Genomic DNA, 144,179 nt, shown 5'->3' on the forward strand with positions numbered 1-144,179 from the left:
TTTCTTCTTGAAAGCTGCCCACGGGGGGCGGGGACCCTCTGTGGAGAAGGGGCCATCCTGGGGCTCCGGTTTCCAGGAGCTGGACTCCCCCTTGCATACCACAGCGGTCAGAGCTGCATTTCAGCAGACGGTCACTCTTTAGAGTGGTTTCTTAGAATGTTTTTCTTTCCTGAATATACATGGAGGCTGCAGCGTCCATGTGTGTTGGTTGTTTCTGTGGAGTTGGTGCACAGATCCTCACAGGTAGACCTGAGTACAGATGTGCAGACTGTAGGAAGCGCAGGCCAGACCGGCGCTCTCTTTCCTTCTCGGCACTAGAGAGGACCGTTGTGAAGGAAGCTGACCGTTGACAAAGAGAGAGAGAAAGGAGGAAGGGAAAGGAAGGCAGGGCACGTCAGATGGAAAGCAGCAGGAAATGAGTGGGGCAGCCCAACCTGCACTCAGGCCATCTGAGGAGCGATCCCACAGGAACGCAGACTTCCCGAAACAGACAGATGTGGTCATGCGCTCTAATATTTCGGGGAACCCCAGGGCAGGAGCAACCCAACTCATTCCATGAATGCACTTTTCTTCTGCTGATTTCCCTGGAAGGGGCAGCCAGCTCAAGGCAGCCGAATGCCACGAGGGAGCAGCTCAGTGGAATGAAGAGATGGCAGTGGAGAAGTGAGGGAGCTTCTCTGAGAAGCCACCAGCTCAGTCCCTCTAGTGAGCTGCAAGTGACTTGGGTAGACACACACAACAGCAAATGCATCACGTGGCATCACGCCACCTCCCAGTTCCTGGAGTGGGCTTCCCCACGAAAGGCCCCCTGCCCAGCTGCATGCCCACGTGGGACACTTCAGTCACCCACACATCCTTGCTTTCTCTATGGTCTCGAGACAGCGGTCGCTTCTTGCAGGGAATGAGGTCAGAAGGAAGATCTGAGGAACCTTCTGAGGTTTTGGTGGTGATTCATTATCGTTCGTTATTATTCTCTAGCTTGTACACACACACGTATATATATCTTCTTCTTATTCACTATCATTCTTCAAGTTGTAATATTGTTACTCTTCTTTAAACTCTACATGTGAAAACTCTTTTGAATCCATGATTTTTTTTTCCACAATAAGAAAGTTTTTCTTAAAGACCAAAATGTCATTTTCCTAGGATCTGTAGAAGCATGACATTTGCTCCACATTGGTTTTGGTACCTTATAGTTGTACATAGTGGTGGAATTTGCTGTTACGTATTTATACATGCACATAATATAACAATATAATTCACCAATATTACTCCCCAACATTTCCCCCATCCCTCATCCCTGGTCCCGTTTCTCTACCGATCTCCCTTTGATTTTCATGTGATCTCCCTCCCACAATTTTCCTCTCCAGCTTCCACATATGACAGAAAACATAGGACCCTTGACCTTCTGAGTTTAACTTACGTTAAACATATTCACATAATGAACTGTACTTCCATCCATTTTTCTTTATGGATGAATAGAACTCCTGTTTTTATATACCACATTTTCTTTATTTGAATTTATTCAGTCATTGATTAGTCATGATATTTTTGTTGAAAGTACCAAAATTATTCAATGAAAGAAGGACAATCTTTTCAACAATGTTTCTGGAACAATTAGATGTTGATAGGGAAAGAAAATATCATCCAATCTCCTACCTAAAATAAAAACTGACTCAAAATAGATCATGAACTTAAATACAAAATGCAAGCTTAAAAACTCTTAGAAATGAACAAGGGAGAGCATCTTCAGGACCCAGAGCTAGGCAAAGATTTTAGACTTGACACCGCAAGCATTTTCCTCCATAAAAGAAAAACATTGATTTTGGATCTCAACAAAATTAAAATATTTTGTTCTGCAAAAATATGTGAAGTAGACAAAAAGAAAACTATGACTTGATAGAAGATATCTGCATAATATATTTTTAAATCAATTTTTAATTTATATATGACAGCAGAATGCATTACAATTCATATGATACATATAGAGCACAAATTTTTCATATCTTTGTATACAAAGTAGTAGATGAATGGATTAAAAATGTGGTATATACATCTGATTCAAATGTACGATATGTCAAGATCATTGTACTGTCATGTGTAACTAATTAAAACAAATAAAAATTTTTTAAAAATGTGATATATATACACAATGGAATATTACTCAGCAATAAAAGAGACTAAAATCATGGCATTTGCAAGTAAATGGATGGAATTAGAGAAGAGAATGCTAAGTGAAGTTAGCCAATCCCCCCCAAAACAAATGCCAAATGTTTTCTCTGCTCTAAGGAGGCTGATTCATAATGGCTTAGGGAGAGGGAGCATGGGAGGAATAGACGAACTCTAGATAGGACAGAGGGGTGGGATGGGAAGGGAGAGGACATAGGGTTAACAATGATGGTGGAATGTGAGGGTCATCATTATCCAAAGTACATGTATGAACATCATTTTTTTCATAACTATAACAGGACTGCGAACCACGTACTTTGGGTCCCTCACTTAAAACACAGGAACTGAACCCGTGGAAGAAGACAGCTTTCTGTGCTGACTTAGTGTAACTTTTGTGCAACTCAGTCAACAGCAGTAGGTTTGAAGGGCCCATTGCCCCACTTCCCAACAGAATTCCTGTTTGATCAAAACCAGCCCAGGCAAAAGCGACCAATGCAACTTCCCTTCCCTAGAAAGAAATTGCACTCTTTCTAATGTAATCAACTTAAATGTCTGAACATCCTTCCTTTAGACTTCTGCAGATTTTCTATGCTTTAGGGCCTCTTTTTTTGAACAAAGCAATAATATATCAAGGTTGGCAAGTTGAGGAGGGGACAAAGTCTAGTGGGGCTGCCTGTGATGAAGTCATGGCTCCTAACACTCTCCGCCTTCCCAGGGACAACAGGTAGAGATGGTGTGTGTGTGTGTGTGTGTTCCATGTGTTGGGGGAAGAGCACAAGGGATGCTTGTTAATGTCTTCCTTGGTCAAAAATAATTGTTGGGTGTAGAGTATTAAGGCAATATTCAGTGGTTTCTAAATGTAGTGATCTCTGAATGTGGGCAGCGATCTCTGCCTATTGTGAGCTATTATTCCTGTACAGCAGGGAAACTCAGAGCCATATGTTTCAATGTAAATACTTTCTGATAATGTGGAACAAGCATTCTGTTTCTCATTGTCCCTGTGAGCTGAACTGCACTTGAAATCAGGTTAGCATGAGCTAAATTCAATCATTGTGTGACCTGATTGGGCATCTGCAACCTGGGGTATTGAATATCCTACTTTATGTTGTTTTTATTCTCAATTTCATCTATTTATTTCCTTAGAGACCACAGAGCAATAGTAGGCAGCAATATAATGAAATGTGGTAAATCTGGTTAGAGAGAAATATGACTAAAAATATGCTCCTTCATTTCATCTCAGTGGCCCTGTGTTTAGTGTGGCTTACTATGTTTATAAAATACTAAAACTGGTTCTCAGGAGGAAAGAGGCAGGCAGAATTTACTGCTCTGAGAAAAAGCCTACTCAATTTTATATAAAAGTTCTTTGTTTTATAGATCTGCCATGAAAACCTAGGTTATAGTCATTAACTGCCATTTATACAAGATTGCTGAGTTTCTGGAGGCTCTTGTGAGATGGTTGGTCCCTGGACCCCCCATGTGCATGCAGAGGGCTCTTCCAGTCCTAGGGCTTCCCAGCCACTGACCAGCTGCATGGTCAGGAGACAGCAGGGTGGGGGGAAATAAGCACATCCTGATACCCTGGAATCCTTGATACTGAGCACTCCTCAGTGAAGGTCAGTCCTTCCTGCTGAAAACGGAAGTTCACACTGGTTTCCCAGTTCTCAGAGCTGCAAGCTGGAGCACTGGTCCCAACTAATTAAGAATGATTCTCAAGGGGCCAGCAGGGGAGAGGAACCCCCTTAATACAATCAGCCTCTTGGGGACTTTTCCAAGCATATAAGCTCCATGTGACACCTTGAGACCACTATCTGTTGCTAAGTGAAATGAGAAATGTTCTGAAAGGGAGTGTACAGCGCACAGGGCTGGTGGAAGGGAGTATCAAGAGCTATTCATCTGCGCAAAGGTTTTTAATGAAATTGTGTATATACAGAGACTACTGACACCCTTGAAAACTTCCGCATAAACATGTCTTCTCTGTTGTTTATGTCACACATTTAAAAATTGTGACTCACTGTGACTTAGCAGAAAGAATGCCACAGGGAAGCACAGGGTGTGAGGGACAGCCTTTAACCCTAACTCAGATAACAGAACCACATTTCCTAAGTACCTCAGACTTGGTGTAAGTACAGCTCGCCCCAGCCTTTCCAGGGAGTCTGATTTGGGTAGCAAGTCTTCAGTGAAAAACAATTTAAAAAATAAGTAAGTAAGCAAATAAAAAGAAAAAAAAACTTTGATGAAAGGTTAAAGAATTCTTTCCATTGGAGTTCAAAATATTCTTAGCTTCTCAGCAATTTTGGGGGGGCTGTCTGGAGTGTGATGCCCCACCCTCCAGATTGCTGGAGTGGGAGAGGTAATCCACAGGCAGAAGGCCTGGAGGCAGGGTTTCGGCTTAGGTGGCCTCGGGCTCTTTGCTGGATGACCATTGGTCTGGAGACCAAGTCAGCGCACCTCCGGCGCCCACTACTTGCTGGTTCATCCTGGAAGGCTGCGGCGCCCACTACTTGCTGGTTCATCCTGAAAGGCTGCACCCCAGGGATCTCCCCTGGATTCCACTCGTGTGGTAGGGGAGCCAGTTCTTGGTCCTCTACATCACCTGTGGACCCACATTTCCTGATCTTGGGTTCAGTCTCCAATTTCCCCCACCCCGCCCTTGGGGTTTCCAGGGAGATGCCTCTCTCCCAGCGGGTCCTGCAAGCAGTTGGAACGGAGGAGATGAGAAGAGCCTGGTGGGTTGCTGGACAAGTCGTCCCGTTTGATTTCCTCCTGGTCACTTAAGCACACTCTGTGTCCTGCAGCGTGTGTTTACTGGGCCTCTATTTCAGGCCAAGCTCGGGTTTGCCAGGCGGCAATGCAAGGTGGTTCCTTTCCTTGTCCCCCACTGGCCGCCTGGGGAGACGGTGGCTTCTTTCCCCACACATGGATACTGGATATCGTGCATCGCATCCTCCAGGTTTGTGGGGCAACGTCCTGGGTCCCTGGACACCCCCACAGGCTCCTCTAATTCCCTGATCCCTCTACTTGGCCGGCGGAGGCCTCTCTGGCTGGAGCTTCCGCCTGGCTCTGCAGCCTCCGGGCTCCTGGGAGTTTTCCTTATTTATTATATCCAACCTCCTGTGTCCCCAGTCTGCTTTGAGTGTCCAGTTTTAGGGTCCAGTAAAGCCCTCGCCCTCTTTTTTGTTCACCCACATTGTGGAGAAGCTGCCTGTCTGCTTTCTGGGTTCTCCACTGCGGAGCAGCAGGAGGCAGCCTCCCCATTCTGCCATCCTGGGCCTGGGTGTGCCTCTTCAGAACTGTTCTCTCACACAAAGGCAGAAGGAGAGGCAGCCCAGGATGATTTGCCCAATCTAACCTACACAGATATTTCCTCCTGTGTTCAGATTGATGTCCTGAGGTGCTTGCTGAGCACTTTCCCTTGTAACCCCTACTTCATGACCTTGTGTGTGCCCTGTATGGAAGTATTAGTTATCTGTAGCTGGTAACAAACTAATCCCAATGCCCAGAGGCTTAACTCAGCCACGGAGATCACGGATTCAAGAGTGGCACCGCTAAGGGATGGTTGACCTACACAGGACCTTGGGTTCCATCTGCAGAGCCCCCAGTGATGCCCCTAAGGTATCCAGGGACTTCATATCCTCTCTTCCCCCCTGCCCGTCTGTACTATTGACTATAACTGTGACTTCTGACCCCTGTTCATTCCCAAACAATTCAGCTTTTTGTGACTATCTCCTACTTCCCTGGGTCTCTAATTTTTGGAACTGGGCATTTCTCTCCTCTTCCTTTACAGTTTATAAGATATGCTAGGCCCTGGCTGATTCTTAATAGTTCTTTCTAGTTCAAGTTTATAGTAAAATTATGTTTCCTTTTTCAGTCAGTAAAGGAATAGTTTTTTGATAGCCTCTTGTTCTTTCATCTTGAAGAAGATATACAGAGAAATGCTTGAGATTCATATCTAATATGGAATACCCCACCCTGCCTCTTTTTTTTCCTCAGGTCTTTCATCATCCTTGTTATGAGGGTAAGTACTGAATTAAACTGGAAAAAGAGCATAAACTAATATTTTTTCCAGAACATATATGAAATGATTTTTTAAAAAATAAGGCCACAAAATAAAAGTCAAACAAGACAACTGCAACCTGAGATCCCTGCTCACTAGTCATTAGTTATTAAAACTTCTTAAATGGCCTAATATGATTAGATCATTTAATTTCATGGTACAGCAGGTCACATTGTAAGACTTACTCTCTAGCTCTGCTGTCTGTGAGTGTACTGCTTGGCAATATTTTCTGAGAATTCTGCTTATTTCTAGAAATTTCAGTGAATTCAGAAGTTAAAAAATTGCAGTTTATCTTAGAAAGCATTTCATAGTCTCAATAGTTATGCAAACTGATTTCCTTCCTTCTATCAGTTTGCATAACTATCTATCTTCTTATAGATAGATAACCATTTTCTGCATAGGTAATGTATCTAGAAGACAATTTCTTGTTCCATTTTCTATACTTCCAAAAAAGAAAACACATTTCACTGTAATTATGCTATAGCTCTCCCCTGAAAAGCAGCTAGCTGTCCATAGAAGACCAGAACTAACAATAATAATATGATACCTCCCCTGCAGGAGGGAGGACCTCAGCTCTTGAACAGGAGGCCCTGGCTCCTTGCTCAGCCAAGAGGTGCACACTTACCAGACCTCCTTTCTACTTTCCTCCTATGTCTTCTTTCTTTAAATAGATCATTTGTTGGCTGTCTATAGCTTGCGTTTCTTAAGAGGGGAAGCACTAGAAGTTAGTTAAACTCAGGACTACAAGAACTCACTTTTTTTTTTCATTCTTATTAGAGAAGGAAAAAGAGCAGGAGGAAGTTGCAAGACCTGCAGGTGACTGAGGATCTTCAGAACTGTGGTGTGGTTCCCACAATCAAAGATTATTCTTGTTGGCCTTGGCTCAGCGGAAGCTAACTTTCTTTTTTGTGACTATTGTCCTTCTAGGTGGTCAGGAGCCACAGCTGTCTAAAGTAAAGAGCTAGAAACCTGAAAACCTGAATTCCAACCTTAACACTGTCATATAGTTGGTTGCCCAACTTCGAGCAAATTTTATAAATTCTCTTGACATCAGTTTTCTCATTTCATAAATGAAAACAGTAATCTCATAATATTATCAATGTAAAATGAAAAATTGGGGTGAAAAAATTTTTAAAATCTTTCTGTATAATAAAAATATAAACAAAAATATTCAGGACCTAGAACAGTGCCTACTAACTATATAAACTATGTCTAAACAACAAATTTCATTTTTAAAAATCCAGCAAGGTAGCACATTTCACTTAGATGACATTTATTTTTTGTTAGTTTTTTTGTGTTAAAGCAGTGAGAGTACTGCTTCTCAATGAGGTGGGTGAAAGAGGGAATTCACTGAAATTCAGTGTTGGGCAGAGTTTCTTAAAGACTCAGAAGTTTGGGTGCATTGAACCAAGAACAAGAAAGAGTACACTGGAGCCAAGCTGGTTGTGGCAGTGGAAGTGGTGGCCAGGCTCACTGCAGAGGGCAAGGATAACACAGAGAGAAAACACAGTGGAAAAATTGTGCACAGAAAAACCTACAGAACAGAAAAGCACCTTGAGCTTAGCTGATCCAGAGGCTATGCAGTGAAGTGGAGATGGAAAAATGCTGTGTTTCTCAATTGATGAGTGGAGAGATGAGGCAGGAGCCATGTTGAGGAGCCCAGGAGATCATAGCAAATGCTGCCACACTGACCCGGCAAGGGTCTACCATATGACCTAGGATGTACTTAGCAGAACATGAGTAAAATAGGCACAGACAAGATTGAGCCCAGGGGAATTTATTTTTTATTTTTTATTTTTTTTTAGTATAAATACTATATTTATTAAATATCTTTACAGTTTATTTAAATGTATTTACAGAACTATTCCTGCATAAGTTATATTTCAGACATCCAATTCTGGTAATTGCCTCTTGGGTAAGACAAAGAATGATAGTCTCAACAGAAAAAAAGCAGCTTATTAGTATACACATATTCAAATTTGCTTCATTATTTAGCCATCTTTGCCACAAACTACCTGCTAACAGTTAAATTCTGACGTGGACATTTTTAGTTGAGAAGTTCAATTTAATTTAATTTTCTTTTAATAAATAAATAGAATCCAAATGTTTTCTGCTTTGTATTTTGTTTTATAAGCAGATTTTGTTTTTTTCTGGTATTGTAAAATTTGTTAAATATAAAAATGTGATTCAGTTTCCAACTGAATTTTGTAGCTTCTATCAAAGATAGCTCATATTAAGGTGACAAGGAACCATGAACTTATCCAGAGGTACAAACATTCACAGTTCTCGCCAATCTTACTGACCATCTCCAGAACACTCAAAACTGACTCAGTAAATTCTCACAATTCCTGCCTTGTTACATGATGTAGTAGGTTGGTGGTACTGAAGGTGGTTTTCATCTTCGGGTTACTCTCTATCCAGAACAAACGCAGCTGACAGGAGAGGACACTCCCATCTGCAAAGCTCAAAATCGTGTTTTTTCTACTCTAGACACAGCCCAGGGGAATTTAAATCAGAGATATGGAGGGAAATGAAACTTGCTTTCCCTTTGAATCTGGCAGGTCATGTGACCAGCTGAAGAGGGTTGGGAAACTGAACAAGCAGGTGTGAATACATTCTGGAACTAAGCCTAGGAAAGCCATATTCATGGGTAGCAGAATGTGTGAGACCTGTGGGGAGGGTTAGCTCCCCTTCGCCATTATTGGGAATTACTGGGAGGCTCCCGAGATCCAGACTCCTAACAGAGATGGCCATTTTCCTTGTCTTAGGGGTGTTCATCTAATCTTTCCAGAGCAGATACCAACCAACAAAGCTCCTAAAGCCTGTTTAAGGGTCCATATAAAACAGTGGTAACTGAAAAAAATCAGGTATAAAGCAAGAATGTTCTCAGTTTTGTAAAAATAAATATATATACACATGAAGGTCTGTAAGGGCCAATGCAAACGTAAAGGATTCTTTCTGGGGGGTATGGTTTGGAGTGTTTTCTTGTTTCCTTCTTTACATTTATGTATAAACTTTTTAAAATTAAGCTGAGTCATAAGAGGCCAAAACCTTCAACTGAAACAGCCATAAAACCAAAGGAAAGGTTTTCCTCTGTGACTGCAAAGCTGGCTTCAGACACCCTCTTACTGGGCCTCCAAGGCAAGAAGATCCGTTGTGTCCTTTTTGTGGTGACAGTGTCAGGCTGCCAGCACAGAACCTGAGGTTGAAGGTGACCTGCTCCTCAACTAACCTGTAAACAAGATATACCTCTCCATTTACTTGGATCTGTTTTAATGACACTTGTTAATGTTTTATTTTTCTCCCTGAAGTTTTTGACATTTCTGATATATTTTTAAACAGAATTCTTGATTTGAAGTTTATTGGATAACTTGATGCAAATTTAGGCTGAAATCCACTTTTGGGGGTGGGGGGCTTCTTAGGAATGTTTATCCCGTACTGCCTCAGCAGTAGCCCACAGTCCCCTGTTACCCTTCTGGGTGCTGAGGACATCGCCTTTTAGGTCCCAGCAATAGGTGTGTGCTGCAGGGGCAGTGGGCAGCTCCAGTCAGACACCCACCTTTGGCAGTCTCTCTTCTTCATTCTTTCCCTCACTCCTCTGTCATCAAATCCTCAGCTCAGTTTTGTGTCTGGGTTATCAAATTTCTTAAGAGCAAAAGCAATTTTGAATACTATTGCTTATTTTTGTGGTTTCTCATTTCCTCTAAGATTTAGACTGGTAATGTTTTTATTTATTTATTTTTAAATTTTTTATTCTAATTTGTTATATATGACAGCAGAATGCATTATAATTCATATTACACATATAGAGCACAGTTTTTCATATCTCTGGTTGTATATAAATTATATTCACACCATTCGTTCTTCATACATGTACTCAGGGTAATGATATCCATCTCATTCCACCATCTTTTCTACCCCATTCCTCCTGCCTTCCCCTCCCAACCCTTTGCCCTGTCTAGAGTTGATCCCCCTCCCCAACCCCACTATGAATCAGCCTCCTTATATCAGAGAAAACATTCAGCATTTGGTATTTTGGGATTGGCTAACTTCACTAAGCATTATATTCTCCAACTCCATCCCTTTACCTGCAAATGCCATGATTTTAGTCTCTCTTATTGCTAAGTAATATTCCATTGGGTATATATGCCACATTTTCTTTATCCATTCCTCTACTGAAGGGCATTTAGGTTGGTTCTACAGTTTAGCTATTGTGAACTGCGCTGCTATAAACATTGATGTGGCTGTGTCCCTGTAGTATGCTCTTTTAAAGTCCTTTGGGAATTGAACAGACACTTCTCAGAAGATTATATACAATCAATCAACAAATATATGAAAAAATATTCAACATCTCTAACAATTAGAGAAATGCAAATCAAAAGTACTCTAAGATTTCATCTCACTTCAGTTATAATGGTAGCTATTAAGAATACAAACAACAAATAGACTGGTAATTCTTAATATCATTTTGATGCTTTGATGATTTTACATATTTTTAAAAATTGATCCAGCACTATTGTTTTCAGTGAAAGGATTAGTTTGAAAAACCCAGTCTGCCATTAGCTCCAAAAGGGAGAGTTTTAAAATTCTGATTCAGATGAAAATAAAAGTTACCAAGTTTAGAACTGAAGAGGGAATGAAGGACTTGAGGTGTCCTCTGCTTATTAAGAGTCTTGTACTCGTTTTGTAATAACAATACTGGCAAGGTGCAGAACTAAGAATGGATTTGAAAAAGAAAATTTATATGATGTTCTTATTCTCAAAATTATAATAAGAGTTTAAACATTTTTTTATGAAATTCTGTGACATTATTCACTTTAGCTGAACGGTTATACTGACAAATGTTCCTTAAGTGCAGACCCAGGGTTTATTTTAAGGTAACTTAACTCCTGTTCTCAGAGATTTAAAGATTTTATTTCAAAATTATTTTAGTGGTGAAGTAAATAGAAATATAATAAAACACAGAAACAAATATATTTTGCCAGTTTTCTCCTGAAGTATGACTGCAAATTTATATTTTCTATGCAGGAAATACACGCTGCCAACTAGAAATAATTCCTTTTGAAGCTTTCGAAAGAAACAAGTGAAGCAAAATTTTAAAAAATATGTGAATTCTACACACACACACACACACACACACACCCCACACATATATATTCTTTCATCTCTGAATGCAAATAGCAAAACCCTTGAATGGTTTTAAATTCAGGAATTTCATAATATAATCAATATGCAGTAGTAGCCAGGATGCTCTTTGTAGAATACAACAAAACATAAAGCATTTTATTTCTTGTGGAAAGTAGAAAAAAATTTCACTGGTAGAAAACAAGCCTAGAAAAGATAAATAAAGCATTTAAAATCAATTCATATCAGTTATCATCAAAAAAGCTGATAAACTAAGATGGTTGACAGTTTGAGTTTTTCCTGTTAAAACTGAATGGTAGCAGGTTCCAGAAATTTTAAAAATCACAGGAAAAGGTTCAAATTGAAAAATTTTGTTTGTTTGACATAGTCTCACCCAGTACCTTTGAATTTCCTGGCTTGTCTGTGCTTTGATCTGGCCTTCCCTTCTAACTGTCTCCTGTTATTCTGTCACAGACACATTCCCGTGGCCGACTCCACCACTTGCTTCCTGCTCGCCTGTCTTCTCCTGTCTTCAGGACATGAGTTTGACTATGGCAGCTGTAGGGAGCTTCTTAGACACAAATTCCCTTTGTCTCCTCTCAGGCTCCTTCTCTAGACTTCTTACAGGACTTGTCTTGGCTGACTTCCCTAAGCTCCATGTCTCAGCTTCTTTGACCTCTGCTCTCTGTTCGTACTGCCCTTCTCTGTCCTTTTTCCTCTATCCTCATTCTTCAAATGCTGGAATCGTGTCCTCAAAATCATTACCTGTGTTCTCTTTGCTCCTATACTCTCTCATACTCCTCCAACTAACATTTTTATGTGGACACCTCCCCAAACTCTTACCATGTCCTGGCATTCAGAATAATCATCTGCTGGCCATCTTTCCCGGAATCACTGCTAATACCCACAAGCCAGATAACGACACATAAATCAATGGTCTTCCTGTGACACTTTTCTCTCCTACTTCCCTGTTTTCTGTATTTCTCCTTGCAGCAGCTCAAACTTGAATAAACCCTTCTCTAGCATACCCCACATATGTCTAGTTTCTGGGGCCTGACATTTCTAGGTCTGTCAGCATTGTTGATTGCTGAGAGCCACGGCTGAGTATTGATTGACAGGCGCCTCTGCCTGTCCGCCTCTGCCGCAACTTTTGAGTTCTCGCACTATTTTGGAGTTCTCGTGGGGATTTCCGGGGATTCCCCGAGAGTTCCCATTGGTTGGGGAAGTGCAGGAGGAGGGATTTCCGGGAGATATAGTTCCGGCTGGGGGTTCCTGGACAAGCCTCGTGGCGCGTTCGGGAGGATTTCCCCGGAGCTGTGTGAAGTGTTTTTCTGCGTTTTAAAAATAAAGTTTGTTCCTGCTTCAGTGGCTCGTGATTTGTGCCCAGCCAGACTGCGGCAGTTGATCTTTTAGTATTTGCTCCTAGATCAAGTTTATGGAGCAACCTACAGAGGGTTACACACACACACACACACACACACACACACACACACACACACCTGCCCCAGCCTGGATGTAATTTACAGCTTCATTCATAGTCACTGTGATCCCACAGGAGACATATGTAGACACAACAGGATCAGTTCCCTAAACTCATGTACATCTTCCTGCCTTTGCTCACTTTACTTCTCCCATTCGGAATGCCCTGTTCCCATTCTTCCTGGGCTCCAAATGTGTCTGGCATAACTACTATTCTCCTTCAATGTCTTTGGGAAATGATGCAAATCAACAAAGGAGACTGAAAACATGCACCTAGGGATATAAGATTATAGAGCTATGGGACAATAACATTCAAGAATGGCATAATATCAAAAGACAATATTACTTGAAGAGAAAATGAAATAAGAAGGTCAATTGATGACTCCTCTCAAAAGAACTGTCTATGCTTATGAATTCCTATTCCTCTTCCTTCCTTCTCTCTTAAATCCACTCCAGCTGGGTTTTCACCTTGCACTCTATCACTCCAGAGTGCTCGTCAGGGTCATCAATGGCCTACGTAGATATGAAATCCAACGGTCAATTCCCAGCCCTCCTCCTAATCCAAAACTTGCCCCTCCTTTTCATCTCATTTGTTAATACCCCATCCTTCCAAGTGATCAAGTCTAAAATGCTGGATTCATCTGAGAAACCTCTTTTCCCTCAAATCCATAAGCCAGTGGGCTCTACCCTTCAGAATATATCAAAACTGCCAGTTCTCATCTGGCAGTATTTCCAGCCATTTTCATCTTCTGCCTGGATTCTTAACTGGTCTTCTTGTTTCTCCTCTCACACCGTAGCCCCCAGCTCAGCTACTTTTTTTTTTTTTTTTATGACATGGTAACCAGAGGATACTGGTGCAACATGTCAGATCATGCCACTGCTTTGGGTCCATCCCCGGATAGTCAATGAAAATGCCCTTACCACAGCCTGTGAGGTACAATGCAGTTAGATCTTATCCCTCTCTGGCTCCTTTTACTCTGGTCACTCAGGTTCTCTGACATTCTTGACCATATCTGTTCCTGGTGCCTGTAGAGCCAATCCCTCAGTTATCCTTGGGGCCAACTGCATCACCTTGTGAAAGTCTCTGCTCAAGGACCATCTGCTGAACCTTGCTCTATGTTTCCTGTCCCCATTGTACTTGCCACTTTCTAATATGCTATTTAATTCACTTACTTGTTATGTTTACTACACTTATCTCTCTGCTAGAACTAGGTTTGGTGTTCTTTTATATGCCCGAAGTATCTACAATAGTGCTTGGCACACAACAAACACAGTACTAAATACCTACTGAATGAAATCACAAAGGACTTTTGAGAACAACAGTTTGAGCAAGTGCTAAGGCACTAAGGTAGTTTACATAGGCCCAGTAGCAAATGCATGCAAAGAAATGGAATCACAGCAGGAAAGGAATTTGTAATGTGTCTAAGCTTTTCCAGTCCTATATACAATCACTCTGACATACGAAAAAATACAGTAATTTGAAATATCTTCTTTTTTATTTAAAATAAAACACTATAAAGGATATGACGACATGAACATTTTAAATATCAATGCGTAAGGACCTTAAATCTTTCTTTATAAACTGGCTACTCTTAAGTATTAATAAATATTCAATACTTTGTCAGTTCCAGCATAACACCAGATCATATGCAATTTGAAAAAAAAGCAAAATCTGGTTGATTGGTTAGTCAAGTAAAAACTAATCATTGAGAAACTCCAGATTTTTACCTTTTTGCTATGGCAAGCAGCAAATACAATAAATGGTATAATTATAACATGTAATAAAAGTATAAATAAAAACAAATACAAATGTAAAAGCAGCACATACTCTGAAAATGTATTACATGAGAAGAATTTGGTACTCCTTTAAGTATGATTCTTGAAATTAATTTTGGCCTATTTCCATGGGTATTTTAAATATAATGGCTGATTTCTTAAACTTCTGGATATAGGCAAAAAGAAATCATGATTCTAAAACTAATGCACAATTGGAATGTGAATAATGATTTTTCAGGGGGAGAGTTTCACATTGTGTATAAATCAACAAAAACTTAAACAAGTAAAATTTAGTTTTCCTTAATTAGATTTGGAATTATCTTGGCTTTCAGAAATTATAATCTTTGAAATGTACCAAAATCTTCATTGTTGCAAATATGAGCACAAAGTTTGGTCTAGAAACTTTTTTTCTGAACATGGAATGTTATATCAACAATCTATCTACCAATCAAGATTAAATCACATACATATAAGTACACACATATATATTTCAAACTTTCATTAGGATAAAATTATAAGAGAAAAATAAACCTACTTTACACAAGAACATTAGCTGATATTAACACAGCAAGTTTTGCCACATAGGTTTACATTTATCAAAGTGAAATACTATATTGTAAATTCTAAATTTTACATACTAATGAAGTGAAGGAGGAGCAACCAAGATTCTCTATATAAAGAACTCGGAGATGTTACACATCACTTTAGCAGTGGACTTTCTTTTAGCTCTTCTGTTTAGTTTACAATGTTAAGTCTTCACTGCCTAAGGCTTAGTAATGATAGGGCAACTGCAGGAAGCCGACTGGGAATCCAGAGCAGTGGAAAGTTTGGCTTCACAATGATTACATGTGTGGATGACCGTGCTGACCACATATACATATTTGTGAATATTACTTTCACAGACAAATCCTGTCATCACAGCCTCACTGACAAATGATGTCCCATTCTTTACTACAGTGTCTTACTTATCTATAATACTAGCTTCAGAAGGAGAAAGGAACACTCAAAACAGGCTTTAAACTAAGTGTATGTGCCTGTGAAAATGGCAACTTGGGAAATAGAGAAAATTCTGGGAAAACAAAAATGCTTAAAGGTTTCAGGAGATAGAGTTCTATTTACATTTCAAAGGAGAGTTTATGCCTATTTTTGTTTAACTGCAGTGGTTTAGTGAAATGGTGGGGACAGACCACATTTAAACAATCAAAGTTCACCTTCAACTTGGTTCTCTACCAATTCTTGATGAAGGATTGTTTCAGTGGGATTCTCAATGAAGACTTTTGGTTTCTTTTAAATGTATTGCAACAACTGGATCATGTTTTATAAAATAAATGTCCAAAATGTTTGAAAGCCAGAATAACACTCATTAGGTGAGAGGCTCTATTTGTGTTTCTCTTTTTTTTTCTAATGTTAGATAATTTATTTATAATATGAACCAGAAGGTCATTCTGGACATTTGCTTCAATACATATGTAGCCTGAGGCCTGGGTGAGGAGTCAGAAGAGTTTGCTGGAGACTATTAGTCCTGGGGCTCAGGCAGTAGCTGTCTCCTTGGTTTCAGCAATGGACACAAGGCTTAACTCACTGCCTGGCACACTGCAGGGGACAAGAAATGTTGCTGGAAAAAGAAATCTCCACTCCAATAAAAGCTCTCCTTCTGCTGTAAAATAGGCTTTACGTACTCAGGGATTCCTGTTAGTTCACATGTAAAAACAAAAGTGAAATTTAGTGAGCCAATGAGACACAGTAGACATCCTCAAAATGTAATATATACATACATCCTGATTTTTTCTTTAAAAAATACACCATACCTTACATTCAAGATAGGTCCTGAAGTGTTTGTTCATCAGTGAAATTTTATGTGATACCTTGAATTTGCTTTAAAATATTACAACAAAAAATGCGTGTCTATGAGTACCAGATTGAGCAGTGGCAAAACATTAATAATTGGTGGATCTGGGTGACTGTGCTTTTTCATACTGTTATCTGCACTTTGTGTGATTTAAAAATTTTGATAATAAAAAATAATTCTTCAAATTAGTTTCAATAATAAAAATAGTAAAGGCAAAATATATTTTTTATTATCAAATTACTATAAAAAATAATTAGAAACTTTCCAAATATCTGTATAAAATTAAAGAGAAAATTATCAAGTGAATAAGGATGTTACACAGCAGCACACGGAACCTGACTCATGCTCACAGGAGTGACCACGAGACACATCTAGAAGAGCATTCATCAGCATTTGGAATGGTCATCTCTGCAAGCATCTCTGCAAAGAGAAATTGTAGGCAGTTTTTTTTTAAAAACTTTTTCTTGATAGTGCTGTTTTATCAAACTTTTCCCAGGAGTACATATTAATTTTTTAATTAGAAGAAACTGTTATCTATAATGATATTCTATAATCATCCTCATTATGTTATTGTTTATAGATGATGGAATGACTTTATGTTAAAAATTATGTCAGATTTTAAGTAAACAAAGTAAGAAGGTGCTATACTTCTAAAATAATATAAAATCTGGAATATATTACATTATTTCAAGAAATACAAATAACAAGTTTTAAGGTACACTTTTTTCCTTAACCACCTACTGGGTGTATTAAAATGTAAAATGTCTAAAACAATATAAAATACAACATTATAACATACCTTTTTTAGTTAATTCAAATTAGGATAAAAATTCTATTAGTTATAGGAAGAAATAGCATTTGGAAGAGGAAAGAATGTTTTCTAGTTGATTCCTAAAGAATTTGAAAGTATTCCAATAGTTCTATGTAAAAAAAGTATTTGTGGATATTTTAGTAACATATTTGTTCTTAGAGAAGAACAGATGGAAACACAGAATAAAATATAATTTCCAGATGCACAAGTTTATGAATTCAGTGCCATGGACTCAGCATTGTCAATTAAATCTCAAGATCTCAAGTTTAAATTTAGCTGATACTACATCCCTTTCAGAGTGAATTCTGACCTGGTGATGAACCTCTGGTCTCCCTTGAGGTCTGTTATCTCAGGTGCCAATTAGAAGGATGGTATTCTGGAGGTGTATAACCTTACATCTTACGGCAGGCTGCCGCTGTCCTCACTTCCTAGTCTGCAGGGACCCCAGAAGAGTGAAAAGCAGCCCACAGGGCCTGTCTCCATGTCATTCCCTCTCTGGAGTCTTTATTATACAAAACAGTGGCTGTGCATAGACCTTATTCAAGGGATATGCCATTCCTACCTCTCCCTATTTCCTTGCTGATATTAAAAAGAAATTTAAGAATAGCTCCCTTTTATCAAAATACTGGGGAGCCCCCAAAGTAGCAAACCCAATTCAAATAATATAAAGAAAAACAAATAAAAGGTATCATCTCAGTTACTGGTAGATATTCTTTTCTTTTACATCTATGTTCTAAGTTTGGGGAATGGTGAGAGATTTCTTAGGTTTTGGTTTATCCAAATCAGGTATCTATATCAGACTGAAGAAGTACACTTTATTAAAAATTAACTGTATAAACTTACACTTGTCTTGGGTGGAAATTCTGTTTCTTAATACTTGTGTTTCTAGATGATCTTGGGCAAATCATTTAAATTCTTACTTTTTAAAGGTCTAGTACATCATGAATATCATCAGATTAAAACAATTTTTCCAAATTTTATTTTTTACCTGGTCCCTAGAAGAACTGGATCCCCCAATGAGCAGTGCTGGAATGATGCTTCTTTGAAGTGTCTGAAGGCTCCAGATGTAATTTTCTTTTAGACCGGGCTGTTCTGCTTACTATCGACCTATGATCACTTACATTGACTTCTTTAGTTTGATTTGTTGATTGCTGCTGTAGTTGGGGATCTTTAGTTTCTATGTCTGATTCAAAAATGTGTGGCTGTCTTTCCAGTTTTAGAGACTTGTGGCTTTTCCCTAAAATTTCTGTTATACATTTACTTGTTAAATTTTCTCTTTCATGGAAATTAACAGAGCTTTTTATCATACCTAAATTATTATTTGACATCTGAAATACTTCACTATTAGATAGCTGTTTGCTTTCATTTGATCTCACGGTTGATTTTCCATGAGAAGAGGAATATTTTGTCATACTTTCATAGGACTCAATATTTATTTCTTGCAGAGATCTGGAGCTCTTCTGATTTAAATTTCTAGCATGCATCTGAATGTTACCATTGGGTGTTTTTTTAATAGTTGGACCTAAATTTAGTTTGTCGTCCTTGATTATACTAGTTTTAAGTGAAAACAATTTAGATTCTGTAAAAACATTCTGTTTTCTTTTCAGTTTGCCAAGTGCTGAGATATTTTTGTTTGTCTGTAACATTTTATTTTTGAAAATTGGTATAAATTTAGGGGTGATGTTATTTTGGGAGCTAAGGCTTGTTTGCTGAACTTGATTGTCTCCTCTGTTGAGTTTTGACTCTTTAAAACAAAGTTGTGGAACCTTGTGAGACAGGGATGGCTTTCTATCCTGAGCAGACTCTGGCTGGCCATGCAGAGATGAGAAAATGCCAGACTGTGGCTGGCTTGTGGAAAGCTCCACCTTGTGGTCTGTTGCTACTGAACATGGTAGAAGACTGGGAGCCCAGGAAGGTTTTAAGGAAGTGGCTTGAGTCAGAGAAGCCCTGAACAGTTTTTTAGTAGTCAAATTGGGCGGCTTGACTTTGTTTTCCTGAAAGAATAGAAATTGGAAAAAAAAATAAAGTAATAATGTCCTTAACTGAAAATAAATAAAAATATAAATATCATCAAAAAAAGAATATAAAGTAATACTATAATGTGTAGAACAGGTGAAGAAAAACACTACGCAAATAGGCCTTCTGGTATAGTATGTACATTTCTTACGGTTTGTATCCATCCTTTCAAATTAATGTCTTATGATGAAGGCATATTCTAAATTCTATGTAAATAGCTATGAAAACTACACACACAGAGAGCTACATTGTCCTCCAGAAGTGTTCATGCATCCATCTTGCTAAGAATGTTCCCTCTTCTCTAATCTGTTCTCAGCTGTGGTTCTCCCTGTCTTGAAAGTCCCACCTCCTCCAAGTCCTCCACCTGCCAATCTACCACAGAATGACTGTTTTTCTCTCAACCCTCTAAGGATCTGCTGCTAGTTAACAATTACCTGTCACAAAAAAACTAGTACAGGGAAGTGGTCTTATGGTTTAGTGAGAATGTTTCACCTCCCTAAATAGATACTACATTCTTGGAGAGTAAGAATCATGACTTATTTTTTCTTATATCTTTTATACTTACTCAAAAGTACTTGTTGAAAAAATTAAATCAATGGAGGAGATGTTGTGTCTACACTAAACCTTTTAAGATAAGTGGGATTTTGGCTACAGGGCAGGGCTTTGTCTTAATTGTGTTTGTACTTTTGTTGCCTACCACAGTGTTTCAGCAAGTATTTGTCAAACTGACTGGTCAGATGCATCAAAGAGAGCCAAGTATTTATGGTTAGCTTGAAAAATTAAAAGTCATGTTTTCTTTTTAAAGCATAACAATAAATAAAACAAAAATTTTATAATAAATTAACCATTTTAACTATTTTTAAGTGAACAATTTACTGGCTGAAAGTACAATTTACATTGAACTTATGTTATCTTATGATTTCTAAAACATTTTCTTTATCCCAAACAAAAATGTTTCCCCTTTCTCCCAGCTCCTGTGAGCAATTTGCCTAGTCTAGATAACTCTATGAATTTGCCCATTCTAGATATTTTATATGAAATAATACAGTATTTCTCCCTTTGTGTCTGGCTTATTTCACTTGGCATAATGTTCTCAAGTTTCATCCATGTTGTAATATACATCAGAATTTCATTTTCTTTTATGGTTGACTATTCCATTGAATGCACATATGACATTTTATCTATCAATTCATCTATTGATGGAAGTGTTTATAATCTTTTAAAATACATATCGATTAAATTTTAGTGTCTATAAGAGTGAAATGTAGTAATAATCTGAAACATTGAACACAGTGATTTTTCACCTTTCTACATCAAAAATATCTCACAGCTTAAAATAAAATTTAAAAAGCTTCTAGGAATAACATTCAAACCAGAACAATTGTATTTTCTCCTGCCTACTGAAGTTCAGTTGTTGAATGGGGTTAAGCGGAAACTAGGAGAGACTTTGGGGAGATCAGACCTGTAAATAGGAAAAATAAGAGATGGACCCAATTATCTATGAGGCACAAAAAGTTACAAAAAATTGTAGTGGTTTAAAATTTTAAAATCTATAGAACTTTAACATACACTTTGGGGGACACAATTCAAATACCTCTAGAGAGTAAAGAATGGGGTACAGCTGTTCTTCTAAAGTCCTCTGTCTATGGAAGCCAACATAAAGGTAAAAATTGTCTGAGTAATCTTGTATACCATCTTTGTCAAGATACCACGAGAAGAGACCATCACCATCAGATCGATCAAGAAGTGAAGGCTTGCCCCATCCCCAGTGGGAATGATATACTGGTATTCACCTCCATTCAACTTTCTTCATGGTGTTCTTTTCTGAGCAAGAGCCTGGAAATCTCAAAGTGACATTTTCTCCTTTGCATTCAGGGTTTTGATTTAGGACCAGCCAATCAGTACACATATACAAAATTTGGAAGGAGGAAGTAAGGTAAAGCCCCACTTCTGCTATTTTTGATGAAAGGCTTAATTACAAATGTCTTCTTTGACTTTCAGTTATAGTTAGCAGAAGCTCAGGTGATCACTCACCAGCCCTGCAGATATCCAGAGCAGATGAAGCTTAAAGCATGTGCTTTTGCTATAGACCCTATTAGGCAAACCTACCAGTGAATTTCCCCGTGCACCACTGCCCTCATCTTATGCACACCAATTAAGCAAGTGAGAAGGATTCTTAAATATGGTTGAAATTCTACTTCAAGGAGATGACTTTATCTGAAGTGGCTGAGTTAACCTGAAGTGTCCAGGTTGAATTTTTTTTCCCATTTGATGAAAAAAGGGTTCAAGAACTAGGATGAAATTATTATAGAAAAGTGAAAAACATTCATTTCTTGGACCCTGGGTTTCATAAACTGTAGTAACTTTTAAACTACATACCTACAACCTGAAATATCAAAAGAAAAATGCACTCTAGAAAGATTCATGTAAGAATAAATTACTTATGTTCTATCATAAAACTTTTCCAGAATATGGGTCTTGTTTTTGAAATATGTTTATATTCATACTCTGTTTTCTTCTTGCCTGAGATATTCACTGCTAGTGAAAATAGTTTCCAGGAGTTTGTTTTGCCCCTTGGCCTGTGTCAATATATTATTTACTCATAATTTCAATTTTTAAAATAATATAAATAGCCCAAAGGGGGGAATCTCTAGGTTTATATTCAAAATTTATAAGAAGACTAAAAAGAAACTATGTAAACAGCAGATGAGATCATAAATAATTCACAGAACTTAAATATATGTAAATGGTAAACAAACCAAAGCTTTGTGAAGTCACGAGCCAACAAAAAGCATAAGCTTTATTATATCATTATAATTATTCTCCTAGGTATCACTGGAAAATGCACTTTGGTGGACCTTTAATTTCTAGAATTTATATATAATGTATATAACATTACACACTGATATAAAATTATAGACAAAACCCAAAAGCTTGAACCTATATTTAGATACTAATGGATATCTAATGGAGGCCTAGTATTAAGGTAACGATTAAATGAAACTTAAGAAATAACCAAAATGTGTGAACAAATGTACTTCATCTATTAAGACCTATATATATGCATGGCACCAGCTTAGTGCGGGGATATTCTCCAAAGTAAATAATTTTGATTTTCTAGCAAATAACTGTTATAGATAATGGTATAGATGAAAAGATATTTAGAGACATATTTTCTGATTGAAAAATGAATATTTGAGGTAAATGAGTAATTGTAGTATGAACTGTTTTTTGATGATATTAAGGAACTGTTGTTAATTCTTGTAGGTATAAAAATGCTCTTATGAGGTAGAAATGCACACCACAGTCTTTAAGGTAAAAGAATAACATATCTGAAATTTGTCTCAAAATAACTCTGGTTTATCCCTTACCTAAAATTATGTCAAGGGAAGCTAGATGACAGGCATGTGAGTGTTCATTATACCAGTTTCTTTCAAGCATCTTTAGAAATTTCCATAATTTAAAACAGCTAGTTTGGCTAAGCACTCCTGCTAATTAGAACATTTTAAAAAATCAGCTGAGTTTTAAAAACTCAGGACAGTTTACAAAGGCCTGGCAATTCTGGCCAATGCAGAACTCTGATGGGCCAGTCTAGCCTCAGACGGCTGGGAGGATTGGCCAAGGCTGTCTAGTGCCTACCTTGCTTCAACATCTGTCTTACCCAACCTTGCTTTCTTCCCATCTTTCACAGGTGTTGCTCCTGTGAAAGACAATCCCTGACAAACATGACACACACTAGATTCCATTTCAGAGTTGCTCCCAGAGTGTTTCATCCATGACAAGTGGTGTCTCACCACCACTGTCTCTTCATACCACTTTACAAGTCAGGAAACTAAGTCACAGGGAGATCAAATAGCTTGCCCCAAATTATACAAGTAATAAGGGATTCAAAACCAGACAACTTCTAGAACCTGAGCTCTGAACAGGAAATCTAAACTTTTTCCAATTACAAAACTCAGAATGACTATCTGGATTTCTTTTCTTTTTTGCTTTTTAAGAGAGAGAGAGAGAGAGAGAGAGAGAGAGAGAGAGAGAGAGAGAGAGAGAGAGAGAATTTTTTAATATTTATTTTTTAGTTTTTGGTGGACACAACATCTTTATTTTATTTTTATATGGAGCTGAGGATCGAACCCAGCGCCCCAGCGCATTACTGCTTGAGCCACATCCCCAGCCCCCTGGATTTCAATTCTAATTTTGCAGTGTGTTAAACTGTGTGGCTTCAGTTAAATACTTGGATTCCCTGAGCATTGGTTCCTTCTTCTTCAAAATTAAGAAAACAATTTTTTATCTCTAGGGCCAATTTTGATAATTAAATTAGAGGATACATGTAAAGGTATCTGGTACACAGAAAGCACAGAAATGACTAGAAAAGCACTTAATCTAGAAAAATAAAAGGAAAGAAAGGAATGAGTAGACTCATTACAATAAGTCTTTACTTATTATCAGGGTTCCATTTTCAGAAGAAAATGTATAAGCAAAAGGTATAATGTATGATCAAATTTTCCAGTTATTATTTTACATTTATGAAGCAATTTTCACAAGTACATTGTCCTGATTTAGTATTTATAAAACAGATTTGAACTGTATTTAATAAATAAATAAAAACACATGATGTAATTATATATCTTCTTCCAAATTCTCTGAATGTAATCTTGGCTAGCAACTAAACTATAAAATAGGTTATGTCTGGGAAAAATGTTAAGACTGGTATCATAAAGATGTCAGATGTCATAGTCCTTCTAAGGAAGCCTTGCTTATAGCCCCTGATGTCTAGTTTACCATATTTTTGTGCCATCTTCCCCAGCTAATTGTAGAGGGGGTGGATAGCCCCTGACCCAGGGATACCAAATTCATAAGCTGGCTAGTGACAGATGATGTGACTGGGCTTAGGAAGAGAATGGTCTCAGATACCAGCTCTGGTGGATCTTAGTAGAGGAGTATAAGGAAACTCAAATAATTGGCATGGAAATAAAACCTGAAAAAATGTCACAAGGTATGATATTTGGGGCAAATAAATAAAGCCCAAATCACTATAGCAGTGGAAACTAAACAGAGATCCTTGGTAAGTAAGTCAAGAAGGCACATTGAGCAGACAAGCTATGCAGAAAGAGAAACTGTAGTCCTGTGAATGATCTCTAGAGCACTTCTGTTCCTGGTGGGCATCCAAATGTAGTTCCTTTTTAAGTATACACAGTGGTTCCAGCAATAAGTGTATTCCTATTTTATGCTGTAATAATGGACAGATGCTCTTTTCCATGAGAACAAACAAGTTTATCTGTTAGCTATCTACCAATACAGAAAAATACAGTTACATTCAGGAAAATCTCCATAAATCTTAATGGAATACAGAAGCTTTTTCAAGAAGGATTTGTGGCATATGAAGACAAGGCAACACTAGTTTTTCCTTTCAAATGCCTTCAGTGGAAAGCCCTTTCTGTGTTTCTGGGTAAAATACAGCAGGCCCAGAATTCTTATTACTGTTTGGCAACAAGTAAGTCCAGTCATACAAAATGCAAACAAGTTAAAACTCACTAGGAAGACAAACAATTCTAAATTTACATGTATCTACTATTGTGGTCTCAGAATACAGAAAGCAGAAGCTAAAAGTAGGAGAAACAGACAAATCACAATCATAGTGGGAGATCAGAACACCCCTTCAGCAAATATAAGATAGAAACCAAAAAGAAAAAAACAACTAAAAAATTCTCACAAGTTAGGAAATTAAGAAATAGACCTTTAAATAATTCATGGGTCAAAAAAGAAATTATAGTAAATATGAAAATATTTTAAAATAAAAGATAATAAATTTTAAAAGTTCATTCACAATATATACTTAAGACCCAATCTAATAAAGGTGTACAAGATTTACCTATAAAAATTATAAACTATTATTGAGAGTAATTAGATATATTTAAATATGAGGAGAAATATAAAATATTATAAGACTCGATAAACTCCAATCAAAATCCCAACAGGCTGTGTGTATGTGTGTGTGTGTGTGTGTGTGTATGTATGTGTGTAAAACTTGATAAACTAACTAAATTTGAATGAAAATGCATGAATCAAGATGCTTCACTAGATTTAATAAATTTATAAAATTTAATGTTCTTACACTAATATTTGTAATAAATGCAAAGATTAAGATTAATTATAATTCTGAAAGTATAGTATTGGTGCAAGGATAAATAAACAAATCAGAGAAAGATGAGTGAGCCCAGAAATAGTCCCATACACATAAGACACCTTACAAAAGAGATTGTACACTGAAAAATAGCAGGGAAAGAATGGTCTTTTCAATTCTATTGCTTGGGCAAAGAGATATCCATATTAACAAAGAAATATTATTGCCCACATCACACCATACAACAAAAATAAATTCCAATGGGAATGTATATCTAAATTTGGATGGAAAAGAATAACCCTTTTATTAGATGATATTATAAGAGAATACATTCATCACTTTGGGTACAGATACTTTTTTAAAAAAAAAAAGACACAAAAAGTACCAATCATTAAAAAATGGATAATTTTGACTATAAATAAGACTTCCTGTCAATTAAAATATACCATTAAGAGAATGAGAAACATGTCATAGAATGGAAGGAGATAAATGTGAAACACATAACTGATAAAGAATTCATACCTGTTGTCTGTTAATACCTCTAAAAGGATTAAAAACAAAAATACAACACAGTACAAAAATGGTGGAAAGACACTTCAGAAATGATGGTCAATATGCATATGAAAAGGTATTCAACCTCATTAATAATTAGGAAAATATAAATTAAAAATATGATAATAAACACATCTGCCAGAATGATTGAAAGTAAAGACTACTACCACATGTGGATAAGGATGTGGGGCAATATAACTCTCCTATGCTGACTGAGTCAGGAGGGGATTTGTATAAACTGGCACAGCCACTTTGGAAAATAGTTTGGCATAGGTACTAAAGTTGGAAGCATACTGATTTCACTGCTGGAAGAATCATGTCCATACACCCAGGGGACACACAGAAATTTTCACTACAGCATGACTACTGATAGCCCTCAAACAGAACCAATACAAATGTCCATCAATAGTATTCTGGATAAACAAACTGTGGTATAATAAAATACAATAAAAACTACACAGAAATGAAAGTGAACTGACTACAGCTAAATGAAAGAACATCGATGAATGTCACAAATACAATGCTGAGCAAAAAGAGCCAGACCCAATGGAACACATCTCTACAATTTCCTTGGCATGAAGTTCAAAAGGAGGCAAAACTCAAATATAGAATTAAGGATCATACTAAGTTTAAAAAAACAAAGAAAACAAGAAATAATTTTCAAAGAAGTCAGGATAGTGGTTACCTTTCTTTCAGTATGTTGAGTAATAACTAGGAATGTGTAAGCAGAGGTTCCCAAACTCCTAACAATATTATATTTTATGCCTGGATTTATTTACATGGGCATTTGATAATTATTTATTAAACTGTACATATATGAATACACCTTCTTCTCAGCAGTATATGGATCCTTCTCTAAAATAAACCATATATTATGCCACAAAGCAACTCTCAGCAAATACAAAAAAAAATAGAGATAAACTACCCTGTATTCTATCATATTATAATGGGATGAAACTAGAAATCAATGATAAAATAAAAAATAGAAGATATTCCAACACCTGTAGACTAAATAATATGATATTGAATGAGCAATGGATAGCGGAAGACATCAGGGAGGAGATAAAAACATTTCTAGAGGTAAATGAGAACACCAATACAACAAAATCTCTGGGATGCTATGAAGGCAGTGCTAAGAGGAAAATTCATTGCATTGAACTCATTCATCAAAAGAATAAAAAGTCAACAAATAAATGACCTAACATTATATCTCAATGTCCTAGAAAAAGAAGAACAAATCAACATCAAAAGTAGTAGAAGACAGGAAATAATTAAAATCAGAGCTGAAATCAATGAAATTGATACAAAAGAAACAATTAAAAATTGACAAAATGGAAAGTTGGTTCTTTGAAAAATAAATAAAATGATAAACCTTTAGCCACACTAATGAAGAGAAGGAGAGAGAAAATTCAAATTACTAAAATTTGTGATGAAAAAGGAAATATAATGATGGACATTTTTTAAATATAGAAGATAATTAGAAATTATTTTGAAAAAGTTATACTCAAAAAAGAAAATTTTGACAACACTGACAAATTTCTAGAAATATATGATCTACCCAACCTGAATCAGGAGGACATTCACAATTTAAACAGATCAATTTCAAGCAAGGAAATAGAAGAGACCATCAAAAGCCTACCAAGAAAAGCCCAGGACCAGATGGATTCTAAGCCAAATTCTATAAGACCTTCCAAGAGGAACTAATATCAATACTCCTCAAATTATTCCCTGAGGTAGAAAAGGAGGAAACCTTTCTAAACTCTTCTAAGAGGCTAGCAGCACGCTGATACCAAAACCAGACAAAGACCCATCAAGAAAAGAAAACTTCAGACCAATATTCCTGATGAATGTAGACGCAAAAATTCTCAATGAAATCCTGGCCAATTGCATACAAAAACATATTAAAAAGATAGTGCACCATGATCAAGTGGGGTTCATCCCAGGAATGCAAAGTTGGTTCAACATATGGAAATCAATAAATGTAATACATCACATCAATAGTCTTTAAAGACAAAAATCACACAATTATCTCAATAGATGCTGAAAAAGCATTTGATAAAATACAGCACCTCTTCATGTTCAAAACACTAGAAAAACCAGGAATAGTAGGATCATACCTCAACACTGTAAAAGCTATCTATGCTAAGCCCAAGGCCAACATCATTCTAAACAGAAAAAATAATAATAATTGGAAGAATTGTCTCCAAAAACTGGAACAAGAAAGGGATGCCCTCTTTCACCACTTCTATTCAACACAGTCCTTGAAACTCTAGCCAAAGCAATCAGACAGACAAAATAAAGGAATATGCATAAGAAAAGAACTCAAACCATCACTATTTGCTGATGACATGATTCATTCAGCAAAGTAGCAGGATATAAAATCAATACCCATAAATCAAATACATTCCTATATGTAAGTGATGAACCCACTGAAAGAGAAATTAGGAAAACTACCTGATTTAAAATAGCCTCAAAAAATATAAAATACTTGGGAATCAATCTAACAAACGAGGTCAAATACATCTACAGTGAAAACTACAGAACACTAAAGAAGGAAATTGAAGAATACCTTAGAAGATGGAAAGCTCTCCCATGCTGTTGGATAGGCAGAGTTAATATTGTCAAAATGGCCCTACTACTAAAACTGTTATACAGATTTAATGCAATTCCTATTAAAATCCCAATGACATTCTTCATAGAACTAGAAAAAGCAATCAGGAAATTCATTTGGAAAAATAAGAGACCCAGAATAGCCAAAGCAATCTATATCAAAAAAAGTGAAGAAGGAGGCATCACAATACCAGATATTAAACTACAGTAACCAAAACAGCATGGTATTGGCATCAAAATAGACTGGTAGACCAATGTTTGTACTAGACAAAAGTGCCAATTGGAGAAAGGATAGCCTATTCAACAAATGGTGCTGGGAAAACTGGAAATCCATATGTAGCAAAATGAAATTTAACCTCTATCTCTCACCATGCACAAAACTCAACTCAAAGTGGACCAAGGACCTAGGAATTAGACCAGAGACCCTGCACCTAATAGAAGAAAAAGTAGGCCCAAATCTTCATCACGTTGGATTAGGCCTAGACTTCCTTAACAAGACTCCAAAAACACAAGAAATAAAATCAAGAATCAATAAATGGGATACATTCAAACTAAAAAGCTTCTTCTCAGCAAAAGAAACAATCAGTGAGGTGAATAGACAGCTTACAGTATGGGAGCAAATTTTTACCTTACATACATCAGATACAGCACTAATCTCCAGAATACATAAAGAACTCAAAAGATGTAATACCAAAGAAAACAAACAAGCCAATCAATAAATGGGCTAAGGAACTGCATAGACACTCTTAGAATAAGATATACAAGCAAGCAATCAACAAATATATGAAAAAGTGTCCAACATCTGTAGTAATTAGAGAAATACAAATCAAAACTATTCTAAGATTTCATTTCACCCCAGTTAGAATGGCAGTTATCAAGAATACAAGCAATAATAAGTGTTGGAGAGGATGTGGGGAAAAAGCTACACTCATACATTGCTGGTGGGACTGCAAATTGGTGCAACCACTTTGGAAAGCAGTATGGAGATTACTCAGAAAACTTGGAATGGAACCACCATTTGACCCAACTATCCCATTCCTTGGTTTATACCCAAAGGACTTAAAATCAGCATACTATAGTGACATAGCTATACCAATGTTTATTGCAGCTGAATTCACAATAGCTAAACCGTGAAACCAACCTAGATGCTCTTCAATAGATGAATGGATAAAGAAACTGGTATATACAATGGAATATTGCATTAAAAGAAAATAAAATTATGGCATTTGCAGGTAAATGGATGGAGTTAGAGAATAGTATGCTAATCGATATAAGTCGATCACAAAAACTAAAGGCCGAATGTTTTCTCTGATTAGTGGATACTGATCTATGATGGGTGGATGCTGTTCTATGATGAAGGGAGGGACATGGGAAGAATGGAGGAGCTTTGGACTAGGCAAAGGGAAAGAGGGGAGGAGTAAAGGGGTAGGGAAGATGTTAGAACTAGATGGACATCATTACCCTGGGTACATGTATGATTGCACGAATGGTGTGTCTCTATACTGTGTCCAACCAGAGAATTGAAAGGTTGAGCTCCATTTGTGTTTGATGAATTGAAATGCATTCTGCTGTCATATACAATTAAGTAGAACAAATAAAAATAAATTAAAAATAAAAAGAACAGAGGAAAAAATAAACTGTACATATATGTATTTTCTATATGTATGCTATGTCACCATAAAATTTGATTTTAAAAATACAGTGAGGACAAACCCAGAAGAAGCAGTCCTCATTCCCCCAAAGTTTTCTAGATTAGTAAAACTTAAAACTCTAAATCTGATTTCAAGTTAAGTTTTTTACCCCTTTGTTCTAACAAACTCTAGGGTATAGGATAAACCCCGAATGGCCCTTCTTTCACTTATCCACCAGCAGACATAGTGGTTTCTCAGTGAAGTCAGATAGGAGCCAGTACTGCTTTCCTCCTGCAGCTTCCAGAGAAGACCTCCAGTGGTTTATCCTGGTTAGCAGCAGGCACCCCGCCTTCTACTGAACTGAGTTTGTACCAACAGCACGGTCTCCAAAAAATACTCTTTAGTGCCCTCTTTAATCTCTAGCAACCCAACTCATTTATATCCTCAATGTAGGTGAAATATTTCAGTAAACAACTATAATACCATGTTAAATACACCAGTGACAAATGGCAAGAATAAATGGCTAAATACATTGATGATAGCATATAGTATTAATGAAACACTGAACTAGGAGAAAAAGTCCCTACACAGGGACTGGGTCATCAAAGAAAGCAAGAGATCCAAGTAAGATGGTGCATTATATGATTTGAACTTTAAGTTAAGATTAAAACATCTCTTACCTGTATATGAGGTTTGGTTAGTTCATGTGTGTAGTAGCAAGGTTTATTTGTCATCTTTATGGGAAATCCACATATCTGGGGTAGTTTAGACTTTAAGTCTGAAAGAAAACTTTTCAATACTCCTTCCAAATCTACCCTTGGAAAGAACTGTATGGGCTGACTTCTAATGCAACAGAGAGGGTATCTGAACAATGTTAAAGAACAATGTGAGGGGTTTTGTATACACGAGATAGCAATTGTCATGGAATTTTAAAAAGTATTTAAATAGCAATGTTGAAAAGATACATAAATAAATCCTAGCTAGGTTTTATATTGCCTGTCCCATACTATTCAAAGCCCAAAAGCACACTTCCTCAGAGACCTTCTTCATTCCTTCCATTTTTTAAAAATTTAACTTTTTGTTAATAATAGTTGCATATTTTATGGGGGTATATGATATTTTAATATAACATTCACAATCAAGGCAACTCTTGTTCCCTAATTTTACAGCTGGCAAACTAAGATATTAAAAAAAATTATAAGGAAAACATAACACTTGTAGATTATAATGATGAATATCTCATATCTCAAAAATCAATGAAATATTCAGAAAGCCAACACATATGGATTATAATCAAATCCTAAAAGCAGTTCTCTGAGGGAAGAAGTTACTTTTTCTCATGAGAAATATTCTAAAGACCTGGAATAATGTCTTGACATTGAGTGAAAGGGTGTAACTGGTATATGTAAACCTCAGTTTTACAGCAGAGGGTTAGGAAATGTAAAATAGAGAGAGCAGGTGATGGCTATTCCATTTCTAAATTCCAGTTGGCCAGAATATAAAGAGTAAGAGACAGGAAGGGTGAACTCAGTGCTTTTTAAGATTTTAGAGTTCTACCTGAGCACTTGTGCTCTTTTTATGACTGAATTTTTAAAAAATACTGTTAACTATTTTCTTAAGTTAATTTGATGCATTAAATGCAAGTCATATCCTCTAAACTGCCTGTAAAATTAACCTTCCAGAAAGAAAAATCTTCGTTAATTTCTTTAATTCAACCCTTCCAATAATGTCCAACATACCACTGGAGGGAGCTCTTGGCTAAGGAGACTTACACCCTTTTTTTTTTTTTTAACTAGGAAACAAATATGAAAATATTTTGTCTGTCTACTCTGTTTTCTTTTTTATCTAAATTGTTGAAATAATATTTAATGAAAAAATTAGCCTTATTAATAAGCTCATCCTCAAGTAAATAGGGAGAAATTCTAAGCAAAACAAAAGCCACTCTTGCAGGGAAGTAGAGGGAAAAGTAGTTTCACTTAGCTAATGACAAACTGGTAGTGGGAATAAGACTAGATAAAAGGTGGGCAGACAACGTCTGATACAAGTGGTGCCTAAAGGATACGTGAAGGTTCTTTCTCCAACCATTTTGAAGTAGATGTTGCAATATATTTTAACATCTCCACAATCTTCTGAAAGTTTATAGCCATACTATAAATTAAGCACAAAATTTAAATCATCTTGGAGAAAGCCAAACTTTGGTTAAATTACAAGAAACAAAAAAAGATAACTCTAATATAACATATATTTCTGCTCCTACCAGGTCATCCCAGTGCATTTGGAAATCTTCAAATGAGTGAAATGGACAGTCAGGGGGTGTGACATGAAGAATATTTATTATTTGTCCCATTTTCATACTGTGAAAATAAGAGTTGGTAAAATATATGAGCCAATGCCTAAATATAGCTTGATAAGTTAACTTGCAATTTAGAAAGTGTTCAAAGATTTAGCAACTATTTCACTAACCACATATAAATTTAAAAACTAAGCTGGGCATGGTGGCGCATGCCTGTAATCCCAGTGGTTTGGGAGGCTGAGACAGGAGGACCGTAAGTTCAAAGCCAGCCTCAGCAAAAGCAAGGCTCTAAGCAATTCAGTGAGACCCTGTCTCAAAATAAAATAAAAAATAGGTCTGGGGATGTGGTTCAGTGTTTGAGTGCCTCTGAGTTAAAAAAACAAACAAACAAAAACCCTAATCATTTTCTCAAACACACATTGTATTAAATCTTTTGTCTTAATTGACAAATAAAAATCACATATACTTATTATGTATGACAAGATGTTTTGAAAGATGTATACACTGTGGAATGGCTAAATCAAGGTAATTAACATAATAAGCTTTGCCTCACATACACACATGCTTTGTGTTGAGAATACTTAAAATCTTCTCATGGTAATTTTTAAGAATATATCATTAACTATAGTCACCATATTGTACAAAAGATCTCTCCAAACTTATTCCTCCTAATGAAATTCTGTACCCTTTGACTATCATCTCCCTAATCTACCTCTTCACCCCCACCTTACTCCTTGGCAACTACCATTCCATTCTCTGCTTCATGGGTTTAAAATCGCAAATTCCATGTATGAGGTCACCCAGAATTTGTTTTTCTGTCTGGCTTATTTCATTTAATATAAAGTCCTCTAGGCTCATCCAAGTTGTCACAAATAATAGGATTTCCTTGTTTGTTAAGGCTAAATTGTATTCCATTGTATATATTCACCACCTTTTCTTTATCCAGTCCACTACTGAGGCATACTTAGGTTGTATCCATCTTGGCTACTGTGAATAATGCTACAATGAATGTGGGAATGCAGTATCTATTTGACATACTTATTTCATTTCCTTTGTAGATCCTTTGGAAATATACTCAGTAGTATGATTGCTGGATCATATGGTAATTCCATCTTTAACTTTTTGAGGAACCTGCACTTTGTTTTTCATAACAGTTATACTAATTCACATTTCTACCAACAATAAGCCAGGTTTCCCTTTTCTCCACTTCCTTTTCAATACTTACCTTTTGTCTTTTCAATAACAGCCATTCTAATCAGTGTGAGGTGATATCACATTGGGTTTCAATTTGCATTTCCTTAATGTGGAACATTTTTAAAAATATATGTATTGGCCATTTGTAGGTCTTCTTTTGAGAAATGTCTAATCAAGTCGTTTGTCTGTTATTAATCCTGATATGGTTTGGATGATTGTCCCCTCCTAAACTCATGTTGAAATTTAATTGCCATTGTAACATTTTAAGAGGTGTGAACCCTGAGAGGTGATTAGGCCAGAGGCCTGCTCTCATGAGTGTATTACAGGCCATTATCTCAGGAGTAGATTTAGTATAAAAGAACAAGTTTGGCGCTACTTTATGGCATATCTCTCTCTTGCCTGTGGCCTTTCCACCATGGAAATGATGCAACAGATGTATTAAGAATTGCAATGCAAAAAAATTATGAATGCAATGCACTCCTCTATTGTGATGTATGTAAGAAATAATAAAAAAATAAATTAAAAAAAAGAAACTCCTCACCAACACTGACTATGCTGGCACTTTGTGGACTTCCCAGCCTCCAGCCCTGTGAGAAATATTTGTATTATTTATAAATTAACCAGTTTTAGTTATTCTGTTACAGCAGCACAAAATGGACTAAGACAAATCCCCTATAATTGCATGGTTTGAAAACATTTTCTGCCATTTCATAGGTTATCTCTTCACTCTATTGACTGCTTCTTTGCTGTGCAGAAGTTCTTTAATTTGTCCATTCTTACTTTTGTTGCCTGAACTTTTGTTTAGATCCAAGAAATCAATCCCCAGACTTTTCCAGTATGTTTTCTTCTAGTAGTTTTACAAAATCCTTCTTGAGTTGATTTTTTATAGGGTATGAAATAGCATTCTAATTTTATTATTTTCCATGTGGATGTATAGTTTCCCCAACACCATTTATGGAAAATACTCCTTTCCCTATCATACATTCATGGCACCTTTGTTAAAAATCAATTGATCATAAAAATGTGAATTTATTTCTGATCCCTCTATTCTGTTGGCCTGTTTTTATGCCAGTACCAGACTATTTTAGTTATAGTTTTACAGTATAGCTTGAAATCAGGGATGTAATACCTCCAGGTTTGTTCTTTTTATTTAAGGTCTCTTTGGCTATTTGGGGTCTTTGGTGGTTCTATAGGAGTTTTAAGATTTTTATTTTTCCATTTCTTTGAAGAATGTCATTGATATTTTAATAGGAATTGCATTGAATCTGTAGATTGGATAGTATGGACATTGTAAAATACTGTTTTTTAAAAAATCCATGCATGAGTTATCTCTCCAATTATTTTTATCTTCTTCATTTCTTACATCAGTATTTTATAGTTTTCAATGTATAGGTCTTTCACCTCTTTGGTTCAATTTATTCCTGAAGTAATTTGCTTTTATTTTCTTCTCTCTATCGTGCATGCGAAATAGCATGCACTATTATGTATGGGACTGTTTTCTTGATTTATTTTTCAGACATTTCATTGTTAGTGTACAGTTTTGTATGTTAATTTTGTATTCTCCAATTCCACTAAATTCATTCACTAGTTCTAAGCTTTTTGGTGGAGTCTTTAGAGCTTTCTATATATCACACTAAATTATTGGCAAATGAGACAATTTAACTACTTCCTTTCTAATTTGGATGTCTTTTATTTCTTTTTCTCTCCTAATTGCATTAGTTAGGACTTCCAGTACTATTTTGAATATAAGTGATGAGAGTGAACATCTTTGTATTGTTCCTGATCTTAGAGGAAAAGTTTTCAAGTTTTCATCAATGAGAATGACATTAGCTGTGCCCTGAGATTGACATTAGCTGCAGATTTTTCATTTATAGCCTTTATTTGTATTAAATCTTAACAACTAAAATTGTTAGCAAAACTAAGTTGAATTGCTGCAAACAATGTGCCAATTATAAATACAAAATGATCATTAGTAAAATATCGCCACATAAAATTATGACTGGTAATTGCTAGACTTTAGGGAAAAGTCTGCTAAGAGTTTAATAAATGACAGTTACATTTTTTCCCTATCTACCTCTTCCCTGCTTCAACATTTAAATTATGCTACTAATTCATTTTCCTGAGCAGGTTAAAATTTCATCTTATACGTTTACATTGATAAGTAATCATTTTTTCTGAAGATAATACACACTTAAAACTTAGTTCATATAAAATTATAATGAATCATTCTTAGATACAAATTTATAAAATTTTGATATAGTATTATGAGATTGTCATCTTATAATGAGAAATGTAGAAACTGTACTGATTTTTAAAACTAAATCTAATAAAAATGTAAATACATAATAAAATTATTTTGGTAATTTAATAAAGAAAATTTTGACTTCTGTAAGTATGACAATATTATTCCAGTACTGTTTTAAAGTTACAATTCAGTTTTTAAAATTCATCAAAATTATCTATACTTTTACACATATCAATGTTGAGGAAATTACTATATTCTGAACCCACCTTCAACATTACAAATTAAAATCTCACCTTGGTAAAACGTAGCACCAGTTGTTCAAAATGGAATGTCTCTCAATAACAGCATTCTTGTTAGAATGAAAATTCTCCATAATACTTTGAGAAATATCAAATTCCTTTAGCTTTTAATTGAAATAAGATGTTAATGCATAAGTCCTCAAAGTATTTGGCAAAAAAATATTAAAAATACAATCTCTATATGCACAGGTAGTTTATCCAGTAGTTTTAAAGATTTAAGCTTCACTGAATCATGCATAGCCGCTTTACAATATGCAATCCATGTGTCACAGCACCCTGTTTCTTCTCAGTACAGTGTATCAAGTATTTCACACTTTCCCTTTTATCCTTCCAACCCAAACTCCTATTTTGTAATTTTTTCAACTCATTTTTAGGATTTTTCATTATGTTAATTTACAGGGAGTTGAATTCCTTCTAAAGGAAGCTATTTACATTTTGTAAGCACAGCTGCTTAATCAGTTTTTAAACATTTTTTTAAGTGCAGGATAGGTGGTTAGACCTCTATTTGGTCTTTTGGAGGACAGAAGACAGAAGCAATGCTCCATTTTTCTTTTATATCCCTTTTCTGACTCCTGGAATGCTTTATCCTATTTCTTCAGTTCCCTAACAATACAGTATGGTATTTCATCAGCTTATGTGTATCCACTTACAGTTCTCTCACCCTGGAAGAAAGCTCCTGTGAAATATTTTCCTATAGTTAGTCAGATTTAGAGGCCTCAGGTAAGGTTAAAAAAAAAGAAATATTAATGGGTGAAATGACACTATATTAAGATTAGGGAGAATGATTCACTGTTCCTCACCCATTTTAATATCCATAACATCATTTGGGAAACAATGTTCTAACTTTAGTGTCTATTGCTTTTCAAGGAATTCCAGCTAAATTGGCCAACTTTTATTATCTGGTCAAGTCAATAGCATCTTAACAATATACTTGAAACATTGCCCAAACTCTGATTTATCTGACTCCAACCATTGCAGGCCTGAATCTAGGCCCATCTCCTCTACGTCCAGTGGCTATCTTCAGAATTTCTACAGTATTCCTTAAGACTAATGGGAATGAAGGAGCAGAGAAGAAAAACATAAATGCAAGAAGAGGAAAGTAAGAATAGCTCATAGCTCAGTGGTAGAGCACTTACCTAATATATGTGAGACTCTGGGTATCATACCCAGCACCACACACACACACAAAAAAAAAAAAAAAAAAAAAAAAGAAAAAAATAAGATAAGAACAAAGTCATTCAGAACATACATAAAGATAGATAATATCCTAATCTTCTGCTTATGAGATCAGTTGCTTAAGCCATATGATAAAAAGATGGTTGCAGACAGGGTGGCCATGAATGTTAGACTGGTGGATGACTAGACTGAGGGAAAACACAACCTAAAATGGAATTTAAAAATGTAGCTATCAGGGGGCTGTGGCTTTGGCTCAGTGGCAGAGTGCTTGATTAACATGTGTGAGGCACTGGGTTTTATTCTCAGCACTGCATATAAATAAATAAAATAAAGGTCCATTGACAACTAAAAAATATTTTTTAAAAATGCGGGAAAAAGGTAGCTCTTGGGTTCAAATATTCAGTCTATGAGTTCTCATGCATATCTATTTATACAGCTTGAGTTTATATTCAAGTGGGAATTTTCAACACTGCTCAAAGACTCAAGCCAATTATTGCTGGGATCTCCATGATACCAGCACTTGTCCACACTGGTCTTTCTCAACAAAGATTATTCTAAAGACTAGCAAACTACCCAAGAGAATGCTAACCCATGATATCTATTTACAAAACAAATATTTATGAAGTATCCTTATGTTATTAAAACCATACTTATAAACAGGTACTCAGTAAATATTTTTTCCCTTAGAATGTCAATTTAAAGAATGTGAACTTAATTTTCTAGGCAACATTGAAATACTAGAGATAGTTAGTTGGGGACCTTTGATTTAAAAGGAGAACTCTGTGGCATTATGAGAAGTAGAGAATAAAATAGAAGGGGGAAAGACTGGTATAAAACAGTAATGGAAATTGAGAGAGAGGAGCCAATTACAGAGACCAAGGTAGGCTTAAAAGACAAATAGAAGAAGTGAGGAAGAGGATGAGCGAAAGTTGATTCTGAAGTCTCTTAAAAGGTACTTACTGACTTTTGTTGGCAGTTGTCAAAGAATAAATATAAAGAAGGAATAGATCTGGGTTGGGGGAGGTGACAAAAATACATTCAGTTTTAGACATCATAATTGAGTCTGAGTACCATTGGTATATTTATGTGAAAATGTCTATGAGAGAACAGAGAAATACATTAGATTATTTGGGAGGTAGAGGTGTATAGGTTGAAGCCATGGGAATGGATGAACCTGCTACAGGAAAGAAGGGAGGGCTGATAATGGAACCCTAGGAAATAGCAACATTGAAGTGGTAAGTAAAAGAAAAACCACAAATAAATGATATAAAATTCTGGAAAAAGGAGAAAGGAGATTTTTTAAGAACAAAATGGTAGAAAATAGTATGTATTAGTTCCAAAGGTTTCAAGGATGAACTCTCTCAGACATCTTCTTTTTATCTGAATCCCTAAATTTAATAATATATTTTCTATAAAACTTGATACTACATTGCCAAACATTGTTACATAACTGTCATATATATATATATATATATATATATATATATATATATATATATACACACACACACACACACACACATATGTGTGTAATATAACTAGATACCATATATATGTAATATATGTGTCATATACATTATGATCACCAATAAATGGCTGTCTATAGCTTAAGAACAAATGTGTAAATAAGTAGATTATATATATAGTACCCACTTCTGTAAGGCTCTATGAAGCATACAAATTTAAACCAAGGAGGGCTGGGATATAGCTCAGTTAGTATTTTCCTTGCATGCATGAGGCCTGGGTTCAATCCTTAGTACCAAAAAAAATAATAATAATCTTTAAGCCAAGGAACCTAAATCTAAATGAAGGAAGCATAGTATAGTTTAACAACTAAAAAATATTACAACTAAAAAATAGTACAAACTAAACCTTGAATTGCTTACTTACTACACTTAAGGTCTAGAGCAATTATCTAACCTCTGTCTCAATCTATTTACTTATAATATTAAAAGCTATCACTTTTTAACTTGTATTATAGGCTACATGCTGTGTGAAGCACTTAATATAATTTAACCCATGAGGTAGATATCATCCACAATGTTCTAGAAAAAGTGAGATTCAGAGAGATAAATAACATGCTCAAAGTGTTCTTACTATTAAGTTAAGAACTGGGAATTTCAATATGATTCTAACCTATGGTGTAATATTAACCAGTATTCAGTAAATGTTCTCATCTTCTGGTAAATTTATATATAGATAAAACTTTTGGAAGGAAAAGATATCTCTCACCAGCATCTTGCACATATACATTATGACATCCAATAGGCAGCTGTCCAATAGAACAGAACTCCTTTGATGGAACAGTTAGTAAGACACAGACCCTCTCCTCTAAGACTTTTCAGTTTAATAAGACATTTTCATAGAAAACAATAACAAAGAGAGAGAAGCCTTGCGAGCTGGAAAGTTTTCACAATGAGTAATAATCCAGTTAAGTCTCCAAAAATGAGCTGGAGAAAGGGCAGTGAGGGCTTATAGCACAGTATGAGCAAAGACATGAAAAGATGAGAAAAAAATTCACAACTTGTCTATAGGAAAGGAGGGATGGTAGATGAAGCTACATATAAAGTAGTTTGGATCAATTCACTGAGGACCTTGTATGTCACACTAAACAATTGAGTTTTCATCTTACATCTTTCATCTCCACACAGTGGAGGTTACAGTAGATTTTAAAAAGGAAAATTAAAGCACAGAAGATGAACTGGAGGGAAGAGAGACAAAAAGCATTCTCCTCCTTCCCTCTTCACTCATATTTCCTTCACTTGGTCTAATAACCAATATTAGACTTTGATAAGAAAAAAATTAAATTCAATTATCCTTTAGTTATGGAGGACACAGATGAATAAGGCAGACACTAAACTCTACAAAAGATTACAATTTAGTAGGAACATGAACATGTATGAAACTAATTTTTATAGCAACTCGATGCTGAAAATGCCATTATAAAACAGGTAAATAAAGATGAAATTCAGAAAAACTGATCATCAATCATTATTTAGGGGATTCATTTAATTTGATAGGCATATATTGAATGTGTTATGGCTTGGATCTGGAATATTCCCCTAAAACTCATGTGCTGAAATCATGGTCCTCAGTGCAGCAAGGTTCAGAGGTAGGGCTTTTAGGCAATGATTGGATCATGAGGGTCAGACCTCATCAGTTAATCCAGTTGATGAGTTAACCCATTGATATCTGAATATTCTACTGGGAGTGGAACCTAGTCAGAAAAAGTAGGTCATTGGGGTAGGTCATTGGGGTGTGTCCTTATCTCTATCTTTGGACTTTTTTTTTTTTTAGAGAGAGAGAGAGAGAGAATATGAATGATTTTTTTCCCCCTGGAGATAAAAACAACAGAATGCCTTTATTTTTATGTGGTGCTGAGAATCAAACCTGGGTCCCGCCTGTACTAGGGGAACGCTCTACCACTGAGCCACAATCCCGGTCCAGTATCCTTGGACTTTTGATGTCTTTCTCTCTCAGCTTCCTGGCTGCCTTGAGTTGGGCAGTCTTTCTCTACCACAGTCTCCTGCCTTGTGTTCTGCCTCATGGCAGGCCCAGAGCAATGGAGTCAGCTGACCATGGACTGAGACCTATGAAACTATGAGCCAAAATAAATCTTTTCTCCTCTAAGTTGTTCTCGTCAGGAATTCTGGTAACAGCAATGAAAAGCTAACTAACACAGTATATAGTATTGACAAGAGGAGAGCAACGCGTCTGTCCCATTTCCAGTTTTCCTTCCATGTCTAGAAAGCTCTGCTAACACACATTCCTGGTATCACTCTGCTCTACCACCTATTATTCTCTAAGGTAGAGTAGGTGGTTGGTAAAATTGGGATAAATAAGCAGGTATGCTTGGCTGAACTCCTCCCTCTTTTTCTTTTTCTTTCTTTTTTTTTAAAGAAGCCTGTTTTATATATATATATATATATATATATATATATATATATATATATAAATATATATATATATATATATATATATATTATATATATATATATATATATATATATATATATATATATATATATATATGTTTTAGTTGTAGATGGACACAATGCTTTATCTTGTTTATTTATTTTATGTGGTGTTGGGGATTGAACCCAGGGCCTCACACATATTAGGCAAGTGCTCTACCACTGAGCTACAATCCCAGCCCCCCTCCTTCTTTTTCTTGGGAGCTGGCCTGCTGGCAAAGATTGATGTCCTCTGTTCTCTTTGTCATATACAGTACAGGGCCTGATCTCCCCAGAAAAGACTGTGGTTTTTCCACTATGCCATAAGTGGGTGGGTAAATATGCCTAATTCTAGGGTTCAGATAGTCTACTTTTTCTAATAGCTGATTTGTCTTCCCAATAATAAATGGTATGACCAGTTCATGTAAATTAGGCCAATATTTTATCAGGTTAACCCTTTCCACTCACAGAAATGTCCCATTTTGGAATGATAATTTGTACAGGTGTTCTAATCTCAAAATGTCTTCTTCCTCTTTGTCAATCTAGTTTCAAACATAGGTATAAAGTATCAGCTGAAGAAAATTTAAATGTGAAAATACAGTATTAATACTCATGATGCTTATAAAGGAACTCAAAACTACAAAAAATAATATAATTCTTAAAATGTAAATAGTATATGAGTATAGCACAGCAGATAGGAGGGTTTAAATGAGATCAGATAGGGTCTGAAGCCTTGGAAAAGTTTCTCATCAGTCCAAGATAAGCATGGAATATCACACATTTCAGTTTATATACAAGTCAGCTTCCCTACTAACTTACATAATTCGTGAACGCAGAAAAGTAGATTCTATTCATCTCTGACCTATCCATTGTCTCACCATAACAGGATATCAAAAATTAAAGAGAAAAAAATGAATGAGGGAATAGCACTTGAGGGGCCCTTAAAGGATGAGCACCTATATGGCCAGTTAGAAGGGACATCCTAAGCAAAGGAAGAGTCATCTCTCTTAGGCCTGGGATTTCTTAACCTCAGCACTATTGACATTTCGGGCTGGATAATTCTTTGTTAGGTAGTATCAGGGTGGTTGTGGTTGTCCTGTGCTCAGTAGGATATTCAGCAGCATCTCTGGCTTCTTATCCACTAGATGCCAGTAGCAATATCACCTCCCCCACACATTGTGATAACCAAAACTGTTTCCAGACAGATGCCAAATATTTCATGGGAAGCAAAATCATTCATTTTCTCCTAAGTCCTCTTCTGTTGGGAATAACTGGTGTAAAGGAAAGAAAATAAAACTTCTTAAGAGACTACTAATGTATAGTACTCTATACTAGGTGCTATGGAAATTAGCAAAATAGAAGATATATCCACAAAGACGACAGAGAGTGTTATAAAACATAGATGCACAACAAAATAACGCTACCAGAATGCCAAGGGTAAGGGGTGAATATTACATTTAGTATGAGCTAAAATTGTGCTTTTATTATTTTGAGGTATAAAAGAGAGGTATGAAATGGATCTTGAGACAGGATAAGGTTATGGAGTTTTGGATGCCATCTAAAAATATTTCTTAACAAGGGATAATATGATAGAACCTGTGTTAAATACACTGAAATTATATTTTCTTTGAGAAAGAATATTTAGGACAACATAAATATATCAAGCACTTAATAGTATGGATTTTTTTGCTTCTGTGATAACAAAAACCCTCCCATCATACTTCATATTAAAAATTAAAATCTAATAGCATGTTGGTAATATTAACAAATATATTAATTATATAGGAATATATAAATTATAGAAACAAAACATGTGATACCTCAGGTGGTGGCAGTCTGATGGTGAAAACTTCTATACTTAGACAAACTTGAGTTTCTGTTACATTGATGTCCAATACTGAAAAATACAATTAACTATGAACTGCTTGGAATTATTATTACATCCCATTAAACTATTTTAGTAACAAAAATCACTTTAACTTATTCAAGTTAGAAACTAAGTTAATAACAGATTTTTACATAGTAAAATTCAAATAATTACCATATGATATTTGATAGTCTACAGATATCTAAAAGAAGACAAAGGTATGAAAAAATATGGGTGTGTGTGTGTGTGTGTGTGTGTGACAGAGAGAGAGAGAGAGAGAGAGGATTACAACAAGAAAAACAAGGCACTCTCCAGTTAAGATGAAAGCCTACAAATACCTTAACGAACCTCAAGTCTTACAAACTAAGAGTGCAGACTGTCTTCTTTCTAGGCCTCTGACTTGAATGGTCTTTTACTATCAAATTTCCTGAAATATACTGGCAGAAATATTCCAGATCTCCTAGAGCTCTGAGGCCTCTTCCTTACTTTTTCATAAATAAAATTACTTTTGACAAGTCAGGATAGTGGTAACCTTGGGAAGGAATATTATCTGAAGAAGAATTAGGGGAGTAAGGAGTATTGGCAATGTTTCTTGATCTGAGAACTGCTTATGAGAATATGTTTAGTTTGCAAAAATTCAATGAGTATATACCTACAATTTCTAAGTTATGTCTTGGTATATTTCAATAAAAGTAAAAAAAAATATGTTCTACACAAGAGTAAGAAATTTTGCTCTTCTACACTGTTATCTTTAATCTCTAACTATAGTCTCATGCTAGTGTTTGGGGATGAAACTAAAGTAATGAACCCATTCCTCCAGACCTAGAGTACAGCAACTACCACTTCACTACTGAAAAATAAAACTAGTGCCAGAGGGCAAACGGTTCTCAGCTGGACAGTTTCCTCAACTCCAATAGTTGTAGATTATGTGCAGGGTTTTAAGGTTATTCCCAAATGGTGGAAAAGGCTACCAGGACTGATAATTAACTTCTACTGTTTGCTGAGGATTCCCACCCATCTGCTACTTCAGGACTACTGTCCACCTGCAATACAACAATGCAAATCAATTGAAAAAAACTTGGTTGGATCTTATAGTAAACCATTTATTTCAGATTATCTATGTCCCTTTAGACAATCTTTTTTAAGAAGAAAAGAATATTTTCATAAAACTAAAGCTTTGGCCAGGTGCCGTGGCACACACCTGTAATCACCTTAGGAGACTGAGACAGGAGGATTATGAGTTCAAAGCGAGCCTCAGCAATGGCAAGGTACTAAGCAACTCAGTGAGACCCTGTCTCTAAATAAAATTCAAAATAGGGCTTGGGATGTGGCTCAGCGGTTGAGTGCCCCTGAGTTCAAATCCTGGTACCAAACAAAACTAACCTAAACTAAACTAAAGCTTTGACTTACATCAGAACTAATGAAAAGTTTTGATGACTTGACTGGAAACTATAATTACATGCAGAATTGAATTCCTTCACAGTCATAATTTTCTTTAAGAAAATAAAAATATAGTGTGTTTCCAATTAATATGAGTGAATTTTCCTCAAATAGAAGTGATTTCCCAAGTAAAATTCTGATTATAATTCTATCTGATTAAATTCTGTTATAACTTGGTCATCAAGATTATAATAACCCAATGACCTTAATATTGTTTTAACAACTACTAATTATATTAATGTTTTATCTATTAACATGCATATTTACTTACCAACAGCATTTTGCTTTCCCATTTGAGAAAGAAAATCTCTTCCTTAAAAAAGTCATAGAATACACCATATTATTATAACTCAGAAATAATCATGCTTGATAAATATAACTTTTGATATGAAATTACCAAGGTATAAAAAATACTTTAAGAAAAAATTATATCAAGCAATATCTTATCACAGCTTAGAAAAAAAAAATCTCTTCAATTGAAAGGACAGAAATGCCCAAATTTTTTCTCAAATATTTATCTCCTGCTATAAAATATTTAGAAAACCATCAGATTTCAACAAAATGCAAGTTACCAAGAACCTGTGTTCATTTTATAATTCTTCATAGCTTGTTTATTCCTAAATACCAAGTACTATATAATAAAATTATTTTTAAAGATCTATCAGCAGGCTTCTGTATAATTCCAAAGGAAGGAGATGACATTTTTTTGTTGTTGGCTTGCTTGAGAATGTTTAGTTGGAGCTATTCTAAGAACTAATCCCTTAAAATAAGATACCTTAAATTAAAAACAGCTGTACACAATGGAGTAATCTAGGTCAGAAAGTCCCAATGACTCACAGACATAATCACCTTGCACCAAGAGATGGCCAGTTCTATTCCAGGCTGGTGCAAGTCTAGCCGTGAATGAATACAAAAGGCAGTTTTGAAGAATTATAGGAATTACTCTTTGTGGAGCCTCCATCTAAAAATATCAAAGGGAAAATTGAGAGCAATTACTATTTCCTTATAAATTCATTGCAAATGTCTGTATGCTGAGATCACCACTCAGCAAACTGGGCTATTCTAGAGAAAAATTATGGTCATTGCTACAGCTTGTGCTATATGGTTCTAAGTTAAAGAAACATTAAAAGATACTCACTTTGAAACCATCAGTACTGCTAGGCAACATGGCCAAATTTTCTTGTTTACCCTGGCCCAGGAAACCTAAACCCTGAGAACTCCTATTGTTGAAAACCTTCAACTTTGCTTTCTGGTCCATACAGAAAAATCCAGGCAGAATGATTTTGTGATATTTTTTTCATTATTATTCACTCTAATTCAAAATTAGAAATGGTTAAGCACTTACTTAGATGGGCACATATGCAACCAACAAATTATCTCTATTTGTAAATAATTTTTAAAATCAGGATTTTCACTTCTGACCAACCAGATTTATCCTTGTACTTGAAATGTCTAAAAACCTAGGCAAGTTGGGCAAGGATTGTAGTTTAGTGATATAGTGCTTGCCTGGCATGTTTAAGGTTCTGTGTTGAATCTCCATATTGCAAAACAACTGGAAGTTATATAAAATAATGAGTCATAAGATACTGGACATCAGGTAACAAAGAAGAGTGATCTCCAAGTGAAGGGAAACCCAAGATAAGCCTGTGGCTTCCTCAATTTATTGATTAGAGAGGGTTTTCAGGCTGCAATTAGGGAGGGAAAATGAAGAAGAAGTTGGTAGTCTCTCTGCATTGAGGAAAGAGAGCCAAGAGCCCAGGGGGGCTAAAGAAGCTAGTTTTCTACTTTTGAGGGTGTTATACTGGAGAGGAGAGAGCTACACTGAGAGCAAACTCTAAATATCAGCAGAAAATCCCTCTTGAGGATTCATCTGGGTATAGATGAATGTGACAAAGGTGGGCAAGAACCATACTGTTCACTATATAAACATCCTTGAAAATATAGTCCAGAAGAAAAGGCTTTCCTTGCAAATATGAGAAAGACATGCATAAAAGTGAGCCAAGGAGATTTTCTCCCCATATTATACATAACATCAACCAATGTGACATGATTAACATTTATAGAATGTTCACACAATGAGATCAGAGTATGCATTCTTCTCAAGGGGACAAGAAATATTTACTAAAATAATTCATCTTCTGCAGCATATATAAGCCTCAACTAATTTTTTAAAATTCAAGTTATATAAAACATATTCTCTAACAACAATTAAATGAGAAATCAATAGTAGAAAGATCCCTGCAAAATCCCCAAGTATTTGGAAACTATAAAACATACTTTTAAACAATGCATAGATCAGAAAAGCTATCAGACAGGAGTTAGAAAGCATTTCTTACTGAAGAAAATCAAAACAAAACATACATGTAGGAGGAAATAGCATAACATGTCTCTAAATTTAAAAAGAAGGGTGTGAGAAGTGAATTCTAATATTTTTAGTTAAAATTTCCCTTTGAAAACCTGTTAGTTAACCCTATGGACTTCTTATATCATAAATGTGTACATATGCAATAAGCACATTTTCAACAACAGTAACAAAAAGAAGGTTGCTTTCAAATCAATAATCTCAACTTCCACCTTGAGAAATGAGGGAAAAGCAAAATAAAAATGCAAACTAATCCCAAAGCAGAAGGAAATAACCAAGACTAAGATGAAGATCACTGAAACATAATACAGTAAAACCGGAGTAAAAAAATCCATGAGCCCATAAGTTTATTCCTTGAGAAGCAATAAGATTGCCAAATCTCTAACTAGACTAATGAGGGAGGAGGGAAGTGGGGGAGATGATAAGAATGAGAAGTGACATCACTTCAGATTCTATAGAAAAGAGAATATTATAAGCAACTTTATGCAATAAATTTGACAACTTAGATGAAATGTTCTTTTTCTATTTCCTGGAAGTATATAACTTGAGTAGCCCTATTACTTATTCAAAAAATCAAAATCTTAGTTAAAAACCTTCTCATAAGTTAATGGACAGATAACTTTGTTGGTGAATTTTATCACACCTTTATGGAAGAAATAATAAAACTGGACATAAACTCTTCCAAAAACTTTAGATAGAGTGGGGTTTTTTCCCTGATAGATCATTTGCCCATTTATTGACTGGGTTAATTAATTTTTCCTGATGTTAAGCTTTTGAGTTCTTATATATCCTGAATATTAATCACTTATAGAAAGAGTAGCTGCCAAAGATCTTCTCCCATTCTGTAGGCTTTCTCTTTATGCTCTCATTTCCTTTCCTGTGCAGAAGCTTTTTAATTTGATGCCATCCTACTTACTCATTCTTGGATTTATTTCTTGAGCTTTAGGTGTCTTATTAAGGAAGTTGATGGCTATGCCAACATGTTGGAGTGCTGACACTATGTTTTATCCTTCCTGTTGGAGAGTTTGTGATTTAATTCCTAGGTCTTTGATCCATTTTGAGTTAAATTTTTGTGGAGAGAGAGAGAGAGAGGGGGGGGGGGATCTAGTTTGATTCTTCAGTGTTCCTAGCATCATTTGACAAAAAATGGCTGTCTTTTCCCCAACATGTTTTTGATACCTTTATCAAGGATCATATGACTTTATCTGTGTAGGTTTGCCTTTGTATCTTCTATTCCACTGGTATTCATGTTTGTTTTTATGCCAATACCATGCTGTTTTTATTACTATAGCTCTGTAGTATAACTCACAGTTAGGTATTGTGATGCCTCCAGCCTTGTTTGTATTGCTCAGAATTGCTTTAGATATTCTAGGTCTTTTATTCTTCCATATGAATTTTAGCACTGTTTTTTCTAGTTCTGTGAAGAATGGCATTGATATTTTGATGGAGATCATATTGAATCTATAGATCATTTTTGGTAAACTGGCTATTTCAACAATATTAATTCTGTCTATCCAGGAATGTGGAGATCTTTTCATTTTCTAAAAACTTCAATTTATTTTCTTCAGTATTTTATAATTTTATTGTAGAGGTCTTTTACCGCTTTGGTTACAGTTTATTTTATTTTATTTTTTGAGGCTATTGTGAATGGAATTGTTTTCCTCATTTCTTTCCCAGCAGTGTATAGGAAAGCTATTGATGTATAGAAAAGCTATTGATTTTTGTGTGTTGGTCTTGTATTCTGCTACTTTGCTGAATTTGTTTATCATCTCTAGAAGTCTTCTGATGGAGTGTTTTTTATGTGTGTGTGTTGCGGGGGAGGTTTCTTCTAAGTATAGAATCATCTGCAAACAGAGATTATTTTTTCTTTTCAAGTTTATATCCTTTTGATTTCCTTTTGCCTAACTGTTCTGGATAGAGTTTCAAGTACTATATTGAGTAGAAATGGTGAGAAAGAACATCCTTGTCTTGTTCCTGATGTTTTAAGGAAGAGCTTTCAGTTCTTCTCCCTTCAGTATGATGTTGGCTTTGGGTTTGTCATATGTATAGACTTTATAAGGTTGAGGTAAGTTTCTTTTATCCCTATTTTCTTCAGTGTTTTAAAAATGAATGGGCACTGGATTTTGTTGATGCCTTTTTCTGTATCTAACAAGAGGATCATGAGATTTTTTCCCCCTTAATTCTATTTATGGAATGAATTACTTTTATTGATTTGCATATATAGAACCAATCTTGCACTGAAATAAAACCAACTTGATCCTGGTGTACAATCTTCTCAGTATGTTTCTGAATGCAGATTGCAAATATTTTATTAACAATTTTTGCATCTATGTTCATCAGGAATATTAGTCTATTCTTTTCTAAATTTGTCCTTATCTGGTTTTGGTATCAGGGTAAGACTGCCTTTATAGAATAAATTTGGGAATGTTACTCCATTTTCTATCTCATAGAATGATATGAGAAGAACTGGTATTATTTTATCTTTCCAGGTTTGGTATAACTCAAACTGAGACTCTATCTTGTCCTGGGCTTTTGTTTGTTGGAACACTTTTTTTTAAAGTTTATTTTTATATTTATTTATTTATTTGGTACATGGGATTCAACCAAGGGGTGCTTAACCAGTGAGCTGCATCCCCAGACCATTTTTTAAAAAATATTTTTATTCATTTTTTAATATATGACAGCAGAATGCATAATAATTCATATTAAACATATAAAGCACAATTTTCATATCTCTGGTTGTATACAAAGTATATTCATACCAATTTGTGTCTTTATATATATACTTTGGATAATGATGTTCATCACATTCCACCAACATTTCTAACCCCCTGCCCCCTCCCTTCCACTCTCACCCTTCTGCTCGATCGAATCTTATTGCTTGATATTGGTCTATTTAGAGTTTATATATCTCAAAAGAAGAAATACAAATGGCCAACAAAAATATTTTTAAAATGTTCAACATCCTTAACAATCAGGAAAATGCAAAGCAAAACTATACTGAAATTTCATTTCAACCCACTTAGAATGGTAATCATTAAGAATAAAAGTAACAACGTTTGCTTGTAAGGATATGAGGAAAAAGATAAACTTATATGTTGCTGATGGAATTGCAAATTAGCACAACCACTTTGGAAAGCAGTATGGAGATTCCTCAAAGACTAGGAATGGAAATATCATGTGACCTCTTATCCCACTCCTTTGTATTTATCCAAAAGAATTAAAACAAGTATACTAAAGTGAAACATGCATACCAATGTTTACAGTAGTGGATTTCAGAATAGTCAAGTTATGGAACCAGGCTAGGTGTCATCAGACAAATGGATAAAGAAAATATGGTATACATACACAATGGAGTTTTACTCAGCCATAAAGGAGAATAAAATTATTATATCATTTTCTGTTGAATGGATGAAATTGGAGAACATCATGCTAAATGAAATAAGCCAGACTCATAGAGTCAAGGGTCAAAATTTTTTCCCATATGTGAAAGCTGGGGCATGTGGGGAATGGGGGAGAGGAAGAGAATGAATACCACGGGATATCACAAAAATAGAAAGGAGACAAACAGAGTGGAAGAAGGGGATTGAGAGAGAGAAAGTATGAGGGAGCACAAACTACCAAATTATGCTACATTCATGCATGAATTTACAACAAAGAATCTTGCTTTTACATATAATTATAATGTTCTAATTTTAAAAAATAATAATATAATAATAATAATAATAGATGATAGATCGGTAGAGGAAAGAGATCAGTGGGAAAGAGTAAGGGAAGATAAATCGGTAGGAGATCGATCAAATTATGTATCTGGACAAATATGGCATAATGTATCTAATCATTATGTATAATTATAATGAACCAATTAAAAAAAGATTCCTGAATGCAGGGACTTTGTCTGATCTATAGTTTTATTTATAAAAGAATATTTATACTAAACACTGTCATTTTTATATTTACATTAAAATTATAAGAAAAATTAAAATTGAGAAAAATGTCACATGACATAAGTAGAGTTCTCAGCATATTATAGGTGTTCAATAAATATCTACTGATCATGTTGGCTGTTATACAAAATCAAGTACATAAAGGAAAATTGAACATAACCATGAAGAATCAGTGAGGATATGGAAATGAGAGGCTGAGGAAAAACTCATAAATAGTAAGGAATTCAGAGTTTGGAAGTCTGAAAGGGGCAAAGCAAATTTACTTAGTAGGAATGAGAACTAGTATATATGGAAAAAAGATAAGACTATTAATGAAAATATTTTAAATATTTTGTGGATGTGACAGCTTACACTGATGAAATTCAAGGTATGATTTAAAAGCCTAGAAGAAAAGACATAATAGTATATGCATTTTTAATGGCATGTAAGGACTACATGTGACATTTTTTCTCAATTTTAATTTTTCTTATAATTTTAATGTAAATATAAAATGACAATGTTTAGTATAAGCATTCTTTTATTAAATCAATACTGAAATGCTACCTATTTTATGCTCAGAAAAAAACTGTTTTAAAATTTAGAGTTCATCTTAAAAGTCATATTGCACCAAGTCCTTTTGTTATTTGTCATGACCTTATCCAAAAATAATATAATTTTGACCTTTAAAATCAATATATTAATAAGAAAATTAAATACTACAAAAACAAACCAATAAGACAGCAAAGAGGTCTGCATTAAATCATGAAATACTTTCCACAATAAAGGGAAAATTTCTCAGGGATTGCTGAAAGACATAGGTCCTCATTCTAGGTAAACAATATATTATAAATTTGGTTCTCAAAGTTCATAAGTAGTTTTTCAAAGATGACAAGAATCTTTTGGTGACCAAAGATTTATCTTAGCAAAAAGATTTAACTGTAAGCTTTCTACACTGGTCCTGAGCAATACTGTTTTCCCACACACTGAGACTCATGGTTGAAATAAACTTTCAGGTTATTTAAAGATTGCTCAGGGAACTTCAAAGCACCTCCAAGTATTCTGAACCACCATCCTCTTGGAACCGAAAGGAAGCATCTCACCTTGGAGCTGACCAGAAATTTCACTGTTCTGAACCCCAGAAGATCTTGAGACAAAGAACAGCAGTGTTGAGAATCATCAATGATACAGTGCTACAGAGGTACTTGCAGAGGCATAAAGTGAGCATTAGCCAACACTCCATGACTTGGTTTACAAATATATAGATGTGATCAACTGCAAAAATTTGTTTTTCCTCATTGCTAAGATTCAGAATTTCATCACCATATAGAATACAACCTATGTTTTGTTCTTCCACAACTAGCTATATAACTGTGGATAATAATTCCACCTGTCTGGATTTCATTTTCTTCATCTGAAAAAATGGGGAAGTTCATTTATTTAAAGATGTCTATGCTAAATGAGATTATGCCACATAAAATGCCTATGGTAAGTATTCAATAACAACACAAAATAAGACTTGTCTTCTCTTTCTGTACCAAGTATGCATAAAAATTGTTTGGAAAAAATTGTAGGGTTCTTTCACACGCATACCAATAGCTTATGAGAAATATACTTCAATATTTTTTGCTAGCAAAAGAAGCTGAATACACTATAATCAATATAAAAACATCTGGAATTATTATTCTTTAAAAAAACAACTTACCTTAGCTCCATATTTTTCAATATAGGCATTAAGTTTCCCAGCTTTAAAAAATGGTATCTGTAACAAAAACCCACATTATTAAAAAGGACATAAGTGATATATAATTAGATAATGTAATAAATACCTAAAGATTTTAAGCATAACATAACAGAGAGCCTGGAGTCATGCTAGCATTCTAGTAGTTTCTATACCTTGAAATGATAATCATTATCTCATTGATTTAGAATTTGTGGGCACATTCTCAAAGTAAGGAAAGTCTCTTTGGTAGTTGACATGACCCCAGAAGCCACAGAAAGGGAAAGACCAATACATTTCATAGATGACTCTTTCCTTAATGTGTAATAGATTCTTAGACACAAATATGGAAAATGTACATAAATGGAAATTCAATTTCAAAAGACTTAATTGATGTAATTTACTAATGAAAGAAATACAATTTAAAGGAAAATATTTTTTTTAACCTAACAGATTAGCAAATATTTAAAGATGATAATATCCTGTGTTCTTAAGGGAGAGAAAAAGACCTAGGTCTAGGTCTGTCCTTCCTTCCTTCCTCTTTCCATATATTTTATTGGTGCATTATAGTTGTAATTTGTTGTGGGATATTCATACATGCACACAACATGACAATATAATTTGGCCAATATTATTCCCCAGTATTTTCCCTTTCCCTCTCCTCCTCCATCTCCCTGGTACCTTTCCTATACTCTACTGACATCCCTTTGATTTTCATGAGATTCCTCCCAATCATTTTCTTTTCCTTTTTATTCTTTAACTATCACATATGAGAAAAAAAAAAAAACATATGATCCTTGACTTTCTGATTTTGGCTTATTTCATTTAACATAATGTTCTCAAGTTCCAAGCCTTTTCCTGCAAATTACATAATCTCATTTTTCCTTATGGCTAAATAAAACTCCATTATGTATATATACCGCATTTTCTTCATCCATTGATCCATTGATGAACACCTAGGTTGATTTAATAGTTTCACTGCTGTGAATTATGCTGCTATAAATATGGGTGTGCATGTAGTGCTATAGTTTAATGACTTAATTCCTTAGGATTAATACTAAGGAGTGGTATAGCTAAGTCATTTGAGGAAACTCCATACCAATTTTCATAGTGGTTATACTAATTTACAATTCCACCAACAGTTTAGAAGTGTTCTTTTTTTTCTCACATTCTCCCAGCATATATTATTTTTTGTATTCTTAATAACTGCCATTCTAACTGGAGATAAAATCTCAGTGTAGTTTTGATATGTTTTTCCTTAATTACTAAAGATGTTTAACATTTTTAATATTTTTTTGACCATTTGTATTTCTTCTTTTGAGAAGTGTCTGTGAAGTTCATTTACCCATTTATTGATTGGGTTGTTTGTTTGGTGCTAAGTTTCTTGAGTTCTTTATATATTCTTCATATTAATACTCCATCGAAACAGTAGCTAGCAAAAATTTTCTCCCACTCTGTAGGTTCTCTCTTCACATTCTTAATTGTTTCCTTTGCTGTACAAAAGCTTTTTAATTTGACTTCATTCCATTTATTAATTTTTGGCATTATTTTCTGAGCTATGGGATTCCTATTGAGATAGTCATTGCCTGGACCTACAGGCTGGAGTATTGACCCCACATTTCCTTCTAGGAATTGCATATTTTCTGGTCTAATTCCTAGGTCTCTGGTCCATTTCAAGTTGCCCTTTGTGCAGGGAGATAGAAAAGTCTCATTCTTCTATATATGGTAAACATATTACAGAAATCTCACATGGTAATCAGTTTTGCCAGCACCATTTGTTAAAAGGGATATCTTTTCTCCAATGTATGTTTTTGGCATCTTTGTCAAGGTAACCCACTTTATTTAGGTGGGTTTGGTTTTGCATCTTCTATTCTGAAGCATTGGTCTATGTTGTTTGTTTTTATACAAGTACCATGTAGTTTCTGTAGTAACTATAACTCTGTAGTGTAATTTGAAATCAAGTATTTTTTTTTTGTCTTAGAATTGTTTTGACTATTCGGGGTCCTTTATTCTTCCCAATGAATTATAGAACTTTTTTTCCCCTAGTTCTTTGAAGAAGGATGTTGGTATTTTGTTAGGGATTACACTGAATCTGTATACTGGTTTTGTTAATATGGCCATTTTAACAATATTAATTGTGCCTATCTGAGAACACGGAAGATCTTTCCATACTCTTGTCTTTTTTCAGTTTTTTATAGTTTTCATCGGAGAGATCTTTACCTCTTTGATTAGATTTATTCCCATGTTTTTGTTTTTGTTTGTTTTTGAGGCTATTTTGATTGATCAGAATTGCTTTAAATCTGTATAATGCTTTTGGTAGTATGGTCATTTGGATAATATTAGTTCTGCCTATCCAAGAGCAAGGTAATCTTTCCATCTTCTAAGGTTTTCTTTGATTTCTTTCTTTAGGGTTCTGTAGTTTTCATTGTATTGATCTTTCACCTCTTTCCTTACCAACCAAGAAAAGCCCAGGACCAGATGGATACACAGCCGAGTTCTACAAGACCTTTAAAGAAGAATTAATACCAATACTCTACAATTTATTTCAGGAAATAGAAAAAGAGGCAGCACTTCCAAACTCATTCTATGAGGCCAATTTCACCCTGATCCCAAAATCAGGCAAAGACACATCAAAGAAAGAAAACTTTAGACCAATATGTTTAACAAACATGGATGCAAAAATTCTCAAAATTCTGGCAAATCGAATACAAAAACATATCAAAAAGATTGTGCACCATGATCAAATGGGATTCATCCCAGGGATGCAAGGTTGGTTCAACAAACGGAAATCAATAAATGCAATTCTTCACATCAATAGATTCAAAGATAAGAATCATATGATCATCTCAATAGATGCAGAAAAAGCATTTGACAAAAAACATCATGTTCAAAACACTAGAAAAACTAGGGATAACAGGAACATATATCAACAGTGTAAAGGCTATCTATGCTAAGCCTCAGGTGAACATCATTCTAAATGGAGAAAAATTAAAGGCATTCTCTCTAAAAACTGGAATAAGACATGGATGCCCTCTTTCACCATTTCTATTCAACGTATTTCTTCTTTAAAGGTCTGGTAGAATTCAACTTTTCTTTTTGGTAGTATTGTCATTTGGATAATATTAGTTCTGCCTATCCAAGAGCAAGGTAATCTTTCCATCTTCTAAGGTTTTCTTTGATTTCTTTCTTTAGGGTTCTGTAGTTTTCATTGTATTGATCTTTCACCTCTTTCATTAACTTGATTCCCAAGTATCTTTTATTGTTGTTTTAATCTTCTGAAAGGCTTTTTATTGTTGTTTTAATCTTCTTATTCCTTGTTGCTGGTGTGTTTAGGTTTTCTATATCCAACTTATTACAAAAATAAGTTTTCAAAATATTCTGTAACAATCCTCTGAATTTTAGAAATGTCTTTGTATCTCCTTTTTCTTCTCTAATTTTGACTTGGGTCTTTTCATGACACTTCCAGATTTGCACAAACTCTGTGCTGTCCAGATAATATTGAGTAACAGGATGGCAGATACTGAGATTAGGAGTACACAAATGAAGATGTGCAGGTAAAAAATACATCATCTAGGTCAAATGGTGGTTCCATTCCCAGCTTTCCAAGGAATCTCCATACTGTTTTCCATATTGGCTGCACCAATTTGCAGTTCCACCAGCATTGTATGAGTGTGCCTTTTCCCCCACATCCTTGCAAACACTTATTGTTGTTTGGGCTCTTAATAGCTGCCATTCTGACTAGAGTGAGATGAAATCTTAGAGTAGTTTTTATTTGCATTTCTCTAACTGCTAGAGATGTTGAACATTTTTTCATGTATCTATTGATTGTGTATCAATATCTGAGAGGTGTCTGTTCAGTTCCTTGGCCCATTTATTGATTGAAAAATAGATGGAACCTGAAACCATCATTAAGCAAAATAAATGGGACTCAGAAAGTCATGGTCATGTTTTCTCTCATACATGAAAGGCAGAGATCAAAAGTGAAAAAAAAAATAGGGAAAGAATCTCATGAAAATAGACGGGATACCAGTAAAGAAGAGGAACAGGTACAGAGGCAGGGAGGAGGGAAGAAAGGGTGGTATTGGGGAATGAAATTGATCAAATTATGTTATATACATGTATAAATATGTCAAAATTAATCCCAATATTATGTATACCTATAATGCTCCAATAAAAAAATGAACTGATACAAAATATTTAATTTCTAAATTGAAAGCAATATTGATCTGAGTTCTTTATATATAGTTGATTTATTGAAATGAAGACTTCTTCCTTTATATTGGGCATAACTAGTAAAATATGATGAAAGGTATTAAGCCTGTACTATCTTAAAATTTGTACTATGCATTTGTTTTATTTGTTAATAGTCTTTATTTTAGCATTTATGACAGAGAAAACTAAATAGTAAGTTAGAATCACAAAAATGGACTTTAAACATCAGGTATACCAAAGTTAGTCTGTTGTTGGTATGAGCAAAGTACAACATAGAGTGCTTAATCTTCAAATTCAGCTATGACACTTAAGTAATTGTCAATTTTACTCCCACTAATTAGTAATACCAACCGCCATCACCGCCCAAATTTGGTTTAGTATCCCAGGCACAGGTGATGTAAGAATATCTTCATGCAAAAACAGCAACTGCCTGTGGATAAGAAATGTATTAATTTCACAGTGAATTTGATCACAGTTTACAAAGTAGGCTTTCTTACTACTTTTACTTTATTGGAATATTTAGGAAATCTACTTAGTTAATATTTTATTTCTTCTAGGAAAGGAAGGTATTATGGATTTCTGTATCACTCCCCACAAGTAATATCTTGAACCCTTAAACACTGTAGGGACTCAGCCAATATGTGAATTAGAGAATTATGAAGTTTTATATGCTGACATTAATCTGAGACGTTTTCCCTAAATCCGAATTTCCCAATCTCTTTCATTTGTGAATCTAATTTCCTTTTTCAAAATTCCATTTTTGTCCCATGTCGACTTGAAAATGTCTAAACACTGTGAAGAATCTCTCTTTTAACTCCTGTTTCTTCTACTTTTCTTTTTTGGGGGGCTGAGGATGGCCGGAAGCAATGGTGAGTACAGGGCACTAAATTCATTAATAAAAGGCTTTAAGGATTCACCTATCAGTGAAGTTAGCGATTACTTCCAAATTACAACTATTAACAATATTCTTTTCCTTCAAAAGTGAAATTCTTCCCAAGCTGGAAAGAAGTAGATAGTGGATTCAGTTTAGTTTTCAACAGGGAAAAAAAACTGGCCTTACAACAAAAATCGTCATAATTCAAATTATTATCAGTAATCCTGTTTCAATGGCCAAAAAAAGAAAACAGGAAAAGGAATATAGATGGAAATTTGAAAATTTCAACATTACTAATCATTACAAAAATACTAATTTAGATAACCATGAGTATGTGTATGGGATTATCGCAAAATACAAAATGGGCCAACCTATTTCTGTTGGCTTCATATTTGTTGGAACCCACATGAAACGGGTACAAGGCCTGCCATTATCTAACATAGCCAGGTCTCTGCTTGCTGTTCCAGGTTGACATTAGTGGGTGGGCAAGTTAAGACAGCCCCAATCTATGGGCATTGCTGTCTGCAATTCAAGGGCAAACAGCATAAAATCTCACTTTTCCACCTTGTTAGAGTCTGTAAACAAGTCAAAATAACACCTGGCATTTAGTCAGGGGAATGTTTCCCAAAGGGGTCACAATTAAGTCCTCAATAGTATCATAAAATTACACATAAGTAGAAGGTTATAGGCTCCTTGATGAACTTCGGTGGGAAAACATAATGGGAAGCAAAGTCTTGTAAATGAGAGGAAAATGGAGGAATACCTCACTTCTTGCCCCTGGAAATCTGCATATAAAGAAAATTTGTTTAAAGGGAATTCATTTAAAGATAAAATCTTCTCATATATTCTATGAATCCTTTAAGTACCTCAAATCATTTAAGGAATTAATACAAGATGGGTTCTCAATTACTATGGATCATACTTTAGGCTTCAACTAAGCTGTTTTCAAAGACTATCCTGGGTCAAATATTCAAGAAAACTCTTGAAGAAATACTCTTCAGTATCTTTTATTGACTTGAAAATTAAGAAATTATTCTTGTTCTGTTTATAGTACCTTTAAGTGCCCTGTAAAGACTACTATAAATGTTTACTATGTATAATACTTATACATTATATATATCATATGATTTGCAAAAAGTATTTAAACATGTAACTATAAAAGGATGAATATTAATATGTACTAGTATCTCTAACTTTTGAGGAATATAATTTAATTCAAGAATGTGTGTACAGATTTTAAATTTTAAAAAAAAGCACATAAGAGGTCACAAATATAAAAACTCAACAGTACATTACATCTTAAGTATTTTGAATCCCTCCTTAAATGTAATCCCACATACCCTGTCAAAATGAATTCCTTTATTTTAAAATTATATATACAGATTAAATGAATATTTTGCTTTAAAGGACGAAACTTCTACAATGACTCCTATGTGATTAAAAAGTTTTAAAAACTTATTTAGATGATGTATTTTCAAATTTTTTATTCTAATTTGTTATATATATATATATGAATGCATTATAATTCATATTACACATATAGAGTACAATTTTTCATATCTCTAGTTCCATATAAAGTATATTCATACAGTTCGTGTCTTCATACATGTTCTTAGGGTAATGATATCTATCTCATTCCACCATCATTTTTACCCCCATGGCCCCTCTTTTTCCCTCCCACCCCTTTGCCCTATCTAGAGTTTGTCTAATCCTCCCATGATCCCCCTCCCAATCCCACTATGAATCAGCCTCCTTATATCGGAGAAAACATTTGGCAAAAGGTGCCAAAAACATAACACTGGAGAAAAGTCAGCCTCTTTAACAAATGGTGCTAGGACTGGAAATCCATATGCAACAAAATGAAATTAAACCCCTCTCTCTCTTGCCATGCACAAAACTCAACTCAAAATGGATCAAAGACCTAGGAATTAAACCAGAGACACTGTGCCTATTAGAAGAAAAAGTAGGCCCCAACTTCCTTGATAAGACTCCTATAGCACAAGAATTAAAATGAAAAATCAATAAATGGGATGAATTCAAACTAAAAAGCTTCTTCTCAGCAAAAGAAACAATCAGTGAGGTAAAAAGAGAGCCTACATCTTGGGAGCAAATTTTTACCCCTCACACATCAGACAGAGCACGGACTCTAAGGTATATAAAGAACTCAAAAAACTAAACACCCAAAAAACAAATAGCTCAATCAATAAATGGGTCAAGGAACTGAACAGACACCTCTCAGATATTGATACACAATCAATAGATACATGAAAAAATGTTCAACATCTCTAGCAGTTAGAGAAATGCAAATCAAAACTACTCTAAGATTTCATCTCACTCTAGTTAGAATGGCAGCTATTAAGAGCCCAAACAACAATAAGTGTTTGCAAGGATGTGGGGGAAATGGTACACTCATACAATGCTGGTGGAACTGCAAATTGGTGCAGCCAATATGGAAAACAGTATGGAGATTCCTTGGAAAGCTGGGAATGGAACCACCATTTGACCTAGATGATGTATTTTTTACCTGCACATCTTCATTTGTGTACTCCTAATCTCAGTATCTGCCATCCTGTTACTCAATATTATCTGGACAGCACAGAGTTTGTGCAAATCTGGAAGTGTCATGAAAAACAGTGACTGCTGCCTAGATTCATTCATATCTTCTTGTTGACTATGTGTCTCAGCAATCAGACCCTTAAAGAAAACAGTAATAAAAAGATAGTAAGCTATATTTACTTCACCAACAGGGTTTCAATACCAACTCATCATGTAGCTGATGTCATGTTAGAAAAAGATAACAAAATTAGCAAACTTAATCAGTTATATATTACCAACATTTTACTTTTAAGGTTTTCTAGTGATTTTTCTAAAATTTTTTGCTACATTTTAAGATATAATTTCCATAACATAAATTCACCTACTTAAAGTGCCCCAATTCAAAAAATAAAAAAATTTTTAAAAAATAAATAAATAAATAAAAATTAAAAAAAAAATAAAGTGCCCCAATTCCTTTTTGTTTACTATCTTCAGAGTTGTCCAACTACCAATGCAATACATTTTGAACATTTTCATCACATCTCAAGCTAACCCAGAGTTTTTTAAACCTGTTAGTTTCGTACCACAAACTCAGTAACTTAAGTAGAAATACTACAAAACACCAGCTTATTTAGGTTCTTGCAATGCTTCTACCATATTATTTAATAAATTCCTTCTACAAGTCCAGGCTAATCTTAACTTTCATTTCAAATTTGTTTGGTTTTCAGGAAACAAAATCCTTTATCTCTGTAAAGCAATTCGAGGCTGAGGAGTCTGAGGAATATATTATTCTTCACTTTGTGATGAAAGGAAAGGTCTGAAATCTCTGTTGGGGCCGCTGTCCTAATTCACACCTTGGCAGTGCAGGCAGAGTGTGGAGAAAGGGAGTGTGAGTGCTGTCCACCCCGACTTTCCCAGGTTGCAGAAGGCAGCTTGGACCCCAGCACTTCCCACTTAGCATCACAGGACTGTCCCTGTTTAAGGACAGTAAAGGCACTGGCCCAGAAACCAAAGTGTGGCTGCTTTGTCCCGTCAGATAAGTCCCCTAGGTGGTCCTGGGGACTCCAGCTCCCCTGAGGCAGGGGAACTGGGGAGGCCCCAAGAGCTTCTTCCAGCCTGATTCGTTTTAAGGGACCCTGCAATTCCAAGGAAAGCCCCCTGCACCCGGGCTTAGGGAGGGAGCCTGTCCTGTCCCCCTGCTGCAGGGCAGTGAAGCTGGTGGGCTGTCCCTGAGGGCCAACCAGCCCAGGCCCCATGCAGCAGGGCCCAGGAGCTGCCTCGCCCTGCCCTGCCTCCCTGGAAACAGGACAGCACACCTTAGTGCCTTCCTCCTCAGCACCCTACTGGTCACCCTCAGGGACCGCTCCTGTCAGGTGTGTTCTCCCAGCAGGCCCCTGTGCTCCTGTCAGGTGTGTTCTCCCAGCAGGCTCTCACCAGGTTCCCCCCTCCTCTCCAGATCCCAGCAGGTCCTGTGCTCCTATCAGGTGTGTTCTCCCAGCAGGCCCTGCTTTCCCGCCAGGCCCCGATTCCTCCCCTGTCTCAGGCTCCCAGAAGGCCCTGCACTCCCAGCAGGCACTGCTCCCAGCTGACCTGCTTTCCTATCAGGCCTTGTGCTCCCAGCAGGCCCTGCTTTCCCCCCCAGGCCCTGCGCTCTCACCAGATTCCCAGCAACCCCTACAGCTCCCAGTGGCCCTTGCGCTCCTAGCAGGCCTTGTGCTCCCAGCAAGCCCCTGGCTCTCAGCAGATTCCCCCACCCGCCCACAGCTCCCAGCAGGCCCTGCACTCCCAGCAGGCATCGCTCTCTGCTGACTCCCCCCAGCTCCCAGCTGACCAGCTTTCCTGTCAGGCCTTGTGCTCCCAGCAGCCCCCCTCCCCAGCTCTCACCAGCCCACCCCTCTGTCACCCATTCCCTTGCCGTGCAATACGCGGGCAGAAATTTAGGAAGACCGGGGTTTGGAGGAACAATAAGGAGGATAAATGAAGGAAGTCTTAGTATGGAAGATGGTAAGGGTGCCTGGGAGACAAGCCTGAAGTGCTGTTAGAGGCCACTGTGTGTATTTAGTAAAGTGGTCAGGAAGGCCTCGGAGACGTGATGTTGGAGTTCAAGACATGAAGAGAGTGGGCGACCTTGTGGACGTCCAAGGGGACCATTTTGCCACACACATATCCCATTGATCCTTGAGAAATAAAAAGGTCACATGAAACCTATAAAGGAAGTGATTGTGACTATAGGGGATAGCACTAACGGGAGCCTGGTGGTGATGGGACAGTTCTGTAGCTTGATTGTGGTAGTGATACACGCCTACATAAATCCTAAAGCTGGGTGGAACAATGCATGTACACTGTACCAGTGTCAATTTTCTGACTTTGATGTTGAACTATAGTTGCATCAACATGCCATCATTGTGGGGAAACTGGGAGAAGGGACACAGGACCTCTCTGCTATATTTGCAACTTCCTGTAAACCTAAAGTTGTGTTAAAAATCAAAGGTTAAAAAAAGTACAGAACTTCCTTGGAAATTATTCTTACATAGTTTTTGTTGGTTAATGTGAAGTAAAACATTCAAATATATGAACGACAACTGATTAGTGTGGTAGTACGAATAATTTACTTTCTTTTAGCCACGTATAGTACTTAGAAATATTTCCTGAACAACAGAATGTTACACTTGGAAATATTGGCTTTTGGGGAAAAAAACGTAAATATTTTGAAATGCTTTGAGCACTGTTTTCTTTTCAGTGGGCACATATTCCTATGGACAGGTATGTTAGGGGGAAAACTAATAATCACCAAGCACCTAATATGTGCAGCGACCTCTGAGACCCTGGGAGGATGGCCCACATGTGCAACCTCTTGTGTTGCTCTCTTTTGCATCTCTAGAGAAAAGGGAACAGTAAAACACCATGTCTTTGCACACCCCCTTTCTGTTCTCAAAAGCCTAGTCAAGTTAAAGGAACAATGAGAGCAATCCTATCTTGCAGGACTCTAAGCTTTCTCTTATGCACACTGGGAACAAGGCAAAGTCACCTGTAGGAATGCTACTTTCTTGCAAGTACACCAGGATAGGTGCTCCTTGGAATGTAGTTCATTCAAACAAGCTAATATTGTTGTCACTGCTTCTGCAGACTAACATATAAAACTCCTCTCAAAGTGGGAACTGATGCCAGACTGAGGAAACTGCAGAAAGGATTGTCTTGCTGAACAATCTGTGGTTATGTTTGGGAAAAAGGCACTACCTAGGAAAGTGCCCTGAGGGATGAAGATGCTACCTGTTCATCCTGTAGCTACAGCACTCTTCTTGAAGCAGTCACTAATCTCTCCTAAGCTTTGTCTGTCTGTCTCCCATACTGTCTTCGGGCATTGTCTTTGGCCTTTTCACAGGCTACCCCACTACCCTGGCACAACTGGACTGTGGACATAACAACTGCTATTGCTGAAAAGGTCTAAACTACCAGAAGACTTTAATATCCTGGAATTTTCTATTTTTGTTTTTTTCTCTCGCAAACATTTGTAGTCCTTCATGTGTGATATTTTACCTTCCATCAAGAGTGGCAGTGGAGGGCCAAGCTGGGGAAATATTATAGACTCTGTTGGAAGTGCTGTTCATCATTTAGGTCTTATCTAGACAGCACAGTTGAGATAAGACAGTTAAGAGACTAATTCAAGTCCTTGCCAAGCCACTGATGAACAGCAGAGAAACTTTCCCCCCCCTGAATTGCTATCCTGTGAGAATGAGGTAACCCAAACCTCATCCTCCAACCCGGCCCACTTCCCCGTGGAGGTTAGGGAAGTAAAACTATGGTGAAGTTTATTTGGGAAAACACATAATTGAGGGAAGCTGTGCAACTTCTTTTTTCTTTGAAGACGTCCAAAGCTCCCCTTCACATCTGTGCTTGTTAACAAGTTTCCCCACGACGTCCACTTTGTGGACAGAAGCACTGCTATTTTGGGTACCAACAAACGGGAGGCCCCAGGGCTGACTCGGTGCAGTCTGCGCGGCCCAACACTACCTTCTCTCTCCTCTCGGGGCTGGGAACGCTGCGCCTGGCCCTCCCGGCCCCACCGCGCGGAGCTCGACGCGCCCAGGAGCCCTTCCGGCTGCCTCTGCGCAGATTCAGCGAAGCCCCGCCCTCCTCGCGCGCTCCAGCAGCGGGTGATTGCGAAAGGCGCCTCCCGTAGCCAATCAACACTCGCGCGACGGGCGGGCGCACGCTCGGGGTGGTGGAGGGCGTCGGCAGAGGGCGAGGCCTCTTGAGTGACAAGCAAGCCGGCCAGTCCTCGGAGGCCGTGCACCGCCCGCCTCCTCCGCTGCGCCTCCGCCCCGTCTGGGGCACCCGGCCCGGGAGCTCTGGGAATGTCCCTAGCGGAGCTGCCTGAGACGCTGTGTGTGTTCCACCCGGGACGGCTGTGTGAGCAGGGCCTGGAGGCTCGACTCGTGCGAGATGGCCGAGCAGTCGGACAAGGCTGTGAAGTACTACACCCTGGAAGAGATCCAGCAGCACAACAACAGCAAAAGCACCTGGGTGATCCTGCACCACAAGGTGTACGACTTGACTAAATTTCTGGAAGAGGTCAGTTGGGAAGGCGCGAACCCCGTCCGGGCACGGGGACCGAGTCCGGGGTTTGGGGTTCCCTGGCGTGACCTGTTATTCGCAGCGACGCGGCCCAGTCTGCCCCCGAGTGTGAACGCGGGGAGCGCTCCCCACCCTCATTGCACACTTGCGTCTGCTCTCCCGAGTGGACTCCCCGTCTGCCTCTGAGTGCGCACGTTCGGTGCGCACACCTGGAAGCGCTGTCCGCGTCTGCACCCCGAGTGCGCTTGTGTGTGTGCGCACCTGGGAGCGCTCCCCGTGATTGCACAATTGTACCTGCGCCTGAGTGTACTCCGCTGGGTTTGCGCCCCGAGTGAGTGCACACCTGGGAACGATTCCCGCGGCAGCACACCTGCGTCCCTGTTTGCACATCTGTGCGCGCACCTGGGAGAACCCCGAGGAGCAGCCACGCGAGCCTTTTCAGCAGCCCGCCGTGTGGGCTGGAGCACTTGTTGGGCGGGGACTGGCTCCGGAGACCCTGCGTAGTGGCCTGGACCCCTACTTCCTAGGAGAGGGCGCAGCTACGCAAGAATTTTTAAAGATCCCTTTTTAATTTCAAGTGTTTTTAATAGAATGATCCCCATCTAGGAAAGGTCCACCAACCAGTGTTATTCCCGGAGTGAGCTTCAGGTACCAGCCGGTTGGAGACCACCTACCCGGAGAGCTGTGGGATCATCAGAAGGGGCCCTGGGGTCAGAGGCAGGGGTGCGGTCTGTCCTTCTTCTCTCCTACACCCGCAGTTCCACTTTACTCTCCACCTCTACACCCACCGTCTTCACCTGGGAGGGCCTTAGTATGGTTCACCTCACCCCAAGTTCTTACTTGTCAGTGAGGTTCAAGGTGTGACTCCTGAAGCGAGAGGTGGACTCTGGCGTTTGGTTTGAGCGAATACCAAGGAGATAGGCAGAGTTGTAAAGTCTGCCAGGGGGACTTGATCCTTGAGCAACGTGGGGAATTGTAAAGTCACTTTGCTTAACTTAAAGGAAGACATCTCTTTGATTGGATTCACTGCGTTATAGTATAGTTTTTACTGTGCAATCTAAGGGGCGTTTCTGGTAATTGTCTTTACTACCTCTGTTTTTGTCTCTGGATGGCAGGTTGAATCAGAACACTTCCCCATCCCCTCCCAACACAATAAATGAGAATGTTTAGAGATAGGGATTATTCAGGTTTTGTTTTTTTTTCTTTTTTGGTGTGGGGGGCTGATTTTAGCTGGATTACAATTTGCACCAAGGGACTTTTGTTTTGCAGATAATATTTAAAAAATTTAAAACAACAAAAAGTCTTCTTTTAAGAACGGTTGAAGTTGATATTTCTTGGTAAGTTATTTCATTCTTCAATTGTTATTTGGTAGAGTATTTGAAGATAAAATAGTGTTCTGATTTAGTTAGAAGTGGTTTAGAGTGTGGAATCCAATCTGCGCGTCTGTCCTCCCCTCTGAGGAGCTACAGAGTGTGTTTGCCCTTACAGTTTCTGAACTAACAGTCCTGCCTGAGGACATCAGGTCATGTGACTCAGTCTCCACGTGCATCTCTGTTCTTCATTTCTTTCATGGGATGTGGAATTCTGGGATTTTAAGATACAGCGAGTGTTTTGACTCTCTTGAAACCATTCTAACTTACCTTATACCTTTCCTCAAACAGGATCTTTTGATCTTGGATCAGGATCTGTTGACCTCCTGATTCTGCCTGTTGTGGATGCTTTACCATTTCCTGTTTTTGTTTTTCCTTTCTGTGACACTTTCTTACTTCATGCAGTGTCCTTTTACCGGCTTTCTACCCATCAGCATGGCCATGGCCTCCAGGCTTCTCTCTGGGAATACCGGGCCTCGAGGCTTCTCCAGGTTTGCTTCCTGCACCTGATCATGTCTTAAACGCAGACATGCGTCTTCTTTTTCACTCTGCTGGAGAGTTCCCTTCTCCCTAGACCCCTCCTCCAATTTCCATTATTTTTAGCTGTTTAATCTCAGACCTAACTTGAAAACAGAGGAAAGAGCCCATAATGTCTGGCTTTCTTCCCCTTTTCCCTGACCTTTTCCGATTTTTCCACACTTAAGCTCCAGAAATTTCATGAAGCCTGTTAACTAAAGAATAATCTGTCTTCCCTAATTTATCTGATATGATTGGCAGGGACTTCCTACCTCGGAAACAAACGCTCAGGCATGTCATTTGTCTCATATACTTTTTTTTTAAACTGCTGATGGAACTTCGTTTTATTTATTTATTTATTTATTTATTTATTTATTGTGCTGAGAATCAAACCCAGTGCCTCAGACTTGCTAGGCAAGTGCTCTACCACTGAGCCACAGCCCCAGCCCTCATATACTCTTAATTCACCTGTCCCTATGAACAAGCTTTCTCCTGGCCGTTTCCATTTCTGTCAGGGTTAAATTCATGTCCCACATCCTGTTGAGAAAATTTGGGGTGTAATGTCAGAAGTCTCCTGCTGCTTACCTTCTCTGTGCCTCAGATTCCTCATTTGTGAAATTAAGAGATGATTGCATGCCTACTCCATGTGGTTATGATGAGAATTAAACAAAACCATGCTTAGTAAACACATTCCTCATTGGCAGGTGCTTGTATTCATTTATTACTCCTGCCTCAGTAGGGGTTAATGTTGGGCCATGATTTTATTTCTGCAGCATCATATATGGCTTCGTGTTTAACATACATCTTGTAGGTAACAGTGTAAATCTGGCAGATGATGTGGAAACAGGAGAATATTATAAAAATTATCCCTCTGGCCAGGAACACATGTTGATGTTTAATCATTGGGCAATGTGAACTCTGTCCTGGAATAAAGCTGTTCTGTTGTTTAGGGGGAGGGACAGAAAGCTAAGAGGGAGGGTGAGCTGATTGGTTATGGCAGTTTAAATAGTGTTTGGTTACTGTCTGATACCTGCTGACCAGATTAGGAGCCTTATTGCCTACCTATTTTGAACTAAAAGATTTTTTTTTTTTTCAGCCCTGACATCTAGTTTATATTTACAAGATCAAGTCTTGGCTTATCTGATTATATTATTAGCTAGGTTAATGATTCTAGAATTTTGAGGAACAGTTTCATGAAATGAAAACTTAAATATTAGAGCCACGAGGGGAAAAAAAAAAAAAAGGTTTGTATATCCTCTTCTGTAATTGGGGCAGCAGCATTTATTCAGTTTTCTAAGAGCTGTGGAAGGGAGAAAAGAAAGCTTCATGTAATAACAGTTATACTAGGTACTGGTTTTCAAGTAAAGGGGTATTTAACTTGTGAAGGAAATACCTCCCTGAAAATGTTTATAAAGCAAGTTTTCTCCCCTCCCTTTATTTTAAAAATGGAAACTTGTTTCTATGGAACATTGTGTAGCAATCCTGGGATTCTGAGTCTTGTAGCTGACTTGAAAGTTCTTTTGATGGCAAAAGCTGTTGACTCCTGTCTGAGTTTAGAGTTTTCAACAGGTTTTATTGTAGGAACTTCACATTTTGTTATTTTCTGTGGAAGGTCTCTGTCTATCTTGCATAGACCAAGGGTTCTGAGTGTCCCTGAGATCCAGGACAAGAATGTGATATTTAAGATTCATATCTAATTCTGAAAATCACAAGGACACATATCTTCCCTTGATAGGGCTATCATATTTAGGGCTAAAATACTAAATGTTTTGCTTTTTACAAAGAAGTTTGATAGGATTCTGATTCTCATGTTATAAAAGCTGCCATTGCTACATGTGCCTTTGAGTATAAAATGGAATATTATTAATTATTATTTAAGATACGTAGTTTGGCTCAATATGAAGTCCACAGGAGGTAAATATTCAGGGATTGTTGGTAACAATGGCTTAGACATATTGGGTAAACAGGTGACAAAATCACATCTCAATGGCCACCTTGAGAATGTGAACCTGTGAGTCTGTTCTATGTTATCTGTGTTTTATTTTATTTTAAAAACTTTTTGTGAACCATTGCTACATTTGAGGAGAGGTTCCAAGAGGCTACTTTGCTACTTTGTTTTGAAACAGGAAAAAACAAACAAAACAACAACAACAAAAACCACTTGAGACTGGTAACGTTTGCTTTTTGGTTATCTTTAAAGTGAATGAAAATTGTAAATAAGGAAGTGTAAACAGGTTATTTTAGCCAGTTTGGATAAATCAGGGAATACCCTACTTTCTACTTTCTGTGGGTATCTATTATCCTGCAAGTCCCTCCAAACCATGGAAGACAACTGCTAAGTGCCTTTTTAGTTAAGTGGGGTCTGAGCGACCGTGGTGGCACTCAGTGTTCATGAGAAGTATTGAACTGGGGTTAGGAAAACTGCCCTGATCTCAGGGTTCTCGAAGAGAACTTGAGCAAGGTAGGTAGTTCCCCAAATTACTTTCCTTGGGAATGTGAACATGGAGCAGGGACTATTCTGTCACCCATGCCTACCTCAAGTCTGGGAACACTGGGAGAAGTGGTATGTGTGAAAATACTTGAAAAAGTATGTAAAGAGAGGCATTCAAATGACTCTATTTTGTTTAAACAGAACTTTAAAGTTTTAAAGCTGTATCTGTAGCTCGAGTAGAGCACTTACCTCAATTCTAACATGGGAACCAAGAGAATGAGTTAAAGATTGGGTGGGGCAAACTCAGTTTTTGCTGGCTACATAGAATCCTGCCTGTGCAGCCTATTGTCATATGGCTTCAGAGGTGTCAGAGAGCTATCATGCAGGAAAGCCTAGGATTGATCACTAGCACTTCTCAGGAATTATAGTGTTCACCAGTAAAAGAAATAATTCAAAATACAGATACCACCTGAAACATGATTTCCCCAAAATATGTGCTATGCATAATGGGAAATCATCCCTTTTCTGGAGCTTTTAAATGTACAACTTTATGCTTTTGGAAAAAGGAATACATGCTCCTTGTAAGCAACTGGATGATGTGGAAAAGTACAGAGAAGAAAATCAAAGCTGCTCAGAATTCCACTTCCCAGAAGCAGCTGCCTTGAACAGTTTGGTGAGCTCTTTCCAGACAGTTCTGTGCACACATGCTTGCTCATGGAATGTTTAACATAGACACAGATATTCTCCATACCGATCTGGAATCTGAAGGCTGTGTTGATGCCATTCCACCTCAGTAATCATATCCTTCCTGGCTGCCTCCTCATTATGTAGGTGGTCATACTCAGGTGACCACTCCTCTCATGTGAATTTTGCCATGTAGTTTCCCACCTGTGATTGCCTCCTTATGGCGAATCTTGGGTGGGGTTTCTGGGTGCATATGACCAAGGCTCCCTAGGCTGTGACTCGCCAGCAGGTGTGTTTCCCTGGGTCTTAGTTCTCCTAGTAACTGAGAAACTTGATTGTGATTCAGCCACCTTTTCTCCTAAATTACTTGAATATTTTGGGGGAAATATGTGGAAAAAATTTTTAACATCTTTAGCATAAAAATTATCTTAAAAGTGCAGCAACAGCACAAAATACCTTGCCCCATCCTATGAAAAAATTGGCCATCATTACCAGCACCAGTCCATTTCCCAGTCTAAGGGCCAAAGCCAAATCAGAAAAGTGGCCTGAGGGGATGGAAAACCAAACGGGAGTCTCATTAGCGGTGGCTCAAAGCCATGCCCTCTTTCTTAATCAAGTCTGTTGTACTTTTTCTATTACTTTTATACTTAGTTTCCTTGGGAGTATACACTTAAGTGTATTTATTAACTGGCCTCTTGTGCCTTTTGCTCAATTCTAACATGAGAACCAAGAGAATGAGTTAAAGATTGGGTGGGGCAAACTCAAGTTTTTGCTGGCCACATAGAATCCGGCCTGGGCAGCCTATTGTCAAATGGCTTCAGAGGTGTCAGAGAGCTGACCTCTGCGGGTGATGGTAGAGGCTACTTTCTGCTATCCGTAGAATTTTGTCTCTAGTTGGGCCCATGACAAGATAATGGCATTCCAGCCAGCACTAATGCTGGGGAGGGTCAGAAGTTGGGTGTATATTAGGGGTGGGGTGGAGACTTGAGAGGAAGAGGGACGGTGACCTTACACCTTCCAGGTTCAGTCAAGGGTGCCTCCTGGCTGGCTGGGGATACAGCCTATTTGAAACAGAACAGCTCTAGTCCCTGTGTAGGTAGAGGACTGAGGGCTGGGGGACAGGATCAGTTTACAACTTACTTCTTCTCACCCATTTGTTATTGGCAGAACTATTTATGTCCACCATTGGCCACAACACAAAATTTATCCCCTGCTTTCCCCCCTCTGTCTTCCTTAGGAAGTGTTAAGTAATGCCATTCAATAATCCCTCCCTCCCCCCATAAAGATCTCCATCCAGTGAGCTAGTTATGAAAGCAATAGTGGACATTTGCTGTACCCTGAGTGTTTATGTATAAAACTGTTTTTGCAGTTGTCCTTTTAATCTTCAAAACAATTCTCCCAGGTCACTGTAGTGGTCTTATCCTTTTTAAAGGTGAGAAAACATGGCCAAGGGAAGTTTGTAACTTGTTCAAATCACAGTAAGGAGGGAGCACAGCCCCGGCTCTTCACTGCTGCCGGCACCCCTGAGACCTGAGATCTGTAGACAACCAGCACGGCTCTAAAGAGAGAGACTGTCCACTGGCACCGAGTTACTTCTCTTTGCTCTGAGGTTTTTGGCCCCTGTTTGGGAGCACCCTGTTGGGAACCAGAGAGCAAAGGCCAGTGGTGATGTAAAATGGAACAGAAACAAAACCCATGGGGGAAAAGCGGGGGTCAGATGGGCCCTTCTTCCATGTGCTCTCTTCTGCTGTGTTGCCTTCCAGAAGATGAAGGAAGCAGCCATCCCAGCTTCACACAGGGGATTGTCGACAGAGTCCTGGACCCCTGTGCCTCTAAATGGTTTTGATAGGAAGGAGATTGTTCACAGGGACGTCAGGCATGTGTGGGAGGTCATAAGTTGTTTTAGGAAAGACCCTGGGAGGGCTGGTTCCTGTGGAGATCTGGTGACCCCCTCACTGGGCCCAGCTGTGTCCTGCCTGCCTCCTGCAGCACCCTCATTTCATGTTCACCACACCACGGTTCAGGACAGCGTTCTCTAGCCTGCAGTGGATGGCCTGATGTGTCCTGCCTGTATTTCTTGCTCTTCTCACGGGATCCTTGGAGGAAGCCCTCAGTTATTTCATTGGTTTCCTCAAGTTGGTGATGACCTCATGAGCTTTCAGCTTGTGTAGCAGATGCTATAATTCCAATAAAGAATGTAGTCCAGGGGCTGGGGATGTGGCTTAAGCGGTAACGCGCTCGCCCGGCATGCACGGGGCACTGGGTTCTATCCTTGGCACCACATAAAAATAAAATAAAGATATTGTGTCCACCTAAAACTAAAAAATAAATATTAAAAAAAAGGAATGTAGTCTAGAAGGAAAACAAAGAAACTCCATCTGTGAAGCACTGTCATTTCTCTGCTTAATTCATTTCAATGACTTCCTGTTACATTTAGAATCAAATCCCATATCTGTGCCCTGGTTTAGGCAGCACTGGGTGATTGGACTCTGTCTGCCTCTCCCCCTCAGCTAGTAATATTATCCTCTTTTCTTTGTTTCTTAAACCAGCAGAGCTTGTTTCCACCTTGAAACCTTATTCTAGTTTCCTCTCTGCTTGCCCCTTGGTCCCTGCCCCCTTCAGGTGGCAGCTCCTTCCCATGAAGAATTTTCTGCCCTGCATTTGTCGTCTGTCTCTGCTGGCAACCACCGCAGTCAGTATCTGATGCTTTCCTGGTTGATGTGCTTGTCTTTCTGTGCCAGATCTATGGCTTCTTGGCTGTCCTATTCGCTGCTGGGTGCCCCCGCACGTGGCAGGTGCCATTCATCCTTAAGTGGGAGAAGAGGAGAGGCCAACCCATTCTGTACTGCTACATTGTGCTTCCTTTTTCTCACACAGATGGCATGTGCTAGTGTTATTATGTGATCTCGTCCTACAGTTACTGTCTGAAGTTCTGTACCAAGGATTGATGTAGCACTTAGCACTAATGGGACTTTAATAGGAAAGTCTGGATTGTGACATAATCACAGAGCAAGGAATACAGGATTGACATTCGCAAGGCTCCTGTGAGGTAAAAAAGAAGAGAGTTCAGAGCGAACACATTTCTGTCTCTTCCTCACAAAGCCTCGTGTGTGCATTGGGTTCTGATCCCACACTGAGACATTTCTTCAGCCACTTTCTGCTTTTTTTCCTGTATTAACAGGTCCATACCTCATGTAAAAATCATCTCAAAATGGATCTGAGATCTAAATAAAAAAGGTTAAACTTTTTGATAAGACTAGGATTAAGGATTAAAGAGTTCTTAGACATGATAATGGAAATACCATCCATTTTAAGTCCCTTGCCCTGGAGAGTTGTGCCCTGCAAATAACCTGCTTTTTCTCCTTTGAGAATTAACTAACTATCTCCTCCATTAGGTATTTCCTGACCACCTCATTTAAAGCTGGAAGTCTCCCTAGCCCCTGTACTCCTCAGCCTCGTTACCCTGTAGTTTTTTGTTTGTTTTTTCCCAGTGCTGGAATTGAACCAATACTAGGTGAGCAGCATACCAATGAGCTACACCCCCAGCCCTCTATTTTCTTTCCACAGCACATATCACCTTGTAACATACTGTGGAATTCACTTAGTAGGATTTTGCTCATCTGTCTCCATACATTTGTATGCCCCATGAATGCTGGAATTTTTGTTTTATTCATTGATATATACAATTTCCTGGAATGATGCTCCACATAGAAAAGATTCAGTAAGTACTGATTGATTGTATAAATAGTTTGAGTATGAAGTGCTAGAAATCTGATGCAAAATGGCTGTTGGGCCAGACTGATTCCTGGCAGCTTGTTTTCTATTCTGTCTTGCCCCACTGCCAGTTTCAATTTATATTCTTAATACTGGACATAAAAGGAAAAAGGTCTAATTATTTAGTATGGAGGGAAAATCAAGAAAAGGTAGACATGTGCCTCTTTGACCCTCCTCTCCTTCCACCTTTGACCTAGTGTAGCTGGTTCTGTCATCTCATCATCTGGCCACTCTCTCTCAAGATGGATCCTAGACAGAGTAACAGTCCCCTCCAAGTCATTATCATTGGTTTCTGGGACCTGGTTTTACTGGCTTTGTTTATTCTTAGTAAGGTAGAGCCACAGATCAAGAGGCACATTGTGCCTGTCACCAGCCTGCCGGCTCTTGATGCATGGTGCTCCCCTGCTCATGTCCCTCAGAAGCTGGCCTGGCCTCAGTCCTTCCCTGCACGCCAAAGTCGTCCCGTCAAAACTGGGGGCTTCAGGAAGCAGAGCTGTAATTACATCTCCAATGAGCTCATTTGCTTTATCTTACCTAAAAAAAACCAAGTTTACAATGTGGAATTTAAAAAATTATTGGTCAGGGTATACTGAACAAACACAAAGTTATCTTTGACTCATGATACATTTTAGGCCAAACATGTACTATTTCAATTCTAAAACCAACTAAGAGTTTTGCTTCCCCTTGTCAAGGAAAAAATTATCAATTATCGTTGGGATAACTGCCAACTCACAAGCTAGCATCTGCATTCTCTCTCTGTCCTCACCCTAAATGACCCTGAAGAATAATCTCAAGTAGAAAGATTCATTATTCTTAAGATATCTTGTGACTTTGTTGTATGGCTTAGTAGAATCAGGTTAGCTGATTAAATTCATAGAAATCTCTTAATGTTGAAGTGAGTTGGTAAGAAGGGGGTCCACTGGGGTTTGGTGCTAGACTTGTCCTTCAACAACTCATAGGAGCCAGGATGTGCCAGATAGTATACACAATTCCTAGTGGCAATACAAAGTGTTGGCAGGGAAGAAAGAAACCAAATCAATATTATATGCCAGATATTCTACATTCTGTTAATTATATCATTTAGTTTTCTCTATAGTTTAGAAGGGTTTGTTTAACATTTTGATAATTTATATAGCAAAGAGTTATGTGCAAGGTATTGGGTGATGTATGCTTGATTTTCCTTCCAAGTACGTTCTACTCCCCTGAAAGCCAAACATTAGTGAATAAACTATCAACACATTTTTATACTTGTAGGATCTGGTTAAGATGTCAAGGGCAACCCCAAACAGGAAAGAGATGCCCAGAAAACCTCTGGAGAGGCTGGAGGGGGAGGGTGTGTGGCTGCCAGATAGACTTCCTGGGGGGAGGGACAAAGATCTAACTGTGTTTCAGTTTGTGCTGGCAGATTTCAGAGAAGTATGGTCCTCTCAGCAAACACAGTGGTGTGGAGATTTATTGGGGTCACACTGACTCAATTCCAGATTGTCCTTGACCAGCTCTGTCACCTTGTGCTTCAGCTTCTGCCTCTGTAAAACACCCAGCTTCATGCTTATTGTGCTCAAAGGGCGACATACATGCTCAGGACATTTTCTGATGCAGAGTCTGCCTTTGCTAAGTGTTATCAACTGTTACTTTTCATTACTTCCCAGGACTAATCCTCCCCCCCCACCACCCCACTCCCCACCAGGTTGGAAACTAGAAGATAACAGAATGGGAGACTTTGGATGACTTATTTTGGGCTGTGAAATGCAAAAATCCCAAGCAAAACTCTAGGGAGCTCCCTTCCTGTTCATTGTCTCAGATTAATTTCCACTGGAGACCGGAGTCCTTACCTGCCTCACATAAAGTCACCCATGTGTCTTCTACTGTTACTTATGTATAAGATAAATTATAAGAGATAACGTTTAAGATAACTTATGAGGAACTTTATAAGAGATAACCTGCTTGTGGTTCCTCCACAACAAGGCCATTATATTCTGCCTCCGGGCCTTTGTGATATGTTTCCTTTTTCACCTGCCAAACTCCTACTGGTCCTTTCTCTGCTGCGTCTTTTGTGCTATGGCTTCTGTACCTAGTACTCACTATGTTTAGCTATTATTTGTCAGTTCCCTTATTCGTCTCATTCCTTGAGGGTGGGGCTGTGATTTTACCATCTTGTAGCAGTCTCAGTGTGTGGGCCTCATGAGCCAGCTGGTTGAGTCCATAGATGAGCCTCATGCAAAAAGTTTCATCCTGGATCTTCAAAATGAATGGGAAGAAGTAATTCAGGCAATGCTGTTAGCCTTCAGTGAGAAAGTGAATCCATGCCATGTTCAGGTGGTAACTCCTCTACAGGTTGAGCAGGTGGCAGTCTCATGAAATTCAACTCAGTTTTGAGGCCATAATCCTTTGCTGTCTTAGGAAAATGGAATCCAGAAATGATTAAAAAAAAAAAAACTGAATAGGCTATCTTATTTCATTTTAAATCTTGTATGAACTGTTTGTCCTCCAAACTCTTGTATTTTTTGCTTTAAGTAGTGCAGATATCTCTTTAATTATTATTATTATTATTTTTTTGCCTAGTCATTGTTTTTGGACGATCTTTTTGCTTCACCTCTTTTGGCAGTATTAAGTGTTTGGAAAGAAAGATCCCAGGTAAAACTCCAGAACTGCTGGACTTTGGGTTCACAGAGGATTACATTTAAGTGGCAAAGGTTTTATTTGTTCCTTTGTTGGTGCACGTGTGTTGTTCAGTCTTTGCTTGTTTAAGCAAACCCTCAGAGGACAGGACACGACTTGATGCACATTGCAGTACTGTATAATAAGTGTCTGTGACTTCTGGCATTCTTACAGGGGCACCCTGTAGCCAATTGTAGCCCTAATTTAGAAGCATCTTTTGAATCGTTCTTTCTAGATAAATTTCAGGAACATAGAGCAAGTTAAGAATTTTTTGAGTTTTAGAGAAAGTAAGAGAGATTTCCTTCCGAAGTTCCCATAGCATATTTATTGAGGAACTTTATAAGAGATAACTGCCTCCCGCCTGAATTAACCGTGGGCACCACTTCTCCGGGTCCCATTTTCCCTATCTGTACATTTAGGATGTTGGTCTCTGAGGCCCTTGTAAACTTTGGGGGCTTTTAACCTTCACTTAGATTTTGGCTCTAGACCTCGGTTTATAGCTGCAGTGAGGTCAGATTATTCAGGAAGTTAGGAGGGATTCACTGTTAGGGCCAGAGCCAGGGATAGACCTGTGGTGTGCGACAGTGTCGTGCCGCCATGGTGCCATGCTCCACGACACTGCCGTGCCGCAAGGGCTGTGCCGCCCTGGCGCGGGGTGCTGTACGGCTGAGTGCCGCGCCAGGTGTCGTGCGGCCCTGGCCGACTGTGTCGTCCTCCTGTAGGCGTGCGGGCGCCCTAGGCCCGCTCCAGGTCGGGTCCGTGCGGCTCTGCTCGTGCCCCACACGGTGCCGGCCTTGTGTAGCTGCTTTTCTTCTAACCTCTACCGTGACTCCAGGCGCGTTGCCGGCTGTCGCTCAAGCTCCGGCTCCTCCGTGGCTGTTCGCCTCGTCTGCTCCCTCTATCCGAACTCCAGCTGTCCCAAGGGGCCTGGATCATTTTTCAAAACTTCCTTCATTTTTAGACTTCTAAGCTGTTGAGTCACTAATCCAGATGTTCCCTTAACAGTTAGGATGGTTTGATCTGTGTCAAGACAGTTGCTCTGAATTGGGTTTTCACATTTTGAGTCTTTTGTTCCTCCCACAATCAGTGTACTTCGGTAAACAGTTGGTGTAGTATAATTCAGAGGAACCCCAAATAACTGTGCCTAAGCAAGGGTGGAGTTAATGCATTGTCATCAAGAAGCCAGCTGCTCGCCAAGGCTGTGTGATAGCTGGGTCCGTCAGGTTGTGGGTCCGCAGGTCTCACCCCCTTCCCCACCAGCCTGGGGCAAGCCCCTCATTCTGATGTTAAGGGCAGCATCCCCATCCCAGGCAGCAGGACGAAGAAGAGGGCAGATGGGGAGCAGCAAGAAATGGGAGGTCTGTGAAGGTCCCACAGACTTCTACTTGCCTCCATTACCCAGAACGTAATCACATGGATACCCAGCTGCAGGGGAGGCTGGGAAATACTTAGTATTTCTCCTGACTGGCTGTTCTCAACTAAAAGTTTAAAGTATTGTGGAGGAAGGGAGAAACACGTTGGAGCAACAACGAGCAGGCTTGCCCAACTGGATTTGGTTATTCTGTTGAAGACACCTGTGCCATTTAGAAAAGTCATCACTTAAATGAGAAATTCAAGAGGCATTTGCCTTGGCTGCAGAAATTCATTATTTTGGGGTAGGGTACAAAAAAATTCAAAATACTTCTAGGATGACTATTCCAGCCATGATGTGTAAGAGGGCTACTAGTGGGTAAGGACAGGAGAGAGGGACAGCAGCCGGTGACTGAAGGAGTGCATTGTATGAGAAGCCCACTTGATTTCATCTACAAGAGTTCAAGGCTTTCCTGTTGCATAAACACCATCTCACCTTGGCGTTTTCACAAAGCTACTTAAGTATAGGAATTCTAGGGGTTAAGGACAACCATTAAATAAAAAGACTATTCTAAATCAAGTCAGAGACAGTCTTCTTAAGTTATTTGTGATAAAGGGGAACATATATGCAAGGATAATTACAAAAATATAATCATTTTATTTATAGAGAGTCTAAGGAAATTTCAAATGATGGGAAAAACAAACAAGTGAAGAATGGGCCTAGAAACTGTTTGCAGTTTCTGAGTAAATAAATGGTGATTGTAGGCTGCATACTTGAATCTGGGGTGTCTGACTATACTAACAACATCTTTCTCCTTGAGATTATTGCCTTCATATTAACAATTTGTGATTTATTGAAATCATTTGTATCAGGAGTAGCATCTAAATTTATTTTATGTCTTTTCAGTTTTTATAGATATACTTTTAGTGCCTGCTATTAATTATGAAATAGAATTTTCCTGCAGTTTTAAAAATCCTGGATACTGTGAAATCTTTAACAAGGCACATTCTTTTTTTTCCTTTTACACTTGCAAATTTATTTTATTTTATTTTTAATTATTATTAGTTGTTCAAAACATTACAAAGCTCTTGACATATCATATAAGGCACATTCTTTTAATTAACATTTCTCTTTGACCTCATTCTAAAAAGGATTTGAGGCATCACTTTCATTTGCTATTATATCATTTTTTGGCCTCTTGACATACATAAGTAACCCAAGATCATGTCTTTATAATTGTACTTATTCTATGCAATTATTCTTATTCTGTAGCTGGCACCTAATGTATTTGTACAGTTGAGCTCTTACGGAGCACTTTCAGCTATTTTATTCTGATACTATTTTTTCCTTCTGTGTATGAAAAATTGGGCTCTTTTGAGCTCTGTAGTTCAGTCAGGCCATGTGTCTTCTCATTGAGGTTCCTAGAACTGGGTTATGAAGGATTCTTACAGTCCTTGAGGGACGTGTATGTTTGGAGCTACCCTGATAACCTTGGCATCTCCCTTGAAGGGTTCCTCCCACATTCAGTGTTTTTCAGATTAAAGCAAAATTTTACCACTAGGGCTTATTGGAAATAGGTGGAGCGGGTGGGGTCATAGCGTACTTAATAAGAAAGGTGATATGTTGATCATAATTCCAAGCGTGTTGATTTTTCACAGCAGGTTACTCAGCAGTGTTTACCAGAAAATATTTGCATGGCACTGTTAATGAAAGGTAAAATGGGAATCTGTTAGCATTGTATGGAGGTCTGTAAATAGTGTTTAATTCATTGTGGATGTTTGTATGCAGTGGAATAATTCCTCAGTTTCATAATATTTTATTCTTTTTTAAAAGCTCTTAAATTGGGAAGCCAAGTGTGTACCTTTTATATCATCACATACCACACAGGCTCAGCAAATGCTATTAATTGGATTGACCAGTTAATGAAAAGAAGAATAACTTTATTTTCCCTGTCATTCAGCATATTGAGATTTATTTTGTTGCTAACTGAAATGACTTATCTTTTCTTTGAATTTGTTGATATCCTTCATTTAACATTCTGTTTCTTGCCTTATTTATTTGTATTACAAGTATGATGACAGCTGTATTTCTCAAATACAGTGTAACTGAAAAGGTTAAGAGACTACTTTAGATCTTTAGTGACTATAACAACCAAGCCATAAATTTTTACATTTGCATTACATTAATATAAATAAACCATGTTATGTAAGCTTTTATTGCATGATACAGGCAAGAACTTTTTCTTACCTTTTAATGCCCTAGGATTGGCAAGGTGGCAAAACAGGTCTGGCTTCATCTAAAACCTGTACCATAGTCGCAGAGCAGTCATTTGGTCCTTGGTCATCTGCACCTTGTATGTTGGCCTCTCCTGTGGAGTGAGTCAGTTGGCAGAAGCTTTTTCTTCCAGAGCAGTTTGCTTTGTGCTGGTGTATTGTGCAGCATGGTGACGTTATTAATAATGGCATATACTTTAAAATTGCTAAGAGGGTAGATCTTTAATGTTCTCCCTGCAAAAAAAAATCAATAAGTGTGTGAGGTGATGGATAGGATAATTAGCTTGATTGCATTATTTCATAATGCATATGTATGTCAGAACATTACACTGTGTACCAGAGGTATAAATAAATTTATATGTCAATTATACCTTCATAAAGCTGGGGGGAATTTTTTTTTTAAATTAGAAAAGAGATGAGAGTCATCTGCCTGCCCTGTGACATGGGTGCTGGAGAGAGTATAACATACCAGGGAGCTGAGGGGCTCTTCTGTGCTGTCACAGTGAGCACGGTTTATTTGTGCCATAGTGGTAATAGTGCACACAAAGAAACTCCATTTTTAGGACCCCTTGGGTCATTCATGGATAGACAAAACTGTGAAGCGGTATCAGAGAAGGCCACAGGTCTTTTCTGTTATTTATTTATTTTTTTTACCCCAAATGAATTCTTCAGAATCCATCACATTGAGTTTTTCATGTACTTCCTGTGTCCCACACAATGCCTTGTATATAGCAGGCAGTACAAGGCATTCTTTTGATTAAGTGTGAAGTCATGAACTGACTGGTAAGAACTATTTTAGTTTGAGGTAAGGAGGGTTGTATGAACTGGTTGAAATGAAAGAGCAAGTTCGTATCAACTACTGAGCTGGTTATATGTTAGAGTTCCAAAATCAATGTGTAAAGACCTATTTATCTCCTTCATTTATCTAACAAATACTTAGGCTTTGAACTAGGTATAAGAGAAATAGTGATGAACAAGACAGACAAAAGTCTCTGTCCCCATGAATCTTACAAAGAAATTGACATGGAATATAATGTCAGACAGTAATAAGTGCTTTGATAGAAAGAAAAACAAGACTAGGCAGAGAAGGTGTTACAGGGTTATGGGGTGGGCCACTTGGGATGGGGAAGTCAGGGCAGGATTCTGAAAAGTTGCCATTGGAGCACAGTGTGAGTGAGATGAAGTCTTACAAGGGTCTGGTAGCTGAGCATCCCAAGCAGGAAGTTTCTGACATGGGAAATGAATTTGGCAAATTTGAGGCTGAACTGGCAGCCCCCAGGAATGCCCAGTGAACAGGAGGGCTGTGTAAGAAATGGCAAAGATGGAAACCTGTCCTCTTTAGTTAATGACCCAAGGCTTGTCTGTGAAACATTTGGGTCATGGTATGTGATGTGTATTGAATATTGAATGAAGGTGTTAAGTAGACTTGTACATGGGAGGAGTCTGGAGCTGGGGAAGTCAGAGGTTTTTACTTAACTTCGTTCAATAGGGGCTAGATGATTTTTGAAGTGGATCACTAGATAAGATGACCAGGAAAACTCCTATGGGTAGAGAAGGGCACATGGCCAAGGACTGAGCCCCAGGGTGCTCCTGTGTTTGCATGTAGAGACTGGGTTTGTCCTGGTGGCCTGGGTAGCAGCTAGGAGAGCCTGTTCTGGAAGTTAAGTGAAGAAGGCATTTCAACCTCTTCCTCTCTGCACCTCCTTTGTTCAACCAGCCTAGACCACGCTATCATCATCCCTTTCCACTGTGGGAAATTTTGCTGAACACTCTAATACCATGAACAGTATAGCCAGCTGTGATTTCAGGAGCTGGAAGCCAACATTAAATGTTTATAATATGGGAGGTATAAGTTCAGTGTCCCTTATTAGAAATGCTTGGGATGAGAGCATTTGCATACACATAATGAGGTATTTTAGGCATAGGACCTCAAGTCTAAACAGAAAGTTTATTTATTTCATATACTTCTTATACATGTAACCTGAAGGTATATGTGTAGCCTAAAATATTGTTAGTGTGCTTATGTTTTGATTGTGCCCATTACATGAAGTCAGATGTGTTTTTTTCCACTGTGGCATCATGTTGTTGCTCAAAAAGTTTTGGATTTTGGAGGACTTTGGATTTTTGAATTAGGAATGCTCAGCTTGTACTAAGTCTTCTTTGGGAGTATCTATAACTGGGTCGAAATGTGGAAATTAATGTCTTATGAATTGTAGATGATTCTAACCTTTAATCTTTTAAAACCTATTTCTTTTTACTTTCCTATAAATAACCCTTAAATAATAGATGAAAAAATAAAACTACTTCTTCTATTTCCAATATTATATTAGTTTTCTTGCTTTATATGTGCTGTTAGGAGCAAAAATATATTTGAGTAACATAAAGTTGAGATTTTGAAAAAGCACACCAAAGGAATTACAAGCTAATGATATATGTAGACACCATGTATTTGGGAGGTGTTCTAGTAATCGGCTTATTTCCTAAACCTGGTCTCTTTTCAAGACTCTTGTTCTCTGCTCAGGAGTTGGTACCATTGTCCATTCAATTGTATGAAACAAGCACTGGAGGTATCCTGGTGCTGCCTCTTTGTCCCACCACCTTGACTATCAGAAAGTCCTGTGATCTGCTCTGTCTCTAGAGCCCACTTGCACCTCTTCATCTGGCTTCATCTCTAAAACCACTCACACCTCTTCATTTCCCTCCATCTTTCACCCATTCACAACTCTTCATCTCCATCTCTCTCACCCATTCCCCCATCTCCATCTCACTCCGTCTCTCATGTCCATTCACACCTCTCTATCACTCTCCATCTCTCATGTTCATTCACCCCTCCATCTCACTCCATCTCTCTCTAACCCGTTCACCCCTCTTCATCTCCATCTCTCTCACCCATTCCCCCATCTCCATCTCACTCCCATGTCCATTCACCCCTCTTCATCTCCATCTCTCTCACCATTCCCCCATCTCTATCTCACTCCATCTCTCATGTCTATTCACACCATCTCTCATGTTCATTCATCCCTCTCTATCTCATCTCTCTCACCATTCCCCCATCTCCTTCTCACTCTATTTCTCATGTCCATTCACCCCTCTCCATCTCACTCCATCTCTCACCCATTCACACCTTTTCATCTCATTCTATGTCTCATGCCCTGGGCTGAGCTACCATCATTTCTTGCCTGGGTCACTGTAATGGCCTTAGAGAATAGTCTTCCCTCATACTCTCTTTCCCTATATGTCTGTTGGCATCCTGATGACTGGGTTATATTTTCGTAATTAAATTTGATTTTGTTACCTTCTCTGCTTAGATTCTTTCAGTGGTTTCTGTTGGTCACAGGAGAAGACGAAAATCTTTAAAGCGGCCTGGAAGCCCTGACTGGGCTCCAGGGCTGGCCTTTCCCCTTTCCTGAACCCAGGGAGGCCCTGTACTACAGGACGTTCCTGCTGTGACTCTGACCCTCTTACCTCTGGCTCTGCATTCTATCTCTGCTCCTTGGTCCCTCCCCCTGTATCTTCGTGTCCTGAATGGGGGTGACTAGTTACTGACTCGTGAGCCATCAGGTGAGGAGCAAGTCTGTGGATTCATGACAAGTGGGTGCTGGGTAAGTGAGTCACTCTGAATCCCACCTCACTTCTTCTCTGTGCAATCTATTGCAGAATCAACCCAGCCTTGTTCTGACTGCCCCAGCCTGGGTGGTGCATCCAGAAGCTTCAAGTTGGCTTCAAGTTAAGCCCTTTAGCTGCTTGTAGCTCCAGTGTGCTCATCACAGGGGGTGTGTAATCTAAATGACCCCCGTGGAAGACACTTCGGAAATTGGGAAATGCTGACCCAATATGTCACTATTTCAGAATACATTGAGGAAAGATCCTTAGTGATGTTGGAAATGTTTAAAAACATACTGGGTAATATTTATTAAACATATGATATGTACCAGATACATATATTCATACTTAGCCTATAAAACTATGTGAGCTAAATGCTGTTATTTTCCCAAGTTCACATAGTGAGTGATAATTACTAGCCAGCACTGTCTCTCCCAGAAGGAGCAGGAACAAATTTCAAAACAGAATCATTATCCACTTTTCTACAGTAGCACAGAGCCTCTGTCTCCCATTATTGGGAGAAATTAAGAACTGACTATAGTCAGTTATACAGAGGAGATTGGTTTTGTTCAGTTGTTGGCCTCTTCTAGGTGATTTACTTAAAGCCAGGGTGAATTTGAATCTGAGATGATACTCAAACTCAGTTTAAGAAGTTTATTTTCTTTTTCCTTGTCTGAGAACTCCTTCCCTTGCCTGAGATCTTTAGATCTTGTCACCTATGTTCAGTGACTGGACCCCCTTTTCAATCATCTTAGAGAAAAATAATCCCCCTAGCTGTTATGATCATCCTTTGTTTACCAATTAAAGCAGCTAAAAGCACTAAAATGCTTCTGTCACACAAAAGGCTCTTCCCACGCTTCTCGTAGAGCTGACCTCTGAGCTCTTTGCCCTGTTGTTCCCTAGCCTGATGGCAGCATCTTGGACAAATTACCTGCTTTCCTTTTCCTCCTTCTGGAAAGCTTGCACTGCCCAGGCAGAGCGTCAACAGTCTGTCCAGCAGGGCCACCTGTGCAGGGAAACGGCCTGCCCACCCTGCCCCACCCCTTATCATTTCAGGCCAGCAGCCTCTCCCAGTTCCACACTTAGACTGAAGCAGTCACAGGTAGGCGGTGGAGTCTCAGGTGGAAGACTTAAGAAATAGATTGGGCCAGATGAAAGGGGGCAGTTTTGAGAACTTAATGGAAAAGCAAAACAGATGTAACTGAACCTGCCTAAAGTTCTTCCAGGTGTGACATCGTAATGGAGGAAGGCTCTACATGTTCACAGAGCAGACTGAGTGCAGAGGAATATGGCTAACCCACACATGGACACAGTCACACATCACCACCTGTGACTTCTGGAGGAGGCACTGGCTAAATAAGCTGGCTGCTTCCTTTGTTCATTTGTATGAAAAAATACTGATTTGCATTCTATGTGCCCTTTGAACAGCATCCTGGTGGAGAAGAGGTCTTAAGAGAACAAGCTGGGGGTGATGCTACGGAGAACTTCGAGGATGTCGGGCACTCTACTGATGCTAGAGAACTGTCCAAGACATTCATCATCGGGGAGCTTCATCCAGTAAGGACTTTTTTTAGGGGAAGGGGAGTTTTTCTCATTCCTTTTTAAGGCTACCGATTGACCTTACCTAAGTTTAGATTTGAATCTGTACAGAACTTAGAAAAGAATAAAGCAAAAACAAATCCTCCTGATTTTAGAACACCATTTTTGGCATCACTAAATCGATCTTAAAGTCTTTGCATTTCGTGATTGTGTTTTTTATGGACACTTAGAGTCCGAATGCCCTGGCCGAGGCCCTGTTCTGGGGAGTGATTCTCAGTCTTTGAAAGTCCATGGAGCAGTAAATTTTAAAAGGTGGAGGTATCAACCCAGTATGACATTTTTTGTTTCTTGTTTTTTTTTTTTTTTTTCCACCAAAATATTTTTCTTAAGAAACCTCTCTTCTACTTTCATTAGTCTGAGAATATTTTAATTCTAAACATGGTTCTGAAATTGTGTTCTGTTAAATGAATAAGCTGTGCCTCATGTGAAACTAGCATATTATCCTCCTCACTTTACCCAAGACTTTTGGGAGTGTTGGCTTTGGTTCTAGTCCATTGGCTGGCTTTTGGAAAAAAACTGGCTGCTTTTGCATTTTATATAAACTCGGGGCTATGGTATGAACTTAGGCCCTTCTGTGGCAGTTTTAAATGACTTTGTGGAACTTTACTTGCCTATCACCTAAGTGTCACCTAAATTGTGGGAATGTAACTGAAAACTTGGGAGGATGTCTCTGAGTTCTGTGGGTTTCAGAGTAGACAGGGGGACTCAGGCTCTGCCCCTTGAGAGAGAGTGCCCGGCCCCTTCCTGCTTCCCTCACTCTGGTGTGTTACAAGTAGCCAGCCAGGGGCGGAAGAGCTGCCAGGAGCCGGCTCTTACGAAAGAGAAACAGATATCTTCCAGTAGCTTCATTTTAAGTGAGCAAACTGAGGAACTATTTTTTAATAAAATATGAAAAGTTTTATTTCATGTAAACTATGCTTCCTGTAATGACTGAATGAGGGAAACGTTAAAGAGGCGCTTTGTCGAAGGCCTGGGAATAGGAAATCCTTTAGAGCAACTTCCACTGAGTGGGGAAGATTTTGTTGTTTTTGGTGGTAGGACATATGTAGTGAGGGAGTTGGCTTCATTATCTGGGGGATTTATTTGCCCATGTTTTCATCATCGTGTGTCCCAGAAGTGAATTAGTGGTAATTGGTGAGGTCTGTCCTTAAACATGGCCCAGCCCATCCTTATTCTGTGCAGTCCTGTGCCACAGGGTTTGGAGGGCAGGTTTCAGGCCTGGGCTCTGGTGCTTCTGCTTCGCTAGCCTGCAGGGCTTCCCTGGCTCAGTCTTTGCACACCCTGGGTTTTTGACAGCCTCAACTGAGGTTTAAATAGTTTATGACCCTACAATCGGGAGATCGCAGGGATTCATGGAGGTCATCACATGACTAAGGGATAGATATGCATCTTCAAGGGAATTCAGGAGGAAAGGGGAAGAGTTATGTTTTCAGCTGCTCCCTGAGTTAAAGATCTCAGTCCAAGTCTAATAAATGAACACACGGTCCACAGAGTAATGGAACTGTCATAGTGCCATTCTGAACTGTGAAACTCCAGATAGAAAATACCTTTTGGCACTGAATCTGCTGTTCCTTTTTGCTGTTAAGCCTGATTTATCAAACTTTGTGTTTAACAGCTGAATATTAAACCCAAATTGCTAGTTACTAAATAATGTTTTTAAAAAATCTCATTAAAAGTGAGCACTTTTTGTAGGTAGTTTATTATTTTTCAATGTTCCTTATTTTTTCACTTCATTTTAATTTTTTTTTTTTCAGGATGACAGATCTAAGTTAGCCAAGCCTTCGGTAAGTGTGGCCTTCTCAAATGTGTCAGAGGATGGCAGTATCTTCATTGTATTTAAAATCTGTCAAACAAAGGTCTTTTACCTCTCTGAGACCTGCAAAGGTTTGTGTACTTTAGATTAGTATGGATCAGTTGGTGTTTTCTGAGGACAGCTGTGTGTTTATTTTATATAACTCTCAATACTTGAGCTATTCATTGTAATTATCAGTAAATATCTTTGAGGACTGGTGGTACAGCTCAGTGGTAGAGTGCTTGCCTAGCAAGCAGGAGGCACTTGGTTTAAACCTCAGCACTGCAAAAACTAACTAAATAAATAAATAAATAGATTTTAAAACTATGAAAAGCTATTAGCACTTCTTAACTAGAAGATTTGACGGAAGCCTTTCTTTCAGAGAAGGTAAAATGTGATTGAGTGGAGGCCTTTCCACCTACATCCTTGAGGCCACTGCCCTTGTCTCCTTCTCGGCATCTCCTGGGTGTACTGACTGTGCAGTATGCGTTCATTTACACTCTGATTCCTAGCTCTCACCTCTGAGCTGACCATCTCTTCTGTATTTGAAAATAACCCTGGGGTAAGAATTGATGGAAATAGCAGAAGATCCTGAGAAGTGCATGCAGGCAAAGTGGTTGCCAGCCTGTGATTAAAGAACTGAGGAGGAAAATCTGCTTCAAATGATGGAAAGTATGCTTTTTCCATTTTGGTATACTGTTGGTTTTCTGTAGAGAGCACAAACAAGACTCCACTAAGCTTGTACCAAAAACTGGTGAACTCACAGCCTAGCTGTGGCCATAGGACTTTGTCTTTAATTTATAACACAAAGTTATCAATTCAGTAGCGTAAGTGTAAAGGCCATCTTCACCTCAACAATCAGTACAGTGAAAGCCTTGGGTAGTGCCGTTTGGTACAATGACATTTCATTTATATTTTCTTTTTTCCCTCTTCAAAAAGTCTTAAGTTCCATGTTGGTGATATGAGTACTCCAGGAAGATTCAAAATAGACTTCAAACTTTAAATGGCATTTGCAACAGTTGCATAGAACCCTTGATTTTCCTGCCTGGTGTTCAGGGTGTTAATAACCTTGAAGCAAAGTCATTTTCAGCTGCAGGAAACAAGGGTTGTGAGGAGCCTCACCACTCTATAGTTTCCAGATCTGACTCCTGTCTTAAGCACAGGAACTTTTAAAACTAGATACAGTTACTCTCTTCAGAGACCTTATAGGTATATCAACTTTTGAGTTTTTTTTTAAGTCCCTTTATGGAGGTTTTGCTTAAATTAGAACATAGCTGAAGGAGGGTGTGGCAAGAACTTGCTGGCTGTCTGAGAGGCAGATGAAATATGATCACTTTTTCTAGATCTGTCTTCCTTGTGCTTTCAGTTTACCAGAAGAAAAGAGGGACCTTAGATGTTTTTTACTTATGTATCTGAGTTGCCATCTGTCTCTAGTCTGGAAAATGTCCTCTGTGGTCTGATCTTAAAATGTTACCTGCTTGGGCTGGGAATGTAACATGGTGGTCAAATGGTGTCCTGGCACACACACGGTCCTGGGTATGATCCCTAACACCACATAAAAGAGAAAAAAAAAAACACCACGTTGCTTCTTAAAATGTCTAGTTGAGTTGTGAAGTGAGATGTACCAAGACGTACCAAAGATTATTAGCTTAAATCTGCCCAAGGGAAAGCTTGATATCAGATTGCCAAGTTTAAGATATTCGTAGACAGGGAAATTACACATTTTTAATTAAATCTATCAGCTTTGCTTATGGAGAAAGTACCCTTTATTGGTTATAATTTTCAAATCATTGTGATATGAATTTCTCTGTGGCTCTTACAGTGTCCCTGTAAGATCCTCAGACTTGCCAAGGGTGATAAAGACAATCAAGTTTGTCTTGCTCAAAGTCAGATCCAGAATGGAGTCTAGCACACACCCAAGGCTTGTCAGCTGAAGTCTCTTAACCCATGAAGTCCCAAGTTTGCAATTCTACAACTATTTCAGGGAGAGAAGGTGCATTAAAATAGGTTGGAAATAATAATTTAGAGCTCATCTGCAGTATTATAATTATACTCTCATTATTATGTAAGTCTAATATATACTATATTTAAGCTTTAATCTGGGATGATGGGACACAATGGCTTAAGCTTCTGAAGGCTCTGGGCTTCACATGAAGCATCACTCTCAGTATTTTCAGGGAGAAAGTCTGCCATAGAAAGACCAAGGACTGAGCTAAGCTAGATGAACTTATACATGAGATGACACTGACTTAGCAAAGGTTTGTTGGGCTTTGCATGTTTATATATGGAGCTTGTCATAACATTGATTTACATAAGTCATTATACATGACTTAGCCAGTTTAGTTGTTAACCTGTATTAACTCCAGGAGTAAACAGGTGGGGAGCTTTCATAAAGGCTAGAGTCTTTTCTCCCTGTTCATCGTGGATGGATCTGATAGCTTCATCTCCAAACTCAACTGAGGCACCACAGAGCAGTGGTCACTAAAGCAACTTGCTTTTCATCCAGGTGCTAAGTGGTACTTCGAGCTTGCTTTAATTCTCAAGCATCCTGGGTTATAGGGCTAAGATAATAAGAAAGAAGCTACATGATTTTCTTTAGGTTCTGCTCCTTATAGAATTGTTGTTGCTCCTTGTGGTGATGTGCTAGCTGTGTTTTAACTTAGCAGCGTTCTAACTTTATAGCAGTGTTTTCACATTAGTTCTTATGGCAACCAAGAAGGGTAGGGAGAGGTTACACAGAGCTTTCAGCAAGTTTGGTAAAACGTACATGCTCGTGCCTGGTGTGATGTGGTGTGTGTTGATGTTTGCCCTCTGTTTGCTGTTTATGCCTGACTTTTCAGTGTGATAGTACTGTTTGACCTTTAGTGAGCTTGTTGGTTTCAGAACTGAGTATGTTTTTCTTTTAACTGTAGTAAAATTACTTGCATATTTTGATGGTTTTTAGTATGTTTGCCAATTTTATTTGCATAAACAAAATTTTAAAAATCTTGTAATAGTTATGAATACTTCTTAAAGACACTGAGATTTAAAATTGCTTAAATAGATAATAAACATAAAGTTTTACTTTTAAATGACTAATTTTTTCCCCACTGTGTCAGGAATCTTAAAGGCGATGTTTCAAGGTTGGTCGGTTTCATAGCTGCATTGCTTGGACTTTCCTGAGGGGCTTCTGCCTTTTCCTGGAGTCTCCAGGTGCTTTGCAGAGTGTAGCTGTGCTCCCTGCAGACCGCTGACTGCTTCACTAATGCTTATACCTGTGCTGCTGGGAACTGCAGGCAGGACCTGATGAAGCTGCCTCCTTCATGGCCACTTTTTTTGGAAGCACTAATACTTTTGCTGGTGTGGAATATTAAAAATGCTTCTTAACATGACCTTGAGCCCAGAGAAGTTCATGTTTTACCGAGCCTTAGTTTTTCAGCTGTTTGGAGAACTTAGCATTTTTCCAGAGACATTGTCAGCTCACTTTATGGTACTCAGAGAGGAGCTGCTCTGAAAGGCACTGGAAGATAAAACAGGGCTTATTTGGCAGTCAGGCGGAGCAGTCCCTGAGGCCCATCAGGAATCTTGCTGGTACTGTCTGGTCAGAGTCAAAGCAGGCTGGGAAAACATGGTAGAATGTTAGAACTTGAACTGATAGCTCTTATTTTTTCTTTTTGGTTGACATATATTTAATTTAAATTAGATACACATTAATATCCTGCAAGATTTGAACAAAATAATTTGTTTTTACTAGTATTTCTTGTTTTTGAAGAGCTGAACTGCCCCTCGTAGAGATGACAGTGGGGTTGTGTGTGTGTTTCCGTGTCTCTGTTTTTAGTTTCTATGTCAAAGCTTTTAGGTGCCTATTGTTTGCAGGATGTTTTAAAAAATCAGAGTTAGTATTTGATGTTTTTAAATTATCTAGATTATGTTCTTAGATAATTTAAATACGTAATTCTTAAACTTTTGTGTTCTGGGGAAATTGGTGAAGCTAGGATTTTAGTGAAAAGAGGTTTATAATATAATTTTCCTTTTCAACATTTTTTAAAAATGACATTGAATAAAGTACTCTGGTCATATTTTAAAACAGGTGTTCAGTTAATGGAATAAATGCTTGGACACTGCTTTAACTTTTTCTCTTGTGTTCCAGGAATCTCTTATTACTACTGTTGAGTCTAATTCCAGGTATGTGGTGGTTTTCTTCTACAGCGATGGTGGGTGGAGGGCTCCTGAGTCAGAGGTAGACGGGGCTTCTCCCTGATAACTTGTGTACTTGACTTCCCATGGCTTCCTCAGTGATCATCCTGGGGCCGACAGGCTCTGCTCTGTGGGGCTTGCCATTCTGAACTGTCAGCTGCAGCGGTGGCACACACTCTCCACAGCGACCCCAGGTCTTGCCCCTGTGACAGCCCTTCCAGTAACCAGTCCCATGGCTGCTCCACCAGACGGAGGCCCTTGTCCTCCCTCTTGGCCCATGGTCAAGTTCAGTTGTGGTGCCTATTTCCCTGGGCATGATTCCTTCCTTTGTCATTAGTAGGCCCTGAAGCTGAACCAGTAATCTGAGTGTCACGTTACTGGCTTTCAAGACCAGATTTCTTTATTAACATTTCTGGCAGCTCTGCCTTATTGACTTATATTATGGCTCCCAGCCCCTTTTTGACCAAGCTCAAAACAACATATTTGTATTTGGCCCTGTCAAATTTAACCGCCCCATCTCTAGTGTTCTGCAGTATTCCCATTCCCACTGCCAGTACTTCACCTGCTCTTCACTGACGTGTGGCTTCCTCCTAAAGGGAACTGAAAAGCCTCATTGAGACCAAGGTTGCACTTATTTCTTTCGTACTTCAACTCTTTATACTGAGCTTGAGCTTTGAGTGAGCTGATTAATTTAAAGGTTCATGTCTAAATTGAAGCTCTTTCCATTCTGTTGTTGATTTGACCCATCATCTGTGATTGACAGTCAATCCAAACTATATACTTCAAAACTGAACAATATGTAGGTCATGCATTTTTGTGAATTTAAGCCTGTAGATCACTGACTCAGAACTCTGTATGTGCAGTTCTTCAAGTTTAAATCCACCAAGCACAGGTGTCAAGATTAGGTTTTAAAAACAGTATCTCAGAGTGCTGAAACTGACGTGAAAGTAGCAACCGGAGCACTCCTGTGCCCCGGAGGCCTTCACTGGGCAGCTCAGGCTACCTGACCTGCCCTTGGCTTCGAGCTGGCTGACGGCCCACCCCTCTGTGAACCTTGGCCTTCTGATTCTCCACTTCATGTCATTTGAAATTCTTAATTAATGTATGTGAGTAGAATAAAACATATCAGGAATATTCACTTTTGTTACCTTGTAATTCATAACCTGTAGTCCATGCCCACAAGAAAATCCCTATTCCTGGGAGAGTCTCTCTGTATAAAGTTTGTGGAAATAGGTTAAAACTAGCAGGATAAAGCAATTGCCAGTGTTCTCAGGCACTCATTGACTGTGCTCACTTCAATTCTAGCAAAGCTAAGTTGCCTTTTTAGCTAAATTGGTTATAGAGGTGAGAAAAACCCCACAGTAACCTTTTATTACAAGGAGCAAGGATTTGAGTTCCTGCACTGAACACCTCCTGCATCTTTCTAGTTGGTGGACCAACTGGGTGATCCCAGCCGTCTCAGCCCTGGCTGTAGCCCTGATGTATCGCCTCTACATGTCAGAGGACTGAATGACTCTCAGAAGCCGTAGAAGGAAAAGGCTGCTTTGGAAAAAGGAGAAAAGAAGCCAGTGTTAATTACTTCGACTGACAGAAACCTTCGCCTGAAAAAATAATTTTAATATGTTCCTCTTCTTCCTACACTAGAAACAAAATGAAAAGAACTGTTCTTTCTACTCTTAAACTTTTCAAATGTGCCTTTTTATTCATCAGCTTTGTTTTGATGTTTTCTCACTGTGTAATTTACTTATTGTAAGCATGATCTTATAAAAATATATCTGGCTTTTAAAATATACCACCATGTTGCCTGTCTGTTCAGTGTAGGCTTTTCTTCAGTGGTTAAGATCTCTGGTCATGTATGTGCTAATCATTTAGGTCCAGCTCTTATGTGACTTGAGGCGAGGGCCCAGCCCTTGGAGCGTCCTCGTCATTGTTGAGCAGTTCATATGCAGTCACCCCCTATTTCCAATGCCATTTCTTTTTCAAGGATATTAATAAAGGCTCAGAAATTATAGCTCAAGAATTTATAATAATTGTTTTGCTTAAAACACATGAAAAAAGAGAAAGTCGTCTCCAGGATATAAGAGATTCTGCCTGTCTTCTTTGATAGAAAAATGCCAGCAGCATAACAAGGACCCACAGCCTGTGAGAGCCCGACAGCTGCTCATTCTATCACTTTAAAAACATCACCCCAAAGAGGCTCCCAGCATTACCCTTTCCCAAGTTCTGAGAGTCCTCCTTCAGAGGTGAAAGCAGTTTATTTCCTCGCCTGAGGAAGTGCTAATTACCTGACTTGTCAAAACAGTTGGAGGAGATTAGGAACATTTTATCTAATTTTGAAGCAGTTTAGCTGTAGGTGATGGGCCACGGGGCTCCCTGGTTGGCTTACTTCCTTTTTAGAGCTCTGGATTGATTGGGTCATCTCCTTTTCCATTTGTGGTTCTCTGCCTCATGTATTATTGTTATGCTATTTCCTTTCAAAAATAGAACCTCAAGGGAGTAATTTTCTTGATCATTAGTAAGTTTGTAACAAGATGTGAGCTGTCCTGCACATTTCTGCTAGCCTGTTAGGGGACTGGACAGTGGTGACATTCTTCAGAAATAGCTAAATACATTGAAATTTTATTATAATAGAGTATGGGTTTTTATAATCAATGGCATGCATTACCCTTTGCCTTTTGTGTCACTGAAGCAGTGAAAGTTGGGCGAGGGATGTGGAAAGGTGGCTGTATCGCAAGGGAAACACCTTTCAGGAGAAAGCATCTCATAGAGATGGGATTTCATGTTCAGATTTTAATAAACATGTCTCTAACGAAACCATGGACTTGGGGGCATTCTTTGACACCAGCACCTCTGAACTTTGACACGTGGCAGGTATTAAGTCAGTAAGCTCTGGTGTGCATGGGCTGTGAGGCCTGTTAGTCACAGTAGGACAGCAGTCAATGAAAAATGCCTGTGACGACAGACTGGATAAGCTTCGATGCAGCGTGGCTGTCCATGCAAAATTCCTCGTTTTGTCCTCTCAGACATGGCCTTTCAGCATCATTAGGAAAGGGTTGTCTGGGAGGTGAGTGGGACACCACAGGCCTGGAGGTCATCAGTGGGTGCTTCTTACCAGTGCTTTCTGTAGTCCACACTTCCAGGACCCCCTAGGAAGGCAGAGGGTGTCTGGTGTAATACCATGCTGGGGAGATGAAACTCTGAGGCAGGTGCTTGAAGATTTCTCTTGAGTGATTATTTTCAAGTTTTATAATTATTCCTGGTGAGAGTTTTGTTGTCGCTGGTTTTCCCTTTATTTTTATCTGGAAGAGTTTGGTTGTGAACTTGGTTTAGTTTGCTAAAGTTTATCCTCAAGAACTTACTAATGTTAGAGATTATACAAGTACGTTTTACTCTAAATGTCTTGTATTAGCACTCTTATGTTCATGAACGGTTAGGTGAATGTAACGTGCTTTAATGAGAATGTGTGTGGTCATTGGGTTATATGTGCCGTTACTATCACTTTCATTAGCTGACAATTTCGAGTCCTGTCTGGAAGCCACACCCTGTCTCAGGTGGTCCTGTCATCTGTCCTCATAATCCCTGCAGAATTCTTGGGGTGCAAGAGCAGAGCGGGGGTTTCAACTTAGGCTTGTAAGACTCATTTACCTCTATTTAAAAAAAAAAAAAAAAAAGGGAGGCTTGTGTGCTCATTACTGACTCGCGCCCTGGGGCCAGGGACCAGGTGCTGTGTTGATGTAGGGACACAGAATGCAGGCCTTCGGGAATCCTGATATCAGAAGCCGCCTTTGCACAGTAGTTGTGAGAGTAGGTAAAGGCAGTGGTGAACCAGGTCATAAGATGCCGTGGCATATCCGAGAGAAGTTGCTTGCCTCCTGGACTCTGGACAGGCTGAGGAGATGGGGAAGGGCCTGTCCTGCACGGGGTGACACTGCTGATGTCTGTGCCCTGCTCTGTGCAGTCACCCCATTTCCTCTGCCCTCAACGTTGCTCCAGATGTACTGCCCGGAATAAAGCACACTGTAGGATAAAGGGCTGGAATTGATGACCCCATGTGTATTTCAAAATAAACCACAACACTTGTTAAAGGAAATAGTTAAGTTAAAGGAAATAGTTAAGTTTTTTAAGTTGTGGTTTCTAGCTTTAAATCTTCAAATTTTAGTACTGTTTAAGCCCTTGCTCCTAAATTGGCTGTGAAGTGAATTGAAGTGAGTGTAACGTACCCTCTGTGGAAAGGATCAGTTTGTAAGTAATTTTTAACTTCTGTTTACTTTCAGAGCCGTAATCCACAGTTGAGCGTTGGTGTTTTTATTGCTGACTTAGCAGTTTGTTGCCTTGGCTGTTGGTTTTTCTTTATGTGTGTGGAAATAACGTGTGGAACAAAGGAGAAGGAAATTGTTTATAGTACTTTCAACATTTAGAGTTTGTGCAGCCAGAATGTCAGGTTAAAAAAAAAAAAATGTACTTCCTTTCCCTTAGGAGAGTGTGAAGGTTCCCAAAACTCTGTTTCTCACTTCCGAGTGAGAAACTGGAGCAGGTGTCTGCTTCCCTTCCATCAGGAGATCTCTGGAACCTTCTGGAAGCTGATTCCCTTATGAAGGGTAGCCTTTCTGAACATTGTATGGACATGCTGGTGTGGAGAGGATCTCTTTCCACACCCTCAGTGTGGAATCTGTCAGTGTCTCGGGGCTGCCTGGGCAAAGCAGCACCCATGTCAGCACTCAAGTCCTAGCTTCAGCTTTCAACAAGGCTGTGGTCTTTCGGGTGCTGTGGACTCCTCCTCTGACTCTGTCTCTGTTGCATAGACCTTTATACCAGTTTGTGACCTCATCTCAAGTGATCATATCTCCACTCAATAAGGTGCCAGGGGTTGGGACTTGGCATCTTCTGGGAACACAGATTAACCCACGGAACATTTTCTTCTGAAATGGACGTGGCAGTCATGCCAACTCCTCTCTATTTACTGCCCTGAGCTCCCTCTCTCCCGACTTTTCAGGAAAGAGGCTGTCTCAACTTCTGCTGGGGGACAGGATCAGGGGGACAGTGAGCAACAAACATTTGTTCTCACAGTTCTGAAGATAGCAAGTCCAAGGTCAAGGTGCCTGCAGATTTGGGTCTGCCAAGGGCTGCTTCCTGTGTCCTCAGTGGGGAGAGAGGAAGCAGGCTCTCCTGGGGCTGCTGTAAGGACACTGATGCAGTTCATGGGTGACCCTCCTGACTACACACAGTCCTCGCCTCCCTCTCGTGGGGAAGAGGGTCCCACATGTGAACTGGGGAGGCAGATTTCCCCTCCATCTGGAGCTGAGAGCTCATTGCCCTGGGGCGTGAAGAGTGGGGCAGTGGGGACCCTGGATGTGGAACCCTGCACACTGGAGTCTATGCCCTGGAGGTGGGCTCTGCCCTTCCCGTTTCCTGTCTGACCTGCGTGGCTGGGGTGGTGCAGGAATGGGGCAGCAGCCTGTTGGTTGTGGTTTCAGGTGTGGCAGGTGGTCAGCAGCGGGGAAGCAATCGGCACTGAGCCAGAGCCCTGCCTCCTTCACCCCCTGAAGACTGCCCCAGGAGATGTGTCAGGTGATGGTATGGTCATCTTTTGGTGACAGGTTCACAGAAAACCAGAATTTTTATTCCCCTGGTGTGTATTTCTGTTGTTGAGAGGTATGATGGATTGAAAAAAGACATTAGGGCCTAACAGAATTTCTAATTCTGGGTAGAAGAAATGGAAATAGAAAAGGAACAGTGTCATTTCTGTCTACCAAGAAAGAGCAAACACTTCTTAAGGGCAGTGATGGCAAGTCTTCATGATATTTAAATGCCACTGAGTATATTTAAACAAGTCACAGCTTTATTTTAAGTCAATATTTAAAATACACCAGAACTATTTGTAAAGATTTGAACTCAAGACGAAAATTGTAAATGACAATTGAAAGTATTTTTCAAATTCTTTTAAGGAGTGATTTAGGTAGAACATGTGGAGAGCCTGGCTAGCAGCAGGTTCTCTCTCTCTTGTAGACCTGTCCTTACATTTTTCCTTGATAGTGTATGTTAAGTGGAGTAATGTGCTGCATGTTTAAACATCAGGCTGCCTGAACATTTTTATTGCTTTCAAAATATTCAATAAAAAAATTGCTTTATATTTGCATTATGCTTGTCATGTCACATAGCCGCTCACGGGAGATCATTTTGCACTGTCATCACCATTTCCCACTGGGAAGCTTATAGAGAATGTGACCAGGAAGGAAATGGTTCCTGTTTGCAGAGCTCAAGTTGCCAGGAGTGGACACAGAAGGCGAGAGTCGGTGGTCCGTGCGTGCACGTCCAGCCGCCTAGAGACCGTGCACTCAGGGTGAGAGTTCACCGGGGAGGAAGGCGCTTGCTGTCCCTCGGCAGCCTACAGTCAGTTTGCAATCAATCAATAAATATATGTTTGAGAGATTGACAATGAGATCATTATGTAAATCCTGAAACCTAAGTCGCAGTCGTACTCATTTTTTGATTGAAATATGATCATTTTCAAGATAGAAAATGAAACCCCAGAGGCTGGAGTTGTAGCTCAGTGGAAGAGCGCCTGGCTAGCATGCGTGAGGCACTGGGTTAGAGTCTCAGCCCCACATATAATTAAATAAAATAAAGGTCCACCAACAACTAAGAAATATTTTTTGAAAAGAAAATGAAACCCCTGTTGTGAGTGGGAAGAAGACATATTTCAGGGAGAGTCCTTAAAAAGGCAAAAACAGACGAAGCTGATTTTCCTGCTTGCTTTCTTCTCTTTCCTCCCACCCTGGTGTCTTTCTGGTCACTTTTTTCCCCCAGTGAAGCTGACAACACAAAGAACCCACGAAGTTATGAGGTTCTACGTGCACCAAAGCCCGTTGAGTTTGGGAGTGTAGCTTAAGTAAAGGAAGGGGGGCCGGGCAGCAGGCCTCTCTGACCCAGGGGGGTTCTCCATTCCTAGGCAGCAGCTTTGCATCTGGCTGTGCTTGGGACCTTGAAGGCCAGGCCAGAGATGACTGGAGGTTTCTGGGTTGGTCTAGAAGCAAGTATCCATGCAGGGCTGGGCATGATGAGTGCTCCAAGATCACCATTGCCTTCAAAACAGAAAGGAGCAAGTGGAAGGAATGTGTGTTTACAGCTTTGACCCTTCCGGAAAACAATGTGAATGCGTTGTTGCAAAAATTCAACCTCCAATCCCAATAACATACAAAACCACTAAAATGCCATGTTGTCATTTTTAGATTAGAAAGATCTGTTTTAATGTCCTTGGAGCACTGCGAGAATTCTGGATAATTAGAAGCTGGATAATTAGAAGTTTTAGTAGAAAGAATCTGAGATTCCTATAATAATTTAAACTGGCATTGTTCTGTTGGAGGACCTTCTGTAACTGAAAACTTCTGGTTCATTATTCTAACATTCTATTGCTAGATTGAATTTCTTCACCTTTATGATTATGCTTGTTATGTTTTAAAGCCAAAAGCTGTTCAGGGAGGGCTCATTTGAGAATTGACAGATGGAAACATTTTAATGTTGGTATAAATTCAGGGACATGAGGAAAGATTCATAATCTTGGAAGAAAACAGAGACCTAGATCTTAGTGATTTGGGGTTAGGTAAGGGTTCTTAGGTGGTAACACCAAAAGCACAAATGACAAAAAAAATATATTGAAAATTCAAAATTTAAAAAAACTCCGTTTTAAAGGACACCCTCAAGTAAGTGAGAAGACAGTACACAGCAGAGTACTGTACAAAATAATTGCAGACTATCTGAGGGACTTGCAGCTTTAATTCATACATTAAAAAACGTATCACTCAATAAAATACCAAATTTCAAAGTAGGCAAAAGTTCTGTAGTGGACTTACACTGAAGGCCTGTCAGCGTCGTTAGCATGTTCAACATCATTAAACAGAGGGAAGGCAAGTCTCACCCCTGTGAGATGTCACTTCACCCCCACTAGGAAGGTTGTTATCAAAAAAGACAAAATTTTTGACAAAGAAGTGGGCATGGAGGCTTGGGGGGGGGGGTAAAATGGTGCACCCTCTGTGGAAAACTGTCAATTCCTTACAAAAAGACACGTAGAATTAGCGTAACCCGACAATTGCACTGCTAGGTACAGGCCTAAATGAAAGCAAAACAGGTGTTCAGACAAATGCTTGTGCACGAGTGCTCGTGGAACTGTTCACAATAACCAAAAAGTGGAAACAACCCAGATATCATCTATTGGTGGAAGGATAGACAAGGTGTATTATATCTGCACAACAAAATATTACCTGATAATAAAGTTTATATACAGGCTACCACATAGCTAAATCTTTAAAGTGTGCTAAGTGAAAGACGTCATTTATAAAATGCCACATTTTGTGTGAATCCCTTAATATGAATGTTCAGAATACGCAAATCCATGGGGGCAATGTGGCTACCTAGGGCCAGGAAGGAGGGCTGGGGAAACAGGGGTGGCTGCTGATGGGCATGGTTTCTCTTGGAGGTATTGAAATGTTCTGAAATGATTATGGTGATGGTTATACAACTCAGAATATACTAAAAGTCATTGAATTCCATACTTTACATGGGAGAACTGTAGGATATGGGAATTTTATTTCAATAAAGCTCTTATACAAAAATTCCACATGTCAAAGGAAACTCATCTGTGCCCTAGAAATCATCCTCTCCAGTGTTCCCTGTCCCTGGTCATCCATCCAGCCCATGCCAGCAGTGGGAGTCCTCCTCCTCCGGTCCTCCCCCTCTGCATAGCTTCCTACTCTCCCCAGTCTGTCCCAAGTGGCCTCCTTGAGGGTCAGATCTAAAGCTGGAGGGAAGCCCTTTATTTTATGCCTTGCTTACTTATATAGTCTTTGAATTAAACAGATAACTTTTGCAATTGAGGACAGAACTTTCATTTCTAGGTTCTTTAGATAGCTCTGGTGGTCTGTCCACTCTGACACTCATCTCCCCTCTCTGCCTCCAATGCCCTGGCCTTAGACCAAGTCTTCAGCTCATCCCTTCTCGGTTACCGCCACAGGTGTTCACTAGTCTCACCTGATCTGTCCCGGCCATTGTCTCCATATCTTCTGTCTCGTCCTGGGACATAGAGGGTGTTTGTTGACTGAATAGCTAAACTAACAAATAACCCAAGTCTCCTAATGGGCCTCTCACCTCTAGTCTGTATTTCCAGTCTTTCATTCCCATTATCACTGGGTTATTCTTAGTTGACATCATTCTTTCCCACAGGCTTTGCTGAGGGCACCAAGTTCAAGCTGCACCTAAACGCTCCTTGCCCCTCGGAATACTCCTCATCCTTTAAGGATGAAGACTTTGAGAACGGCAGGCCAGAAGCCCTAGTCTGAGTTTCGACTGAGTAGTTTCTCAGCATGGCAGGAGGCGGAAAGGTGGACTCTGAGATCCACCTGCAGTGTGAGATGCAGGAGGGCTCAGTGCCTGCCTGGATCTTGGAATCTGTCCGTTATCGGGAGGGCCAGGGAGGCTGGGAGGTTATCAGCAGTGAACAAGAAGGAGGGCAGGGCCTGGTAAGTGCGGGGAGGTCAAGGAAGTTCTGTGCTTTGGACCTGATTGTGATAACTTCTGCGCAGTTACTCTTTTATCTCTGCAGAGCCGCTCTATCTCCCCATTCCCGCATGCACGCCAGCCCAGGACTCAGTCCATGCTGAGAAGGTCAGGCCACATGCCCTGTCCCAAGAGCTTTCAATTAAAACCTGCTGGTTGTTGGAGCTCTCAAATGAACCCTCCTCCAGGAAATGGAAATGCAACAGGATCATCCAGCTCAAGGCCCCCTGCTGGGCCGGGCAATAGCTAAGAGGCCCTCTTGTCTCCTGTTGATGTGGAGCTGATCACTGAGCAACCTCGGGATCCCAGGAGGTGCAAACTCAAACAGCTCAATGCTTGGATTGATGTTTCATATATTAGAGCAAACAAAATCCTTTTAGGGAAACTATGAGCAGAATTTCCACTTTGTCTCCAATACATACTTCCTCTTGTTCCCTTTCATTGGTTTCCCTTCAGCTGCAGGGCTCTGTCCTCACATGATGGATCCCCTCTGTCCTTTCCCTGAGCCAGGACTGCACCAGGACGAGAGCAGAACCAGCCTGGTGGCACTTCTGCTTCAGAAGACCTGCTGCAGGTGCTCCAGCTCCGCTTCTTCCCCTGATTCTCAGGGTGGCTGTCTCCTCACCCTGTTTTCAGAGGGCAGTGGAGCCCCCCGCTCTATAGTAGATGGTTGATGCTCAGAGTCAGGTGAAGGAGAAAATCAGGACCACTTTGTTTTAACTCATCTTAAGTTCATTTGAATGTTAATTTGTTTGCCAGAAACTTTTCTTTGAGTTTGGATCCACTTTAGAGTTCTGTATCCATAGGGCAGCCTTTAAAAGTCCCCTTTCCCTTTCTTGAAGGTGTCATGAGGTGCCGTCTCTAAACCACAGCAGCCCTGGAGTCTCCTACCTGCCTCTCACCACCCTATCAAAGCTCCCAACAGCATTCAGCTTCCTCTTTAGGGTCTTCCTCCTTTACCATCTTTGTTTCCCGGTTCTGCTGTGCTCTGAGCGGCTGCAGTGACATTTGGAGCTGATCCAGCGGTTGTGAATGATACGCTGACAGCGGGCCAGTTAAACCAGGCATGTGCTGGCCACCAAGAAGGCAGACCTGACCGTGCCATGCAGTGAGCTGTGGCCTTGGCTGCTTGTGTTCCAGAGGATGTGGGGACAGGTGATCCTGTGAGTAGGCTGAGATGGGCTGGGGGCGCGTCTACGGTTTATTCTGCTGAACTGGGTTATTGATTTGTTCTCACCATCTCAAGCTCCACTTCCAAATTTGCATTAGTAATTTTTGGTGTTCTATATGCTCTCATAAACTATTGCCATCCTATGAAAGTAGTTATCTGTCTCTCAGTGATCTTTCTAGTAGTTTCCTGCCCAGTCAGAGAGCAATTATGCTTCAGTGAGTACAGCCTGAAATGTAGGGCAGCAGATATGAGCTTCAAAACGCAGCTCCAGGGCACAAGCCCTGAAGCGTTCTAAGAAGAATATTGATGGCATTTCTTAAGGAGTCTGTGAACCCTAAAGACAAGAATCCCTGCCTGTAAGTGGCTTTGTCCATTTGAGGGAAGAAAAGCACTTGGTGGTGTCAGTGACTCTGACAGCTGAGCATCCTCCCATTAAGACTGATCCTGAAATTCACCCCCAGCCATGCATTGGGCAGCTATTGAGTGCTCAGTGTCCTCATTCTCAGCATGGGGACAAATCCTTGAACAAGACATCCATCCACAGTCCCTGCCCCTGGGAAGCTACATTCTAGCAGAGAGGCTTGCAAGGTATAGGTCAGCAAAGAGACATTTATGGGACATCAGTCAGTGAAAAGCATTTGAGCAGAATGATGTGGGAGTTGATATCAGGCAGAAGGAATGCAATTTTCATTAGTGTGACTGGGAAGTCCTCTGTGTACTGGGAACATCTGGGTGGAGACCAGATGGGAGATCATGAAGGGTGAGAATGAGCCATGAAAATCAGTCCTGAGGGGAGGGGGCCACAGGTGCAAAGGGCCTGAGACAGCAGCACCCTGGCATATTGAAGAAGAACAAGGAGGTCAGCCTGACTTCAACAGACACGATCTGGTTTACATGGGAAGAGCTGCGTCTATAGACTGTAGGGTGTGGGAGGCCAGGAGCAAGCACAATGAAACTACTGGGAAATGCTCGCTAAGTCTAGGAAGAAATATTTGTATTTGTAAAGAAAGACATTTTTCATGTATTTAAATTTTTAAATGGAAATTTTAAATTATAGAATTAGTACTCTTATACATAGTAATAGAAAAAAAGACATGAGCCAAATGTATAAAAAGAAATTTAAATCTTAATCACTTGCTCGACATCTAAAGAAAATGACAACTTGGATTATTTTAATGTATATCCTTCCAGAATTACTTTTCATACTCCATTAGAAAAATGAAATTATATTGGAAAGATTGTTTTTTTACTTAACAATATATTTTATTTTATTTATTTATTTTTTAATTTTTTATTGTTGGCTGTTCAAAACATTACATAGTTCTTGATATATCATATTTCACACTTTGATTCAAGTGGGTTATGAACTCCCATTTTTACCCCATATACAGATTGCAGAATTACATCAGTTACACATCCATTGATTTACATATTGCCATACTAGTGTCTGTTGTGTTCTGCTGCCTTTCCTATCCTCTACTATCCCCCCTCCCCTCCCCTCCCCTCTTCTCTCTCTGCCCCCTCTACTGACATTCATTTGTCCCCCTTGTATTATTTTTCCCTTTCCCCTCACTTCCTCTTGTATGTACTTTTGTATAACTCTGAGGGACCTTCCATTTCCATGCAATTTCCCTTCTCTCTCCCTTTCCCTCCCACCTCTCATCCCTGTTTAATGATAATCTTCTTCTCGTGCTCTTTGATCCTACTCTGTTCTTAGTTACTCTCCTTATATCAAAGAAGACATTTGGCATTTGTTTTTTAGGGATTGGCTAGCTTCACTTAGCATAATCTGCTCTAGTGCCATCCATTTCCCTGTAAATTCTATGATTTTGTCATTTTTTAATGCAGAGTAATACTCCATATTAACAATATATTTTAGAAATATGTCTTTATAAACAAGCCAAGGGGCTACTTTATTATCAGGTGGAGTGCATTTTGTATCGTTATTGTTTCTTACGTGCTAAAGTGTACATGTGCTCATCTTTAAAGGAGGTTAGCAAGGGTAAACCCTGGCTACCCAAAGTGGGTTCCGGCCCAGCAGCTGAGTATCAACGAACTGGTCCAGAGGAAGAGCCTGGGGCCCCAGCCTGTAGCAGGAGAGTCCCTGGCCTCAATGTGGCTGCCAGGAAGCCTGCAGAGGAATCTTCTTCCATTCCCACAAGGGAGCTGTTCCCTGAGGCTCTGTCTGTTGTGGCATCTGCTCTTCTCTATTCATCCTTCCTTGACAATATCAACTTCTTTTAGGACTTCAAGTATTATCTTGTGACTATATTTTTATTCTGAATATCTTAACTAGAAACCACCATTCAGCCAGTCAGTCATCTATCCCTCCACCCATCATCTGTCCATCCATCCAGCCCCTCCATTCTCCCAGCCATCCACACAGCCACCCAGACACTCCATTCACCCATCATCTGTCCATCCACCCATCATCTGTCCATCCACCCAGCCCTCAACCATCCATCCAGCCAACTTGCTCAAAAACTCCCATGTTAGTTTTCGTAGAAAGCCCCCGAGGGCATGTGATGATCAAGGTGCTTGTCTCCCTGAGTGCCCGGGAGCTGTTTCAGACCTGGGAAAGACATCCGGGAGGTGGTCAGACATGGGAAAGACATCCGGGAGGTGGCAACAGCCTCAACAGTTGGGGATGAAACTGGGAGGGACATCAGCCACGGTCACTGAAGCCTGGTGAAGCTGCTGCCCTCTGGGAGGAGAGTGGAAGTAGAAGATGAGAGGCCAGAAGGGAAGGCGTATCAGATGAGGAGCAAGCCTCCAGCTCAGCACGACCCTGGGGTCAGGAGCACCTCAAGGCGGAAGGCCCCAGGGACAAGAGACCTGACCTACTGCTAAGGGCCTGTGGAGCCTCATGCTGGCCTTTGAGAAAAAACTGGATAAGAAAGAGGCAGAGCTGAGGATGAGGGTGCTGAGCATAGGTGCCCCCAGGGCACGTAGGCAGGAGAGTGGGGCTCTGGGCTGCGGAGATCTTGCCAGGGCTGCACAGGTGCTGGGCGGAGCTCAATGCCACTGGGAGGACAGAGAGGGGGGTGGTGCCGTATTACAGCAAGGTGCAGAGCTGACAGAGCCCGGCAGCCATGACAGGTGCTGCAATTATGACCTCATCTAATCCTTGTAGCACCTGCAAGAGGAGAAACCTTCCGTTATCTCCATTTGAAGAACACAGCCACAAAGGCACAGTGCACTCTTCCAAGATCCCACCTAAGTGAGCCCAGGGCAGAGGTTCAAGCTTTGCAGTGTGGCTCCTCAGTCCCTGCCAGTACCCTGTGTGCCTCCTGGAACCGCCCAGTGGCCTGCCCCAGGTAGCCTGCAGGGGCAGAGGAAGGGCCAGGAGGCAGGTTCCAGGAGACTGGAGTAGCAGGGCTGTGACTTCAAGAACCAGGACTGGGACCTGGAGCAGGGATGAGCAGGCCAGTGGCGGCCTGATTCCAAAGGCAGGAGACCTGCATGCAGGTTTCCATGCTGACATTGAGGCTGGGGGAGGAAAGGCTGCCTGGTAGTCAAGGTCCCTGGGGCAGGAGAACAGACCTGGAGCTCGGCTCGGCCTCTGGAGGAGAAGCGCCATCTGTCCTGGAAAGGCCAGGGAAGCAAGACGTCCCTGGTGGTGGGGAATGAAGGAAAAGGGAAACTGGCATTTCACCCCCATTCTCCTCCGTTCCTGAAGCCTCCCACCAAGTGTAAGGGGGAGATGGTAGAGAGAGGAAGGGGAGGCTGTGACATTCTGCAAATGTGGGGACAGATGACAGAGATGTGGGATATTTCCATGAGACCCTCAGATCAGAGATCACCATATATGGTGCGCACTGGGTGCCGGAGCCAGAGCACAAGTTTCTTACCCTGTTTCTACTCACAGACCAGCTTGAGGCTCCACACGCCCCTTATCAGGAGGCCAGGTCCATTGTCCCTGGGGTCTTCCTCCTTGAAGTGCTTCCTAGCCCCCAGCAGTCTCACTGGGCTGAAGACTAGCTCTGTTTGTGCTCGTCTCAGTGCTAGCCTGAGCCTGAGCATCTCTTGGTCACCAAATGTCCACTCTTCATTAACCTTAGGAAACCCACGGATCTCATTCTCAGCCATTGACCCCACCCCCAACTCTACAATGAGTTGGGAGCAACTTGAGCTGACACCTATCCCATCTCCGGGCCACAGTGGGGAACCATTGCATTCTGTGGGCACCAAGGAGGCAGAAGAGGTGCTGGCCAGTGCTCGTGGGACAGGAAACCCGCTTCCCCCTTCTCCGAGTGCTGTCAAAAGAGATGCTTTTCTTCCCCTGCATGTCTGGGATTCTGCTGTCATTTTGACATGAGGAGTGCCTGGTCTTCTGGGGAGGAGCTCAGGGACATCGAGGCTAAGCCTATCACCACAAAGGGCAGATCAGAAAAACTGGGAAGATGGAAGACCACGGGGATACTGGCTGAGGGGCTGGATCATGGCTTTCCTGAGGCTCCATCTTTGGGGATTTTTATTAGTTTGAAAGCATAAGATCTTGCTGATAATTAATGAATGTCGACCATAAGAATGTCAGTGTCTTTGAGCTGAAACTCATAAATTCTTTTGATTTCTAAGTTGATTATAGGTGTTTTTTTTTTTTGTTGTTGTTGTTGTTATTTGTTTATATATCACTTGCAACTCAAAAACCTCTGGCTAATACAACCTAGGACTTAGCCTCCAGCTCCAGGGGAGAAAGGCAGGAGCTCCAACCCCCCGGGGCCGATTGCTCCAGAGCCTGCCTGTGCTGCGGTGGCTGTCTCTGGCCTTGCTGTGGAAACTCTGGCAAAGCAAAGAAGTGCAAGGGATGGCTTCTGCAGTGACTACCACTGGCTCCCATGGCCAAGTCCAAGAGCAGGGATCAGCTGAGCTGGCCTCAGGCTTCCAAAGGAATTGGTCCTGGTGGTCCCCAGGGAGTCAGCCCCAACCCAGATGGATTATGATACTGAGCAAAAACCCAGCTCAGGTTAGCCATGGGAGCAAGTTAACGCTCAAGAGTTCCATTTTGTGTAAGAGATGACAGCCAGCCTCTGCTGGGACTATATCTGATGAGGCTGTTCCTTAGACATCAGTACAGCCTGAAATCCGTGCCTTCCATACACTCATTAGAGAATGAACAGAAGGGACCTCGAGTTGCAAGCAGACACCTGAGGATGTTCAGGTTCCTGTTGAGTAACGGCGGGAGGGGATTTGGGTGTGGTGAGTGAGACCCATGCCAGTTTTGTGGGCCTAGGGATGTTTTCTCTAGGTTAGGATACGAGAGACTTAAACTGTCCATCATTCCTACTCGGGTTGCTCAACTGGTTTTTTTTTCACCAAATGCACCGCAGGCTGAGCTTGGAGTCAAAATTAAGTGTGGTTAACACACCTCATTTCTCAGGTCCGCAGCCTTTTGCCTTTTGCTGGGAGGAGAAATCATGTCAGAGTTTAGAAGCTCTTCTCGGGGTGATTTATCTCCCTATTCATCTGTGCTTCCTGAGAGTCTATCACAGGCCATCGCAGGGCAGGCTTGAGTTCCTGGGAAGACGGAAATGGTCCTCCTGAAGGGCCACACACTTCTCCATCTCCCCTCGGCCCTGTTGGGAGAGCAGCTGGGCAGTAACCTGTTTGCTGAGTCTTTTTTTTTTTTTAATATTTATTTATGTATGTATCTTTAGTTTTAGGTGGATACATTAGGTTGTTTTTATGTGGTGCCGAGGATGGAACCCAGTGCCTCATGCATGGTAGGCGAGCGCTCTACCACTGAGCCACCAGCCCAGCCCATATTTGCTGAGTCTTGATGGGTGAAACTCTGGCTCTCTCAGCCTGACAAAGGTCAGCAGAGGCCACTAGTGCCTCTTGCTTTCCCTGCCATCAAAGGACGTTGCCAGCACACCCAGGAGCTCCTGCCTCTCAGATGGAAGGGCCCTGTGGTTCTACTCAAGACGCAGTTTAACTGTGTTCATTAGTTAAACATTGTCACTTTTCTGTCCACCTTCTGATTTGCCCGTTTCCAATCTCTGACCCCAGGGAAGAGTTCATGTGCTCCTTACTGAGCCAAGACATACAAAAGACAGCTTAACTTGTTGATATATATGTTAGGAAATCACTTTCAAGGCAAGGGCTGAAGTTCAAAACTGATTACAAGTTACGCAGTCCACTGCTACAGGGTGCAGCACGAAGAAACGCCTGGGTTCTCAGCATCCCAGCACTTACCTGTTTGGTGTGGAAACTGGACTTCCCATAATTGTGACAGTGTGTGACATTCAGATGAAGAAATTATTCTTGTTGTAACTTCTTCCCCTTGGAGGTTAAAAGCTGAACACCTTGCCTAGCACTGAGACAAATCCCCATGCTGCCATGTTGCGAATCGGCCTCTACTGGGTTGGAGCTGCAGGTGACTTCTCTGAGCTCTCCTGTTCCTTCCAGGTGGGAAGCCCTGTGCCTACTTGGTGTCCCCTGCAGGGCAGTCCCCACCCTGTGCCTACTTTGGAGCAGAAAGTTTCCAGAAGCACCTGTGGCTATGGGCAAGATCAGGCCGGGCTTCGTGGGCACCCTGTGTATGGCAGGTGTGTGCAGGGGTGGCCGGGAGGCTCCAACACCTGGAGGCAGTCACAGGCAGCTCGCCCAGTTCCAGTCCTTCGAAGGGGAAGGGGCATGGGTAGTGGATGGACTGTAGGACTCTGCCCGAAGCTCTGTATTAGTTCTTGACAAAGAACTAAAGATGACCTCCGGCCACCACTGGAGTCCACCTGCCTGTTACCGTGAGTTCTCAGGACAGGCTTTCCAACCATCTGGGAAAGAAACTCACTAAATCTCCCTTTCACTCTAAAATGTTGACCATGTTGGCTTTAAGTATAGAACATGAGTCAGCAAACTTTTTTTTTTAAAAGGGGAGGACATAGCCCTGGAGACCAGCAGGACGGGAGCCGGGCCCAAGACCAGTGTTCCGTTTCCCTGCTGAGCCTCTTTCCTGGGTGTTACCTGTAGCAGGTTCTCTCCTTAGACCTGCAGGCAGATGTGCTTTGCATTCCCTGCACCCATGCCTGGGGTGCTGTCTTCCCGGCTCTGCCAGTCACTGGCTTGGCACCTTCTGCCACGAGGCCTGCTGTTCCTGGCCAGGTGATAGGATCAGCCACAGGCTACTCCCTGCAGCTCACTCCCCAGTGGGTCCTCCATCTTCCTGGGGCCCCGTGGAAATGTGTGGGGACCTTTTGTCTTCTGGTATGACTGTACCCAAGCACACACACGTTGAAACCAGTAATATCATTTAATTATAAATTGCCTCCATGTTGATTCTCATTGATGTTAGATTTAGGTCAAGAAGAAAAGTGAGTGTAAGTTATATCATCTATAAATTTCATTTCAGATTAAGATGGAATTACAAAATAGTTGCCTTAGAAAGGTGGGTATGGGGTCTGAAAGACCCCAGAAGAACTTGTAGCTCACATATCTGTTAGGTATGAATATGAAATGTTTCAAGGAACCAGGGCCCTTTTTCTTATGTTTTGGGTGTTGGCCCTGAAGTTTTAAAAACCCCTGACACTTTGGGGAGACTCTTCTACTGGAATCTGTGGTAAACCTCTGATTTCCAGGTGCTGAGTATAAGGCGACCTCCTTCAGGCCACGGGGTGAGTCATTCCGGTGGGAATATGTGTGCTAAGCCAGGTGGGTTGGTGAAGGCATTTGCGAATGATTTTTTTTATACCTGTTTCTTATCAGTGTGGTGGTTATTTATTTGCTCCTGGTTCCTGTCCTGTCATTTAGACCTTTGATACAAGGATGGTCTGTCACGCATCATTGTGAACTCCTGCTCAGCCGGAGCGGTCTGTTTGGCTGGGATGAGCCCATGAAGCACCTGGTGCGGACTGCAAATTGACTCTGCCCGCTCTGCCCTTGTGTTGCAGCTCCTCGGGCTTCTTCCTCGTTTCTGTGTGCATGGGGTCTGTGGCTCCAGAGGATAAGGTGCGTTAGTGACCATACATCTCAAGACCACTCTCCCCTTGTTAGCCTCCCTTGATGAGCGCCATGGACAGCCCCTGTGTCTGTGTCCTTGCAGGCACAGGCACCGTGACTCCATTCTCCCCCACCTTGCTCCTCTGGGTGACCAGGCTCTTCCCCTCAGGAATATCTTCACACCACGTCAGCCTTTCTCACCTCTCCCACAAACACTGCACGCACCCCCTGCTCAAGTTCAGTTTTTCCATGTCCATCCAACAGCGAAGACCTCAGATTCAGCTTCCTCCGAGAACAGCTGGCCGAGTTGCTGTGGTCTATGATGGTTCCTACATACGGGTCTTCATTTCAAACAAACACACATCTTGGTGGCTTCTCTGTGCTCCTGCAACTGACCTGCAGCTGGGCCGAGTGAGGCCACCCTCCTTTTGGTCCTATCTGCCCACCACAGGAATAGCAACCCTACTGGGCCTGTCTGGGCAGTGCCCTCACCACCTCAGGGTACCCTGAGAGCCATGAGCAGGGTCCCCTTCCCTCAGGGGGTGTGTCCTGTGGTCAGGTTCTGACCCTTCCTCTGTGCCTTACTGGGCTGCCCCAAGGTAGGTAAGCACCCCAGCTGCAGGGCACTGTGAGCTAGGTAAGCACCCTGTGTCTGTCATCTCAACCAGTCCTCACTGCAACCTGGCACAGCCTGTGCCTGCCTCATTCCACAGACGTCAGAAAAGCTGGGTGACCGCTAGAGCTGACCCAGCAGCAAGTAGTGATGCCTGCCCAAGGGCCTCTCCTCTTCTGCCCTTAACTCTTGTCCCCTGGCACCTTACAGCTTGCTTCAATTCATGCTTCTGAGGGTGCATGAGGCGGAGAGCATCCTGGCGTGTCACTGAATTCATTTGATCCGCACAAGGGCAAATGAAGAATCAAGTAGACTCCTGTGTTCCCAGAGTGTCCCATAAAGGGCATCACTGTTTTTTAGTTCAAATAACCCGATAGCTTGTGGCCCAAAATCATGCAAAGGCAAAAACCCAGTGAGCAGAGCCAGATCCGACTGTGAAAGCTTTGTTCTGATGAGGGCCTCGTGTCACAGTGACTCCCTTCCTGTGGAGCCATACATGCCAACACCCTGTGCCCAGTGAGCCCTGGCCCATTATCACTGCGTTTTCATTGATTTTCCTTTCTTAGCCTGAACTCTCGTACTCTTTGTTCTGGAGAAAGAACACAGATTGTTTTATAATGCTGGTTCAGATAAACTTGACCCTTGGAAAGTTTATCTCTTGAAGAACAGAAATGTACTGATGTGTTTGTTCTGCCAGGAATTGTTGTCTCTGTGTCCTCTGGCAGGTCCTGGAGGCCACTATGCCTCCACAGCCACAAGCTCACCTAGGGTGCAGACTGTGGTGGTGGCTGTTAGTGCTCTTCCCTGCAGAGACGGGAATTTCTTGGCCAGGACAGTGTGGGTGTGGAATGCCTTATCGTGCCACAACATAAAGAGCGATTAAAAAGAAGAACGTCAAAAGCTCACAGGCCTGCTTGAGGGGCTCCCACTGGCCGAACCTGCACAAGTGTAGCACCAGAACAGTAAAGAAATGACTTACAAGCCATTGGAAGAGAAACAGAACCCTGCATTCATTAGTGATGATCAAAGGGATAGATGGAAGAGAAGGGGGGCTCTTACTCACAGGACTGGTAAATGGGGAGGGGTGCAGGAGATGGGAAATTATTGGTAGCCATCCCCTTGAGGACTGATTCAGGCAAGAAGCTTGGAAGGATGCTAAGCCCAAGGGGAGTTTGAGGACCAGAGTCTGTGTGGTTTTCTGGTGCTTCCCTGGACTGCTGATCCCTATATATATTGCTGAACCAATAGCTACTGTGCGCAGAGGGATGCCGGGGCTCTCACCGAGTGTCTCCAGGCAGGACGCCTAGCAGGGCAGCAGCACTAGTGTAGTCTACTGACCAGAAGTGCGGACAAGCAGGGAGCACCTGGCAGTCCCCCAGTGAGGGTGGTTCTGTTAAGGAAGGGAGAGGAGGGCTCTTCTTCAGCATGTGATGCCACAAAGTTAAACAAGGGCTGTGGGAATGTTCCAGACTGCAGGTGGCCGGGGAGACAGGACCACCGTCAGAAGTGGAAGAGCACAGGCGGGAGCACAGGCAGAGTGTGTGCAGTGACCTTGGTGAAGGTGGCACCTCAGTCCCGTAAGGACCACCTCAGTTCTGAGGAAGCATATTCTAGGGGAAAGATCAGATGAACACAGCTTACTCTCAAGTGGTTTAGGAAAGTTCATGTGTAAATGTGAACCGTGGGCCACCTGGGTTGAGGGGGATAAGGATGTTTTTTGAGCAATTGTTTTTCTTAGAACTTTTCAATAATTTTGAAATTCATTCCATATATATTTAAATGAACTCCTGTGTGGCACACTATTGTTCTTGGTATTGAACAGGATTGAGACAGAAAGGTAATTTTAGCCAATAACCTCAATTTCCTTGTATGTGCTTAAAAGTTATGTAAAGGGATTACTTGAATTTCCCTGCTTCCGATTTTCACAGCACCTCTGCTGGAGGGCAATTCAATAGCCGAATGTTTTCTGTAGGTAGGAAAGGCATAAAGCGTAGTTTTCAGATCAGCCTGGATTGTGAAGAATATATAAAATATCCCATGGCATCATCTGGGTAGATTCTGAATTCCAGGAGGTAGAGTTGGTTGGACTTTTCAGGTTTCCTTCACCAGGATCCAGCATGCTGCTTATTATATAGCATAGATCAAATATTTGCTGAATGAATACGTGGATCATTCTAAACTAAGCCTTGAAACTTGTAAGATAATATTTCTTCAGGATTTGAAGTGATTCATAAAATTAGGTGAAAATGATTCTGATATCTGAGATGTGCTTTCTAATGTGAAACAAAAAAAAAGATGTCTGAATGAAGAGATTTCCACTAGCTTTTCTTCTAGGGCTTATTAGAACCTTCCTGTCTACAGCCAACAAAGGCTTATGCTTAAAAGAGAAGAAGAAAAAAGAAAAAAAAAAGAAAAACTTGGAAGAAAACCCAAGATCTATACATGTTTCTTGTTCTAAATATTTTCCTAAATCATCTAACCTCCCTGAGCCTTTCACTTTCTAAATAGACTCCTATTTACTCTTCTCATAAAATAAGAGGATAATCAAATAGCTTGTGTGTGTGTGTGTGTGTGTGTGTGTGTGTGTGTGTGTGTGGTGCTGGGGATAGAACCCAGGGCCTTGTGCATGCAAGGCAAGCACTCTACCAAATAGCACTTGGAACACATTTGGGGAAAAAATGATTTATTGCTGTTTTGATTCTGTAAGATTGAGAGGTCACATCTTTAAACTGCTTACTTACTTAGGAGTTTGTTATGAGAGAAAACTCAGAGTGGAAGCTACCAGTGGGAGGGATGGCGGGGACTGACACAAGCATGAACTCAACCTAAGGAGGAGTGGGTTCTGAATCGGAGCCCAGGGAGGGTTCTGACAACCAGTCTCAACTAAGAGTCTTCTATGAACAGGCTCCTGCTGGGAAGGATTTGATCATATGCACTCCTTCAGGTGTTTGTGTGGAGCAGTGTTTGTCATGTGCTGGAAGGAGTTGTGTTTATCACTGAAGAGGCACAGCGGCCACACCTAAGCAGGTGAGAGGCAGTGGCAGAAAGGAGGGAATCCAGGGGCTGTGTGCTGTGGCAGAGGTCGGCACCAGATCTAGGAGATCCCAGGCCAAGCAAAGATGAAGTAGGTGCTCTTGAAATGCAGTATTTGAGATATAACACAATTTCTCTCCCTCTCTCCCTCTCCCCCCTCCCCCTCCCTCTCCCCCCCCCCCCCACTCTTTCCCCTAGGGATTGAACCCAGAGGTGCTTTACCTCTGAGCCACGTCCTCAGCCCTTCTTATTTTTTATTTAAAGACAGAGTCTCACTAAGTTGCTTAGGGCCTCTCTAAGCTGAGGCTGGCCTTGAACTTGGGATCCTCCTGCCTCAACCCCCCGAGTTGCTGGGATTACAGGTGCCACCACTCCTGGCTTATCATAATTTCTTTCCAAAGGAGAGCTAGAGTTGACCAAAGTCAAGCCCTTCTCATGCACACTTTCCATGGGAAGTCCAGTCTGTTATAGTTTTAACAGATATTTGAAGCCATCTCGCGACACAGGATCTACGGCGAGCAGGACTAGCCTCCAGAAGGATCAGGCTTAACGTCTGGGTTTTGCCTTTATGTCACAGCTTTTTAAGGTCCCAGTTTCTTCTCTTGTAAAATAACAGTCAGTAATTAGCGGACTTTTGTTGCACAGGAGTGGGTTAAGAGAAACAAGCTCGACAGCTTGTGTTTAAAAAAAAAAAAAAAAGGGAAGAAGTAGAAACTTTTTTTTTATTAGTTGCTCAAGACAATACAATGATCTTGACATATCAAACATTTGATTCAAATGGGGTATGAATTCTTATTTTTCCACGTGTACAGATTGCAGGATCACATTGGTTATACAGCCACGTTTATACATGCAGCCATACTAGTGTCCGTTGTATTCTGCTGCCCTTCCTATCCCCCCTTCCCTCCCCTCCCCTCACCTCTCTCTACCCAATCAGAGGTAGAAACTTTTAAAGCCAGGAATTGCCATTCTCTGTCTGGAGCTCAATATTTGCCCTCTCTTCCTCCTGAAGTTAGACTCTGTGGCATCAGCTGTGCATTCAGGGACAAGTTCACTCAGGAGACGGAGTCCAGCTTTCTGTCTGTCTCTCACTATTTTAAACCACGTGGTATTAAACCCCAAGGATTTAATTTGACATCTCTTGAGATCCTTAGTATGTCTTGAAAAGGTGACCTACAGTGTTGCCAAAACTGTGTGTTAGGCCTGACATCGAGGGGCCTTCCTGGGGTCACAGTATACCCGCAGCACCCTGTGGACATGAGGTGGGTGGTGAGACCCCCAGGCCATTTCAACTTTAAGCAGTGTCCACCTCACCTATTTTGCATACTAAAGGGATCCGCCGTGTCCAGAACACCACACTGGGAATGACAAACTCTATCCAACATAGATATTGGCTTGTTTGATTTCTCTCACATTATATTTTTCTTGCCTTTGATTTATTCACATATCATCGTTCTGGTCACAAGTCATAAGAGTCTAAGCTGAGGCTGGCCTTGAACTTGGGGATCCTCCTGCCTCAACCTCCCGAGTTGCTGGGTTGTTGTTCAAACCGTCCCGCAAGGGCCTGCACCCAACATTGCTAAGTGTTTGGGGTATAAATGCTGCAGGGGTATTGCCTGCAGCCACCCTGCTCCTGCCACCTTGGTGTTGGTCCTTGGCACCCTGCCATCCATCAGATCTTCCTCCCGTGTCCCCTACTCAACTCTGCATCCTTTGGGGGTAACCCTTTCAGGCTGCATGTCCCAAACTCTCAGAGCAGCTGATTTGTCCAATGGGACAACAATAGGCGACAGGACAGAGAGGGAGGGAAAGCCAGTGTTTTTCCTCTCTGCATTTGGCTCCGTGTCCCAGTTAGTTGTGGCATCATGTCTGTGGTCTGAACTTCTGTCTGCTAGTCCTGCTGTGGTCCCCACCTCCACCAGGTGACCCTGCACCCTGTGCTCCAGGAGCCCTTCCCTCCACCCCGGAATGGTGTTTTGTCATTAATCTCTGGCTGAATCTTTGGTTTGGTTTCTCTGCTCTTCTGTCACCTGTGTAACCAAATCCTACCTTAGATTCCTTCTGTTTTAAATGCTGGAATGATCCGTGTTTCTCAAGTTGGATGTTGAGTAACAAGGCTCTTGTCTAGGCTGCCCACCTGTTTGAGCACAAGAGATAGTGTTCTTGCAGATGGAGGAGGGATCCTGGAAACTTGCACAGAGTTGCATCACGATTGCCACATCATCACTGACTTGCCTGGGCTGAAGGGCTGGCCAGGGTCAAGGCTTCGGGAGACCAAATACAGGCGGCCTTTGACTGATGTTCCAGCCATGATGGTCACAGGATGACGGGATATCTTATTATCCTGGAGCGTTTCAGAAAAACAGTGGTGATTCAGAGCTGCACAACTCCTGGTTCAAGGCACAGATGTTTCCAGATATTAGTCTTAAAACTGTCATGGATCACTAGAAGCACCAGGCAGGCATTGATGGGCATCTGGTGGGTGTTAGTGTGGTTACATCAACAACAACATTCTTATACCCTTAGGACTGGCGTCAGGGGGGACGAGGTGGACAGGAGATGGGAAGAGACATCTGAGGAGCCTGTGGAGCTGAGAACCCAACACTCTGCCCCAATCCCTCTGGGAGGGAGGATTTCAAGGTTTCCCTCCCCAGCAGGCAGGTTCTTCCACCGACAAGTCTGCTGATTTTTAACCCCAGGCTATATATTCTGGAAGAGATCCTCTGGGTCTTATACTGAGTAGGATGCCAGGTAGCTTTGGAGTGGACCACACATGGTCTGGACACACTCATGGGAGACTCAAGATTTAGTGCCAGATGAAGCAGCATGCGATGGCTCTCACCTGTTGGTTCAATGAGAAAACTATGGGTGCAGCGGAGGCCGACTCCACTGAGCTCAGCGAGACTGCCATCTCATCATAGCCTGAGCCAGTCAGCCCTGAGAGTGAGAGGTGAAGGAGACGCCCCAAAGGCAGAACTCTGGGGAGGGTGCCTGTTGGTTCCCTTTGCCTGGGGGACATGGCCAGGGCTGGGATTCACGCTGATTCGCAGGCAGTGGCTCAAGCTCTGCAGTGTTCGTGGGTTTTGAACCCCGGTGGCCAGGGTGGGCAGCTGCCAGAGCTAGTGGCAAGCTGACTCCCTGGGACTCGTCTGCTCACACCCTTGCTGGTTCATCTGTGGCTGCAGGCATCCTTTTAGGATTTACCTTTATAGTTCATTTTCTGTTGCTAATGACACAATAACAGGGACTTGGTGAGTTGTGAAGAAAGGATATTTAGGACTGAGGTTGTGGCTCAGTGGTAGAGCACTTGCCTAGCACATGTGAGGCACTGGGTTCGATCCTCAGTACCACATTAAAAAATTACAATAAAGGTATTGTGTCCATCTACAACTAAAAAAAGAAAGAAAAGAAAGAAAGAAGGTTTATCAGGGCTCACAGTTCTAGAGGCACAAGGTTGAGGGCCAGCCTCTCATGATGGTCTTCTTGAGGCCGTGTCCTGAGGTGGCACAGGAAGTGTGCACGTATATCTCTCCTGTCTCTTTTCCTTTTCCTATAAAGCCACTAGGATTTACTCATGGGCTCCACCCTAATGATCTTATGTAACCCTAATCGTCTCCCAAAGGCCCACCTCAAAACAACACAGTTGAATTAAGTTCCCACCCATTCAAAATCTCCCAGTGGGGATTAAATTTCAACACAAGAAGCCTCGGGGACACTGAAACCATGTCCAAACCACAGCACCTTCCTGGACTGAAAAGCTTTCAGACTGCAGGCAGGCCTTGTGCAGGGCTGTGGTGTCCTGTGCATGGGACCCGTTCTCTGTACAAATGCACACCTACAGTGACGGGCATCACACCTTCCCACGCACCCCACAGGGCCCTGGAGGGAGAGGAGCAGTCCTGTCCGCTGAGGGGCAACACCCTAATGTTGGGATTGGGTCTCCAGGATAATACACATACCTGAGAGCAGAGACCACACAACCTCAAACCCGCGGCTGAGGGTCGTGTTCTCATTTCAGCGCCATAGTTTCATCCCTCTGGAAGCAAGATTCCCCACCTGACGTTCTTGAGTTCCATGGGCCACTGATCCTAAATCCCAGATGGGGTGCTCTAAAGCTTTGGTTGGTTGATCCCACTTTTGAGAGGTATTGGGTTGCCACTCCCCAGTGGGGACAGGGAGGAGGATGACGGGGTGCCGGGAATTACTGAGATGCCTCTCATGCTCCATGTACTGTGCAGGTAGTGAGACGCTTCAGTAACCCGATAGATACGGGCTCACAAAGGGCCAGAACCCCAGGTAAAGAGCCCCGCAGCTGCAGGCACTGCCAAGGGAAGGAAGTGGAGGGGATGGGAGAAAAAGAAAGAGCTAATGCAGTTGATTCTCACCATGCACAGTTGTCTCCTGAAGTCTCCGTGAACACTGAGCAGTGACTGTGAACACTGTGCATAGGGTTACCTTCCTGGGAGCTTTTGTCACATGGTCACCAAGTGCTCTAAAGGTAACCTTGTTTAATGGGTGCTGCTGGAAGTCCCCCATGCAGCAGATATCATCCATACCGAAGCACTGAACTGAGGACACAGAGTGCCCTAGCTCGGCCGGAATGAAGCTTTTATCTGAACATGTGCTTTTGCTCTAAGGCACATGCCTGTCTCTTTGTGCTCAGGAGCATTCACTAAGCAGCATTTGGCACTTCACTTGGGGACACTTTAAAAAACTGAATCACCACCACCACCAACAACAACAAAACCACAAAAATGTGAAAAACGTGGCACTAAACAGACTGAAAAAGAACACTTGTTTGCTATCTGAGCTGAAACAAGAGGGTAAAAGGGGAAGGTGTGGGTTGGGAAACACAACTCGCCGCTCTACGCATGTCCACGAATGACTGTGGAATTCTCTAAGAACTGATTTTGGGCTTACAGGTAAGTTTTATTGAGTAGGTAAATTTGCAACACGAATTCTCAAACAAGGATTGACTGCATGACTTTGGCTTTGTGACCAGCTGCCGTTCAGACTGGTGGCACCATGGCCGTGCCCTTGCTTGTCCCTCTGCCCTGCTGGTCCCTCTGGTTCTAGCAAGCCTACCCCCAGGGCTTCACTGATTGGTTGTTAGTCCTGCAGGAGGGGTGTGCATGTCCCCTCCCTCGTAGGGGTGGGACCTCCACCTGTGCAGTGGCCCACTTCTGCTGTGGAGGTGTGAGTTATAATTGGCCCTAAGGATTAAAGGGGTCACCAGGCTGGCCCTGGGCCTGTCAGCAGTCATGTGTACCTCCTGCCTTCTCCGCTGTGTTGTTCCCAGGGCCATCCATGTGGCCCAAGGAGCAAGGCGAGGCACAGTAAGAAGGGGACAGGGACTGAGCCCGGAGTCCTAGGTGAGGCCCAGCAGTTCTCTTCCCACGGCAGACGTCTCTAGCACACCAACTTACCTTCAGGGAAACCTGCCTGTCCTCAAAACCAGCACTCAAGATTTTAAAAACTATTTAAAAAATAAGTATGTAAAAAAGGAAAAGTCCTCTTTTATCTGGTTACTAAATCGGCAACCGTTTTGAACTCTCCCTCCAATGTCATGTGGTATTTCACCCACACCTGGAGCTGGGCAGCATCTGTGGGGCTAGCCTCGATCCACAACTGGCATGGACACTCTTATTTGTTTATAAAAGTGTATTTTGAGCTCAGAACACACACCAGTTTTCTGTTTCTGAGACTCAATAATTTTTCTTCTTTGTCAGGAACATCTTAGGACAAAATGCTATTGACAGATATCAGATTTAGCAAATAAAAATAGAACATTTCCAGTTCAAGTTGAATTATGGGTAAGCAATGATTTTTTTTTTTTAGCATAAGTGTATCCCATATAATATTTGCCTTATAGATATTTTGGGAACACTTATATGAAAATCTCACTTGTTGTTTACCTGACATTCAAATTAAGCTGAATATCTATATTTTACCCCTAATTTAATCAAACAAAATCATCCAGAGTCACTTATGTTTTTAAAAATTATTATTTCTTTATTGAACAGTCTTTTCTGCAATACAGCCAGCAAGAACCATGATACCCTTTGGAAGTTTATTTCTTTTCACTGTTTGGTATTACAGACAAATTAATGGCTAAAAAAGCATTTGCAAGTCAAGTATTTACAATTGCATCGACCTTCACAGGAGAGAGCTTTATGAGATGGATAGCTTGGGGAGCAAGGGATCTGTGAATCCCAAGAGAAGAGGGGTTTTCTATCTATCTGTTATTTCTCTGTGTGTGTGGGTGGGGGGAGGTAATGAGCATGTGTGTTTCAAACACTGTCTGTAGAAGAGGCCAAAGGACACATGCCCTGTGGGATGCAGCTGTCCAGAGCTGCCTTTGTGGTCCGTCCTTGAAACCCTCAGAACTTCGGAACAGGGAGCAACTCAGCTCGGCCACCTTTGGGCACAGGAGAACCCAGTGTGTCCACCACTCAGCTTCTGCAAGTTCCCTCTTTGCTCTCTTGACCTTTTATTCATTTCATTTTGAAATGAAAGCAGCGTTTCCAACTTTGCCTATCTATGTTTTGGGCATCTGTGAAGCTCTGAAGTTGGGGTAATGCCATGTTTGATCACCTGGGGGAAAGGCTGAGCTTGGAAAACTGTCACTAAGCCTCCACATGAAGTTAGCTGAACGGAAGAGAAGCTACAGATAGGGCAGCAGCAGGAGGTCAGCTCAGGCAAGGGAGGAGGCAGGTCTCTGTTGACTCCTGCTGGTTTTCACTACATTCCAGGGAGGCACTGCATAGTTAAGGAGCTCTACCAGCTGAGCATCCCATAGAGGCAGGAAGAGAGGTCTCCCACAGGCAGCCAGGATGAGGGCCTTGGAGAAGGACGTGGGGAGGGGGACATCATGCCAACCTGAGAGGAGACAGCGGGTGTGAGACATCCTGCGGCTCGTGCTTCCTGCCAGCGATAACCACAGGCCTCCTTCTGAGTCAGAACACCTGCCTCTGTTCTCACAGCTGCACCCACAGCAGCCGCAGAGGCCCTCCCTCAGTCACCCTTGCCCCTACCCCTAGCAACGGCCGACCACAAAGCAGACAGCTAAATTGTAAGGTATTGGAAAGGCCCCCTCTTTCCAACAGACAGGTCAAACTGCAAGGATGGACCCATCCTCTTAATTATGTAAATGGGGGATTATACACTTCTGATTGGCTTGGAGCTTGAAGAGCTTGACTGGTCCATGCTGGCATCCCTCACCCCACCAATCACCTGCACTGGGCCATCAGATAGGCCTTTAAAAACCCCTGGACAACAGACACCTTGGGCAGCCCTCTCAGGACCTTTCCCCTCAGGAGCTCTGCTTTCTTTCTATTCCTCTAAAAAATCCTGTAATTTTGCTCTCACACTTGGGCCCTGGGGTTTCATTCCTTGAATCAGGAGACAAAGGACCTGACTGCCTAACTCCATGTCACACTGAGGGTCCAGCTGAATAGAGGGGTGGGTGTGGCTTCCCCAGCCTCTAAGGCCCTTGCAGAGCCAGAGAGCAGAGCAAGGCGCTGTCCAGTACTGCAGCCTTTGCCAGGGTCAAGAGTGCCAAGGGGCCATTCTCAACTTCTCTTGCTAGGGTCTGGACAGGGAGGGGAAGGCCTGCTTCCTCTTTCAGACTCCCTTGGGGTCCCAGCCCCAGGGGGAGCAGTGGTGATGGCAACAGGGAGGGGCCTGTGGTACAGGTAGGCTTGCTGGGGTTCCTTGGGAGTCAGGGGATGCTCGAGGTTGGCTCTGGGGTCCTTTGTTCCCATAGGGAGACTGTGGCCTGCATCTACCCTGAAAGAAAGTCATTCTGCTGGAGTCCCCAGTGTTGTAAGATGTTGTCCCCACAAGCCAAACTGCATACCACACAGCTACTTCCTGTAGAGTCCACCATTCTGATGTCCAGCTTCGTGTCCTTCTGTGACCTCCAGGTGAACTTTGAAAGGGTACACAGTCCGTAGGGATGGGGTGAGGTCCACTGGGAGCTTCTGGCAGGGCTCTGAGGGTGCGGAACAAGCATGGGCACCTGCATGGTGCTCAGGACCTGCCCCTGGAGACGTCAGTGCCTGTGCTTGGAGCCACCCCGCCTGGCTCATCCCTCTCCAGCTGTGCAAACTTGGGTAAGATGTGGCGATTCTTAGTCCTCTCACAGAAAAAGAGGCACCTACTTTGTAAGTCATCATGAGAAGAGAATTAAATGAGTTACTTCATGAGAGGTGCCTGGAACATTCCATGGTTCTTAGTACGTGTTCAATGTTATTGTCAGGATTTGGCCATGAGGTGACATTTATCTTTGTACCCATTCTGGGTCAGAATTCTACCATGTTTATACTTGTGGGACCTAAACAGTGAATCATTGCCGAGGGGACTCCCCTTGAATGTACGTGTACTTTATCTGGGACTTTGTATTTTAACACCTTTGTTGAGCAGTATTTCATATGCCTATACACGTCGTATTTGGACAGTAGAAAATATTCTGAATCTGGAATCCTGGCTAAGATTGAAATAACAAGACCATTATTGGACATTCAAATCTGAAACTAGGATTTCTTTAATACGTCATCTCCCATAGTTAAAACAATGTCTATTTTGATATATAGTTGCATTTTCAAAAGTAAATATGAATTATACAGCCCGCACCAGCTTGACTTAAAAATTTTGCAAGAATTTGATCATTTTGACTTACTTCACTCCCATGAAGATGCTCAATTAATCCTGAGTGTGCAGCAGAGTGACTTGAGACCACCTTTTGGATGACTGGTTACTAGGGACCAGGCAAGGCTACTGTGAAACACACCAGATTTTCCTTTGGAAATGTGTATGTTGATTTTCTTAAGCTGCTTCTGCTTCTGGCACTGGCTTCCCAGCTCCCTGTTGACCAGACCCAACCCTGCTGGGCCTTGTTGTTCCAGGTTTTCTCATTAGCACAATGCGGCTGCCCTCTTTAGCTTGTTCACTGTCTGTTCCTCCTGGGCTGAGGCATAATATTCTCAGTTCCCACAGGCAGCACAGTGTTTTTGCAGAATGCCATTTCTCACTCTCTCTACGAATTCATGTTGGGTTAACAGCTCTCAGGAAGATCTAAAAGCAGCTGCTTTTTTGAGGGGAAACCCCCACAAAACGTCTTACAATCTGATTGCTGTCAGTATCTTTCTGTAAGCTTCCTGGGAAACTCCACTATCCACTGCCTATCATGTCACCTCCAATCCCATCATTGCTGCAACCCCTGTATAAAGTGGAACTTTCTAGAAGGGTTCTCTGGTGCTCAGTCACAGCCAATGAAAGATAGTTCTTGTTGATGGCATGGCCTGAGAGAAGGTGAGATGCTCGGCCTGCTTATCTCATAGGTGTGGCAGCTTTTAGTTACCAGGAAGTTCAGAAATGCTCTTAAAACCTGATGTTTGTAGCCAATTACCTCTTAATAAGACCTTTCAAATTTCTTATTAAGTTTTGGCTAAAAATTAAACATAATTCAAGAGGGTCAAAGTCTACCTCATTGCACACACGTGGATTTTCTTATCACGGATGATGTTGTTCACATTAAAAATTAAAAATATTCTAAATAGTTTTTAAACTCTGATTTCTTTAACTTCATTTCCAACAATTTAATTTTTCATGCCATTCTGCCATTAGTATATTAAGCCTCTAATTATTCAAAATAGTTGGGGCAATTAACTGGCTTAATTAGGTAAAATGTCCCAAACTATCAATCACAATTGAAATATCAGGTATGTGTTATAAATTAATATTGTGGGAAACTGCAGGAAAACAAGATTAGCCATAATTGGACTTCCAAAGGTGAAATACCTTAGTAAATACATTACATGGATAACACTGACAAGTTGTAATTCATCTAATTTCCTTATCAACTCACTTCTCCATGCCTGTGCCATAAATTGGAATTGAAATCAAATAAAACAAACAAACAAACAAAAACGTGGACAAGTTGTAAGTCATAAATGATCTGGGAAGCATTAGAGGGGAGTGGGTATGAATGATGGTGTCCAATTGCAACTAGGAAGGTGGGGTCAGTTATCTCAATTTTTCTGATGAAAAACAATGAGGTCATCAGTAACTTTCCCAGGGACCATCAAAAGAGCATCCTGAGGACAGGATGATCCTCCTCCTGGACCCCAGGCAGCTGCCCTAATACCTGCAATCGCTAGGCATGCCTGCTCTGGCTTGGATCTTAAATGCTCCCCAAAGGCCTGTGTGTTAAAGCCTCGGTGCCCAGCTTGGCAATATGGAGAGGCAGTGGACACTACAGAGATGAGGTCTAGGGAGAAGTCTTCTGGTTGTTGGAGGTGGGCCCTGAGGGGGTAGTGTGATCCTGGCCCCTTCCTCTTCCTCTCTTGTTTCCTGGCCATGAGGTGCCATGTTTTAAAAAACACATATTTCTACAGTTATGAGCCAGGGGCTCCCCACCATGATAGGCTGCTTCGCCTCGGGCCAAGAGCAGCAGGGCCGACTGACTACAGACTGATGGCTGTCCACTCAGTTGCTTGGCTGAAATCTTCCCCCTCTCTCTGGCCCCCACCCAAGAATTTGTCACTTATCTGGGTAGTGGCTCCCTCTCCTGCTCCTCCTGGGTCTAACCATGTGGCCTTGGCAGAGCTGTGGGCTTCTCCTTGACCCCTATCCCTGGACCACAGCTGCAGCATCTGCAAGGACTTATGACTGAAGTAGGACAAGGAGAAGCCAGACCCTGGCCTCACAGGTGTCCTTGTTTCTGGCCAGCCAAGGAAGCTAGCTGCACAGAGAGGGAGCGGAGCCCATGTGCAGGGAGATTTCTGGCCCGTCAAGGCTGCTCCCAGTGATCCTTGAGTCCAGCTGCAGCTATGGCCTTGTGCCTTTGACTATCCAACCTTTCCTTTTAGATTCTGAGGCTGTTAGATTTCTTTTAATACTGAGTTTGCCTGATTTGGGTTTCTGATAGTTGAAACTAAAAATGCCTGATGTATGCAAGATTAATTGGTCAGGTAAGATGTCAGCAGTTTATTATTAAATTGCATCTGGAGATGCATTCCTGCTGTATTTGAGCTGAAAAATGGAGCTAGGGATTAGCAGGTGAGAGGGGTCTGAGCACTCTAGGGAGCAGCGTTGTGTGTCTCCTGTGGTGCATTCTGAGGAAAGTTACACATGCCAGAGATACTCGGCCTCTCTACCTGTACAGGTGCATGTTCTCGCTGACCAGAGCCATTCCTGCTCCAGATGCCATGCAGCTCACCTGCCTCTGCACACGTTTCCTAGTGTAATAACATCCTTTTCCACTTAGACCTGGTTTAAAATGTATATTTGATAATATACCACAGTGAATCTCCACATCATGTATAACCACAAGACTGGGATCCTAATTAGAATAAGATTTACTCCGTGTATCTATAAATATGTCAAATATACTCTACTGTCATGTATAACTAAAAAGAAGGAATACTTTTTTTTTTAGAAAAATCACATACTCTATGTTTCCGTTGAATAAGTTTCAAAAGCAGTTGGAACAATCATGATAGATGCTCAGCTAGTGATCACCATGAGGGAGAAGGATGTGCTAGAAACTGAAAGATGAGGGGGATCAAATGTGCCACCTTAAAAATGCCAGTTTAGCAGAAGGATGGCTTAGGAAGCACAGGGTAAACTCTCCGGTCTCCCCCATTTGCCTAAAAGCAGGCCTGGATTTCTCTTTGTAAAGGTAACATTCTTTCCATTGATAAAGATGTTCCCTTCTCCTATGTAAGGAAGAGTGTGATTTACCTGCACAACCATCCCAATAAGCAAACCTCATCGACCATACATTTCCCAGTCACCTTTTCACAACTTACCACCCCCAGGAGCCCACCTCCTCTTCTTTTGTTTAGTCATATTGAAGCCAGAATGAAAAGAGGCAGTCAGTATGGGTAGGTACATGGGGTCAGATCCTATCAGGGAGGCCAACCTGGGTCTGGGAAGTTGGAAAGAGATTGAAATGATAATGCCTTCAGAGTCCTTCCTCCACACTAATCAAGGTGACCTGCCCCTGCTCTGACCTGCTGCTAAGGTAACCTGTCCCAGGGATTGTCCCTCGGGGAGTTGTTAGTTATGCCCCCTTCCTGCTTGGCCCCTCCAGCCCATATGCTTCTCCCCTTTTGGCCATCTCACCTGAGCATCTCCTGGGCTTAGTCAAGCATGCAGGAGGGAGAGAGATAAGGGGAAGAGAGCAGGAGAGCTAAGGAAGCCTAGGACATACAAAAAAGGCAGAAGACCCTCACTTCTGGGGACACCAGGATACCAGCTATGGCCCCCTTCTCCCTCCCAGAAGAAGTCTATGTTACCCCTTTTTAAATGAATCCTGCTTTATATGCTTGCCTTGGCGTGCTTCTCTAATGTTATACTTCAACATCTGAGGAAGCAGGACTCTTCACCCGTAACTGGAGGTATCACATTGCCACAATTTATCCACTGTGTTAAGATGGCACGTAAGGCTCAAATTCCAGTCACCCTCCGAGTTGCCCATTGTGTTAGTTCATCCACGCTGCTATAACAGAACTCCATAGCCTGGTAATCTATGAACAACAGAAATGTAGTGCTCACATTCTGGGGGCTGGGAAGTCCAATGTCAAGACACTGCCAGATCCGGTGCTAGTGAAGGACTTCTCTTCATAGATGACACCATCTATGTGCCCTCACATAGACGAAGGAGCAACCGCTTTTATAGTGGCACTAATCTCATTCATAAGGGCAGAGCCCTAATAACTTGATCAAGTCCTCAAAGGCCCATCTCTTAGAACTTTCACATTGGAATTGGGTTCCAACATATGAATTCTGGAAGAAACCAGAGCTCCCACCACAGTACTCATCACTGATTCTTTTCCCGTGGGCATGGACATTGCACATGTAAATAAGCTCTGTGTTTTAATTCTGTTAATCTGTCTTTTGTTGATCTAATTAGCATGTCCCACATACAGAAGACAATAGAGGAAAAGTGTCATCTGCCTCTGTACAAGAGCCACAGAAGGGTTTCTAGGGTGCTTAATGATCTGGAGTTTTGCTCTGGGAGGTGAATACACAGGGTGCTCATTTAGGGAAAATTCACCGAGCCTTATGCATATGACTTTATGAGTGGTTCACTCCAATAAAAGCACAGTGGAAACATGAAAGAAAAATATCAGAAACTTCCAGTTAGGAAGAAGCACTAGTGGAGACAGGGAGCAAAAAGGCACCCTCTGCACCAGAAATAGTGAGGATGGTTTGACCAAAGCCAAAGATTTTAACTTGCATTATTACCACAGGAAAAAAAAAAAAAACATTCAGGGCTCCTTAAAAATTATTTCATTTTCCTGATAAGAAATTGCCTGGAGGAAGCCCTACTGAGGAGATCTGTGAACAATTTTTGGCTTATTTTCTGAATAACACGAACAGCACAGAAATAAGGATGTAGAAATACACCTATGATTCACATTTCTGTATCCTTTATCCACAAGCTTTACATGTTTGAATCCTTCCCTTGGGAACTTGAGGGATGTAAATAGGAGATAAGATTTCCGTTGTCTAATATCAGAAACTTTTGTATAACAGAGGCAAAAATGTTGTGTTACGGTTAAGATAAAGCAATCATTTTCTAATGGCGACATTTTAAGTTTCGATAAGCTAGAATGGGGTTTGGGAGACAAGGTGGTTGAAGAGCCCTCTGTAGTAAATGGATGTGCCTAGAATTCAGCAAAACTGTAAAAAAAAAATGTGTACTTTTGGCATTTACCAATTACGGTATGCAATTTAAAATGAATTGATTCATTTCTGAGAGAAGACATTAAACTTGCCTCTTTTAAACAGCTCACATAGAAGTCGTCTCAGGATGTACTGAATCTTTTTTCCTGGTATGTGAGTTCACCGTGACTGTCTTCTCAGACCCTACTACATCAATTAAGCCATGTAAGAGCATGTATGAATCAAGTTTGACATGACCATAGCCATCTTGGTTGTGACTGCCATGACTGTCCCAGAGTGACCCTCATCAGTTTTTTCTGGCGCTTCCCAGCAAATTATAATAGACAAAACTTCTGCAGTGGTTCTGATGCAGGAAACAGACTGGTTGAGAAGCAGCAAGCAGCCCTCGGAGAGAACTCCAAACTTTATTTTACACTGTTGGGCCCAAAGGAGATCAGACTCCAAATTCTGAGTGCTCTTCACTAGGTTTTCTCAACATTTATAAGCTATCTTGGGACCGGGGCTGTAGCTCAGTAGTAAAGCATTTGCCTGGCATGTGTGAGGCACTGGGTTCAATTTTAGCACCACATGTAAACACATAAAGATCCAATCCTATTTTTAAAAAATAAGCTATATAGTGTCATAAGTTTTCTAGTCTAAATGGGTTTCTAGCTGGAAGCATGTTTACAGAAGCAGATTGTGATAAAGGGAAGGACTGGCTCCACTTACAAGGCCTTAGATAAATTTCTAGCCTTGGGTGCAGTCTCCACAGAGTAGTTAGATTCCCAGGGGAAGTCAGTTACTAGGAAGGGGTGAAAAACGATACCATCCAGGCACTAATTCTCATGACAGTATTCTTACTTCCAGGCCCGGGTTTGTCACCCATTACCGTGGCACTCCACATCTGGTCATTGGCTCCAGGGATGTGCCTGGACCTCTGATAACCTTAAGATAAACCAGGTACATTCCAGCCAGGATGCAGTCACTTTTGTCCTAACCCATGAACATGCCTCTCCTTCTCACCCAAATTGAAAAGATCCAAGAAGTCCTGCTGTTGCTGCCCAGGGCCATGCTTCCATTGATAATTTCCTCCACAAATCACACCCTGTGCAATCCTGATCTGTTGTCCTCTCTCTCCTGGCACCTTGGGGCCAGTCCTTACATACTGTGACCTGGGGGCTCCAGAAGGGAGCAGGAAAGAATCTGCAACTCCAACCCATTCCTTTTTCTAAGAACTCAAATTAAGAACTCGTTCCCTCAGCAGTGTGTGGGGTCCACAAGGGGAGTGTGGCCCATTTAGGAATGGTCTGTCCTGAGTGGGAGTGAGTGATCAGTGAATTTTTGACATGATTCTGTTGCTCAGGAGAGAAATCTCCTTTTGGGAACCCTTTTCCATTGCATGTTATTTAACTGCTCAATTATAGAAAACTAGAGATCTCCCGACACACCAATTTGCTTTCACAAGTGCCTTGTATTCTTGGATGTGTTTTCTTATGTTTTCAAATGAGCTGCCTACTTTCCCTTTAAGCTGAGGGGTAACCTAGATGACTGTCCTGAGTGTCCTGGGATCACCTGCCTCTTAAGTTCCCACAGAAACAGGTCTTGAGGAAGTGCCCGGTGTAAGGAAGGTTTCCACAGGGCGCCTTGCTCCTTCCCTGAGCACTATCTGAACTGCTCCCCAGGCTGCAGTGGCTGCAGGGCTCAGTGCCACTCTGAGACACCCCACCGCAGGCCCTAGCCCTCCTCACCCCCATCTCTCCACGCCAGAGGGGCCATTTTCCAGCTCGGGTTGCTGTACCAAAAATACTACTCCCAGACTTTCTCTAGCATTGACCGGTTAGAAGAGTGTTCACCGTGATCTTACACACGTGTGGGGGCCATGAAAGGTATGCTTTATGCAACTTTATTCACACCAATCCTGTCACTCAGGTGAAGGTCACAGGTGCGGAGGCATGGAGTAGTGGCCAGGCTTACACCTTCCAGGCCGGGCAGGGCCTGGGTCTGATCCCAGGGCTCGTTGACCCCCCAGCTCCTCTGTCGCTAACTCCATCTGTGCCGTGGAGGCCCACAGAGGGGTGTCCCTTTCTGGAACTTGCCAGAGAGACCATCACCACATCTGGCTTAAACATCAGGGACTTACTCTCTCACAGCTCTGAGAGCAGACGTCTGAGAACAGGTGTGGGCAGAGTGGTCTCCTTCCAGGTCAGCGGGGAGACTCTGTCCCAGCCTCTCCTCTAGTTCCTGGGGGCTGCTGGCCATCCTTGGTGCCCTTGGCTGGTGCCCTAATTGAAATGTTGGGGGCTTATAAACCTCTTTTTTTGGGACTTAATTATATTAAAATGGAAAATAAGCACATGAAATTCAAAATGGAAGGAAAAAATTGTTCTAGGAACAAAGATTCTGTCTTTAGAGGAATAAGGATTCCATTTTTACCTTGGGATGTGAAACGTAAAATTCTTCAGTCGGCCTTCTAACCGTTGGTTGCATGACCAGAATTCTATTCTCCAGTAGCCCAGGGTGTCTCCTTTTTGCTTTCATTGAGATGTCTGTCAAATCATTAGAGAAGTAAGCTCAGTCTTCATGGATTTGTCTCAATGTGGATGGTCTAAAGCTCAGCTTTGACCAGGAAATTCATTTTCACTGACAGAAAAGCTTAATGATGTAAATGCAATTTCAAAAGTATCTTTAAGTGCTGAAGGGATGAATTGAATGTTTTAGTCTGTTTAAATTTGCTAGAGCATTTTTTTATAATTGGTGTGTCATCTACTGATCTTCTGATGTGTGATGTGTACATTAACTCAGGGCCCTAACACTCTCCTGGACTATTTTACGATTATCACTGATGTATATTTGATAGACATTACTTATCAGGATTTTCAGGGCTTTATATTAGCCCTTGTCCCAGATTTGTTCATTCAGCACTTTCCAAACCAAGCTCTTCTGTGACTGCCTGTCTCCATTATCCCTAAAACATTGGAGTCATTTGTAAATCTACATTTACCTCAGCTCTCTCATCACTCAGACATCACACCTGTGGAGGGCACACCTGCTCTGTGGGGCACATCTGCTTTGTGAGGACACACTTGCTCTGTGAGGGCACACCTGCTCTGTGAGGACACACTTGCTCTGTGGGGGACACACCTGCTCTGTGAGGGCACACCTGCTCTGTGAGGGCACACCTGCTCTGTGGGGGACACACCTGCTCTGTGAGGACACACCTGCTCTATGGAGGACACACTTGCTCTGTGAGGGCACACCTGCTCTGTGGAGGCACACCTGCTCTGTGAGGACACACTTGCTCTGTGGGGGACACACCTGCTCTGTGAGGGCACACCTGCTCTGTGGGGGACACACCTACTCTGTGAGGACACACCTGCTCTATGGAGGACACACTTGTTCTGTGGAGGCACACCTGCTCTGTGAGGGCACACCTGCTCTGTGGGGGACACACCTGCTCTGTGAGGGACACACCTGCTCTGTGGGGGACACACCTGCTCTGTGAGGGTACACCTGCTCTGTGAGGGACACACCTGCTCTGTGAGGGCACACCTGCTCTGTGGGGGACACACCTGCTCTGTGAGGGACACACCTGCTCTGTGGGGGACACACCTGCTCTGTGAGGGCACACCTGCTCTGTGAGGACACACCTGCTCTGTGAGGGCATACCTGCTCTGTGGGGGACACACCTGCTCTGTGAGGGACACACCTGCTCTGTGAGGGCACACCTGCTCTGTGGGGGACACACCTGCTCTGTGGGGGACACACCTGCTCTGTGAGGGCACACCTGCTCTGTGGGGGACACACCTGCTCTGTGAGGACACACCTGCTCTATGGAGGACACACTTGCTCTGTGGAGGCACACCTGCTCTGTGAGGGCACACCTGCTCTGTGGGGGACACACCTGCTCTGTGAGGGCCTCTGGTTGGTAAACACCAGCTGTTCTGCAGATGTCCCTCCTGATGAACTTCACAGCAGCAGAAGGGCCTATATTCTATACTCTCTTTCAGCAACACTGAGCCCAATCTAATCATTGCTTCCTAGTGAGGAAGTCATCCAGAACAAGGAAACACCATCATTTACTTCCTGTTTTCACACTGACTGGCTCATGACCTCTGCTCATAGCATTAATTTGTCCCTAAATCCGCCAGCTCCCTAAACTTCCTACTACGTTTTGCCACGGCTGAGCTCAGACACTACCACACTGCTGATAGCCTCCTGTGATTGGCACACATAGGAGCATTTGCCGTAAAGTCGCCCTCTGCCACCTCCAGCTGAGACTATCACGTGCACACGTGGAAGCTAGTGGCTGGGTCCACACTTCTTGCAGACATATTACTAAATTCAGGAGTCTATGCTATAATAAAAATTGCTATGATTTTTAAACCCACTAGCAGAGTATACAGCCCACCCATATCTTACACCATCCCTGTGAGGATTAATGATAACAAGCTCTACTTGTTTATGCCAAATTGTCTAAAATCACAGTGACAAACTTATCCCAAAGTCATGGAGCACTAGCAGTGGTACCATTTGGGCCCAAACACTGTGAATTCCCACAGGAACCGCAGCCCCAATGGTTGCGCATGTATTGCTCTTTTGTATTGCTAATTTCATTCTGTCTCACAAACCCAAACTCTGAACAAACTCACAACTGAACTGTATTTTAGCTCATGAAGTACAAAGAGCATGTCCTTCAGTAGTGACATGATGACAGTGGCTGGGGTCAGGAACTATGGCAGGGGGCACTTCCTGGTTGCTGGTTGGTGCGTGAACACTGGCTGAGGGCAACCCAGTGCTTCCAAGTTGTCTTCCATGTCCTGCTGTCCTGTGCCCTGGTTTATAATCCTGGGAATCTCCTGGCAGAGAGGACTGAACTACCTCCTGGGGCCCCTGGAGTCACCTGAGTGCTCCTCTGAGCTGGTTAATTTTTAGCTCAATGCCCAGGGCAGAGGTAAGTGGCACAAAGGGAAGTGTCCAGGTCTTTGGACTGGCAGGAATTTCTGCTTTTCATTCTTCCCTCTTGACTTTAGTGACCCTTTTAGCTCTCATCATGCAAAACAGAGGCAACATGCCCCCTTCAGAAGTTGGAGACCCTGGGGCAGGGCATTCCAGGCCTTTTTAGGTCATGCTGGCTTCTCATCCCGTGAGGCAGGTCCTGTGGAGAGAATATATGAAAAAAAAAAAAAAAAAAACCCTCAAATTAAAAAATATTTTAAAAAGGTTTTTAAATAATTTTTAAGTTTCTTATGGGGAAAAGCATTTTGGAGGTGTTTCTTAGTGCCATTAGATCTTTAGGAACCCCCTTTTCTTTCTTCTTTGGTAGATCCAATGGTGAACACAGTGTGCCCTTTGGGAGTGTGGAAATGATTTCACGCTTTCTACATCCCATGTAAGAAGCAGGTTGAGACCAGATAGTCTGCCTGACTTTCCATATTAACACATGTCTCTTTATATACTGGTCAATATTGCATGCACTTAGCTGAACCCCCTCCTTCCCCAAAGAGCCCCTCCTTTGCCTGTGCATAGGTCGTTGCTGACACTCATTATGGATTAGTCTGTGTGCTTCCAATTCACCTATTGTTGAAGACAAGAGTTGGGTCTTCCTCAATTTTGTGTTCTCACTGTGTAGCACAGGCTTGGAAAATGCAGGCTGTAAGAGTTAGACATTCGTTGATGCAGAGAGGTTATGTAAATAATTTGTTCCTAAATATTTAATTGGACTAACTAGGGGACCTTGAAATTTAGACAAATATTATATAAAATGAGTCTTAAAGAAATAAATGTCTTTGAAATTATATCTAAAGAAACAGTTGTGTGCTGCCGGTTCGTGCGGTGTTCCGAGATTGTTGTCCCCGCCCATCCGGCTGGCGTTTTAGTTCCTCGCTCTGGTTGCCTAACACGCTACGGGCCCGGTGGCCGCCGGAACTCAAGATGTCTGTCACGCTGCAGCGCATCGAGCGGCTGTCCAGTCGGGTAGTACGCGTGTTGGGCTGTAACCCGGGTCCCATGACCCTGCAAGGCACCAACACCTACCTGGTGGGAACCGGCTCCAGGAGAATCCTCATTGACACTGGAGAGCCCTCAATTCCAGAATACATCAGCTGTTTAAAGCAAGCTCTGGCTGAATTTAATACAGCAATCCAAGAAATCATAGTGACTCATTGGCATGTTGATCATTCTGGAGGCATAAAAGATATTTGTAAAAACATCGAAAATGAAACTACCTATTGTATTAAAAAACTCCCACGGAATCCTCACAGAAAAGAAATTATAGGAAATGGAGAGCAACAATATGTTTATCTGAAAGATGGAGATGTGATTAAGACTGAGGGAGCCACTCTAAGACTATTCCTGAGAATTTACATAAAATGGCTGAACGTAACGTCTTGCTTCATTTGAAAAAACTAGAAAAAGAAGGGAAAATATTTAGCAACACGGATCCTAACAAGAAGTGGAGAGCTGCACTTTAGTTTCAAATTAATGAAAGTTCTGTTTTGTTTTGCTTTTAGAGGATGGTATGTTTTCTTAGATGTGGGTTATGTGGAGAGAATATAGATTGTAGAATTCAAAAATACACTTCAAAACAATATGTTTGTTCTAAAATACGTAAATTGCATTTGATATCTATAGTATAGGTTTTTTAACCTTGGTCTTTTAACATTTTACCAAAAATTCAGAATCCAGGAGTTTGTCAAATTTCTGTGAATTAAATAAAATGGCTACTTTCAGAATAATAAAATTTAGCCAAGCATAGTGCTGCACACCTATAATTCTAGGAATTCAAGAGGCTAAGGTGGGAGGATCACAAGTTTGAGGCCCTCATGGGCACCTTTGCAAGACCTTGTCTCAAAATAAAAACCAAAACTAGCTTGGGATGTGGCTCAGTAGTAGAGCACCCCTGGGTTCAATCCCCAGTACCACAAAAAATGAATTTTAAATTTTGGTAATTTAAACCTGATATTACTTTTGGAGATTAGTTATCTATTACCAGTTTTCAGTAATACTATTTTCTCTAACTGCTTCAGTTAACAGTCCAGATTTCTATATATTCTTTCCTTTTCCTCAATGCTTGTCCTTATCTATAGATAACAGCTTGTTTTCACGTTTCTATCAATTATATTATGATTAAGTATTGGTTCCGTAGCTTGTATCATATGTATTTTCTTATAATGGTATCCCACAAGTGATTCACGTAAGTCAATTTGGGGAATTGAAATTTATTAAATTTCCAACTTAAAAAAAAAAGAAACAGTTGTGTGTAAAGTGCCCCTACAATGTAAATGATTACAACTTATTGTCTGAATCTCATTTTGGTGGTGGCAGTGGCCCCTAGTGGCTTGAGGCTTAGAGTGTCAATGTTCTGGAAACAACCTTTCTCTCAGGATGGCTGAGATGGAGCAGGCACATCAGCTTCCAAACAGGTAAAACAGTGGCAAAAGAAAAATGTGTAAAGCAACAACAGTGGAACGGACTCACGGGTGCCTTAGCTTTTCACTCGGGATCCTTACTACTGCCCGTCCATTTAGAAATGAAAAAGATCACCAAGACTGGGGGTGCGACAAAGGAGAGCTATGGCTCCCTCTTTTGACCAAACACAGCAGTGTGCTGCCCTGCTTTGGGGTGTTGGACGAAGCAGTGGGAGACAGAACGATTCTGCTTTCTTGGTCTTCCCTGGGCCCGTGGGAAACCTAAAGCTCTGTGTGTTTCAGGATATCGAGAACCGTGAACATTTTGGCTCCATTCCCATTTTGGTAATATGGAAACTTTTTCTTATTTTAAGCAGTTTATGAACCTGGATTTGGGACAGCTGTTTGCATACCTAAATTCACTTAAAAGGCGCTCAGCAGTGGGTGACTTTCCCTCAGTGAGCGGCCGGTGAGGTACTCACTGTGTACATACAATTTAAGAGGTGCTTAAAACTCAGTTATCAAGATAACATTTTTATAAAACATTTTTTAAAATAAAAATTAACACCAATTGTACATGATAAGCAAAATATCGATCCTTGAAGTAAGGGCAGGGTCAGCAGCTCTGGTTTCCTGTTTGCCCTCATCTCCCACTGGCAGGGCACCGCCCAGTCTTCTCTGAGGGTTCTTGGGGTGGCCCAGCCTCTGAGCTGGGCACCTGGGTTTCACTGCTTACTTGGTGCCTGACTCATGGGAAACCTCATGGCTTACCTCCTGTCACTGTGAGTCCTTAACACTGAAGAACCACTCCTGGCAGGGACAGACGAGGCAGGAGGGAGAGGACAGTTCACAGTGTGAGGAACTCAGTCTTTGTTGTTGGTCCTACAACCTGGAAGACGGGGGATTCACCTACAACCTAAAGATCCTAGGAAACAGACCCTTCCCGAGAGCTGACAGAACAGGGTACAGCCCTGCCCACACCTTGGTTTAGCTTGATAGGACCCGTGTTGGACTTCTGACCTACGAATCTGCAAGGTGATACATTTGCATTGTTTAAGCCTCTAAGTTTGTGGTCATTTTATGGCAGCCAAAGAAAATCAATATAGCTACCAGATGTAGTGGATGGGCAGTGCTCAGAGCGTGTGTCATCTGTGGTTTGCCAATGTCACTCCGCCCCTCGGGGAGGGAAATGATCTATCCATCTAGCCAGCTAGGGATCACCTAGCTCTACCTCTCACCCCTATTAGAATGCTGTACCTCATTTCCATATTCAGGAAGTTGCTGCGATTGTTAGGTCTTCTTTGTTAGAACTAGTCATTCTGACAGATGGAAATCTGTCAGAATGTTTTTTATAAATATAAAAATGCCCATCTTTGGTATTAACAAAATTGTAATAAAATATATAAAAGTTCTTAGTGATAGCTGTCCACAATGGGAATGGTACCCCTGGTGTGGATGCCTGTGGTGCACACAGTGGAAGCCACCAAGTCCTGCAGTCCTGCTGTGACCATACTGACCCTTGCTAGAGAAGGTGCTAGACTCAGGGTAATTGCCTTCCACTCAAATGCCTTCCCCACAGAATGTGCAGTTTCCCCCAGGATGGAGACAGATTCTTCTCATCTGTCTGTTCCTGGCTGAGGCCAAAGCCTGGTGTAAGGTGAGGACTCAAAGCTTGTGGAATGAATGAATGGAAGGAGATTTTATACTGTAACTTCACTCAAGAGAGCTTCACTTCCTTGTTGGCAGATGCCCTTTATAGTTATTTGCACCATTGTTTTGGATAGTGGCGTTTAACTTTTTAGTTGGCTCTGATTTCTGGGGTGTTTTCTATAGATTTGGTGGTTGAATTGAAACTATAGTTTTAAAAAACTACTTGAGGAAGATAATCACACAATGATAGTTTTTGAATGACTTCTTATAACTCATGCTTTGTGTTAGTGCATATTTCTTTGTTTTAGATGTTAAAGGTGTGTGTGTGCGCGTGCATGCGCATATGGGCATATGTATGTGTGACACAAAGAAAGGGACAACATTTTTTTTGCAGGTGTGTGCTGAAATTATTGTTGGAGCAATTGGAAGAGTCCCCAGAGGATGGAGGCTCTTGTGAAACAGATTTGAATTGGATAGAGTCTTATTTTTAGATGCAATGAGGGTGATCAATCTGGCTGAAGGTATGGTTTCTGGGTGAAGAAGACAGCATTCTTCCAAAGAGTGGGAGAAGGTGTAAGGATGTAAGGCTCAATTGTAGCCAACTCTGAGATGATATTGTGGAAAGTTAGACATTTAGAATAAAAGGAGTTTGAAATTTTAGAACTATGGGATAAAGTGTTGAGATTTGACTTTGAGAGGTAATTTAGAACCATGGCATATTTCTGAGTGGGAGAATAACATACTCAGAAGGGAAAATAAGTAAGTGGTTTATATGTCAGAATGGGGAAGTCTTAATAAATTTTATATTTAATTCCAATCTTATTGAAAGTGTCCAACTCCTAAGGATTCATAAATAATGACTAGGAATTAGAGAGTACTCTTGAAGATGAATCTCTCTTTGTGGGAAACTCTTTAGATACAGATGCTGTTAGTCAGCCTTTTTTGTCATGTGACCAAAACACCAATCAAGAACAATCTAGAGAAGAAGAAGTTTGTTTTGGCTTATGGTTTCTAATACAGTCCATGGCTAGCTGACTCCATTGCTGCGGCCCTGAAGTGAGGGCGAACGCCACGGCGGCAGGCTTCTCAAAGCTGCTCAGCTCAGTACAGCCAGAATGAGAGGGGGAGAATGAGTCAGGGATAAGATACAGTCTAAGGGCATTCTCTGGTGCCCATTTCTCTAGCTATCCCAACTGTAGCTACTCTGACACTCTGTGATGTGCTTAAACTCTTAGATGGAGTGATCCACTGTTGGTTACAGCCCCTGAGAGCCGAGTCCTTGTCTAACAGCCTACCTCCTGACCTTGCTGCCTCGAGGACTTTGATTTCAACACAGAGCTTTGGGGGACGTCCAGATCCACACCACCACAGGTGAACATGGGAGCCGCCCTTGCAGGGTGGAGCAGCCTTCCGCAGAGAATGAAGAGGGAGGTGTTGGCTCGCTGGAGACCATACCTACTGAGTCAGGGTGGCACCCACTTGAGCTGTCCCTTCTAAAAGCCAACTAGGGGCTCCTCACAGAGGACTGGGAGGCCAGCTGCACTTTGGTAGAGCAAACTCTTGCCAGGTATCTGTACTGGTGATCAGGACACTGCAGCTGTTACTCAAAGTTGTTACTCAAAGAATTCTGCCCAAGAATTTTAATATTCCCCGGGAGGAGTGTGATTCTGTTAATTGCTTCGACTTTCTTCATGAGTTTAGGTGTAGAGCAATGATTTGATTCACACAATTCTCTCTTTGGATGCTGTGTGGAAACAGAGGGGAGAAGAAAGGGGTAGAGGTTAGCAGGCTGGGCAGGAAAAGGGCAGTGGCAGTTTGGCCAGAGAAGTCACGGTGGAGACCAGAGAGGGTCTGACTTTTGGAAGGCAAAGCTGGTAAAACTTGTTGAAAAGTCAGGTCCAAGATGCCACTCACCCAGGAAAGGAAGGCCTGAGTATGGGATTTTTTGAGTAGCAAAAATTAACTGTTTTGTTTTGCACATATTAAAATTAAAGATGTCCCTTAAATATCCAAGTGCAGATTTCATAGAATCTGTTGCTAGAGACAACCTCAGTGCTGAAGATAAACAAGAGTCAGATTTGGACCAAAAGAGAGCAGCTGAGGAGCAAGTGAAGACAAGAGAGAAGGTATGGACTAGGGCACAGGTGGCCCATCAGGTAAAGGTAACAGAAGAGATGAGCCAGCAGAGCCTATGATGAACGACAGCAGAGAGGACCAGGGGGCCTGTGAAAATAGCATCGTGGAAGATGAGAGAAGATGGGGCTCCACACACTGCCACGGCCCTCATGGCTGCAGGTGGATGTGGTCAAGTTTGCTGAAGGCAGGCAAGACGACTGGAGCCGCCTATCCCGTAGGAGAAAATAGAATGGAGAAGATTCAGAAGATATTCAGGCCAGATTAGGGGCACATGTGAGTAATTTTTTTTTAATTATTATAACCTTTTTTTTTGGTATGCCTGAAGAATCTTATAATGAAATAATTTGAAGACAAAAAACGCATTGCTTATTTAAAATTATTTTCACTTTGTGAAATTCTGAGGGTATAAATTAATCTAAATATATGATATGAATTTTACATCAATGAAAAATCAAGATGAGGAACAGAGGGACAGGGACAGCAGGAGGGGATGTGGGAACAGGGAAAGGGTCAAAGTGGACAGAGGGAGAGGGACAGCAGGAGGGCATGTGGAAGAGCAGTTATTGCCAACTCTGGGAGCAGAGAGGTGTCAGGGTCCAGGAGGCCTCGGATGATCCAAACAAAGTAAGTGTGCAACGCGAAGCAGCTGGGCCGGGAAACGGCGTGTTATCCAGGATGTCGATGCTCACGTTGCAGTGGGGAGCACCATGAGGGTGGTCCAGCCACCCAGACCTCCTCCCTAAGGCCCTGCCTGTAACCTAAAGCCACCGCCCTGTGACCTTCCCTGGGTACCTCCTCACTCTGCACCCTGAGTTTCTCATTTGTAAAGTCAAGGTAATAATGGCACCAGCATGGCCTATTTTAAAAAATATACTGAGACAATTAACAAAACTCAAGTTACTTATTAAATATTCAGTATATGCCCATTATTGTTGCAGAATCAAACAGAACCATTTGGCTACCTAGCAGAATCTTATCTTAGGGAATTTAAAAATTATTTAACAAAACCTGATACCAATCTGCCATGGGGACACAGACCTGCCCAAGTTTGTTGTTTCACAGTGGCTCTAAGTGGCTCTAATCACATCCAAGCCTCAAAATGTCCAGATTACAGCACTTACTATCCCACAGAGGAGGCTCACACTCCCTCCTTTCCCAGCTTGTCCTGGTTTTCAGGGGCTGACAGGACCCTAAGCCACGCCTGGGCTCCCCAGAACTTCCTAAAACTCTGTAGTGGGCAGAGGTAAGCCACTCAGTTCCAGGCACCAAGGACACTGCCAGGTAAGGGAAGAGGTCCACCTTTCTGTGTCATCACAGAATCAATGTCACACCTCTGTAAGATTATTTATATAATCACAGTATATAAATCATAACTAAATTTAATGAAGGCCATTCTTTTGTAAAATAAACTAAGATGAAATCTTCGATGAGGAGAGGAATCCTGAGTTGCAAATCTTCTTGGCACATTTGTATTTCTTCAGAGAAGAACGGTAAGTAAGAAGAAAATAAGGTGAAGTCAATTGCCCTCTTCAAGTCGGCCAGCTGTCTACCCCCCAGAAGAGGGATTTCTTCTCATTCTTCTGAGAATCAAGGCTCATTTACTTAAAGGCATGCGCTAAAGAGTAATGAGGCAAGCTGAAAGAGTCTTCCCCGTATGCCTAGAGAAATGTGACACACCATCATGTCTGAGGCCTTGTAAAAATCGAAAGCCATTTCCTTCATTGAAAGACAGGAGCAGCGAAGCCTGCCTCAAATGTGGCTTTCCAGACACCAAGGAAAGGACTCGGCTGCGCTCAGTTGCTAAGGCAGATGGAGCCTTGTGTGGTAGCCTCCCAGTGGCAGAGCTGGAGGGGATCTGGAGCCTCCACTGGGATGGCTGGAGGGGCAGGGAGGACAGGATGAGGTCTACACAGAGCGACTTGAAAACTGAGGGGTCTGGCCACCAACATCTGGGCAGGGGACCACCCTAGCCCCTGCCCTGGAGGATAATGCCCAGCACATTCTGCAGTACCTCCAGAGGCCTGAGGGCTGGCTCTCATGGGCCTGAAGAGGGGACCTGCCTTTTCTGTCTCACTTCCCTGCCCTGCTTGTGTCCCCTGGTCACCTGCCAAATAAACTAAGAGTCTGATCCTAGAGAAAGTCTTGCTGATGTGCAAGGAATATATCTAACATATTCCTCGTCCAATAGTGGACTCAGGTTGGAAAGTACCCCCAGCCCTCCTGCCTGCTTCACTCCTCGAGGAGCATGAATCTATGAGGTCCCAAAGGCAGCTTGTTATATGAGAGTGGCTCTCCTGAGGGCAGATACCAGTTAAGATGGCAGTATCATTTTCAGGTCAGATGGACCTGAAGAAAGTAGGAGGTAGGACAGGGTCTCGGGGTTGGGCTGCAGAAATTCTTAGAAGAGGTGGATGCGGAAGACCATGGTGGGGGGGATGGACAGTTCCTGGTAGGAGAACCAAATATGACCTCTCCATTAAACCAGGCTTCCTGCTCAGGGGAGGGTATTAGTAATGTCACAACAATGTGACATTCCTGATCCATGGCTTCAGGATGATAATGGGCAGTGAAGCAGCTTCCTTGGGTAATGGATAATGGGTGGGAACAGGGAGGAAGTGAGTATGAAATTGACAGGAGCCATGGGCAGAGCCTGATGGATTAATGCTGAGTCCAGGTTCTTTGAAGAACATAGAGGCACTTGCTGCCGGGGGTCGGCGGGCGGGGGGAACCTCTCTGCTGGGCATCCTGCTTCAATGCTGCCTTCTGATTTTTCAGTCTTTTTATTGCTCTTCACCATCTGTTCCTCAAAACCAGAGAATACATGTGTGCAGATGAGGATTTCCCTCAAGTGAGGCAGAGCAGACAACAGGCTGTAAATATCTTATACTTTACAGGATCATTTTTTTTCAGAATATTAAGAATTCATGCCAACGTTTGACAATAGATACACTGAAGAATGTTTTACGGAGAGAAACAATTACGTTAGAGAAAGATGGGATGAGCTGAGATGTCAAAGAGCCGTTGTGCCATTTAACGGAGCTTGGTTGACTCATCTACCCAGCGATAAAAATTGTACATGCCCTTCACCAATTATTTTTCTTTAATATATATAATCTTCTTATAGAAATTTGTAAATGCAATACATGAACCCTGTTCCAGCACCATCCGGGAGTGAACTTCTGGAGAGGATGCCACAATACTGCCATACGCTTTAGAGCACATTCCCTGCAGACCAGGATATTTTCCTGCTGTTTATTTTGCAGCACAGTGTGGACTCGGGATTCTGTTTTGTCCAAAGAGCGGTACCTTGCTACTTTCCCTGTTCACCTCCATGTGCCGGTTATCCCAGGTTTATCCAGTGGAAGTTCCTTTCAGGGAGTTTCTATGTTCCTTGGACCTGTTCTCATCATTCTTGGAGAACTCTCTTGAGTTTTGACATAATGTGTTCTCAGCTCATCTCAAACTTGGCCCCAGGCCTGGAATCTTCCATTTCTCTAGAAGACTCTGGTGTATATACACATGCCTATTGATATCTACATCTCCAAACCTATCTGTATGCATTAACAGCCACAAGTTCTCAATAGTATTTTTAATTCTGATCCAATTGTACAGGGTTCTTTCTTGGTTTTGCCCCTCTCATATTAACAGCTCTCTTCCCCATCAGCAAGAGGAGTAGCTTCTGCTGTCTTTCATAGGTTCAGTCATTCCACCAGATTTTCCATATGTGGTCAGTGTCCCTGCAGCCCCCTCTTAAGGCCCTTCCTCACCCACTTGAGCTTTAGCACTTCTCCCTGCTCACCTGTCCAGGCTCAATACTCTTATACTCAATTGCCCCCTCCCCGCTACTTGAGCTTCCATACCCATGAAGCCCCCCCCCCCCCCCAGGGATGCTCTTCTCATTCTGCTTGGGTTCTGGTCCCTACACAGGCCACCTCCCCACTTCTGGACATCCTGTTCATTGGCACTCTGCTTTGGGCCACCCCAGTTCTCCTCCCCCACCCCAACTTATAGCTCTACCTCTTTTGGTCACAATTAATGGCTCCCTCTGCACCCTCCTCAATAATGGAGCTTAACTTCATTGAATAAAAATTATATGCTAGTTCTGGAATTTCACTTTGTCACATCTCATTCAAGATCAGGTCGTAGGGCTGAAGGTGTAGCCTAACAGGTGCAAGGCCCTGGGTTTGATCTTCAGCACCAAAACAAATAAGCAAACCATACACAAACATACACACACAAAACAAAACAAACAAAAAACCAAGAAACAAACAAAACACCCTGGAACCTAAAGTTGCTAGGAGTCACCAATAGCACATGACAGGAACCCTGCTGTTCCAAGGCTCCTACTGGTGGTCCCAGGATGCACCAGCCCCTTCACCTCCCTGTCCCTCCATCAGCCACAAATGAAACAAAGAGACACGAACACTTCCTGGGCAATCTGGTGTACGCAGGAGATGCCAGCAGCTTATGCATAGCTCTTCAGAGGGTAAATGTCCGTTTGGTGGGCTGCATTCTTGGTTTCATGAAATACAGAATCTGTATTAGAATGGAAAAGTGTAAATTGATCTTTTCTTGTCGATCAAGCTATTTAACCATCTTTTCTGTGACTCTTACAAGTTTAGAGCAAGTTTGTAAGTCTTTGGTTGCCTTCAGACGTAACCCTGTCTACCTTAAAATCCCCTCCTCTGCCCTCCCAGTATCTTCTGCTTTGTCCAGTGAGGCACCCTTCTCCTTGTTGTCTGACTCACCAGGAATGTTTTGTTGCACCCTTGATTTGCAACACCTTTTTCCCACCACCCCTCATTGCCCCTCCCTCTGCTCTGTGAAAATGTCCCCTTGAAGGTCTTTCGTGATGTCGCTCTTAGTCTTCTCTGCTTGATCCCTGTGAAACGTGGACACTGCTTCCCATTCACTTCCTAATGTCCCCACTGTATTGGTTTCTGGGTTCATTTACTGGAGCTGCTCTTACAAAGCACCACAAACTGGGTGGTTTAAAAAAATAGAAATTCACCCTTTCAGAGTTCAGGAGGCCAGAAGTCCAAAATTATGGCTTTGGTAGGCCACACTCCCTGTGCAGGCTCCAAGGAGGGTCCTTTCCAGCGCCCCTGGTGTGATTGGGCTTGTGGCTGCCTCACTCCATTCTCTGCCTCCATCTTCACGTGGCCTTCTTTTATCTCGGTGTCCTTTTCTCTTTCTTATTAGGATGTCTAATTAGATACAGGGCCACCCTGATTCATTATGCCCCCTCTCCAGCCTTACCTTAATTACATCTACAAAGACCTGGTTTCCAGTTAAGGACACATTCCACAGCTCCTGGTGCATGTTGGGGATGCTACTTAACTGAGCACAGTGTCTAAGTCGAGCCTTGCCTCTGCTTCCCGACATCACTGTCAGCTCTTGATGAGGGAGTCTGCCAGACTATTGTGCTATGTGTACCATGCTCATGATGCTTACTCCCTTTCTCATGGCTTTGAGTATTGGGTACTAGAAGCATGTGTTTGACGAGATCGGGCGCGTTCAGGGTGGTATGGCCTTAGACAGAAGCATGTGTTTGGATGACAAAGATTCTAGGTCTCCAGTCCCATCTCTGCAATAGTCCAGTAGAGACACAACTGGTGTCCTCCATGTTGGCCGGCCTGATGTAGTCCAGCAAGCCTAACAGAAACACATCATCATTCTGTCCCTGTGTCGACTGCCAGCCAGGTCCATTCCTAGTTCCTCACTGGGTCAGAGGCATCATTAACCATAATTGTTCAGGCTAAAGTTCTTAGTGTCATCTCTTACGTAGCAGTTTGAGAATTTGTGGCAATGAAAGAAAAGCAGCATACCTTATAATGGGATGATTGAAAAAGGAAATTACAGGGAGAATTTCCTTATAAGATGTATTCCCTTTGGGTAAGTTATGAAGTTAGCTCCGAATTGCTA

General features: G+C 41.0%; 2 protein-coding genes across 4 annotated transcripts; one reads left to right on the forward strand and one right to left on the reverse strand.

Moving 5' to 3' along the window:
• Positions 1–14,365: 14,365 nt before the first annotated feature.
• C16H18orf63 (chromosome 16 C18orf63 homolog) lies at positions 14,366–64,381 on the reverse strand. Of its 2 annotated transcripts, XM_071602458.1 has the most exons (9): positions 64,297–64,381; positions 60,275–60,444; positions 57,228–57,306; positions 52,650–52,706; positions 45,509–45,620; positions 44,931–44,972; positions 43,173–43,249; positions 18,251–19,256; positions 14,366–16,871 (listed from the first exon to the last, which is right to left on the reverse strand). In XM_071602458.1, exons 2-8 carry the CDS (start codon positions 60,406–60,408, stop codon positions 18,258–18,260), a joined length of 1,500 nt encoding a protein of 499 aa, XP_071458559.1. In that variant the 5' UTR covers positions 60,409–60,444; positions 64,297–64,381; the 3' UTR covers positions 14,366–16,871; positions 18,251–18,257. The 2 variants fall into 2 exon arrangements, with proteins under 2 accessions (XP_071458559.1, XP_071458560.1); XM_071602459.1 differs by lacking the exons at positions 43,173–43,249; positions 44,931–44,972; positions 45,509–45,620.
• Positions 64,382–64,598: 217 nt separating this feature from the next.
• Cyb5a (cytochrome b5 type A) lies at positions 64,599–92,879 on the forward strand. 2 transcript variants are annotated; one of them, XR_003582797.2, is made up of 6 exons: positions 64,599–64,857; positions 84,949–85,077; positions 86,874–86,903; positions 90,010–90,033; positions 91,041–91,075; positions 92,515–92,559. XR_003582797.2 is itself a non-coding variant. In XM_027935331.3 (5 exons), the coding sequence occupies exons 1-5, from the start codon at positions 64,729–64,731 to the stop codon at positions 92,594–92,596; spliced, it is 405 nt and encodes a 134-aa protein (XP_027791132.1). In that variant the 5' UTR covers positions 64,599–64,728; the 3' UTR covers positions 92,597–92,879. The 2 variants fall into 2 exon arrangements, 1 of the variants encoding a protein (XP_027791132.1); XM_027935331.3 differs by lacking the exon at positions 90,010–90,033 and having other exon boundaries at positions 92,515–92,879.
• The last annotated feature ends 51,300 nt before the right edge of the window (positions 92,880–144,179 follow it).

Source organism: Marmota flaviventris, chromosome 16 (assembly GCF_047511675.1).
Source record: "Marmota flaviventris isolate mMarFla1 chromosome 16, mMarFla1.hap1, whole genome shotgun sequence".
In the NCBI taxonomy this organism is placed as follows: Eukaryota; Metazoa; Chordata; class Mammalia; order Rodentia; family Sciuridae; genus Marmota; species Marmota flaviventris.

Bases quoted from the DNA above. Each gene is read 5' to 3' on its own strand.
- C16H18orf63 (XM_071602458.1), bottom strand. From the start codon at position 60,408: ATGAATGAATCTAGGCAGCAGTCACTGTTTTTCATGACACTTCCAGAT. The intron at 57,307-60,274 runs GTAAAAAATACA...TCTTATCCACAG, and splicing joins ACACAAATGAAGATGTGCAG to GCAGTTGCTGTTTTTGCATG. The intron at 44,973-45,508 runs GTGATTATGTCT...GACTTTTTTAAG, and splicing joins TGGCCATCTCTTGGTGCAAG to GAAGAGATTTTCTTTCTCAA.
- Cyb5a (XM_027935331.3), top strand. From the start codon at position 64,729: ATGGCCGAGCAGTCGGACAAGGCTGTGAAGTACTACACCCTGGAAGAG. The intron at 85,078-86,873 runs GTAAGGACTTTT...TTTTTTTTTCAG, and splicing joins TCATCGGGGAGCTTCATCCA to GATGACAGATCTAAGTTAGC. The intron at 91,076-92,514 runs GTATGTGGTGGT...GCATCTTTCTAG, and splicing joins ACTGTTGAGTCTAATTCCAG to TTGGTGGACCAACTGGGTGA.